At 43.6% G+C, this 144179-nt stretch overlaps 2 protein-coding genes across 2 annotated transcripts in view; both read left to right on the top strand.

The window, feature by feature from the left end:
• The window catches only part of LOC131284499 (maternal protein pumilio-like), a 17312-nt gene extending 10702 nt beyond the window's left edge, over positions 1 to 6610 (top strand). Inside the window, exons 3-8 of the mRNA XM_058313359.1 lie at positions 2173 to 2405; positions 2477 to 2612; positions 2681 to 2808; positions 2943 to 3282; positions 3353 to 3442; positions 6494 to 6610. Of these exons, the coding sequence (XP_058169342.1) occupies positions 2173 to 2405; positions 2477 to 2612; positions 2681 to 2808; positions 2943 to 3282; positions 3353 to 3442; positions 6494 to 6610 (1044 nt within the window). The remainder of the gene's footprint in view (positions 1 to 2172; positions 2406 to 2476; positions 2613 to 2680; positions 2809 to 2942; positions 3283 to 3352; positions 3443 to 6493) is intronic.
• Positions 6611 to 72385: 65775 nt separating this feature from the next.
• LOC131288446 (maternal protein pumilio) lies at positions 72386 to 133570 on the top strand. Its single transcript, XM_058317579.1, has 6 exons — positions 72386 to 72541; positions 116870 to 117220; positions 126317 to 126527; positions 130165 to 131331; positions 131434 to 131602; positions 132024 to 133570. Exons 1-6 carry the CDS (start codon positions 72386 to 72388, stop codon positions 132568 to 132570), a joined length of 2601 nt encoding a protein of 866 aa, XP_058173562.1. The 3' UTR covers positions 132571 to 133570.
• The last annotated feature ends 10609 nt before the right edge of the window (positions 133571 to 144179 follow it).

Genomic DNA, 144179 nt, shown 5'->3' with positions numbered 1-144179 from the left:
CTCGGTACGGTTTGGTACACTTTAAGGTCGGCCTGCAAAACCAGTTGGTGTTAGCCACCGGGGAGGTTTTTTTTTTCGCCTGGCCTACCCTCCACCTTCCGTACAAGGGTGCAAAAGGCGAGCCGATCGGAACAGCATCGGTAGCATCTCATGCTCCTCGGGGTTGTTCCATCGCCATCGATGGATTGAACTTGAACTCGTTGTTACTTACGTTTGACGAATAAGAAACAGTCCACCATCGATTGCGCTGCACACTGCTGGTCCGGGTGCATTGCGTGTATTTTCTTCGTCGCCGTCTACTGAATGCCAGCTTGGGCCATCACGAGATTTGCATATGCACATGGGGCCCATCAGAGTTTCTTCTCGTGACTACTTAATGATGATGTTTTGAATATTGCTGAATGACAAAGATGGAGGGATTTCCCATCTTCCGGCATACTTGGCAAGTATCCCAAGAGTACGTGCTACCGCAGGATAGTGTTATGTCAGTGGTTCTCAAAGTTCGTGCACTAGCTGTCGTTTAAATATTTTTTGCTTGCGGCTATCGATATTTAACCACTGAACCCAAGGGATTTTAAAGCGCCTCATACCGTAGGCATGCGATAGCTTATGACTGCTCAGTTTTACTACTCAATATTAGTTAACAAAAAACTAAATCTACAACAGCATGACGAACAAATTAGTTAAGTCAGGGGTCGGCATACGTTTCCTGAAAAGGTCCAGATGATAAAAAGGACACATCAAAAAACAATATAAAATGTCTTTTGAAATGGATTACCATTTTTCTTGATAGTAAAGATGCATAAAACAGTGGTTCAAAATAAAATATTCGAATGTTTTTCTTTTGACTATTTTCTTATTCTCTTTGAATGTTTCCGTTACATTTTAGTTCGTTGCATTGTAAATTAGTTTCATTACTCATGATTGTAACTAATTGTTTACTCAAATTATCTTATCATATAGTGATATTACTGGCGTAATCTCAGTAATTGAAATAACTATCCTTCGGAAAGTTTTGAGTATATTGTCGACACCTGAATTAAGTCCTTGAAGAAATGAGTTGAAGCTTTATCCGTTTTGAAATCTAATTCCAGAATATTTAAGAGTCATATCAAAATAACATTAATCCCATTTGCAATAGAACTATTTGAGAACTTCTACTTTGTTTCTCAAGTTAATCAATAGGTATGGAAACGGAAGACTATTTATTTCGAGCCAGTGCATTAATGGCCGAGTATTTCACTGAGTGGTAAATCCAGGCACTTAAATATGCCAATCTAATACTTGATTTTTCCTTTGAACCTTTGCATGTCCATTTATTTCATAGCGTGCCATAATTTAACCTACCCGCTACACAATTCTAGCCGGCACCGCTATTGCCTTGATTTATTTATTTGCCTAGGCTATGGATTTCCCTCGAAACGTTGGCATCGCAAAGTCATAAATAAATAGTAGCCGTATAGCCGATGATGATCGTGATGTGATGCTGCTACCGACGCTGCTGGTGGGTGTAGTGTTGTGCCCACTTGCCGTCTTTATTTTATCGATGTACGCGGCCAATCGTATATCCAATCGCTCTCGACCCCTTGCAGTTATAACAACGCTCTCGTTCCATCGTGTCTAGCGTGTCGGCAATGTGCGTAATTGCCGAACTCGGGGGCCAATTATCCTTGCGAATCGATTCATCTCGTTATTTCGGTTCCATGGTTCGAACAAAAATCGAGTATAAGAGCGTCTAGATGTGTGGTAAGGGTAGGCTCTCTAAGCAGCCGGCTGGTTGAAGATTGCAAGCCAATTTCGATCTCCACAGAGGGTGGAGATAGATTTCATGCAGAGATGAATCGGAATGTTTCGCCGTCATGGTTCAACGCATGTAAAATGCGTCATCTCGTCTAAACGTCTTCCGCATTGCTGATGCTGCGGAACTGTAGGTGGGAAACGATCGGAAATAATACTTGGACTTCCTTTTCTGTATCCCAAATTGTGTATCGATGGTAGGTTATTAATGTATTTAATTTCAGCGTCTTGTAGACACATAAAGCTAATATAATGATCAATGTGCTGGACCGACCAGTGCCAGTTTCTACACAAAATGTTTGACCTAAAGCTTCATATTGAAAGAACGTAATACGAGGACTTGTTTTTAATTCTTGGTCCTTTTTTCATTTCCAGATCAACACATCGACAGCGAAGAAACTTTGGGAAAAGATTGGTTCCGATGACCCGAAAGTGTCCACGTGCGTTTCGGGCCCGCTACCGCCGCTGCAACTTCATCATGGCAGCATCGATCCGCAGGTGTGGCGCGATTCGACCTGGTCCACGCAGGGCGATGCCATCCTGGCACCACGTCGCATTTTCCAACACGCACCGGAAAACAATCCAACAGGCTCGACCGGCATTCTGAGGTGAGTTGTGTGGCGGAGTGCACACGAACCGGATCGGGAAAAGATGTTTAATTGTGTTATTCTCACTTTAGCCCACGCGATTCAACCGGTGGATTGGGTGTTAAGATGGTGGAGTACGTACTGGGCGGCTCGCCGACGAACAAGGAAAGCCCACTGGCCAGTCTGGAGCCGCGTTTCAAGGGGCTGAAGTTTGACGACGGGGATAAGGTATGGCCGGATTTGTGTTGGACGGTAGAGAACGATATCCCCTATTAACGCTGCACTTCCTGTTTTAGGCCTCCGATGATAAGGACAAGCGGAACTCACCGTTCGAGGCGAACGGGCTGAAGAAGGAGGAGGTTGTTGTACCCGGCACAAACGGCGTTGTGATGGTGAACGGAATCGACGATGACAAGAGTTTCAAGTAAGTATACGAGAGTGAGCGCATAATCCTGTGTGTCCTCCATACACACCCGGCAGTGGAGTGTGGTTGTGTCGAGCAGGATATTGAGCGCAACGAACCGTAATTCTCGACAATAGTCGCCTTTCGTTCCACAGCCGTACGCCCGGTTCGCGCCAGCCGTCTCCGGCCGAGGAGCAGCTGCCCCGTCAGAGCATGTTCGATCCGACCGGCGTGCACGGTTCCGCCGGTTGCCCGCTGCACACGATGCTCGGCTCGGCTGCGCCCGGCGCTGGCAACGATGTGGCACAGCAGGCGGCCGCTGCCGCCCTCGGTTCCTACCATCCGCAGATGATGACCCAGATGAACCAGATGGGCCAGCAGATGGGTCAGATGGGACAGCTCGGTCAGATGAATCAAATGACGCAACTGAACCAGCTCAGCCAGATGCAGAGCCACGTGATGAACGGTGTTGGCGGTATCCCGCAAATCACCCAGGTGAGACAGCTTGGCGGAAGTCAATTTACCTCGAGTTCCTTTTAATAATGGCCGTCTTGGTTTGTTTTAGAACCCCATGGTGAACCAGCATGCCCAGGGTCCGAATCAGATTGATTCTCCGGCGAACCTTATGCAGCAGCCGCACAACTTCGAGCTACAGGTATGTTTCGCAACCACTATATGTCTTTCAGCAACATCTACGACCTTATTTACTTAGTTCAAATTTAAAATGCTAATTCTTGGAATCGAGATTTGTGATTTTAATTGACGGATGATAGTGAAACTTAAAAAATGTGTTAAAACATCTTGATTCAAGAATCTTGGTGGCAGTCACCAAGGATATGTTCACCTTGATTAGATTTGTTAGAGTTTCAATTTCTGACATGTAGATGGCGACACCATCGCAAACAAGTAAAAGCATTTCAAATTGAATGTTTATGAGATGCACATTTCCTGACGATGGTCCTTTGAGTTTAAAAAAAGATAACAAGTGTAATTCATCATTATATAAAAGTTGACCTGGAGTTTTACCATATATAACACATTTCTGTACCACAAGTTCCTGTGGTATATTGAAAGAATAATCTCTCTTGGGAATGCACATACTTTTTGAGATTATCACATGTTTCCATCCAAGTTATGTTGAATTGCTATATTCTTATTAACTGAAACATAGACTACTTTCAATTCTTTTCTGTGGTAAAGGGGCGAGTTCTTAACAAAACAAGTTAGTTCGGTACACTTGCTTGCCTAACCTACGGACGGCGTGTTTCGATTTCTATCACCGCACACCTCCGAAGGACTCAAAACTGACGACTTTTTCCGTTCTTGTCACGGACGCGGGTTAGATTGCGACAATCAATAAATTTCTCATCCGGTCACTTGTTATCCTACCAACCACCCCCGCAAGGGGTTCAGCACGTTTCGTGCGGCTCCCGGTGGACGAAAAAAAGGTGCCTCGAACGACACCGGGTTCAAGGTTCATCAGTGACCAGTAGTTTGTTGTTGCCGTGTTTTTTCTTCTTTTCTATCCATTATCCGAATTGAATGCACCACTTCCGTCGAATCACTTTCTTCTTTGTCCGCTGCGTCCTTTGTCCAGTTTCTTTACTGCGTGTTATTTCATTCTCTACCCCCACCATCAATTGCAAGAAGCGTATGGGGGTGGGGCGCTAGGCGAGCGGGAAACACGTGGTTCCCAGCAACGAAGAAAGTACTCAAAAGCAGTGGACGTGCCGGTATGTGGAGTTAGTATGTATGTGTGTGTGTTATCCTGAACTTTATAGCTTTGGTCCATAAACGGAAGGGTTACCGAGCCTGGTAACAGCGAAGGAAGGAAAAGAAAATATGGCACAACACTCATCGGTTTCCTGCTACGCCCTAGATTGTCCCAGAGTGCGGAATTTTGCAAGCAATCTGCCCGAGGAAACGTTGCGTTGACCACATCCGTTGCTCTACTGACACATTTCCCCGTGTGCGATGGTGCACCGATCTTTGGCCGTCGGTGGAAATGTGTTCTGAACTTGAGCAAGGAAATAAGGCATGATTTACAACACAACTCCTTTATTACACAACCAGGAGAATATATCTTAATTGGATCATAATCTCGGGAGATGAAATAAGGAATGCAATATAATTTGCTGTAGAATTTCTTATTGAAAAATATTTCACGTGGTTGAGGGTTTTGGATTGTTATAGGATTATTGTCTGTGGTTTATGTGTTCAGCTCTCTGACTACGCACAAATGGCGAAGTTTATCATTTACCCACGAGAAAACGTTCATGCGCCGTCACACACAATACCTTACGTTGCTTTTTCACCACCCCCACCAACTCATTCCTAATTTGTGCGCACTTCTAAAAGTCAACATTACACTAACTTACTGCATGAGTCGTGCCCCGCTTTGGACGACGATGTGCCCAACCCGGAAATAGCCTGTTCGGACGGTGAAGAAGGAATCCGGCCGCCGTCTGTCAGTGCACTCCATCACGATTAGATGCACTTAGTTAGTCAAATTTTCCTCACGACTTGATTATGGAAATGAGCGCAGCGTGTTTTGCCGCGGCTGGAATGTACATGCGGAAGCGTCGTTTGTACCGTCGTTTCCATCCGGTCATGGTCGGCACCGGTCAAGTGTGCGCGTGTATGGAGCAGTGTTACCTTCATTCGTCGTTTCACTGCAGTGTGGAGTCTTGCGTTTACTGTCTTTTTCTTCTGATACACACTCTCTCAAGGCTTTTCTTGGAATGTCGCCGTAGGTACCTCCCTTGGAACCAACAAACGCTAGGAGAAAGTAGGACCGGAACATTTGTCGTAGGAGTGTATGTGTGTGTGTTATGGTTAACGCAAGGATAACCGCGCAAGCACGGATACGAGGGATCCTGTTTGGCTCTTGAGATGGAAATAGAATTAAATGGATGAGTCATGCGAGTCACGCTGTTTTACTTTGCGTCTGGTTCTCGGAGCAGCTCGTCAAAAGACAAATAGGTGACGTGGAAGGACCGAAGATGGTTGCAATCAATCTATTTCCAAGATTCCACGGTGAAGGATCGACCGACTCTAGTGGTTGGAATGTGAGCCATCGCCATTGACTGCCGCGCATTGTTGGTATTACCCAAGCGGTGCGGTTGCCTGCGAGTTGTTGGTGGTAGACGACGGAACGCATGTCCTTCCGCATTCCTCCTACCTCCGCTCATGGTCTCGGGCTCGGGGACGATAGAGAGAGAAAGAGAGAGAGAGAGAGCCCGACAAGAGATTGATTGACGAGCGGCAACTTGATACCGAGAATATACCGCTGTCGATGACGATGGCGATGATGGACCATTACTACGTGCACGTACCTCTAACGCGTAATGACGCAATGTGACATCCTGCGGGGCGGCGGGTGAATTCGAGATTGTTCAAATTAAACTTACTGTGAGTCCTCCAGTCGGGGGTGCTGTTGTACACATTAGCGTCGAATAAAACCGCAGGATTCTTCCTATTTCGGTAATACGATTCACGGTGTGCGCCCTCCGTTATCAACAGCCTGGCGTGTCGTCCGCAGCAGGACATCACCAACCCGTAGCCTGCGCGGAAATTACATCAATTTGTAATGTCGTGGTATGATATTTCAATCGTTTCTCGTGTTGTCGTCCTGGAAATGTAATGACTGTTGTAGCAGCGTTCGTTATCCAATGGGACGTGTTCTCTTCCGTCGCTTCCGTTTTAGAAAGGAGTTAAAAAAGCAAACACACTCTTACATCGCCAACAAGCGCAACTGATTGATGATACGGCGGCGAATATCCTGCACGTTATTGCCACGGGTGGCCACTCCGCCGAAGGTTAAAGACGAATTATAAGCTGATTGTTACCATCAATCTTCCCCACTTACTTCGGTTGGTTTTTGCTACCTTTTTGCCTAAAACAATGAGTAAATTTTCCCGACGCTTTTTCCAAACCATTCCGCACTTCTCGTGTGGTGTGTTGCCGCTAAGAGGCTTTTTGTTTTACCGAAGTACTTCTCCTTCTCATCGGCTTTTTTGCTATCGAAATCAATCGATTCTACAGTCTCGGAAGGAGTGGATAAAAAGGGCACTTTTCCCCATTGCCCGCCCGAGCACCATTGTTTTGTGTTCATTGAAAATGAAATTGAGTTTCCTATTGGACGAGAACGGGTTAGCATCGGAATGTGTCCCATTAATCATTACCACGCTCGTTTGTGTGTGTGTGTGTGTATGCCCGGTCGGGCTTTGGTATCAAATGAAGATATTGTGCCGGTTGGTGACATACACACGGATAGCAATCGATCGGTTATGTGTCTCGTCCGGCCGGGGAAGGGTTTCTTTTTGGTGCGAGTGGTTCTTGATAGGACAACTCTGCTCGTGGGTGTGTCCTTCACCGCATTAGTCAGGAAATCAAGAAACCCGAGGGAAAAGTGCAATGCGGTATACCGGTTGGGTCATGTCAATGTTGCCGGAGATGCCCTTTCTTCCACAGTTTTGCTGGCACTTTTCCGTCGCGTATGGGAATGTTAGTTTACCTTCCTTTTCAACGACGACGACAACAACAAGAATCCGTTAATGATGATGGCATTTACGACACTCCGTACGGTAGAAGAGTCCATCGCGGAGAGGTGCAAGAGCAGAGAGAAGGAGAGAAAAGTCAGCCGGAGGTTGAACAGTAGCACGAAGATGATAATGACCCGTTTCGTTACAGTAAGGTTTTCTGAACGCCGATTCTATTTCCTGTCTGGTGCCGAGTGGATCCGCAGGAAACACTATCTGCAACTAGGGAAAGGTGCGGGAAAAAAGGGGAAAACAGCTGCTTTACATAGCGACATAAACAACACTGTTTGCTCGAGTAGTGTATAAATTGATTTTTACGTTTGACTTTAAGCTTAAATCTTGCATTTCATTTTGCAATAAAATATTAAGTTCCAATAGATTCTCCCGATTTCAATACTATATTAGTCAAATTTTTCAAACATGTAACAAATTAATCTAACCGTCACAATTAATTTTGTTTTTTCTTTCCAATAAACAAATTGGGAAAATTGGCAAAACAAATTGGGAAAAACTTAAAGTAATATCTTTACCAAACACCAAAATCATAAAAGAAAAACTAACGGTTAACTGTCTCTTGGATTTTACAGGGATAAAGGTTCCCTCATACAGTTTACGAACATACAAACATATTTTCATTGAAAAAGTGAAAAACAGATTATCTCAAACAGCCCAGCGTTTCGACAAAGTAGAATAAAGTAGGAATGGCGGGGGAAAAAAGAAGATGGGAAGGGAAAACGGCATAAGTGGAGCAAAAGAGTTCGGTCATTAAAGGTTGGCTGAGTCAGACAGCATAATGGTGCACCCGGCAATCAGTGCCACGCTTCCACACGCATCCTCTCATAGCTCCTCGCGGTTGAATGACATTCCATTTCGGTATGTGTGTTCCGGCCTATGCATGGTTCCGGTCTGTGTGTGTGTGGGTGTGTGTGTGCGCTCGATAGTAGCAGACACGTGGGGGCTGGAAATTTCAGTCCCAGCAAACCGACGGCGTGAAGGTGCACCGTCGTCGTCGTCGTCGTAAACCACCAGGCGCCTCCATCGGTGCACGTTTAAACGCGTGGCTGTGGAATGATTGGGCTTACGCCCACGCCGAGCGAAGCGGCCGGAACGTTTACCACGTGACATTCGTGTTGGAAGATATTTCCGGAAAAGCGCTATTTTCCGGTTTAAAGAAGAAAAAAAAGTAGAGGAGGCGAACTTATTCAAAACAGTTCCGTGACAGCGGAAGAATAGTTCCGAGCATACCGGAGTTCGTCGTTGCGAGGAGGTTGCAGTTTCGCGAAGTAACTCAACTAGTTTAAGTAACGTAAGAGCACTTGACTGTGAAAGGGAAACTAGCAGTTCCGTATGCTTGAAGATAGCACAGAGTTCTAGATTTTCTTCATCGTTGAACGAAGCAACTGAAGCCTCCACATTACCCTCACGTTTTGAAGCGGTTGTTTTGCGTTGTTGGGCATGAGAGGTACCCGCAACGAAAGACATGCTGGCCGGGAGGAAATGAAGCACTTCATTCGAACAACTGAAACCGTTGCCGGGAAACGTATGCTCAACAAAGTCTAATGTTCCGGTTGTCACTCTATTGCAATGTCATGCTAAAGGCACTGTTGGTAATGCTGAGTAGTTGCTCATAGTGATAACTTGTTTTTTGTTACCAATTTTTGATTACTTTACCCTAGGGAAAATGTTATCTGTAAGGCTTCATTCATCAGCTAACTCCATTACGAGAACCGCTTTAAAAGGTTCTTTGAAACACTCGGAAGCTCAAAAACTCCAATGTTCGTTATTAAAATCATAATTGCATGTGACATGTTTTTCTGTTCAAGTGTGTGTATGCAGCAGGTAGACAAAAGTGTGCATTTTTTTTTGCTCTCTTAACATGCACCCGAACTCGACGTGTTGATGAAGAGCTTGAACCTGAATCAATTCTGGAGGCACCAAAAAAAAAAAAATTACACTGAAAAAACATTGATTGACACACGTTGAATATTTTTTAACAAACATTGTGTCAAAAGGTTTCCCATCCGGCGGTTTTCCCCCCCGAACATGGTCGATGGTAGTTTACATTTGTTGCTTTCGGGCATGCAACTCCTCCCTCCTTCCCTCTCCCTCACGCTCGAGTGTGGTGGTCGGACGAGTCGAATCGATCAACGCCGCACAAATGTTGTCAATTTTCCACAGGTATTTTCCGCCGGCGGTACTTTCGAGCGCGCGAACGATGGTACCGGCATTGAGCGGGTCGAGTGCCCTGCGTGTGTTTGTGGGTTATGGGTGGGTCGGATGGTTGCCGGAGGGAATCCCAAAAATGGTGGCTGTGATGAAGGAAGTAGAACCCGAAGCCCGCAGAAGGTTTGTGTTTGGACCAATCGATTGTTACATATGTATGTTAATGTATGCCATTGGCACCCGAGGGCGTGTGAATAAAGAATGATGCCGGCAGGGAAACCACCGCCACCACGGCTACGACTTCGGGGTGGAAAAGGATGTTTTGGAGGTGCCTGTGTATTTTTTTCTGTGTTTATTTCCATGTGACGCCCTTCGGGACCAACACACCAATTGGATCAATTGGACCCACGAGCCACACTCTCGAGGCGCAGCGTGTGTTTGGGTTAATCTGGGGTGTGTATGTATGCCTCCAGTCGGGGTTTTATGTTCACTGTCACACTGTCACATTGAGGTGAACTTATTCGCTCGGCTTTCAAACTACACTATTTGCAATGCAGATGGCAGAAATCGTAGTGGATTCTTTTTCCGTTCAACTTCCTTCCACGTGTACGGTAAATGGTAAGGTGTCTACCATGTTCCCTCCGGGAGGAAACATGTGAGAGGACACTTTCACACACGGAACGGAGGGTGTAAAGTTGTCAAACGTCAAATTGTGAAGTCTTTTGCTATTTCTTTTTCGGTCTACTACCGAATCCTGCTTTCCCCAATTCAGCACTATCCAAACATCATTTGAATAAGCACACTTTCCGGATATCCATGGTTTGCATCACCGGCTAGGAAAGTGATTCAGTTTGTAGCTTCGAATTACTACAGCTGTTTGCGCCCAATCCAATTTCGGAAAGTAGGTAAAATTGATCCACTCCGAAGCTCCCGAAGTCGGAGTCAAGAAGGTAAAAAGCATTTTCCGTAAATTTAAAGTATTCAATACGTATATGCAAGGGTCTTAATTTTGCCGTTATTCTTTACGTAGACGGTCCCATGCCCTCCCATCAAAGGCATTTCTTTTCACAACGCAAAAGGTATAGGAATTCATCATCAAGATAAAATCTCTGTAGAATTAGAACGCTTTTAACAGCAACCTCTAACCGCTCCTTGGTCTGTTACATTTGGTGCTGATGTATTCGAATGGTTAGGCTGTTTATTTGGTCACAAATCTCCACAAATGAAAGCTTACACCTATTGTATCGGATACGATTCAATGCGGGTTTGAATCTGCTTTTTGAAATTTAAAAGTTTAACCCTCAACAATATTGTTTATAGTTTTTAAACTCCATTGAAGCATTACGGATTCGGTTTTGATATAACATAGATCTCTCTTGTACGTTGTCAAATGTTTTTACATTTCGTCTCCAACATGTTGTGCCCTGTGGCAACGACGCAATATACAAACTCGCACGAACGAGCTCGATGTGGTTGTTATGGACGAATTCTTCAGCCGCGATACTCGTCAATATTCCGACTGTTTTATTTTGTTTTTCTTCCGCCACTTTCCTCAACACTTATCATGGTGCGTGTGAGACAGCAGCAGAAGTGGAGTGGGTGACGATGTTGTCACAACCTTTTTGGAGGTAATAAATTTATCGAGCTTTCGAAGTAAACAGAAACACCTATCATCTACGCTGTGTGTCTGTCGATCACCAACGATGGGCCATGGCAAAGAGATGGTGGTCATCAAATCGATTATTAACGATGGGTCTGGGTAAGTTTATGGTTTTCCGAGGGTGTTCGTGCAATTCCAGCGAGGGTTGGGAACGTTGGCGAAGGAGCAAACGGTGGAAGGTAATGGACTTTTCTAGCTTTAGAGGATAGAAGGTAACGCAGGATAACGCAGCGTAACGCATTACTTTATCAAACAATTATTAACTTTTTTCAAATACTCTTCCAGAACCACTTTGTTTGGATCTTGCCACTCGATTGTTTAACGCAGAGGGCGCACTCGGGTGTTTCATCATTCCACAACACTCCATCTACAGCGAGAGGTCGTTTGTGTCCTGGGGGAAGAAGAAACTCGACCTTTCTCGACGTCGTGAGGTGAAATCCATTAAATCAGGGAAGAATGCTGCTGGTGCTCTGCTGCCCGTTGTGGTCGCATGAATTGGCTGCCTGGTGGGTACTTTAGCCCAGCCCCGGGGAGGTTGACGGTAACGATGATGATGGATAAACGGTGACATTAATGTGGCAACAACCGGTGGCCTAAACAAGGTGATGACGACGACGACGACAACATGGTTCGGTCCTTGGAAGAGAGATGCGAGTTTGTCCAGACGAACGGATGAGAGATTAAATTCGCCACACGAAACCTGCGGGAGATGCTGTTTGAACGCCGTGTGTTGCCCGTTGTGCTAATCGTTGCGCTTTCTGGGATTTTCTGGGAGTGCGGATCAGGTCGCAGCGGGTCAGGCGTAAATTAGGTTACACGAAAATAGCGGTCATACCCGGGCACGGTGGCAAACGAAAAGCAAAACGAAAAAGAATCGCATTTTTGTCCACCCACCTACCGACCATGCTGTGAGCGTTTTTGGTCGCTTCGTGCACCGAAGGTGCTGTAAGCTCTGTCCAGCATCACGGAGGATATAACATTCTGCTCTGCTCGCTCGTTTCGGCAGACGTTTTTCCGTAGCCCACGCGTCGTGTGTACCATCAAACACCAAGGCCTGTGGCGGCGTGGGTGGTTCGGGGAAAACCTTTTGGCTACGACCCGATGCGCCCCCACCCTCAGGTCAGGTGACGATTGTGTGTTCGGTGGTCACGGAGATCACGGTGAACAGGGCGAAATGAGGACACGCTAGTTTGCTCCCGTTACCTTTCCGGACGGATGATGCTTCCGGTGGGTTGCATTTGATGGGCGGCAGGAGACCCGATTCGAATGGCGACTTGCGGCTAGCTGGCCGGATTGGGTTGGTTCGTTCTCGGGTCTATTTTTCTTTCATCCCAGACACCCGAAACTGTGTCCAGCAATATCTCGTCCCGCAACCTGGTGTCGGCACTGTTGACTCTAGGATGTTGTAAACGGTGTCATCAAAACTAGGAATGGAATTTAAGTTTACCGTCGCAATGAGAGTACATTAACTTGTTAGATGGTTTCTCCATCGCGCAGCCTTGGACAGGGCATTTCTAGTGCTTTTCCTAGTATTTCGACTGGTTGCGCTTTGCTTCGAAGTGTACATAATCACGTTGGCAACCGTAATGCAGACGTTTTGAAAACGCTATCCGGAAATTATTGCATTTGTGTTTGGCTCCGGTGAAATAGAGGTGGGAAATATGCCTACAATTAGAGGACGAAGATGAGTGATAGTCAGTTTCCTGGACGGCCAAACAGAAACATAAACACATACTCTCGTCCTTTGCATCGATCGATCCAGGCTTGCTCTATTTAGTTGCGGTTTCACCGTGCGGATTAAATCTCTCTTGTCGCTAATAGCGAAACGGAGCGCAGTAGAAAATCCGACGAAACCGATGTAGCAATCTTTGGTCGGTGGCAAAAAGGCGGGTGGAGAGATAATGTCAATATCATGGCGCTGCAAAACGATTACAACGAACCAATGTATTTTATACGAGTCATTCGAATTTAATTACAGTCCCACAGGGACTTCGTTTTCCCGTTGCGTCCCGTTACTTGCACTCTCCACTCCGATAAAGGTCCTGCATTGTACTCACGCCCAATGATGCAAGCAATGGCGGTATAGAAATCTCCGCTTTTCGTTCGTTGGCGTCGTATTGAACAAATTTTCATCCCAATGTATACGCCCCATCGTGGTAGGGAGGGGTTTCTCGACAAAAAGAGAAAATTCACTGTACGGTGTATCGTTTAATTTCCCTATCGGGCTTTTCTTCGAAATACAAAAGCTCAATGTGGAAAATAGTTCAGAGATTATGGTTGGAAATGGTTGGAAATCAACTGCGGGATATAAACACAGAGTCATTAGTAGGGTTTCATTTGAATCAAGGGCCTGTCAACTGTGATCGTTTATAGTATTGTTTTGAATTCTTAGCAATAATTGTCATTCAATCCGTACCATTTGGTTAAACATTTTACCAATTCCGTGGTTTTTGTTTGCTCTTTCCATCAATTTTTCGATATGGTTCCATATTGTATGAAATGTATTTTTTCTTCGTTTCTTCGGTGAAAAAAACTGACGTTAAAATTGTTTAACGATCATGCGAAGAGAAAACTTTTCTGGAACCATATTGAACCATGTTTCGATTGACCTTAAAATCGTCAGAAATTATATTAGTTGATTGAGTAGTTATAAAGCAATCAACCAACAGACAGTTTTATAAAATAAAGCCATGCTTTTTGAAAATTTTGTTTTCGCTCATACTGGCGAATACAAATAAGGAATAGTTCAGGAAGGAATAAACTACCATTTTATCAGGTTATTCAGCTATACTAAGAATACTTTCAGTTAAAATTCGATAATTCGACAGGTTTGATAAACTTTCGTTAACTAACAGAATACGGTACCACGGTCCACAAAACCCTTAGGTGGGACGGCGCTCGTTTGGTGCATCGCGATCGAATGCAAAAATGCAATCATGCAACAAGGATGTGATTGCCACTTATTGGAAAACTTGAAGGCTATATGCGCCCGAGCGCTTGAGTTGCAACTTTTATGGCAACATATGGTGGGACTAATGAATCGATCGAGAGTTTACTTTTTTTTTTTGCTTCTCGAGCGATGATGACGGTTGACGAACGTTCTGGATGAAGAGTGGTTTACTCAACCGAAGTTTCGCATCATCGCAATAACTTGCGCAGTCACACCACGAATCACTTTGTCCCGGAGTGCGTGTACTTTAGCCACGAGCAAAAAACAAAAACACAAAAATCGTATGAAAACAAGCGACTCACAGTCGCATCGGTGCAAAAAATAATTATACAGTAAAAAGGGTAAAAAATATAATATATGATGCGATGGGTGAAGAGTTTGAGAAATGTATTTTTTCATCGTTTCTTCGGTGAAAAAAACTGACGTTAAAATTGTTTAACGATCATGCGAAGAGAAAACTTTTCTGGAACCATACGAGGGCGAGGCTGTTTTCCGGGAACGGTGCATGTATTTATTTTCCAAACATCGATAAATGCTTCAAACTTGCACGTAGCACGTTTCTCCATCCGTGGCAGTGTTTGTAAAAAGTATTTTATTTTCTGTTGTAATCCGCGTCACAAGCCGGAAGGATGTTTCAGGAAAATGAAGTGGAGCTGACGTACAAAGCAAAAAAAAAAACTCAATGGAAAAAGAAACGAATCAATACAACAGCGGGATCCCTCTGCACGTCGCATGTCCTCTACATCTCGCACATTTATGTATGTGAGTTGATTTGTATTTACGAAACACGATCGAAGCACGTGACTCGAGCGATGATGAGCGCATATCGTGTGCAACAGCTTGTTGCCGAGCTATCCGGTGGATGTGCAAGCTCTCTCCGGGTTTCCGTTATGAAAGCAGAAGTTTTCCCACCCCCCGTTTCCGCCTGCTTTTCCCAAAAGCACTCGTGAACAACAGCGGTGCCAATGGTCCACAGGCTCCCCAGGCTAGTTGCAATCAGCGGCCAGCAGCAACAGCAGCAACAGCGACCGGATTGAGAGGCAACTTACTTACACATGGCCGCGGCTAGCACTTGTGCAAGCAATTATTGCAACAGCCCTCCGAGCTGCAGATCCTTCAATTGCCCTCCCCCTGGGGATGGGTTTCAATTGTTCGATTGATTAAAAAATCACACCCATTTTCCCTACTAATGACTATATGTTCTGTTTCATTTTTCACTGCTGTTTCATTCCTTCGTGAACTGCTGTTAAAAAATGCTTGTATGTATATCAACAAGCGGATGTTACTTGTTTTGCCCAAAGCTGTGTGAGCACTCACATTGCGCTTAGTTTGCGCGATTAGGCTGACTCTAGCTGTTGAGTAGCTGTTGAATGTCCTCGGCTATGCCAATAATACCCAATTCCGTGACACCCGCGACAAATGCCTCAAGGGTCTAAAACTACCCAAATTGGACCGTAGAAAGAGTCCAGATGCTTGTTGTATAATTTTTGTGTTTTATTTTTCGCCACAGCTCCTGTCTGTCCAAGTTCTCTATCCTTCTCGCAGTTGTCAACAGATAAATTGAACCTTTGTTCATTATCCCTACACCGCGATGACGCAAGTAATTATGCCGAGTAGTTTGCATCGATATTGTTTGTTTTGTTTCAACCGCTCCGCAATTGAGCGGAATGCTGACTGTGCTGATCGATTGCGATGGCGTAATGTTTGCCCTTGCGGGAAAAGCGGTAATCTGCGAGGAGCGGAAAATGGAAAACAACAGCGTTTGTGTGGAAGCATCTCGCAGGAACAGACAGTCACTAATGATTGCCCCGGGGCACGGTTCCGGAGCTGTTGCTGGTAATGGAGCTTCCTGATGGATAGTTTTGTTTGCCAATTTTGTAGTGGAATGTTCAAAATCTGGGCACGAAGAAATTCTTCGACTTCACTCTATTGGTGAACTGCCACTAGAGGACGAGAAATGTTGATTAAATTTGTAATTACGAAGACTCGTTGTGCGGTCATGCAGAAATAGTTTGCCAAAGTGATGGAGCAACTTTTGATGCGTTCGATTTAAAACATCCTGTGCATGTGTTCAGTAATTTCCATTTTCCTACACAAGGGTGTGTGTGTTTTTATGTATTATGATGCAGTGATTCCAGAAACGATGAACTTGTTCAAAACATCAACAAACAACACACGCACAGAGGGAGAGAGAAAAGGGACAGGTGAATATGACATGCGTGATTCCCATTCTGTCAGCAGCCGAAGAACTTACACACCGTACGCTGTTCTGGTGTGTGCAATAAATCCGCACGCAATATGCTACGCAAAAGCCTACCTCGTGGAGACCACGAACGGATTCTTTCCTGTAAGCATATCGAGAGAGGATCAAGAAATGGGCCAACCCCCTCACAACGACAAACTCCTCCAGGGTTTTTGCAATAAAACAAGTAATACAGTGAACGTAATGGAGCGTTGTGCGTTTGAGGAAAGCGCAATGTGTACGATGCAACATTGACACCGTTCGGCCGACGTTCAGGTGGGTCACGTGCCAAGCCACTTTTCTTCGCAGGACACACCATCCCTGGTTCTGTTTTACTCAGTTGCGAATGTAAACTTTTTTTTCAGGAGCACTGGAAAGGATTGATGAACGAATAAACTCGCGTTAAAAACCTAGGTGTGCCCTTTACGACATTAAAAACACTCTGCTGGCGGTGCAATCATAAAACCATCACTTGTGAAAGAATAATGTCTGAACGGTTAAGGCATCCTTAATTGGACTGACAAAGCGCTATGATTGAACACATTACCAATGAGTTCATTTTTACACCGCTTTCGACTGTGTGTTTGTGTGGAAGTTTATGGAAAAATTTGTTCTACATTTTAATGCAACTTAGAGTGGAATCCTTACTGCTCACTCCTCCTTCGAACGGGACACGTGTTGGATGTCACGTGTTTTGCGAAATTGTCCTTTACTCGAGCGCATACAACGTTAGGGCAAAGAGAGAGAGAGAGAGAGAGAACGCAAGAAGAAATTGTGGAAAATCTGTGGCAATCTCAAAACACGTGATTTGTTCCCAACGTTGCTGAGGTCGAAGATCGTTGCGTTTTCAGTACATTGTCGCCTTTCGAGCAAGGCACTTGGCAGTAGGAAGGTGCACCTCATAAATGCCCCAACCACAAGGGCACCATAAAATGTAAAACAATGTAAAACGACCAACAACTGTGCCGTGGTTGTGTACGTTTCGTTCTGTCTACGAACGGCAGGACACTGGCGCATGGATTCATTCGTTTCAATCGCTCACTTTGCACGCCATTTTTTATAGTTCTTTTAGCTCCTCGAAAGGACTTAGTCTATGCTGTTTGCTACAGTTTCTCTACTAACGCTTTGGTCTTCAAACTTTTTCTGCCAGATTTTTTTCTGCGTGTTCTTGCTACGGCTTTGTGTTGAAGTCGGTCGTCACAACGCGTTTGTTGAAGCGTTGCTTAAAGGCAAAAGGATCGTTTCGGAAAGGCGTAAAGCTTTACCATGTACAGTAAACACTCGGAGAGGGTTTTGAACAACGTTCCTCAATCAAAGTTGAGTTCTGCTTTTATCTACCAGTTTTAATGAACAAAGGTATCTACTTAATACTCGGAGAAGCTTATGCTAGTTTGCTTTCGCTAACGCTCCTTTAAATGATTCACTGGAACACTTTTGCGAATTGCCCAAGTGTAGATGCAGCGCTTCTTTAAACCCATTAGATTCATTCCTGGTAACATAAAACCTTTCGTGGCGGATATCCCGCGCGCTATCTTTACGTTCACTCACAAACAAGGGCAAGAAAAACTTTTGAGAGTGTGGCCAAACGTTTGCAAAAGACTGCAAAGGAAGATTCCCGTGCGGGGAACAGCTTGTTCTTCCCTCCGGTAAACTTGTGTACTTTTGCTGCATCAAAAACATGGGAGCAAATAAAAAAAAAACTATGGCGAAAAGCATTGGAAACGATGCTGGCGCTCATGTAAACTATGATGTGCCATGTTGAGTACTTTGTTGGAAGTTGGTTCAATTACAAAGTTTTTACTTCCTTGTCGCTGTGCCTCCGCCAGCAGTTCCTTCTTTTTTTTGGAGCTGTTGATTGTGTCACGGTTGCACCCACTTAATTATCAAAGTTACAACCGAACCCAACAGTACGTTTAGCTTATGTTATTCTGTGCAATTGTATGAGTGGTGTGTGGAGAACAACTACTGATTATCGAAAGCCAACTTTTATTTTTTTTATTAACATCTAACACGCATTTTTAATGTTATTTGGGTGGTTTTAATTCTATTTATTTAGGTATTTTATGTTAGTAGTTTCTACATTTAATGGAAAGAGATGTTAGCTTACTGTTTATTGAATTAAAGAATGAATCTTCGGATTTATCTCATTTGAGAATTGATATTAAAAATACATTTCATTTGTTTAGCTTTTTTCGAAGCATTCACCAACCAAAAACTTTGTACTACCCCAGCTCGTTTTGAGGCTCTTTTTAGGTGAGGGTTACATGTCGACAAACAGGTGAAAATGTGGGAACCCCCCTACTGTCCGGTACCAGCAGCATATATTAGGGGAGTTTGTTGGCAACTTGTGTTTAGGAGGGTATATTTACTTTTCTCACCTACCTTTTGGTGCTCATTTTGCTTAGGAAAACCGTCTCATGGTGTTTTTGTATTGATATGGTGAATGTGCCTATGGGTGTTTGTATTCATAAGGCCACGGAGGGCGATAAGGTCTCTTTTAAATTTTCGGTCTTTTTTCGTTCCAGATCCAGCGGAAAAAAGATGTATGAGTGAACTGGAACCAAATTAGCGCACCAATAGAAACGCGATTTGGGTCAGAAGGAAAACTTTCCCAAACCCATACTGTTTCGTAAGGGCGTTAATTTCAAGGCCAATCACATTTAAAACGATGTGTTAATTTTGTTTTGTTGGGGGGGTGAATACAGCCGAATCCTACGAAAACATTGTTTTACTTTGACCTGTTTTTTAGAATCATACAAAGAAACGATAACAGTTCGGAAACACGCAATTTTCCAGTACTGGGGAATAACATCGTTTACATAGGTAACGTTGTGTTACATTTATTTTTTAATGAATTCTTTTCTTTTTATGTGAGATATCAGTTATGATGTATTTCGTATTTACAGATATCGGATCGATAATCTTAAAACGAAAAATTGTAAATTAAACCGAAGAGCCACTCTATGAAATCATGGAAGTATAAATATTTTATACTTTCATTACAAAATTTTGGCAAAATACGAGCAACAAAATTGCTATGCAACGACTGACGAATGCTTCAATATTTTTACTCGACTTGTGTGGGTCGTAACGAGTTTGAGGTGCAAAATGTATTAAAAAACTTATTAATCGTTTCATTTATCTCCATCTTCATCTTAATAAATTAATAACTCAGAATGTTACTATTTATCCTGTCACCTCATATTTGAAACTGCCACACGGTACCTAATTCAATTAGGACATATCCTTCGATGAAAACGTTCCAAAAATAGGCTGCCCGCATCCGGTCCGACGGATCACGATTTGGGTCGATGCGGTTATGGGCTCACAGATTTCAGCTTAGACTAACGATCTTTTTAGATGGGGTCCTAAATACGAAAATGTGTGTGTGTGTTGTTACATCGTATTTTGTTTGATTTCCATCCATCTTCGAACCTCAAACTGTTGCGCGCACGCACGCGTTGGACCGCTCAAAGTGTGTATGTTGTTGTGTTTATTCTATTTACTAGCGGTCCAGATCGCAAAACCCCTCTTTCAACACTCGCCAACATCGGATCTCGAAGGAGAACCCGGCAATGGTTTATAGCCGGCATTAAATTAATTAGTTGGATGGCTCGAAATTAGTTTGTTTGCTGCGCGCGGCATCGTTCCGCACGATCCTTTTTCCGGGCGCACCCCTTCTTACGGTGTGTGTGTGTGTCTGTGCGCTACGTTTCGGGCAAGGTGAACGCACCCATAAAGAAAATTGGTGGAAAACCATCCCTGTTGACAAATAGATTGGCCCGATTTCACGCTGGCTACAGGGCGAGGGAGGAGATCGTGTTTGTGCCCGCTGGTAATAGGAAATACGAAAACCGGATCCCGGATCCTTTTCTAATGGAAAATGATTCCAATAAAGGCGCCCGTGTGTAGGTGTCTTTTCTGGGCGCTGGAATGGCGCACACACGCTCTGCGGTCGGCGACGATGGGTGTCCCGTTTGTTCTCCTCGGCCAGGGCGCGTTACACAAGATCGCAAAAACCTTCAGCGATTTATATCACACCAGGTCTCACTCGGTTTCGCTGCGACCCGAATGGGAAAGGTGTGATGCAAGATTTACGTCTATTTATCTTATCGTCTCACTCCGCGGGGGTTTCATACCCAAGGGGAGGGGAACGCACTTCTTCTGCACTCCTAAGAACCAAGTCCAATCCGTCGAGTGGCTCGAGGTATCGTCTTCGTCGCCTTTCCACCCGGTAAGAGCGATGGCTTCCTTCCTTCCTTGAACGTGTCGTAATATCCCGGACACAACCGACAACAAGCGAGTGCTCCATGGCGCGAGTAATGGTGAAAGATAGTAAAAGTTTCATGTCACTACATAAAACCGGCGCGTAATTGACGGACACCGATTGCAGAAGAGTCGACCGAAGGGTAACGGTAGGGATGATTGTTTGTTTTCTTGGGGACTATGTTTTGTAAAATCCCGTTTTTTGAATCATGTTTCTTGAAATGCAGGGGGAAAATGTGAAGTCAACCGGAAAGGCGGGTCCGATTGTCCTATCAATATCTGGGCAGATTTGCTGTTGGTTACGGAGCTTTTTGGCAAACCAAGGCTGAGACGAGGATCCCCTGGAAATTTGACTGCATAATTTAGTGATTGACTGCTCCCGGTAAATTTATTTACTCGATCCATGATAAAACATCCTCAATCACTTGGTACACTCGCTTTGCACATTGTTGACTCTTAAATTAATTTCCGCAGAGTCTAATATCTTCATGGATTTTCCTTTTGTAGCAAAAATTAAAATGCTATCGGTGAAATGAATTCCTGAATTTGCCTGTACGCTTGGAAATTAAAAAGTTCAGGGTTAATCCTTGATGCTGCTGTTAAGACACGCACAGCAAAAAGAAAGGATGATGACGATCCTTCACAAGGCCTGCTTCTCCATTCCTTTCTGCTGGCTTTATTCGGTACTGCAAGGCCATTTCATCTAATCGGAAGCATTCAGAACGAAACTATAGTAATTAATTTCGGATATTGTTGCCTCACATATCTCGACCCCAGGATATATCATGTGTGGTGGCTTCGCAGGGTATGAAATTGGCTCAATGCCCCATGAGCTAGAGTTTCTTGTGGGACTTACTAAAATTCATGTTGTTGGGTAGAAGGGTGTGGCTAGCTGGGGTTTAATGTAGCCGGGACTAGCACGAATACATTTTAGATCTTTCCCCTACCCCGAACCACTACCCGGTTTCGGTTTAGTACCGATGATCGGTTCAGCTAGAACGGCCAACAATTGCGGCAGGTGTGAAGATCCTGGTGCTGGATGATGCTGAACGCATTAATTACTTTCGAGGGTTCTTTTCGCTTGGGTGAGTTGGGCCTTTTCGTAGGATAAATTCTGTGCTTGGCTTGGGATACGGTAGGGCTCTCTTTACAGCCCAAATTGAACATTATTCAACTTGGTGGAAGCCGAAAGCAACTCGACTAAAGAGATCGTTCGTTGATTTAAAATATATTTCAAACATTAAAAAGTATGTTTTTCATGTGAAAAAGAAAGCTCTTTGATACGGTAGTCCTAAGTTCCAAGTAAATTTTATATATCCCTAAAAATGGTACATTCACGGAAAAAGTAAAACAGTACCGCAAGAGAACATAGCTATAAAATTACTACAACTATGTATGTTAAAAACGCAATGGTTTTATAAAACATCGCAAAAAACGAGGAAAAGCAAAACACATACAAAAGTGGCAGAAAATTACAAAAATCACTTGAAATTCTAAAGGTTGCAAGCTCTCCTGAAATACGAAAATCTTTTTTCTTATAGTGGTCGGAAGCAAAATAGAGCATGGGTATGGAATCATTTTCGAAGTTCATGGTTTTGATCGTCTCGATATTTAATACCTTTCCTTTGCTTTGGACAAGGTCCACTTTTCATATACGTTCTGATTGATAGCAACAATCCATTACTTGATAGCTTCATGTTGTTACATTTTTTCTTTGTTTTGTAAATCGTTCTTCGTGCTTTCGAAGCACACTTGTTTGCGTTGTTCGGATCCTTTCCGTGGGGCTCGCCATCGTATTTTCCTCATACACTATCGATCCTTCAAACACTACTCGTTTGTGCCAGCACCACTAACGCGTCTGCTGGATGTACATTTTTACTTCCAGTCATAAAAACAAACGTCCTTTTTCTGAAACCGGGATTTTACGATTCCCAGTGGAACTTTCGTTTCGATAACTTGAAAGTGATATAAGTCATAAAACAGGTGTAGTTTTGTGTTGTTCCATGGTAGTTCGTTTATGATTTAACTTTTTTTTATATTTACAATTGCTCGTAAAGGCCGTCGGAGTGACGAATCAACAGTACAATAGCCGACGGCCATTTCGTGTCGTCCACCTCCTCCCTGGCTTATGTATTCTATCTACACATGCGGCAGACATATGACGGCCTGTCGTCATTTACATTCATAATGTTGCTTAGCATAAAGTAAACCTTGGGTTGACGTTTTCCCCCGGTCGGAAGGATATTGAGTTAGTACACGGGTGTTAAATTAATTTAATTTATCTGACCAGCACGATTTCACTCCTTGTCACATTCCCCCTGCCTATTTTTGAAGGCCATCGTGTGCTTTAAACATTTTCATAAATTCATCTCGAATGGGATTCGCTCTACCATCAAATTACTTTGACTCAAGTCGCCACATGCGTATGTTTGATGACTCAAAGTTTTTCTCGCCATATTTTTCCCGTGTAGTCCTTCGCCCTTCGGCCGCATGTGTAGGTTTTTGTACAGCAATAAAACTTTACCATAAATTGAGTGTTGATCGTTGGGATGATGAGCTTAGTTTCGAACGAGTTCGGTCTGAATGGTTTTGTTTGGGCTAAAAATTGGATTGGGGGAAAAGTTTGTCGGATGGGAGAAAAGTTTCTCCCCGCAAATTCAGTTCTGGTGAAAGTTATGCACACTGAATGTTTGGGACAGTTTTCTTATCTATGCAAAGTTAAAAAATTATTATATATGTCACGATAAAAATTATCTAATTATTATCGATGTATAGAAGTGTTGTTCAATGTAAGTGAAATATAATTATTTCGCGAGAATGAAATGCGTGTATTTTCGCATAACTTTTAATTCCGCGACTTCAATGGTCATTTTTTCTTGCTAGCTATGTTAGTCCATCTCGGTCCGCTGTGAGGAAAATTGATTGTTTCCTCCTGCCACCCCACAGCCAGTCGAGTCTGCAGGCACGCTTTTTTATGTTAATGCCAGCTTAGTTGAATAAACCTTATTGTTGCATTCGCATTGACTTGTTGCTTTCGATGATTTAATTCTATACGGAATCGAAAGTTTGAAGAATGGCTCATCTATGGGTTTTTTTTTCCTCCAATATAATTCAAAATTCTGGTAAACTTTACACAGGGATTGGAATGAATTTCAAATTATTTATTCAATTCTATGTTGGGTTTTATTTGATAGCTATATGCAATTCATTAATTTCATTCTGTTATTTCATTTTAGTTCTGCCTAAGTAGGTGTTTTAGGAGAAATATTTTTAATTTTTAATATACTTGGCGATAAAATCGCTGAACGACCTGACCGTCCAAATCCGGATATCAACTTTACTGGCGACTTCGTCCAAACCATCCTTCCATGGAGTTGGAAGGCCGTTACACCGTTACATATTTCTAATCATTGTTGCGACTTCGCTCAATTATTGGATTTAATATGCACATTGTACTAAGGACGAATATGGAACATGTTTATACGATATTCTCCGAGGAAACGGGAAAACGCGTGGGGAGAAACTCAACTAAACTCTGGGAATTCAATCCCGAAGGGCCAAGTACTATTGGTTACAACGCATGCAGATTCTATCGTCAGCACCAAAGCACCTCACTGCACAACATAACGCAATATCTCCCATTGTCTGTTTGGACAAATGCAATATTGCGTTGGTAACGGTTACCGACAATTGCATTCGCCGGGCTTACCTTTCGCTCAACACGGTCCAAAGGCTCGTCCCGATGTCAACGCGAAAACGTGTCGATGTTCGATTTGGCAAAGTGCAATAGGCGGTTCTGCGGCGGCGTTTGTGGGGGCTTTGAAGAAAGGTGGTCCACGAAACGTGTGCAGTTGTGCAATAAGGCGGACCACCATAAGGGGGGATTGACTCTTGAAATCCGACCCATCGTCATATGCCGTTGTAGGCTCCACGATGCTGTTTGAGAAGCACCGAACTGAAACCGCCCATCCCTCATCCGCCGTGAGTGTCTCTGCAAGGGCACAAACGGCACGGCGCCCGGCTGTAATGGAGATGCATTTTTATGACATCGTCGACACACATTATGCCGCTTGCAACCGACGTCGCCCGTCCCATTCTACGGAAGTGATCGAGCGAAAGAGAGCGGCCTGGGGGTCGGAAAAACCGTACATCATCCGCCCATCGACGAGTACCTACCTGCGGGAAATGTGTTCATCCCGTGTTGGTGGACGGCCATCAAAAGAAAATGGAACCGATTCTTGGGACCAATGCCGCTATTTCGAAGGCTCAGAACGGCGACGTTGGTGGTAAATCGATTATGGGTGACCTGCCAGTACAACAGCCTACGTACGCGAGGCTTTTATAGGGCAGGAAGTTTTGTGATACGGTGGTTTATTTTTTTATTTTTTGCTCTTTCGTCTTTCTTCCAGCGCAATGTAATCCATTTTATTGCTTTCTTCTACACTTTGGTGTGCAATATTGATTTGTGGATGCTCCAATTTATGGATAAGAAACTTTCCCGATGCCTCTTTTTGACATTGATTTTTATGCTTACAAAATATATAATGGTCTTGTTTTTTTTCATTTCAGGTATGTTCCACACACTATAAAACCAGCCGTGTTGTGCTCCCGAACAAAAAGTATAATCTACTGTCACCAAACAATGTGTAAGTCACAACAGGGAATTGGAACCATACATTATTCTCGCGGATTGTGACATTTTATCGAAATTGAATTGATTGATGAACTTTCCGTTTTCCGGTCGTGTCGCGGAGAATGGTGCGTAAGCTCAACCAACACCTTAATTCTCGCAGCGCAATCGATCGGTGTGAAAGTACGACCTGAAATGAAATAATTATGGATTCTGTCAAATAATCTATCTTACCTCAAAAGCGTCCCGACAGGCGAGGGTATGGGTGGGTGGTGGTATTGCGCCACAGGGACACGAATACGATTGTGGTTGTTGTGAGCATATTATCCTTTATTTTCGCTCCATCGTGTCAGGCCTTATCTACCCTTTTCCATCGCGTGTGATTCCTCGCTGTACTGAAATTCGACGAATGAGTAGAAAAAAAGGTGCACTTACAAAGATAGTCCCTCCCATCAGTGTCTGGTTCTGATGGTGTGTGTGTGTGTGTGTGTGGCGTCAAAAATCGATCCATACATCCTTTCCGCTTCTTTACAGCTGACTTCTTTGACCCGCAAACCATCACCGCCACTCCCGTCCGTCGCAAATGAGAAGGAATGATCAAATTTTACCTCCTTGTTACGCCACACCTGTTTTTTTAACTTTCCTTTATCAGCTCCGCGGCTCGCAGGATAAGATTGAGGATTGTGACTGGGACCGAGGAGGTGACAGTCCTTTTTCGCACCATTCCGTATGCTACCGGGCCGCTTCGGGAAATCGATTGGTATTTGATCGAATGGCTTCATCCGGTTTCTACCGGTTTGGTGGAGGAATGCGACAGATAAGGACGTGCCCAGTTTCCCGCCGGAAACGGTAGTTAGCTGATAAGGATCTCGGTAGAAGGCTTCTAGCCAACCCAGACGACATCCTGAAATCCCCAACCAAATTTTCCCGACCGCGCTGGGAATGCTTTTCCGAGTAGGGGTGTTGGTGCCCGGTGGTGGAAGGAATGACCTTTTTATCCTTTTTGGAATGTGTGTGTGTGTGTGTCTGGGTGTGGGCGTGTTTTTCCCTTGGATTCCAGTGGACGAACTCTTGCTCGCATTCAGTTTAAACGGTTCGTTTTTTCTTCTGCCGCAACATATTTCACCACCAGGTTTCCATGCCGGCTTAGAAGCGAGGGAAAGCTTTCTCAATATTTATACTTTTTCCAAATGGTCTGCTTCCTGTTTCTGTTACCGGAACGGAAACGGCTCATTAAGCCCGTCCTGATGACGTCATGGCGGATCGGTGGAACGTGTAACGTAGGCAAAAACGGGACAGTAAGGCACTGAAACCCGGTGACTGAAGCCGTCAAATGGTGGTTCCTCTTTGCTCCGGCTAGCTTTTGGTAGGTGGTGGAAACCTGCATAAAAGAAGGTGGGTCGGTCATAGTGTGATGTAACATGATGATGCTTATCGTCTTCCACGCGCATCGGTTCACTGGGAGACCCTTTCGCGGCCCACCACCCCACAGCTTCGGTGGCCGGAACTGATCTTATTGATTGAAGGTGATTCAGTTGTTTTAGAACAAAGTGGTTTTTCCCACAATTTTTCCGTCGCAGTACAATGGGGAAATCCTCGTTTCCTACTGACTTCCAGAATGAACAAAAAAAAAGAAGGAAACCACACTCTTCTGATTGCCAGTACCCCGGAAAACCTTACCGGCCAATCACGTGTTATCGTAAGGCTCTCAATCTTTTGCTGGAGCTTGTGAAGTGCCCTCTTACAGCGAATGTTTTTGCAAATCCCTTTGCTGATAGGGGTGGAGAACGGAAAATCTGCATCCAATCTTAGATGTTTGTGTATCACTCGCTGGTATTTGTCGAGAGTCCTTGAGGGTGTTGGGTTTGTGATTTTGTGAAGCACGTTGCTATGATTAGAACTCGTTTGATCGGCAAATCCAGCCTGACGTCTAGTTTGTGATCGATTGTTTAGCAGATCTCGTAAAATCCGTGGAATATGTTGTTCACACTTAAGGCAACATGATCAATTCTGTAACTACTGTTCCAATACTTTGCTTTCGCGATGGAGATATGAAGTTCTAAATGTATACATGATACGCTGTTGATTTTAGTTCTTTTCCTCGCAAAGGGAAGCGGAAATTGATTGATGCGATTACGGGAAAGAAGCGACTACGACCTACTGTCGCACACTTCCACACTCGTACAGCATTTCTCTCCCAGCGTTTGAAATAAAAAAGCAAAGAAACAATTTCACAGATAAACGTCACTAGCACACACACACACACACCAGCCACCAAAGCGTCGCCGATCGCGTTGGATGGCGCGCCAACGATGGATTCATTAGATAAATTAAAATTCATCAACCCAGTGACAGGGCCGCCACTTCAGCCACAGCCCCGCCCGCCAGCCTGGAAGAGCCAGCGCAATATGCCGGCGAACCCTCCGTCCTGCTGCTTTTGGGGTGTGAACGCGGTACCACTGTGCACGCACATAGCTCGAAGCACTTTCAAACGATTTAGGCCACATGTATGGTTTGTGGGGACAAAGAAGGAAAACTGGTGTGCGGGGGTGATGGTGGGGAGGTCAAAGGCACGGAATATCATGTGGGTGAAGCGCAGAAGCACTTGGTGACACCAACATAAGGGAATTGAGCGTTGATAATGGATGCAAAGTGTCGGCGACAATCGTGCATGGGCCTCGCTGTGTGGATACACAAGTTGTACGTAGAACAAAGATCAACTGTGGTACAGATGAGCGTACGAATGGGGGAGGTTGTGGAAGGTTTGGGAAAATCGATGGATAATCCAATCGATGTTTACCGGGAGTGTATGTCAAAAATCGGTGAATGTTGACAACCTTTTGCATTCTTCTAAGTCACACAATGCAATATTCTTTGTGCTTAAGAGGTGTCAGAGGTGAACTGTCAATTAAAAGGATGATCCATTAGATAATAATCTAGAACTGAATCTCCAAATTTGTTTACATAGTAAATACGTAAAGTAAAATTACTTGGGTGGATATTTTGTGTTTGTACATTTATGGTGCTAAGCCGGAGCATTTTACACCGAGACAAAACATACGTCCCCTACTGTAAAATTGGCTCTCTGTCTTTCGGTCACTCTCGCAGCATAGTATGAAACGTGAGAGCGTATTACATCGAGAGAGAGAGAGAATTACAGAAAGAAAGTAAATAAGCGCGAGCCGGGAAATGGAAGAGAACCGGATAAATACGTTTTGTTTACGATTTCCTTCCGACGCGCGGCGTCGCGGAGTTTGTAATGTTTTGATCGATCGCGATCATGCGCGGTCGCTCGCAGCAACTAAAACATATGGAGAACGGTGGCTTTCTTGGTGGCCAGCAAGAAAGAAACATTACTCCACCGGCATGCAGCATAAGAAACATTTCGCGTGCTCTCGCCGTTCTCTCGGAATTCGCTCGCTTTTGGTATTTCACCACGCAAACGTCACACAGTGTGGTGAATAACGCCGAGCCGGAGAGCGCGAGAGAGAGAGAGCGTAAGAGATTCCGATGGTGCTTTTGACGTTTATTGTGCCCAATGCTTTTCGATGTAGTCCGGTAGGTTTCGCTTGGGGTGGCCTGGTGCGAAGGTCTTGGCAGTGCAAGCATTTAGTCGGGATTTGACTTTAAACGGATTAACTTCGTACCGCTACGTGGAGTTCGTGTGATTCGTCCGTCGTCCGGACGCATGCTGTTATTACTTCATCTGTACTCGATTTAGCGTTGGATTTGCTGGTGAATTTCCATACATTCTTCTGAAAATAATAACAATCGTTAATGTGACGCCTCTGGCAGACACGGTATAAGGCACGGCAAACCGCGGAAAGCGTGAATGTGAAACATAAATATCGACCGTCGACACGTGGATAGTCGGCCAAGAAACGGTCGTGTTTGTTTTTGCAACGACATGTTGTAACGAGCCTTGTGTTTGTGATTGGTACTTTCAAAAGGTACGATTCGGGCCGATATCGGTGGCTACCGGTGGTTTCATCACTTTGTTGTGTGCAGTTGTGTTTTCCTCATGTAAGGTTTACAACACCAAAATATCATCCTTTCGCTTGTACCACCATCGATTGCGTGTGTCCCTTCGTGTCGGAAATAACATTGTGTGTACCTAAAACCTTTACCATAAAATTTATATCCAACCTGCAAGCGAAATTGCCGGATCTGAACGCGATTTCCGGCAGTATCCGGTGACTTTTTTTCCCCAGTGTTTTGTTATAGTGGCCTTCGACGTTTCGGAATCAGGCTACCGCATTTTTGTCTGGAATCTGAACAAGTTGTACCACGATTCGGTGATGAAAATGCCATCAAGGATCATTTCCGGTGTTAAGTATTTGGCGGAAAGTAGCAAGAATCTTTTCCTTCAGTTACAATGAGCTCGAATGTTAAGATTAAAAAATAAGTTACTTTCTTGTTTTCAAAAGTGATGCTTTTTAGTTACGTTTAACTTAAAACACAACAAACCGCAATACTACCGGCGAAAGTTACAAACAAATGAACCGAAAAAAAACAGTTAACGGTTCTTCTGTTCTATGCGTATTCGTCTTCGGGTTTGCAGTTTGTGTCTGATCGACGTGACTACCGGTGGATAACTTTGTTCAATTTTCCTCGGAACTCCATTTTTGTCCTTACCCGTCAAAAGACGCGGAAAAGTAAATACGGTGCCATCCTGTTTCATCGGGGCACACAATTGTGAGCGTATACGGACACGGTGGGTGCCGGAAAAATGATGACTTGTAAGGCGGGAGGAAAGTGAATTGAATTTGCCTCGCAAAGGCATCACCTAAGTGCTTTGTGCGCAATGCTATGCTTTGTCGATGTCCAAAGAAGTATTTCATTCCTATTTGCAGCTCTGCAAAATATAAAAAAAGGTGAAACATCCAGTGCAGAACCCATTACATTAGGTCTTGGTGGCGAGTTGTGTATTTTTCCCTGGCGTTGAAAAAAGAAGGCAAATGTTAAACAATTCTGCAAAGTCAGTCCAGTTTAATTATTTTCCTACGAAAGAGAAGAACCTACGGAAAGTGTTGCAACAATAGTTTTGTATGTGATTTAGATGAGTGTGTGAGTGTGCGCGCGTGTGTGTGAGTATGTGTATGTATATGTGTTTAGGAGTGTACCACATGTGCCCCGAGGGAAACCAGGAAACGAATCAAAAGTAGCCCACCGTTTGAGAAATTTCTATGTTGAGTTGGTTCTTGCCCCTCGCCTCTCGAATCGGTCAGTGGTTTGTGAAAACTTCTGTGCAAGAATTCTACAATCGTTACATACCGAAGGTTTCCAGGGGAAGTGGAAAGTGTGTTTCAATACCCGCGAAACCAGCAATTGAAGAATTTGTACTGCTTGAGGTCATCCGCCATTCCGCAAGGTTCCTGCTCCTCAACCACTCCAAAACGGGTTAGCCGGAAAAGAGAAGCTGAAAAATACTAAATAAAAGGTGATTATTGGTTTTCATACTTCAGTCTAATGAATTTCAAAGAGGCGTCTTAGGTGATGATCACACATCGATGATCATGATCCGTCGTCATGATCGATGGATCGTTACGGCGTGTGATTGATGTCGACGTGAAAAAAGTGCCACTTCAAAGCTTCTTTGAGATTTGTTCGTTTATTGGTTTTTTTAAATATTCGTGCTTTGCAGAAGAATCTGTGGAATTTCTTTGATACCATCGTGTGAGTTAGGTTAAGATACTAGACGTAAAGTTTTTGATGGAGAAAACTTGTTTCCGTCAATTTATTCCCTTGTGAATAAGCATTGGATTCACGCAAATATGAATTCGCTGCTGTGGAGTAGATACACACTGAGGCGATGAAAAATTTGAAGTGAAATCTAAGCCGTTCTTATGATAAACTGTTTCTTTTACGATCTCCCCGCAGCGTGGAGAGTATGCGAAGATACTCGTTTCGTCTTGATTAAAAATGTTTATCGAGCCGAGGTGGATGCCCTTCCGACCGCTTCTTTTGCGTACCTTCTTCTCTAACCTAGAAATGGCCGAAGAATAGAGCTGGTTTACTATTATGTATCCGTGCGATCGAGAGGATCTTTCATGCATGATGGTGATGATGATGCTCATCCCCATTTCACTCCGCTCCACACACAAGCCCCCAATAATTTACCTCGGTGTAATTGGTTTAAGTTCCTGCTTCTTCGGGGCTTTCCTTCTCGCGCTCTCCTATTTCTTGCTGTTCGATCCCAGACCACGAAAGTTCCGCTGGTGCGCGCATCATCTTCGCTGCCACAACATGTTGAAGGCTTAAATAGAGCGCGGATGAAAAACCGGGTAGAAACATAACGCATACCGCGTGAAAATGAGGCACCGGGCGAAGCGAACCGAGTCTTCTTTCTACCGGTGGGGACGATCGCCCCAGTGTGGAGACGCAGACGAGCTAAGAAGCAGAAGTAGCGCCTCACCACACGCGGGCAACCGCGAAATAGGGTGGAAGCGCAGAGCGAATAAAAGAACTGGAAAGAAAACCTGTAAAAAGTTCAATGAATCTAACAGTAAACATACTCTCTTTCTTAGTCGCGCTCGCCTCCGACTCGTTCTGTTGTGAAGAACCAAACCACAAGCGCGGCTTCGCCACTGAACTCGCGAGACTTCCGTCTTTGTCGGTGGTGGTTGTTGTGCGTGCCTGGAGTTAGACTTGTCCATCTTCCTCGCGGTAATTCAATCAGTTCACTTAGAGCCCGGTGGGTTTGTGGTGGGTGTGTGTGTGTATGTAAGCATCGGATTGCGTTTTGGTTAACACCGGGGAGGACTGAGGAGAGGAGCTATAAGATATTTCATACCTACCTACGAGTAGATTTAAGTCGGCCCGAACGCAGTTTACAAACACACTGGGGTATGAATATGATGCGTATGTGTCCGTAATGCCTGAGGGGGTAGTTACTCCTGGCGTTTTTCTTGCCACCCGTGCCAAGAACATCCGCAACCCTGTACCACCATTCCTCTCTATCCGACAACCCCAAACTGTGATGGAACTACGGATGGATCAACAATTTTCGTGCGTGCCTGACTCTATTCCAAACCGAAGAAATAGAGAATTTCCTATCGTGTTCTGCATTGCGTGCCTCATACATTTCTTCCTGCCTGCTTATGGATTCAGGTTTCGATTGGAGGTACCGGCAGCAGCCCACAGTAGTCAGTCAGCTCTCTCCCACCTACTGTAACCACTTTAAGATCCATCGATTTCCTTCGCTTTTCTTGGGACTACTTACGCACGTTATTAGGTAGGGTTCCGCGAAAACTACGCCACGTACGGCTCGATGTGTGCGCACCTGTGAACTTCACCGATGGAAGCTAACCGCTGGAACAATTCAGTCATTTGGAACACGCGGTGCTTTGGTGGCTGCTGCCTTCGCTATTCGGAAAGGCCAGAGAACGAGCTGCTGGAGCCTATGCGGATTGAAGTATCGTACTCTGGAATTAACGACCAGCCCACCAACTTTTAAGCCCAACTCCAAAACCACTGGAAAATGGAATGCTTTCCGTGGTTGGCTTCAAGAGGATTTCCTGTGGAGAAGAGCAAGGTTATCTGGAATGGTGCTGGGGAGCAAGCGGTGTATAAAATACCTGAAGATAGGGTTGTTCAGAGAATTGGCTTTGGGGTTTCTTCGCTTTTCTTATCAGAGCACCGCATTATGCTAAGAGCGCAAGTTCTCCAAGAAAGGTTGATAGTGTTTGGATCAAGTATTTGTTACATTCATCCAGTGTTCCAATTCTGTTTTATGCTTTCATTCAATTTTGGAAGTATTATAAAGGACAGAATCTGGAATTCTTAAAAGTTCATTTCAATCGAGGAAACCATCTCAAACACTTTTGCTCAATGTTTTCCATTCAACGAACCGTAACGCCGAGTGTAGAGATATCTTCAATGCCTCATCCCGCCGCGTTCATTATCCTGACGTGCAGCGAGGCGGCAACGACCTGTTGTACCTCCCGGTATTCGTGAGTACTGCTTTTTTGTGTGTTGCCTATCTCTTTATCTCTCTTGTGCGCGTGTACCATGTCCGCGCAAGATCATAGTGTACATAAAACTCTTTGCTGCCAGCGGGACGAACTTTCTTTCCTGGCAAACGGGAGAGATCGCTTTAGGGGGTTCTTTGGGGAGTTCTTTTTATTTTATTTCATCTGCTTGTGGGGGTAGCTTTCCGGTCACGCTGCTTTGCCCCCGTGTGTATAGGGGCAACAGTTGGTTATGGATGTGTCGTGGGACTGTACAAATCAAGATATGCTTGAGGTTACAGTACAAGTACCAACGGTGCCAGGTTTTCGGAGAGTTGGAACTTGGAACGGTTCTGTTCGGATGAAACTATTCACAGCTGTCACCTTCCATCTTGCTGTAATCGTTAGGTCCTCCGACTGATTAACGGGTTCTACGGTAAAAGATTCTGATTTGTTGACTTCCAGCCAGCGGCTACATAGGCTTGTTTGTGGGTTTGCAGTTTTATCTTTACTGATTGAAGATGGATTTCACTCTGTTTTCTTGTGGTTGGATCAACATTATGTCCTCCAGTACACACCTCTCCCGTTCATTCCTGTAACTAACTCCTCCCTTCCCTACTGTTCCATTCACCGGAGCTGAGATCTCATTGAGGACTCAAAAGATTTTTTTCTAAAAACGCTTGTGCACAATGCGTTAGTTCAAGTTTTAAAAGCGGACAATTATCGCGCTTCTTTCCCCCGGATTTGTCAATGTAAAAAAAAGAGACAGACTATGTACGGTCATTACGCGTCTAGTCTCTTATCTTTTAATGACACGGTGTCGCCCGGGTCATCCTCATTCACAAGAGTGTGTTTCCCCGGTGGTTACGGGTTACGGGAAAAGCGTTCATCCGCTGCTACTAATCGTGTGTGTTTTTCCTCAGTTCCAGTTTCATTTTTCGGCGTGTGTTTCAGCAAGTCCCAGTGTTTGCTGTGTGTTGGATGTGTGCAGAAGAAGTGGTTTCATTTTTTCTCCCATCCCTTTGGCCCCCATTAATCTTCCAGTCTGCTCACACATCGCTCTTTGTGCGGGATAATGTTTTCCGTTCATTACCCTTTCTAGTGTACGGCTTTCAGCCAAATTAAAAATGAGAGAAGATGGAAAGAGGGTAAAGGATTGTTTATAATTATTTCGTCTTTTTATGGTTTATTGTAGGAGCTCTTCTTCTACACACGCTGCTCTGGTGGTGGTGGTATGCGATGGGATCGGTCTTTTGCTAATCCCGTTGATCTTCTAATGAGGTTCATACCGCATTAAAACCGTATGTGACTACTTACGGACCAAAGGGCGTAGTAAGATTCCCTTCCATATTCTACTGTTTTGAGGGGATTTGGTGCAAAATGGAAAATGAGACCCCCTAATAAAACATTACTAACACTTCTACAAACATAAACACAGGCCATAGAATCGTCCCCAATGGCGCCAGGGGACTGTAATTGTTGTTTTAAACTGTGTTAATTTATTCTAATCACCATTACGACTAATCCTACGCTTTGTGGCTGGTTCCATTGTTGAATTAAAAAACATAACATAACAAAGTGGACCCACGTGTGCTCCCTTCGCGAGAAAATGTAATCAATTATGTTTTACGTAAACAAATTCTGCACTGGGATATGGCAACCCTTGAGAGCGTGCAAATACATAATTGAACGAATTGTCTACCTACGCGCATTATTAACCCATAATTCCATTGAATTTTCCCTTGGTCAAATGGTCCTGGTTTCCCGGGAGGTAACTATAATACTAAGGCTGTAGTATTATGTGGTTGGTACACGAAATATTAGCGTCAGTTGGATTGGCTGTGCGGAAACATGCAGGAGAGTTTAATTTAATTGAGCCGGGCGTGTTTGTTCAATAGAAACTCGACCGGAAACAAAAAAAAGAATCTTCGTTACGTGGAAAACGGATGGGAAAAGCTGGATTACCGAAAACACTTCCCACCCCGGGAATTATTATGAACCGCGGGAGTTCAGGTAGTGATTGAAAGTTCATCTATCCAGCAGTATGCTGATGGATGCCAGGAAACCGGGAACATTTCATTGTACCTCCTTCTCTTTTCAGCTTTGGTGGAATATAGGAAAATGGTAAATTGTTGCAGAACACACCACTCATCTTTTTTAAGGAATAGAACTGGTGTTTGTGATCCGTTATGAAATCATAGCAAACAATTTATTTTATGCAGTTCTTTCTTGTTTTTTTTTAAATAGGTATATGATGAAAATTGGGGTTTCATTTGTTTTGTTTAGGAATCATTTTTTGGAAGCAATCTACTAACATGATTGTCAAATTTGTTGTTAGTGAACAGATTTTAGAATTCGAATGTAACCCATCAAAAACGCATGATGACTGATACGACACGACGCTACAAATGAAACATCAGGCTTCATAGTTTTAATATTTTCTCACCTCAACGCAGGCTCAGACAACGGCGATACACTGTTTTCAGGGCCAATTCGTCGGCATCAAGCTGCTCTTTGTTGGTAGTAGGCAGTCAATTGCACGCTCACGGTTTTTGTTTGGTTTCGTTAGAAAGCACTTTGGGTTTGTTAAGTTTAACTTTGCCATTATCGGTAACAACATTGGCGCGACAACAACGCGACATTTTCTCGTCGCGCCAATGTTGCTACCGATAATGGCAAAGTTAAACTTAATAAGCCCAAACTGGTTCCTAACGATGCCAAACAAAAACCTTGCGCGTGCAATTCACTGCCTACTACCAACAAAGAGCAGCTTGATGCCGACGAATTGGCCCTGAAAACAGTGTAACAACCAAGCCATATGGAACGTCGTCCCCTTTTCCTTGCATAGTCATGTCGCTAAATTGTTTATTCTATCATTTCTAGCCACCACTAAAGAATTAGCGTTGAGATGTTCTGAAAACGACCATTTGAAATTGTAGCAGGCAATCTCTCTAGCCTTCGTAAAAAAGAGTGATTTGTTAGAACTTGTTTCTTCACTCGACATTAAAAAGTTAAACAAATACTAGCCAACCAGCTTCAATTTACGCCAATTACGTTCATTTTTCACCGTTAAAACGTCCTTAACCCGATACGCGAACGTCATCCGTCGATACCATTTTACGGGAAAATGATTTGATGTTGCTCCAAATGCGATCGCTTTGTGCGGACGGAAAAAAAGGCCGCGGGTTCAAATCGAATCAAATGTTACTAGAAATCGTATCGAATCGTCAAATGGTGTTGTTTGGTGACAGAATGGCGATGGCTGGGGATGGTGTGAAGCAATCAATCGTCACAACACTTTGGTACTTTTTTGTTTCTTACTTTTCCATTTCGACTATGTTGCTTTGGTCCGCAATATCATCGCGGGATATTGGTTGGGACGGGACTGAAGAGTTCGATGACATGATGCAGTCCAATAAGCTAACCGAAGTGTCATGCCCCACCGGACAACATTTTCGCCGTCATCAATTTATTCGGTTAACATGGACCATATGTGTGAGTGTGTGCTGTGGTTTGTTGATTTGATGTTTTGGTGTGGTGCTGTTTTGCCATATTTGTCGCGGTTTGCTCGCTTTTTGGTCTAGGGAGAAAAAATACCTTTCTGCCTTTGTAAAGTAATATCAATTATGGCGTGGATTGCAAAAAGGATTATAAATTATGACGGTCTATGTTGGTGATAATATGAACTAATTTTTTCCCGTCGGTCCCCGCCCGCTCCTAATTATAAATGTTGCGTTCATTTTTATCGTATGACTAATTCGAAACAAACAATCATTTCTGAAAGCCAAATCGATACACAAATTCGGTCAATGGTGCAATAATTGAATATTTCACCAACGGCCGCCGATCGTTTATGTTGCAATTTTCCGCAATTGAACCGTTACACGTATTTCCTCCGCATCAACATTATCTCCCTCCTCCTTTCCTGGTTCCGTCGACAAACATTTATTAAATTGATGAGGTGCAATTACTTTGCCACGCTGGCAAAACAAATACGCGATCCCGGACTACTAGGAATTGGGGTGCGAGGGATAGAGAGCTTGAGGGTTAGTCAACAGGAGCGAGGGGGAGAAATGTTGTTTAAGTCACGGATGTTGATCGAACCCCAGAGAGAGGTGGTGGTGGTGGTGTGTTCGCCCTAAACAGTGAACCAATTGGTTGTCACCAAACGCGCGACACAGTGGTGTTCGTGTGGCAACAAATAAAGGCTGGAGAATTTTCCACTCATGGAAACGATGCGACTCACTGTGGTAGTGAATGTTATCCCAAAAGAATGTCGGGATGGATCGTCAGCATAAAGCATCGACCCCCCCGAGGGTTTTTCGGGGACCGCAAGACAACGAATGGCGGGAGCGAATGGCGGGAGTTAAACAAAATTGTCAAATAATCAATTTATATCAGACCCACTTGCCGTCAATTCAGAGTGTCCCGTCGCCGCGATGTTGCGTGGTGTGAACCCTAAACACATAGGGAACCGCGCGCGGAACAGACCCGAGTACCAGCAGAAAGTTCTGAGCCCAAAGTGGTGGTGTTGGAGTTTGCCCCTACACTGTTCATAAACACATGATCAAAAGTCCCTTTAGTGTCGGACGTAAAACAAATATCGCATGAATGAACCGGAAAACTGTGTGGGACTGTGACAGGAACAAACATACAACTCAACTGTACAGGCAGTTATCACTCTTCGGTGATAACATTAAAAAAGTTTTATGATATTTTTAAACATCTACCAAACAAAAGTTAAAAGTACAGTGTAAACTAATAATATCCATGATACACACATATGCGTCACGATGAAGTCATACTCGGTTGAAACTGTTTTAGAACATGCTTCTAAACACCCGTTAGGTCGGATTTCTTTGCAAAACTGCATGTTACAATTGTGCGGTGTTGCACATTCTAACCTACTTCCGGTCGCCTTCACCGTAAGGCCTAGAATGAGCTGGTGCAGCAATACAACTGTACTACTAGGCTAAGGTCCAGAGGTGGTATTGTGTACGAAGAGGCATCTTTTGCCGCCTTTGCTTGACTGTTGTCGACCAAACAAAACACAACTGTGGAAGAGAAATCGTCGGGGCTGTTCTCGATATTACCTACCGAACGGACGCATCAGTGCAGTTGGTTTCCTTCACAGTCTACGTGGACATGTAGGTTATATGCTGTAGACCTCTTCCACGAAACACGGTGTGCAATAGAAACCTCCACCAACGGACCCGCGAGAACGTGAAGTGAAGCATATCGTCGGCGAATGGACCTACTCCACCCCTCCGTCCGTCCCGTGTGCGTGTTTTGGTGCAGCAGTAAGGCACACACTCTGCTGGTGGATGCACTTGTCTTAATGCATTTATTCTTCATCAACCGCCTCCGCAACACTGGCTCTGACGTTAAGTCTTTTGAGGTTTTGTTTCGCTCTCGGTTTCGGTTCAGTGGTCAGACTGCCTTTTTTGTCCGTTCTCTTTCGGCCAAGGATAGAAGAGGGAATGCAAGGGAATGGTGCAAATGCACAAGTGCATTAGAAATCGCTTACGCGTCGGCCTCTCGGTTCTTCGTTGCGCTTTCCGAGTTGGGCACGACGATGACGCCGATCGATGCATTGTTTTGGATTTTCAATCACTTGCCGGTGTGTGTCCATTTGAGGTTTTGTTTCTCTATGAAGTATGTAGAAAGCTATGCATTTTCCGGTAAAGAACAGAAGAGCCGAATGAATCATATGTTGTATCAATGAATAATACATAATGGGTTTTTTCTTATGAAACTCAAGATAAACGAATAAATAATAATGAATGCGAATAAAAAATCATATATACATTGTTGTCGTTCAATAAGTTTCAACAACAATTAGTCAACAATATACACCATCGTAAAATTGCGCATAAACTCCCAGAAATATGTTTACAGTTTGTCTGCAAATTCATCTGGGCAAAAGTTTTCCAATTTTACCGAGGAAGGAATATTTATTTCATTGGTTTAAACTTCACCGATCAAAAGTAAATTCCATATTCCAACTTCCGTCGTCGAAACGTGTACGGCCTTCTGGAATTTCGATGTAACGACGTTCGAGATGGATATGACCCTGGTTGCAAGTTTACATAGAAGCAGAGCGGGAAGCTTTTACGAAACAATTCCATTACGTCCGATCGTCAGAACGAATGTGGTTTTTGGGTGAAAATAGGTGGTACGGAGATCGTGGTAGGGAAGCAATATGAGGCTTCGGTGGAGAAGGCTAGAATTCGCATTCTTGTCCGAGACGAGCATCATATCCAGCCTCAAACATGCACTGCACATGATCCATTTCAATGTATGAGTACGTTGTTAGACTGTTCACTTTTCCATCCATTACCATTATCGTATCGACCTCTTTTCTTCGTTAAAAGGGCGGTACGGCGAAGCATATCTTTTATTTATCACCGGAAGTGAAACTAACAGGGACAGGGCAGAACAAGGCGGGCAAGTTAGTTACTCAGCCATTTACAACATATGATGAAGCATGCGGGTACCGCGGAAGTACGCCTATTGCATCATGATAGACGTATGATGTGTTGTACTGGAGGTGGAATAATAAAATAATACCATAGTTCAAGATCAAGATTCGCCATAAAAACGTTTCTTATATGTCCCGGGACCGGTGAACTTTTGTAACTGAGAGCAATGTGCAAGGTGTTGTATCCATGAGATTACAGTGCCAACATAAGCCTTTTAACATGCTGGAGGACTAAAATAAAAAACTTCTTTTATCTATCAGTTGGGATTAACTAGAGAAGAAAGACGATACTTCTTCTGTGGCGCTAGAAATATTTATACAAGTCAAGTCCTTCCTAAGATAAGGTTGTACGGTCATTCACAGAGAAAACCATATTGATCATAACTTTCAATTTGCTTTCGTTGCTTACCGGTGTGTCGCGTAAGTGGTTTTCTATCGCTGCTATAGAAAAAGTTGTTGATCGTGAACAGCAAACAAGAAATGCGTGTGGGAAGTGAATAGCGGTGGCGAAATTCTAGGAGCAAAAACACTAGAACACATCCTGCTGACCTGTTCTATTCTTAAAGGACAAAATTATTCGCCTCTGCTTGCTGTTCAATCAGGTTATTTTTTATCATTCATCATGCCTTGAAGTAAGTAGGGCACTCTCTAGACAAGTACGTATGCGTTACGCGAACTGAAGACAATCCACTTTCTTTTTATCCACGGTGAAAGGATGGCCGGCAACGACGGGTGTTTTTTCTCGGCCAACCTGTTCCGCTTTTGGGGCGTTTCTTTTGATGGTTTCGGCTATTTTTGGCACTCTATTTCCTCTTCGTTTCCTGTACTTATCCCTACCGTTTGAGGTTGTTCGGGAAACATTGTTTTTCTGTCGACGTCGATAGAAAAATTGGGCAAGTCGCAATTCGGCGTTTTAGCGACCTTGAAACCCAATTTACCCCATTGCGGGGATTATCTCAGTTCTTTGAGGGGTTCGCAAGGAGCATAGAACTAGTAAGTATCTATTTTCCAACATGTTATTTGATCCTGAAAAGGACTGATTTGGTTTTTCATATGATTATTTTGGAGTTCAAAATATAATTTCACAATTTTGAACCGTGGCATTAGAAAAACTTTTCCCCCTCCCTAATGAACCGATATCGTCGTCATCATATAGGGGTTGGTTTTTGGAACTAGCAAATGAATGGAAATGTAATCGATCTGCGCGGCGTAATCTGATAAATTACTTTGCTTTGCATATCATAAAAATCATAAGCCCAAACCCAAAAGAAATTCAATACGAAAGCTCATTATTTCCAGCCCATTAACGCGATACAAATCCTAAGCCTAGCCGTTGAGGGAGGGTTGGATGTGAATGAGGAATTCCACCATTTTAATCACTCCGTACACCCCGATAACCCCCAGCCACCCACCCACCCGCAGGTAGGGAAATAAATGAATAAATCAGCTAAATGGTTTCATGTAAGGTACAATTAACCTCGTTTTCTTTTTCGCCCGCCGGCGCCAAAATAAAGCTCATTTCCGTTTGCCTCGTGCCAGTTGCCTTCCTCTTCCGCACTCTGCCTGCCCGATAAACCACCGTTTCCGAGTAATCCTTCATGTGGTAACGCGTCTGAGTAAAGGGCGTACGCTTCAAGGGTTCGCTAGAACAAGTGTGCACGTGCGCGCGTGTGTGTGTGTGCAAATTGAACGAGCAACCAACATTGAGGTACGTGCGCATTTTCACAAAAATACCCACACCCGCATAAATATTCCGCGGAGTTGGTGGAAATGAAACTTCCGCCGTTTCGTCGGAATAGTACTTGGAGGAAGAGAAACTACGAAAGGCGCGTGATGAAAATTAACTTTCCGAATGTTCCCAACATTGAAGATACGTTTTCTATTGCTTTGTAAAAATGTGTACCTATACCTCGTTGCATCAACGAAATGGTTAATACATAATCCAAAGGAGCTTTATCCTTTTCCTCGACACACACTGCCTTTATGAAATATGATTTTCCTGTTTCGTAATGCTTTCCACCACAACACGGGCACGTCGGGGGCGCGTCATTAGTGTTGCGTTCCGTTTTTTTACCTTTTTCGGTATGAAGAAAAATTAATTCTTGCGTGATCTTCGACCGAAGAAAACAGAACGCTCCGCAGGGGCGAGAAGGAACCATTCATTTATTCGATTCCACGTTCCCAAAATCTGGCATTTAGAAACCATGCACACTATGTGTAGTGAGTCTCCTTCCATTCACGTCGGCGACGGAAAAATGGAACGTTACACCTTCCTGCGATAAAAATGTCCGAGCAGAAAAAAAGAACCCAAAAGGGCTAGAAGGAGGAAATCAATGAAATTTATACATAACGTTGTGGTCAAACCTAACTTTCGGAGGATTAAGGGCGCAGGTATTAACCGTCCGTCTTATTTCGGAGTTTCAGCTCCTTTATACTTTTCCGATACGAATAAAAACATCCATTTCTGTGCAAAGTGAGAGCCCTAGTCACCGCACACCCTTGACGTTTCCGGGGTTTTACAGGTCCGGAGCGTCGGTTTGAATGCAATCAATTTTAATCAAATATTCTAATCAACAGCTCCCGTAATCAAAAATGGCATTCGTGGAGCTCAGTTTCTACGAAAATAAAACACTGATTTCCACTACCTTCGGCAGGTGGCCGGGCCCGACCTTCCTTCCTGGTAAATGGGCTTTTATGATGTTTTGCGTTCGTTTCCAATCTTTAATTACTAGAGGGGCTGGGAACAGGAGAGAGGACCTAGTTGCTAAGTGGTAGGGTAGCGGGGAAGGGGGGAGTGGCCGATCGATTCGATAGGTATATCAATTCCCAGCCATTCAATCGTCCTTTGGATGCGGGGTTGTGCGTGTGCCTTGTTCAACAAGGATGTCCTTTCCGTGTCCTTCTCTGGCCAGTGCGACATTCCGGGAACTATATTCATAGGCTACCGGATTAAATTACCCCGACAACAAACGCAGCCATCCAGGTGGGTGGAGTAATGACGGATGAAATATACATTTCTATCGCCCTTTCGAACACTACTCCTCTCGGTTTGACGACGGGGAACGACTAATGAAAGAGAAAATGTCGTCCTCAAAGATTTATCCGTCCGTGCACCAGAATCCGATTTATTTACTCTTTCTCGTTCCTTGGCACCCAAAACGTGCAGACGTCTCTTCGTTGTCGCTTAGCGACATTTATGTAGCTCAAGGAAAACGATTTCCTGGAATCAGCATGAATTACTGTTAATTCATCAATCAAAACTAGTTCGTCGTCTCGTGGTGAAGATGATTACTGTAAATCTAAGCAGTAGTCGTCCAACGCTCACGTACAAGTTTTATGATAATTTCGAGATTTGCATATTATTTTCCTACGAAACACATCGTAACCGTAGAAACGTTGTCAGCATCAAGTAAATTATCATTCCTTGAATCGTTGCTTAATGCATTTTAACGGCGTCTCACCGCTTGGGGCAAGTTCCGGATGTTAACCTTGCCAATGCGTTTAGGGACAAAGTCGTGGGATTTAGATAATATGGTAGTTGTTGTAAATACACTACAATAACAACCGGTTTGAATGCAAAGTTGTTCAACCAAATTGGATTTGGAACTGGAATGCTTGATACTGATTTGATAGTTAAATCATTCAGATCAGCTTCCATTTTTGGAGCAATGGAAACGTGTGATGGAGGCATTAGATAATAATTCTTGTATTTGTATACTCCTTTGCGATGCCACCGGATTGTTGGATCTTACGTTTGAAACAGCTGAGCTTTCTGTTCTTCGCTTGTTTTTTCTCTTTAATTCTCCTGCACAAAATATTGGCAAGAAAATGGGGTAATGGGGTATAACTCCGGTGGTTTGTCTGATGTTTGCAGGTTCGTTTTTCGATGCATCTTGTTGGCGCCCGTCCCGCCATAGCAGATGAATCAGGTAGACACCATCGTGGGTGTTTGTGTTTCCGACTTGTTTTTCCAACCTCAATATGATGGATTGCATGCGCGCGCGAGCAAATGACATAAACGTTGCTTCTAATACCGCTTGAAGGCGGCGTTTGAGTTCTAGCGATCGTGCTTCTGTAAGCACCTTCAGTGGAAAAAACAACATCTGGTTGTCCCAAAACCCATCTGCGCCCCGGGGTTAATGATAAATGGGGGCGTTCTTTAATTTGCCTCTTAAACTCTAACGTAATGCAGTCAGATTTTACTCGAAATTCTTTTTTTTTTAATTGTTACCACAAGACTTCAGGAATAATTATGCCAAAACATCTTAATTGAGTCATTGAATCTTTCGTTGAGTAGAAATAATTTTCTCGCAACCCATAATTTAGTCTGATTCATCCACCTTTACATAGGTAGCCTTGTTAGTATAAGTAGGGACAAGAAGCATGAAGCGATACATTTATCTCCACTGACCAAATCTTGGTTCAGGCCACGAACGAACATTCATCACCTTCCCAAATTTTATTTGGGACGGGAAGAAGACGAGCGCACCGGAAGCCGGAACCGCCAGCCGTACATACCATCGTGCTAATGAGACGCGAGCTTCTAGCATCGGCGGTCGCTTTTCCCTGTCCCTATTTTTCCCTTTTTCCCCTGCTGACGTAGCCCTGACAGTCCGAAGTAAAACACATCGTAAATCTTTTTCCTCCGCTCGTCGTCGGTTACGTGCGTTGAACAAGCGATAAAACTGTCGTTAAGTCAATGCCGCCGCCGTGATGCCGCCTGTCTTCGATCCCTCGCGCGGAAAATCGTCTACACGCAGGTTGTGGGACGAGGGATGGATTTTTTTTTTTTTTTTTTTTTTGAGAGCATCGCAGATAACTTGTTTTTCTTTTTACTCCTGTTTGCCTCGCGGCTCCACGAATGGAGTGTTTTGCATGCCGTGGGAAATTTGTCCCCCGAAAATGCTCCATAGGATGATGGTCCTCCAGCATTATTGGTCTCTGATTGCCATCGGGGGTGAAAAGGGGGAGAGGGAGTAAACCGTTGCCCTGGGCGTGTTTCTCATCCCCCCGTTTCATTCCTCCTCCATGTGCTCATGATGACGTCGATGATGTTGATCATAAATCATGCTCTAGTTTCGCTCTGTTTCCGGCGGCGGAAGTCGCCACCATTCCCACATAAGGTATTTTAACGGTGTCGTCGTGTATTATGAGGCAGGTTCCTCGGGCGCCAGTGAAAAATATCACCGCTCGAATGAGCAACTTTTACGAACAACTAGTGTCAAACATTAATTGATAGTGCCTTTTTTTCCACCTTCGCGTCATTTACCGGGTGTATGTCGTTTAGAGTTTAGAGGATTGAGTTTAACGTAAATGGAGACGAATTTAGGAAAATGTATTTTACACGCTAAACGACGCGGTCAGGGTTGTTTTTTCCTTTCTTCCTTCGCTGGCATAAATATGCTAATTGGATTTGGCAGCTAAATATGCTGCAATGTTCGCTGATGAGATTCTTTCAATCCCGGCAGATGGTGCAAGTCTCATTTTCTTAAAACTCGTTCAGGAAAATTAACTACCATCACCGAGCCCCCCACTCCCCACTCTTACACTCTCCCAACGACTTTTTTGAGGATGTGCCGATGAGTGTTAAAACTCATAAACTAAGCGAACATCAGCGCAAGATTGATTTGCGGGAAGCGCGGGAAAAACTTTTCCCAACAGCAGCAACAACGGCTTCAAGCGCTGAAGTAATCCAGTAGCAAAGAACCAAAAAGAAAAAAGGTGTTAACAGTTTGCTTTTGTTTAATTAGAAATGAAAATTCACCGTGACACTCGATAGGGGATCAATGTACGAAAATCTTTGCCTAACAGTTGGGGGGAAAGTTTCTTTTGCGCCTTTTAGCTTGTTCAAGAGTTCATCGTAATTTGTGTATCTTGAGTGAATATTAAAATTCTCATTCATGTGTTCCAGGAATTCGTTAGCTTTCCACGGCTCGGGTTTTCTAGAAAAGTAATTTGTTTGTAACGAAAAAGTTATGTTTCCACCTTCCTATGCTCGGGCCTCCTCATCCATTGGACGGGGGTTGGGCGTAGGGATCCGCCAATCCGATAAATCTTCTTTCCATTCCAATGAGCTCCGATTTGTCCAAGCGATTTGAAGCGACGAAGATAAATAAAACCCTTCAAAAAAATTAAGTCTCAAGCAAATCCTTCGATCGCGTGGGCTCGGTTCGATGAGCATCCCGAAAGCACGATTGTATTGAAATGCTCCGATCGAAAATTTCATATTTCGAATATCCTATTATATTCCACTCCCCGGAGATGCTTCTTTTTTGTCGCGTCTTCGACGCGAGTTAAACCAATTTTTCTCATTCGTTTTCTTCTCTCGATCTGTGAGAGTTTATTTCTGGATAAAAAAAACCATAGATCCTGTATGAATGATAATCGAACGTTTGTGTGTTTTAAATTCTATTCATCGCAAATCCTCGCAGTATTTAGTTGGAAATTTTCCCTGTTGGGATCTATTTTTCTAGCGTTGTTCGCCTAAAATCTACGATGATGATTGTATTTTATGTTTGACCAGACACATGAGAGGATTAATACACATCCACTTTCGTTTCGAATTCTTGTAGCGTGTGAAAAACCCAAGCCCGATTTAAACAAAACTTTTCTTAGAGCAAAAGATACCGGGGGTTGAAAAATATTTTTATACTGGTTTTATAGTATGATATCTAGTTTCATATGTATAATTTATAAATATATTTATTAATATTTATATTTATATAATTTAGAGAAATTGTGATTGTAATTTTCGTTTGGTTACAAGTCTCTTACTAAAGGTAAATCGAGCATGTTTTAATTTCTTAAGCAATTTTTTAACAAACGTTTTAATTCAGTTATTCATGATAATTTGCATTTCCTTTTACTACATTCAAGCAAGCTATTCTATTGGGCTTTAAGGAAAAATAAAATTCACAGTAGTTCGAACGGGCTGGGCCGTACTGAACGCTTAAAGTCGATCTCTGCGAACCTTCTAAATTTGCTTGCTTTCTCGTTTTATATGCTCCCTTATCGCAGCTATAGTTTGCCCCGACCACCGGACCTCCGCGTGATGATTGTTGGCTCCGAAACCTTACGGTTCCTTTTCCCTTTTCGAAACCGCAATTCATTTGGCAAGAAAGGAGCGGTTGCGTGCGCCGGGCGGTGTGTTATGGTTAAATACTGATCGCCACAGCGTTGGGAAAAATTATGACGGTCAAACGAGGAGAAAATGGACTGCGTACGCAGCAGCGACTCCCCGTAGCCGGTTGTGATTGGTCAGTGGTTAAGAAATAATGTACGCAATAAAGCAAGGAACGAAAGAAACACACAGCTTGTTAAATCAGTTGTGCTTCTGCTGGATTTGATATAATTAAAAGAACTGGCGCAGTGGTGTTAATTTTGTCAAATGATTGCTAATTTGATTCGCTAGCATGTTTTCATGCTTTTTAATCAATCTTGTTTAATGATTCTTTGCTGTACCAAGAACAGAAGACTTTCCCACCCCACTCCCAAGAGTGATTGGCAATTAAATTTAAGAAAATAAAAAAGTTCTTGCGGTTTGATTTGGAAACCCGATTTGTTAAGGCGCTTTCGGTAGAGCGTGTTTCGTGAAACTTGGCGACTGATGTGGTTTGCGCTATGTATTACTCTAAACCGCAAACCACACATCCTTTCCTTTCCCTCGACAGTTTCCGTGCTGTGTCCAGTGTCTGTAACTTTTCTGAGGTTACTTCAAGTTTTAGCATCTACGGGCTGTTTTGGTCCTTAGGCTCGTTTAATTTTACTTTCTTTTGGGTTTTTCCTTTAAACCCAAACATGGGGGTGAATTTAAAGATTAAAAACGTAGAAAAGGACACATGCTTGGAACGCTGTTGAAAGAGAAAAATTATCTGCCGGATTCCTCCAAACAGGCTTTTCCAGCAGACTCACACAAGGACATCCTCACTGTTTCCAACGGGTGGCACATCTGTTGGTGCGTTCAACCGATGAAGTTTTTGTAGAAAGTATGATGGTTAAAAAATAAAACTCAACTAAATCCCTCGTCCGTTTTCCTGTTCTCATGAGAATGTTGGTGGAAACCGGTAAAGCACACGATGCTCGGGAAAAGAGACGAATAATAAACGCGCCACCAAAGGCGGCCCATTATTTGACGGAAAAACGCAGCGAAGGAAACGCGCGTAATCAGTGGCGGAATTTTCTGTTTGCATCCACATATCTCCTCTTCAAACTGCCTCTTTTTCCTGCTTCTGTCATCCAGCACAAAGGCCCCGACTTCTCTCGGGAGCGGCTGCAGACAATTAAAACGAGCTTTTCACTCATATGGAGCTATTTAAAAAGGGATAAACCGATCGCGAAACCGGCTGCAAAGCGCTGTCCGATGGAGCATAGAAATTTACAAAGTGTGAGGTGGAGAGAAAGATAGGCCGGGGGAAGGGAGGGGTTCATAAAATATTTCCACGGAAATATGAGCCCCCGAACCATCCGTTGAGAGGGACATCGACTTCCGCTGCGGATACGTAGGCATTTTGGATACCCTTTTATTCACATGTGCGCTTAGTGTATGTATACTCTTGGTGTAACTAAAGCGGTTTTTTTGTGACCGATTTTCTAGCTGATCATTTTTAACTTTTTCTTTTACTCTTGAATCTTACGTGCATGGATGGTACTAGGACCAATACTTTTATTTTTATTTTCACCTTCACTTAAACTGGATTAACGCTGAGGATGTCTCCAGGCGGCTCGTTCTTCTTGGTCAAAACATATTTATTGCGAAAATGTTATCTATGTATGCATATATTATCTTGGGAAAACATTCCACCGTACTCAACACCAGTTGGTGTACTTAATTTGTCGACTTTGTTTTTACTTGTATCTAAAAACGTGTTTTCCAGCATACTTCCTAGCCTCATACGTTTGGGAAACTTTTTCAGTTTGTGAACTTTCCAACGATCCCCCCAACATATGGCGCGCACAGAGGCCATCCGCACAAAAAAAAAAACTCATACAAAGAAGAGCCTCATAAAAAATCGTTTGGAATTCTCACATTCCCCGAGCCGTTTTGCTGCTCGAATAACGCTCCGGGGGGAAATGTTTGAATAAAGCATCGTAACATACCGATGAATAATTGAAAAAAAAGCGACTTGACGGAAGGATTTTCCGACTGTCTACAGAAAAAAAAAGACAGAACAGATTGTTGCTTCCCCGTCTCGACGCGGCTATATGCGACGAGAAGAGAGTGTATTGTAGTTTTTCGTAGGATTATTTTTTTACATTTCTCCCACAGAACGATTCTTTTCCATCTGTTGTCAAAGGTTGTTTGGTTTGTTCTGTTTTTTCGCCGGTGGGATTTTGTCTGCTGGGGCCTATTTTGTAACTGAGATTGTAGTGTTTTATTTTGCTGTTTCTAGCAACGGTTTCGTTATTTTGAGTGTCAATCGGACCAAGTTAAAGTTGGCTAAACCACTGATATTGATGACGAAGTCAAACTTGTTGCCTCGATTCCGTAAAGTTCAGTAAACCAAAGGGAAATGTGTTTTTCATAAGAGAGATTCTTTTGGAACTTTGTGTGTCTGATTTTGTAACGCGCAAGATTTTAATATTAATTTAATTAGTTTTTCATTGCATTGACCTTGTTGTCGATTTTCCATATACTTTCTCAACCCTACGTTGTTTGTAATTTTTGCTTTGGAAATTAAGTTTACTCCAGATCCTGTGTGTATGTTGAAATGTCCTGACAAAGAAAGCGGAGAATTTGAAACCTGGTGTTTGTACATGGCGCAAAGTTTTCCATGTAAAACAGCCAGCACACCATGATGCGGGTCAACAAAATCTGTCTCTGTTAGTGGCGCTTCTGCAGAAGCGTGACGACAAAAGATATGACAATCTGTTTTACACCTTTTCTTTCGCCAGACACTTTCCTTGGCACCACAAGACCATTATTACAGCACGAAATAAACATGCATATCTAGCTCCTTACATTTTATTTTATTTTCTTACAATTGTTTAACCGCCACCGTCGTCGTGCTCGACTGAAATTGATTTATTTCAATTGCTACATCGGCGGTTGTAATGGCCACACCATTATTACAACCGATCTCGCAGCTGTGACTGTGCGGTTTTGGTGAAAAAACGGAACTCTAACCTGCGCTTGCGATAGGCAGGCATGTCGTCGTGTGTGCTTGGCGATGATGGTGGTCCAATTTTCCTATTCGTTTTGGCGGGACATGTTTGCGTAAATGATATCGCACAATATCATGGCTTTTTTGTTGCTATTATTATTTTGCAAGAAAACCGTGCCGTTATGCAAAACATAACGCCGGTTTCCCATTGCTTACTTTCGCATGGAAATTGGATTCGTTTGGGCCAACCATATTTCCACCGTTCGAGGGCGAGGCCATTTTAAAGATCGATTTCGACACGCCTAAAATACTTTCCATGTTCTTCACCCCGCGCGATATGTTTTGGGGGGTGCGAAAATGGTACGTGAGAAAAAAAACACACACACACAGCGTTAAACCGTACATTGGGCTTACCTTCTGCTTGTCCATAATCCTTGTTTTTTGTAGTAATGACGTTCCAAAGTAATCTTATCCTGGGAATGTGCTTGCGCCAGGGCGTGAGTGAAACCTATTTGTTTATTTACTTTTCCCACATAAAGCTCTGCCGTCGCCGGCGGCATAACGGTAAAGGTTATTGTTAGCATACTTTAGGGCATTTACAACACACTTCAGGATGTTTTCGCATAAACGTGGATAAGCATACCCCGGGAAAATGTGTGACGGTGGAGGGGTCTCTTTTCAGGATACTTTTAGCGCCATACAGGCACGAGTGAGCGATTCAGGAGTATAACACTTTTAGTGTAATTTATTTCTGTTCTCCTGGATACATCGTGTATTCACTCCTCACCTCTTCTAGATGGAACCCGTTAACGATTCTTGTAGATATATAGTTATTAATTAGCTGTTTAGTCTGGCATCTGGTGGAGCCCTCCCGAATAATTGATGCCCTATGCTCGGGAGATGAGGTTTCGTGGAACTACTTACTTTAGGGAGGTGAAAACGAGGAGGTGTATGTCTCATTTCCCCGTAGAAGCACAATGGAGCCTTTCACTAACGCCGCCAAGTCTTCAGGGATCGGGTGTTAGCCACTACCTGGTTGTACGTCGTTATAGTCTTCTGCTGGTAGGAGGGAGAATATCCAGACATCTTGCCGAAACACATCAAGGGAGTGCAGGGACAGGGTGGGAAAGTGCCCCTGGCTTTTCCCTTCCCTCCTGCCGTGTTACTCGACCTTTGTCCGCTTGGTTCGTGGGACGTAGAATAGTACGCGACCGGAAGAATCCATACACACACGAACGACTCCCATCGACAAAGTCACTCGACTTCCCCACTATTCGGTTGGTCCGCCGGAAGTATAAAAGGATTTTACACCGATCCGCACAATTACGTAACGGGCGAGTTTTAGACACGGCGCGACGATGATGGCGTCGTCGACGACATTGTCGCGAACGGAATTTTGATGCCGCTTAAGGACTTTTGTATTCCACGCTCCGGCGCGAAGAGGAGATGGTGTGGAGGTTTGGTTTGTGCAAGCCAACCAGCGTAACCCCACCGCATACACATGAGAGACGACGAGGATCATTGTTGCATACCACAGAGGGAAGAGACGGTCGGAGAAGAATGTGTGTTTCCTCGCAAGAGATCACAACCACCTCCGACGACGACGACGCCGCCATCGTGGTTTCGGTTGCGTGCGATGTGTGAAAGGCGCTGTTCGAATCCTCCCACCGCGGGGACATGTTTTTGTTAGTGTGGTGTTTCTGTGTGAAGAATCGTAAGCAGGACGAGTAGAGGACTGCCTTTCCGCGGACTTACGCACGCCACCGACGCTCGGCTTAACGGCGTGCCGTAACAAAACGTTTTACTGCCTTCGGGACGAGATTTTATAATAGAGTCATTTTTTGGCATTTTCCTCGCTCCACAAGCTCCTGTTCGCCGCCGTCGGTGTGTAAGTATGCGTGTGAGTGCTTGATGGTTTCTTAAAATGGGGCGAAGGAAGAGAGGGTGGTTCGCATTATGCGAACGGGGGTGGAAAATCTCGCTGACAGCAAAACCCCACCTCGGACCTCGTTGAAGAAAGTAACTGATGGCGTATTAGGGCTGGGACAGCGGGTGGTCGCGGGAAAAGAAGCGATGTCACGCATTTGTTTGAAGTAGTTGAACGGGGTTTTTATTGCCTCCTTTTTGACGTGTGCGCGCATTGTTCGCCCTCGCAGTGTTTCACATACTTCGCATGGTGAAAAACGCTTTGTCTCGTCACTCCTTCCAAAAGGCGTTTTTGGCGAACTCCAAGGATCAAATCGATGTTTGCGTGCGGTTAATGTGGATGACATTTGTCAAACAGCACAGTGGAGCCTTTTTGGGTTGGAAAAAATGACGCGAAGGTGAGACCTTACACAGCCTTATGACTTTAATTTGCTCAAAATGGGAGACAAACACACTTTCAGACTGGAATGTCAAATTACGAAATAATATTCACACGTAGACTTTGAATGAAATAATAATGTTCTGTTAATTTATCTATTCCCTTTATTTTTACTGCGATACTGCGATATTATTTCAACATAAGAGAGCTGGTTTTTCCTCCTTATTATTTTCAGTTTCATGGCACCAAAATGGGGTTCTTGTCCTTTTCATTTTTTTTTATTTAAAGATTTCTTCCATGAACTTCGAAGTACTTGGCAAAGGTCGCACTTGATTCAAGCACTTGAGAAAGGTCCGACAGTGTACTTTTTTTTGTCTCTGTACAATGCTTAGTTTCGCATTTCCCTTCCGGCTGGTCACCCGTCTGCTTATATCGTTCGAAGGAGCGTGGAAAACAGAAAAGTGATTAGCGAAACATCGGTAATCGATGTGGAAAACTCAGAAATTAACTGAGAAAAGTTCTTAATGGAACCCGCGGAAGGTTGAAAGTGTTTTTCCCAGGACCTGTTTTCCCGGTGTTTTCCTTTTTTTCTTTTTTGGTGTGATATTGCCCTGTCACGAAACCATTATCTTCTTCCTGACCTTGGGTGTGAAGCTTGCAATATGAATAAGGATGCTGAGTGAGTTTTCATTGGCCATTTGTGTGTCCATTCTGGTGTCGATTCCATTTTCTCAATTTTCTTGAAACAGAATTTCTTGCAGTTTTCAGTCGTAACGTTTTTTCCACTTGATGGAAGAAAAAAATGTCACGGTTAAGAATTCTTTGCTTCTAAACACCTATCCTTTCGTGTTTTGTTCGGAGGTTGCTTGTGAACCGCTAGCTTTAGTTTTCCTCCGTACTAATGTATTTTTTTTATCGATACTACGTAACCGGGGACGATGTGTGAACGTATTGGAAATCTTTTCGTCATCTTGGCCAGGGGCAGAAAAGTGATGACGCAGGCAGGAAAAGGACTCCCGTGCGACCGAAGTGATTGGAACGTCGGGTCTTCTAAATATAAACACTGTCGTTCATTTGACCACGCATTTTCTTTTTTAACTTCCCTCTCTAGTTAGTATCACTAAAATGGAGCAACTTTTCCGGCTCTCTCTCTTTCACGTGGTCCGTCATATTTTCGGTTCGTCTACTTGATGGACAGGTTTTTGCTTTGTGTCTGCTAGTTGATTTGTTTTTCGCCCAAATTTCTTCTCCACAAATCTCGAAATTCTTGCCGCATTTTCATGCCGCGAATGGGCGACGCACTAATTTTCCCCCACCCTCACATAGAACGCGTCCGATTCTTAGTGGCCAACAAAGCAAGCACTTCGGATGGTTCGAGGGGGTTACGTTTTTTTTTTGTTTCTTTCAACCCAACATTCCGGCTCGACTCGCGGGTCTCCCTCGGTTGGCCGTCATTTTACTTTGACACGCACATTTGACTGCGAAGGAAATGAGTGACAAGTTCGATATTTTCGTCCCGCCAAACTGCGCGAAGTTCGTGCGTCGCTAGGTGCCTCTGTGCGCTTGTTGCGTACGGGTGGAATATGGAACGGAAGCCAATCGATGATGATGATGTGTGTGCGGTGCAGGCAGGTTTACTTTTCTGCGTTATTGTTTAGCTATATTTAATTTATCGTATTTTCCTGCTGCTGATTTTGGACCACATTTCAAATAGCTATATTTTGTCTATTTGAGTTGAGATTTTTACACTCACTCCGGAGCTCTAGTTGACGGTTCGGTTCATGTGTGGAACAATTTCGCTTCTATGCAGGGACACTACCGTCATGGTCCGCGCGGCCTCTCCATATGGTAGGCGTTTTTGATGTTCATCTGCTTGCAAGTGAATGCCGCCCCGCAACCAGATGTTTTGTCGAGTACGCAGTGCCGAAACGGACGGAGCGGATAGCAAAAAGGGAAGGAAAAAGAAAACACACCGACGGCGCCATCGACGTCGCGCGGAAAATGGTGGGTTTTCCAAACCGTGTGTACCCGGAGTTCAGTTTTTGGTCGCGGCGACGACCGATCGATCCGCATCGTTTGACGCAAGTAAAATGTGGCCGTTGACAAAACGTCTTCTCTCTGTACCAGCTATCTTGAGGTGAGGAGGTGGTGGTCAAGCGGGTTGGTGGGTGGATGCAAAGTACACGTTTCCTAACCGTCGACGTTGTCCAAGCGGGGAGGATTTAGCGGACGCGGGGGGATTGGGAAAAGCGACAGCTTGAAGCTGCTGCCCAGGGCCACTACAGAAGATTTTCCACCCTTGAGCACGCACACTACCTCGGAACCGATCCGTGAACGAACCGATGTTTTCCTTTCGAAATTTATCTCATCGATTTTCTTACACAAATTTGTGAACGGTCGGAAAAATTAAAGAAAAGAGTTTGTATGTAAAATGTGACTGCTTTTCAATTAACGATGACGATGTAACCAACGTAAGACAAAAGTTCTGTGACAGATAGTACCAAATTGAACAAATTTGAAAACTACCTCCAACCCGCGAGATTGTTGGGGTTGATAAATTATTAACACAATCATTCAGATGTTCTGTCAAGATCTGATTTCATTCCCCTGACACCATTCACTCGGCTATCTAGTGGATTATACAATTAAAGGAAGCACGCTACCCTGAACAAGAACATTTTCCAGACGGTGAAACTTCGGTTCCGGGAGTGATAAAATTCAAGTTACGTAACACAGCAGATTGACATGAATATTTCAAGTTTCTATGCTCCGACGGACATCTCTCAAGAGTGTCAGTGAGACAGAGTCAGTGAGTTGGAATAGAGAGTCAATTTATTAATTCACTCAGTACACTCAGCATGATTTGGCTCCCTGAGAGTGATTTAAAAGAAAATTTATGTATGTGATTTAAAACACTCTTCGAGGAGCCAAATCATTCTCACTGAGTCGAATCATTCTCACTGACTCGAATCATTCTCACTGAGCAAATCATAAATGAACCCAAATCCCCTAGTAAATTGAATCCGACTCACTCATTGCAATGAATTAACTCACTCACACACTCTGACTCAGTTTGCACTTCACTAGTTTCCACCCATTTTGAGGTAAACTAGGGATATTTTTTCGATTTTCTTTTTATCGATGTCGTTTACCTGCACCGCTGAAACTCTAAACTAGAGACGTCTCTCTGTAAGCTACTTAGTATTATTTTTTATTTCTCGCTCAGAAGCTTCTCGGCACAAAGCTGCGTCCACCATCCCTAGGCCTTTGTTTGCGTAAAGATTTCAATTATAAATTTTAATGAACTTCCCGGCGGCAGCAAAGAAAACCCGCTGCTTGCCCGACCGAATCAATATGTGCTCACTCATCAATGCTTCGGTCTCCACGTCGAGCGACGTAGAGCACACACTGTTGCTATATACGGCAAATACAATGGAGTGCAAATGTCTACTACATCCCACCATCGCTCACTTTCCCTCACCGGCCCGAAGGGACGTTGGGATCTGTCTTTGAATATCACCGGATGTAGGTGGTGGTAGTAGTGGCGGAGGAGAGGGTGTCGGTCGGTCGCCACGACTTATTCTCCCACCAACCTATCTCCGGTTGAGGAGTAAACTTATCAACGATTCATGAGCTCCACCACCACCAACCCAATTCAAGAGGAACTTCAATCTCTGCTGAAACTGTGAAGTTTTCTTTACAGTTCCCCTCCAATCGGTTCCGGTGAACGGCGTTCCCTCGGAGGGCGGTGGCGACGATTGCGGTTAACAGTGGTCTAGTTACGCACGCCGGGGGGAAAAGAAGCCTTAGGACTAATAGACCCTTCAGTTGGGGCGGGCAGCAGAGGAGGAGGAGCGATGCTGGGCTCCGTCGGGTCGGAAAGTTTCTTGGTTTGGCCTCGTAAAGTCCGGGAAGGCCGACTTCTCGGTGGAATGTCCTCGGGTTTCCCCGAACGCGGGAAGAGAGTTTCCGTACGCAATGAATAAATGATGTCCGAACGTACAATAATGGTGTGTTGTGTGCGTTTTTGAAAGACCTTAGGCGAAGGTAGCGTAACCATCCAAGGGCCAGGACGTGAACGTGATGCTGCTGCTGCTCCGGTATTCTGGAAAGTCCCTCCCGGAGTTCCACGTGAATTTACTCCACCACCTGACTGTGCGATGAAGAGAAGTCACCTGTCTGTTTCGGTTTGGAAAGTCATCAAAATCAATGCAAACCCGCCCTCCCTCCCACTTCAAGCAAATCCTTTCTCCTCTCGCTAATGGATTCTAGACCAGATAAGGATTGAAAAGAAACCAGACCTCAGGTTTGTGCGCCTCAGCGTTTAATGGGGTTCAGGTGCAGTTATAGCAGCGGGTCTCAAAATAACGACGTTTATACTATAACGAGATGGAGAAGCAAGCATTACCACCGACCTCCACACCAGCAGGTTTCCCGTAACGTCCCAGCAGTTGTGGTGCATTCGTTTCTATTTTTAAGCCCTCGTGTAGGCTTTCGAAATGCAACAACCCCATTCCACATTCATCGCCCCTGTTCCGGGTCGTCCTTTTCCTTGAGTGGTGCGTCCCTTTCTGGGACAAAATGAAAAAAAAAAAAAAACACACACACACACACATGGGAAAAGCTGATGCCACATCGTTCGCTCCCGGCAAAAACAACGATGTGGTAAATCACTTCTCCCTGGGGCTGACGGGAAAAGGACATTTTGCACATCCTCTTTTTTCCACTGTCGGAGAGTCCTCCAGGCGACAGAGGGATGGGGGGCGGGACGGGTTTGTTGAAGATGTCTCCCAAAGGCTTCAGCGAAGAGCGCCCCCCTCACGTACGTGGTACGATTACTGGAGGATGTGTTACCAGCCAGCCTCTCTTGTTGTCACCGCTGGCTGGAAAGTATAAATAGCGTCGTCCCGAACTTGGTTGGCATGCCTTCATCTTTTTGTGGCGCAAACGTCGCTTAAAATTGTGATGCCCATTTTTGTCATCTTTCTGGTACCTCTCGGGCGCTTTGGGCTGTTGTTTCAGACTGCCAAAATACTGTGCCACCAGCGAGAGAGGGCTGAGGTACGTCTTTGTTGCAGCAGATTTCATTTGTAACCTGGTTTTTTCCTGACTCGTTTTGTCGAAAGAGTTTTGTGTGTGTTTGTGTTTTACTTCTATAATTTGAAGGAATTTGCTTCTTTGTAATGTTTCAAATATTAATACCAGCTATTATTGCTTTAAGCCATAAATCTACGATAAAAGATGTTGGTTATTTGATTCTCTTCCACTGCACTACTCTGGTTTTATTATACTGAACAGAAACACAGATTACAACTGATGAGGCTAACAGACAGACACAGAATAATATCTTGCTTCACATTCATCATAGTCTACTACATGACTATAGCCTACTCGATTGTTGAAGTTGTAATCGCAAAACTCAACACTCCTCCTCAATTACAACCGCTTCAACAATTCCCTTAGGTCAAAGTTAACAACCTAGACAGCTTCTTGAACTTTGTTTTTCCTAGTGGCTTGGTAAAGATGTCAGCCACCATGTGTTCTGTGGGACAATAAGTGAGTTGCAACATTCCGTTTTCACACAACTCCTAATTTCTTTTACATGACGATTTTCACAGTACTATGGTCTCTGTGACCCAGGCGACGATGCCACATGTCAATGCAGTTAGCATTATGTCCGGCCGTTGCCAACAGTGTACGCTGTACATCGGTATTGAGCTGATAAAGATTTCCATTGCGTTGTCCTTTCATCAACACTTTGCCGTCTTTCTTCACAACGCAGCCATTTTTGGAAAAGTTTACTGAGCAGTTCTCATCACACAACTTGCTTACAGACAGCAGACTTCCTGACAGTGACGGCACATGATACACATGTTTCAGCCTCACAAGGATGTCCTTTTCATTTCCATTAATAGATCGAAACTTAGCAGATCCAAACCCTGCTGCAGATGTTTCCCTTCCATCAGCCAAGCTTACATTTGTGGTGTTCGCACGTATATCATCTAGTAGCGATGCGTTGCTAGTCATATGAGAAGTTGCTCCTGAATCGAAGATCCATGACGCAGAGCAATTCTCCTTTTCAGATCTAGCTCCCAAACACACTTCTACTTCTGCATTTTCATCCACCAAATGCGTCTTCTGTTTAAACGATCTGTTCACAGCTTGGTCCTCCGTCTTTTTCAGTAGTCGATCCTGTTCTAGCTTCCTACAGTAGCGCCTAATATGCCCTTCTTTATTACAATAATGGCAGAGCCTTTTCTTTTGCACAGGTTGCTTCGTTTTTACAACCTTACAAGAATGCTCTCCATTTCCATGGCCATCACGCTCGACTCTCTTCCGCCATTCATCTAGAAGCTTTCCTTTCACGAATTGTAAATTCAAATCTTCTTCTGGTCGGCTTTCTAGGGCGCTTATCAAAGTATCATACGATGCATGCAGACTGGATAAAATAATAGCAACCAGCCAATATTCTTTCAGAGCATCTCCCATACTTGCGAGTCGGTTCGACAATTGCGTTATTTCAGCAAGATGTTCTGCCATGTTGCCATTTTCGGGCAATTGTAGACGAATCAGTTTCCTCAGAACATGGATTTTGGAAGATAGCGTGGCTCGTGCATGGTGTTTCCGCAGAGCTTCCCACATTTCTCTTGCAGTTGCGGAACGGATGACGTGACACGCTTGGTTGTCGTCGATGGACAAACCAATGAAAGCTCTAGCCCTACCATCTTTAACAATCCAGGTAGTATCAGGCGTATCAGGCTTCTCATTTTTCACTACGTCGATCAATCCTTCCTTGGTCAGCAACAACTCCAGCCGAAAACGCCAGATTTCATAATTGAAATCGTTCAACTTTTGTATCGAGAAATTCGTATCCACCATTTTCACGCTCAAGATTCTGGGCCCATAACCTGTTGGTTATTTGATTCTCTTCCACTGCACTACTCTGGTTTTATTATACTGAACAGAAACACAGATTACAACTGATGAGGCTAACAGACAGACACAGAATAATATCTTGCTTCACATTCATCATAGTCTACTACATGACTATAGCCTACTCGATTGTTGAAGTTGTAATCGCAAAACTCAACAAAAGAGACTAATTCCACGTAACAAGAGTATGCAATTTTAGATTCCAAATTCCTGTCCATCATTCCAAAATCCTTCCGAGAAGCACAAACAGCATGATAATCTTCTGTACTGTCACCGACAAAAATAAAAGTCACAACACTGTTTCAACTATTCACGGTGACTATTTTAGAGTCACGTGAACCATTCTACCGTCCGGCGGCGGACGACGATATACAAACCTTTGTATGTTGGGTATGTTTTTCGTTGTAGCCATGATGATCCACAGGGTACAACTCCGTCCGGTCGTAACTCCGGGTCGGCCGTTGTCGTTGTGTGTCACATTAAGCGTGGGGAAATGAGTGTGGCTTTGCATAAATTATCAGCTTCATTTCGGCAGGCTGCCGACAACTGTCATAACACACACACACATACATACATCACTCATGAGACACACCGGCGTTGTGTTTTGGGTATATGCGGTTATGACGAGATATACAAAATGCACTTCCCTTCTTCCATTTTCACGCGCCCAACGGAACGGAATTGTGTTGGGAGCTAGGTTTTTGCAAAGTTCTTCTCACACACAGCTAAAGGGGACTGGCTTTTCCGTGTCCAGGTGGTGAATGTTTGATGGGGCACCAGGCGCCTCCATTGTGCATAGGCACGTGCTCCGAGTTCTATCTATCTATTTTGCCAGACAGAGCCTGTACGTGTGGTGTGTATGTGTGTGTGTGCTAGTTTGTTGGAATTTTAAGCCACATTCCTTTGGCTGTGGAAGTCGAAATAAAAATTTAATCCAATTTCCATCGACTCGGAGGGAATTAATTGTGCAGCCAAATTACTGCGTTTCCTAGAAACGCACTCTCGCGTGGGAATGAATATTCCAAGCAAATTTGATTGTTGCGGAAGGATTGAGGGAAACTGTTCGGTGAAATAGCCATGCATTCCCAAACGCTGTCTAGTGTGCGGTGAAAAGTTAATGAATCCGAGATGAATATGCAGATATATGAAAATGAGATTTTGCTGTGAATCGCAGCGATATTAAACTTGTGCTTTTGGTCTGTTTCAAATCAACACTCCGTAAAGTTTTTACCGTGAAGCTACAGAATACTTCATACATCGTTTTCGTTTCGGTAGTTTTCCAAACACCCCTTATTGGCCATTGGTTGACTTCTTCGTTGCTAGTCTTCCATGACGCCAGGGGGAAAGTGCTGATCATCGAACTAATATTCCTTTCTGCTACGACCAAGGCCATTTTACTTCAGACAGGTCGTCGGTCACTATCGATTGTTTTGTTCTGCTAATGGACGAGCCCACCACTACCTCATCAGCAGCAGCCAGCCCTTTTTTTCCCTAGGCAACGCGTTTGGGTGGGGCTTTTCCGATACTTTGTATATTTTGCACGAAGCCGGAAAATAGCTGCCACCATTCTGTTATGATGATAGTAATAAGGTGTGGCGTAGGGACCGGTGTATCGTTTTACTATCAAGGCAATATATTAATTCCATTGCGACATCATGATCTACATCGCACTGCGGTAAGGAAGTGGAAATAGAAAAAGTTCCAAAATCCCTTTGAGCTGAATGAGGTGTGTGATTTCCTTCTGTTCCGCTGACGTGTTGTTCTTTTTTAACAAAAAATTACACTGGATGTAATTATAGAAAAATTGAATAATTTTCCAAGAATCATCCTTATATTCACCTTTCTAAATTTAACATCCTGCTGTATCTATAACTTATATAAAAGAATGTAGAAACATGTTATGAAAAATACAGTTCAAAAGGCCAGTATGTGTGTTTGCGTTTTTTTATCTTTTCCAGTTCCGTTTCCGGTGAGGAATGAATTGTTGTTTGAATGTTCGACGGGGGAGTGTCCTGCTGGGACTGATGGGAAAGAACAAAAAAGGGCAAGGGAAGAAGGAGGAGGGAGGAGTGGTGGTGGTGGTCAGCGTAGGAAGAGGCACAACGAAATGTTTACACAGTTACGGAAATGCGGCCCTATCGCACCGGAACGAGATACAATTTTGGGACTTTTCCCCGCTTCCCCTTATCGCGTTCCCTTGATGAGGAAAAATGGAAGGTAGAGAAAGCTTGACGCAAAAAAAAAAACACATTGGTTTTGTTGTCGGTCGTGTTGGATAAGGTAATGTATTGCCTCGATAACGACCCACCGGTGCTGTTTGCGTGTGTGTATATTTGTGTGTGAGTGAACTCCCAGGTGAGAGTATCCTATGTAGGGAGAGATAGATGCGTCAGGTTGGGTGTCCGTCCGAGGGATGGCACGCCGCATGTATTTATGTTGCGCCTTGGGTAGGAAACGAAACATAATCACCGACCGGACGAAAACAACAATAAGCTGTCGATATACCTGCGAGCTCTTTCGCGTGGACAACAAACCAGGGCCGCAACCTTCTGCGCCCACTTACACGCATGCATATACTCCCAGTGTACGTGGCGGTCAAATAAACCCGGAAAAACAGAGTAATGCGAAACGAGATTCGAACGCGTGTGTGCCCTACTCTGTGTGTGTACACCACGATGATAAGCCTGTGTTAAGCCGCCGGATAGTATCCGGTAGATTAGTGCGCGAGCTTTTGGTGAATTGCTACCAACGAGCGTTGCAATCGCTGGTCTGTGCCGTTCCGCCTTATGCTCTATTGGGATAACCACGAACGGTGCGTTTCGACGGTGGACCTCGTTCCCCCAATTGGTAGACGAAACGAAGGCAGGCCTTTTTTGTGGGGGTAAATTGAATGTTGCTTCCTCGATTGCAAAGGGACGCTCTTTGGGATTTCAATTTAGCTCTAACTCTCGCTTGCCGTTTGCTTAACGAGTCTCGTTTGTCTTTTTGTGCGGGGCGTGTTTTATGTTTGTTACTTTACCAGCGGGGTGATCTTGAATAAAGTAGCTTTTCTCTGTCCCTTGAAATACAATATATTGTGAAATTTTGTCTTTCGGCTTTAAAGGAGTTGGTGCTACTCAATTTATCGTAGTTTTGTTTACTTTGGATTCCTGTTGAAGTTTAACTATACGATTCGTGCATGTATTCCACTATGACCATGTTTTTTTTTATAACCCATTACAGTGTCTATTTTTCGTGAAAAGAAACAACTACCATATTTTATCAATAATCGCAAACCAACCAAACATCCGGCATCGACAGGCCCACCTGTTGCCAGTTCCAATTAAAGTGTCGGAAACACACAGCCGTGTCAGAGTGGATAAGAAGGTCGGGGAGAAGAAGGGGGGCACACGTTGTTGCTGAAGAGTGGCACCCTTCTCGGTTGGGTGCACCAGTTGAACTCACTTTACGAAAACAGCCAGCATAACAAACCAAAGGAAAAAAAAAACCAAAGACGATTTGGACTATTTTCTCCTAGCCTAGGAGGGGAAGCCTCTAATCCCTTGGGAACCAGCCGACCCCCGACCCTAGGGAGCACAGGAATACTACACCGCAGAATGCACCACCACACCACACCGCCATTGTCGGCTTTCAACAAGTGTGTATGCTGGTGCTTCTCCCTCTCTACCCCCATTTTTAAAACGCAATTATACGGTCGGCAACAAGTATTGTTGTGGAAAATGAAGTGAGCAAAACGCAATAATAGGTTTTTCCACTTTCCCGTTATAATCTTCTCCTGCCGGCTGTGTGAGCGGGCCTTTTTCTGGCCGTTAGATTTTTGGTCTAGACAGATCGTTCGAGGAGGAGAGGATATATAGTGGTGCGGGAGGGATGGAAACACCATTTCACTGGGGGAAAGCAGAAAAACTTTGTCTATAAATCCGCCTCTCTAGCGGCCCTTGGCCTTAACGGAAGGGAACGTGGCGGTGCCCGTATGGAAGATCCAATAACAAGGTTCACCAAAATGCCTTCCTGCAGCCTTCGATGTTCTTTTTCTGCAATGTCTCCTACCATATGGCCAGTTGGTTTTTTTTTGATAGCGGTTCTCTAAAAGAATTTGGCTTTGTTCCAACTTCATATTGGAGAGTTTGGAAAACGGTGGACTGTAGTAAATGGGAGTTCCCTTGTTCTGCGCACTTGGAGTGGAAAAGTGTGTTTGACAAGGTGGTATAATGTCATTTTTCCATGTTTTACTAATGCACTTTTATCGTGTTGATGTGATTTGATACAGACACATGATTTTTTTTAAAGTTTTTTCTTCCAATTGGTATTCTTATGTACATGAAATGTGAAAAGTAACAAAAACAATTCATAAAAATTAGTGATAATAATATTTGAAATGTAATGTGAAACGTCTTATATGTGAATCTACTACATATTTTAGCTTTTTTTTATGTATGGAGTTCTGTGTACACTAAAAACTCGACCAATACTGAACCGTCGCTTCTGAAACTTTTCACACATTAAGTTTAAGTACTGCAGATGTTGTTGAAGGTTTGTTTGATCACTATTTTTTTGATAAAATTTTCTAAAATTTACAATTTAAACTCAGTTTTACTAACACAAACAAAACAAGCATCTAATAAAATGTCAAAGTGTATCCAACATAGTTACCCTAAGGTTTATACATCACGGGGAAATTGATGAAATATCAAACATTTAAATATGCCGTTATTGTAACTAATAAATTAATTCTAACTTTCAAGTAAAGAGTAAAACCATAAATCTTTTCTCAACCTTTTCTTCACCGAGCAACGCCGGGGCGTCAAGCTAGTATATGGTATTTTTGACGTTATCATCAGTTTACCTAAGGTAAACTAATTGTTCAAATTATTACACAGCGTAGATCTTCTGTTAAATCAGAAACTCTTTGAATATTCTTGTAGCAAATGAAAATTGCAATGTTGTTTATAGTAAACCATATCTGTAACATTTGCCTTATGCAACTCGAGCTGCGATAAACAACCTGTTCTTTGTTGTATCTTTCACCGAAAGTGCACCCCGAGGAAAACATATCGTTTTTCATTTCATAATAACTGTGGTGCGCGGCCACGAAGTACCTTTTGCATTTACAGAATGGTGCTCTCACGTTGAGCCGCCGGGTTGACCTGACATCGAAAAGTTGTGTTATTGTTTTCCACGGTTTTCCTTTGCTTGCTTGGAATCGAAATTAATATATTTTAACTACCAGAAGAGCGAACTGCTTAAATCTATAAGGCTTCGTTTGGCAACAATTATGGCCTTGTAGATACAGAGATTAATTTAATTTATTCCAGATAAATCGCCTGCGAGTCTGACAAGTGTGTTTGACTGAGTTGGCGTTTTAACTTACACTTAATCATTGATCGAGATCATTTCTTTCGTTGCACCTGAGCTCAGGTCAAAGTGTAACGGAATTGAAAACCGAATTGTTTTCAGTCAGGGGGGAAATCTGTCGCAACCGTTAGGAGAAAAAAAACGAATGTATGCATTTCGTATCATACCCCCCCGCAACGTGAGATAAGAAAATTGAAAGCTGAATTTATGAAGAAAAAACTGTACAGCGAACCGAAACGCATGAGCGCACATTGTGCGTTTTGTTTGCTCAAACAATCTACAGTGAAGATAAACTTGCAACATCCGGCCCTTTCTCCGAGAGTTCGTCTTGTGTGTGCGTGCCTGTTTGGGTCTCTTTGCTGGACTGCTTATCTGCTCTGATGAATGTTTTGACACAAACCATTGCTTGCGTCTTCTCATTTGAACTGTAATTTGAACGTGTTTTCTTCGTTTTACTGCTGGAAATATGCAAGCAAATAGTTAGTTCCGGATTTTTGCCGCTGCACATTTTAGACACGCACGTGTTAACTGGGGAAAAAATCAGAAAGCACATGGAGAAAGAGAGTAGAAAGCATTCCTCTGCACGTACGCTTTGCCTCGAAGGCTGAACATTTCTAATGGGATCCGAAATTAATTGTTTCGGCTCGTTGATTCCGGTTCAAACTGAGATGCGCATCAATTGAATTCATTTGTCTTCCCCAGCGATCAGCGTTATTGGCATGTTTGTTTTTGTGAAAATCGTATAACGAATTTTATTCATATGGGTTGTTTTTAACAAACGATGGAAGGTTGACTATGTTTGTAGTAATATTTCGTTTGGATTATCAACCATCCGCTATGATTTTTAGCGTTCGTATATTTTAGTTGCTCAAACGAAAATATTAATATCATTATTTGAATACACAAAACTTTGTTTCAATCGAATATCGTTATACTAGTTTCAACTTAATATTTTTTGTAATCCTTTTCAAATTGTTCGAACAAAACAATCTAATCGAAATGAAAGTGCTAGAATTTTCTTTGGCTTACACTTGACAAAAACATGGTATAAAATATGCACCTGTTTTTATACACATCCGCTTCATGTTGAGTTCAGTTCAGTTGAGTGTTGCTTGGTTTTGCACACACTGTTTATGAACTTATTTAACGACTTCAATTATGCTGTATCGCTTTGCATATGACGGGTTCAGTAACGAGCCGTCGTTCAAATAGCTTAGCACTCATTACACACATAGGCAGGGTGATAATTCCCTATCGCTTGATTTTGTTGCAAGCGCTCACTCCTGCGCTATTTGCATGCGGACGCAACCATTAAAATTTATTTCACACGCCATCATTTAGTTTCTTTTGTAACCACGTGAATATAATTCAATTACGGTACCTACATGTGCATGTTTCCTTCCAATCATGGTAATGAGCTCTTGCAAATTATATTTGCGCGAAAACAACTTGTCGATCATATGCTGTTCCTGTTACAAAGCTGGTGGAAAATAACATTCATTCGTTGGTTAGAAATTTTCACTCAACACTCAGTTATAGAAAAATTGATGAACTAAACACAAAGTCTTGTTCATTACTCATGAGTTATCGAGAAATTATCGTTTTCGAGAATTTGAGTTGCATAAGATTTTTCGTTTAACTTTCGCCCAGATTTAAAACATCACGGCTCAATATAGTAACAACTTTAAGGTTTAGTAGAATTATTAGATGCTTGTCAAACTGCACTCTTTCTCTAAATCTGTTTTCCGCTTAAGCTAAGCTAAAGCTTTGATCTGAACCTAATCGTCATATTCCTCGTTCAGTTCCCTGCAACGCGCTCTGCTGGTTTGCCTATTCGCGCAGAACAATTTCTCGTTTATGTCCGAGCCAGATGCACCGAGCATAACCCAATACCGAAAGCATAAAACTACCCAACCGCTTCGGAAGCGCCCAGTATTGGTCAGTGAAGTCCCGTTTTCTTTCCACCGCATTGGTGGTTGGTGTATTAATTTATGCTTTGATGTTGCTGCACACGTTACTTGATAATGATGGTATCTTCTTTCGCGGGTCCTGTGCACGCTCAGGTCCCCCCGGTGTGTGTATTCTTCGCTTGTGTGGTGGTGCTCTCCGAAACAAGATGTGCGTTCGTGGTTACCGGCTAGTAAAAGCTAATGCTGCCCGCTCTGCACGTAGCGCAATTATGAGGAAAATTATCCCCAGCGTGTCCAGCACACAACACCATCCCCCGAGCGTGTCCATCTCTCCCCCGGTGTTGGGGGTTTAAAATCACGTCCACCAACCACCAACCGACATTTGTGGGGTCGGGGTCTTGGTCTCAAAATGGTGTGCGCTGTTGTGTTTTTCCTCTCGGTCCATTGGATTCTGTCCGTTGCCTTCATCGCTGGGAGAGCATCCAGGCATGATTTTCGATCTTTTTGTACCTGTCCAGTTCCGCGCGTTGTTGCCCTGTGGCCCCCAGAGGCAGGGAACACGGGAATGAGCTGGAGCTTTGGTCTTCGTGACCACCGTAAACGTTAAGACTGTGGTAAGAAAAAAGTACGAAGAGAGAACTTTGTTGCTGTAGAGAACCCCCTTCCCTTCTTTCTAATCATAGTCCCCTGACCAAACAGCGAGACGAAAGAGCTTTTGCTCTAGTCATTGGAAAAGTCCAATGAACCTACCGCTCTCCGCCCCACCCAACCACACGGTTCGACTGGCGGGGGGCAGTCAACCAACCAAGCCGTCGGATCGCCGGTAATATAATGGGTGGACTTTCCTAATCGCGTTTGTCGGTGCCGTTCTTCCACGTCCGCGAATGTGTGTTTCTTCGCTCGGTCATGATTCGTGCGCAAAACTGTTCGCTTGTACGCTCCGTCGACGATAATCCCTTCATCGTCACGGATATTAATGTCGTCCAGGGCTGCGCTAGACAGATAATATAAGAAAGAGGTAATGGAAGTAGAAGTAAATCAGATTTTACAGCGTTCAACACAAAAAGACTTTAGGGATGTGGATCAGATGGTAGCCGTGACTGTTGTAAGGTGAATTTATTACAGGCAAATAAGCAGACCTCCAAGCGGCTGAAGTATTTAAAATAATTTAACCAAACGAAGGTTTCAATCACGGATATCATCAGCCCACCTATTCAGAAATTTTGACCAACGAGAATTCAGGGATATTAGACATTCTTATTAAGAAAATAAAGCTGCAAGTAAAATTTGAATCTGCAACTAGAAACGCATGGAAATCTCAGAATATGGGACCAAAGCGACAGTGCCTGTTGCTTGTAGAAAGATGAATAGGAGAACACTCTACAACACATCCGGAGGAGACCTTAGCTTTCTTTGTGCCGAACCAGTGTAACGAACGAAGAAAAAAATAAACACAAGAGCCTTCCACCGTTCATCGCCAATTGGCTTCGGACAAGCTTTTCTGGGCAGGCATAAGCTTCTGAAGTCTAAACCTCTCCTTAGCTCTCCTTATCTCTTATGCTTCATCGTCCAAAAGCAGTTAGAGGAAGACTCTAATTCTACGACTCTAAAAGGAGTCTAGTAGCGATGCCTCATTTTTCGTCTCTAAGAAAAGAAAGTAGTTGGATTCGGGGAGCATATTTCCTCTAGTGGCGTTATAAGAGGAGAGTGGTGAAAAGCACGTAGAAACATGATAGGGTTTCTAGTGAGCGTTTCGCCAATATTATATGTCCTTTCGGTTCAACGGACTGCCATCCATCCGTCGCTAACTAGCAATAGGGTTTTTTTTCATTCGAATTCAACGACTCATCCAACCTTTGCTGTCCAACGGTCAAGCTCTCTCCGGGTATTTTGCGACCAGAAGCTCCTCCTCTATGGTCTATTTCAAACGCGAAAGGAGGCTATATACTGACGGTGTACATCGTTTTTCTAGCATAAATCAACCGTATCATTACCTTCGTACACTGTATCCGCCTCCCTGTTGGATCAGTTAGGAGGAACCAGGTTCAGTTGAGGTTCGATGTTTCTCAATGACGATTTGCTCGAAAGAGAAGGGAGATTGCCAATAGCTAACGAGATTGTTGACGTAAATAAACAAAAACCAATCCCTATGCTCTGTGCATTATCAGATAGAAAATGAGATAGCAGAATGTGATAACATTCTACTTTAAATGTTGTAACATATGGTATCAAAGAAATTCCAACAAGCGACACGATGAAAAAAATACCAACGAACGAAACAAGGATAATGCCCGCCTTCGTTCGGCTTCCGAGTGTGTTAACAAGATGTTTTTGAACTTCCAGATCAAACCCAACAAAAATGTGACCCGCTGAGTGCAAAAGCGCTGGCAAGAGATAAATGTTCCCATCGAAGATCCTCAGAACCTGTGACGTCGTACGTACCTGAAAGCCTCGTAGCCGGGCGCACCACCACAACCACACCGTCAATCGGCCTATCTCTACTTCAGAAACAAAAAAAGGAAGCCCAGCCTCGCCCATCACGGTCCCTCGTATTGATCAATCATCATGACCACCACGATAGTTATCAACCAACTTCCCGGCGATAAGAAATAGCGGAGAAAATCAAGAGTGTGAGCATCGTGTACAAGATCAGATTTTTGTCGTCTGTCCCAATTTCCGCCGGCACGGAACCGGGAATGTCACACAGGGCTGAGAAGGAACGAGTATCGAAATAGAGCAGAACGGGAAAGCCATTTGTCGATGTCCGATAAAAAAGAAGAAAAAATAACGAACGACCAAATATCTCGAACTGGAAACTGTTCGACATCGTCGGGTTACACTGATTTGATTGCAGTGCAGTTGTCGTGGAAGAGGCAAACTGACGAAACACGTGTGTGGTGCTTGCGACCCGAGAGCCGCTCGAGGCAGAGAGAAAGAGAGAACGAGCAGAAGGCGAATCGACGACTGGTGTGATTGTGTAGCACCCAATAGGGAAGCGTTGTTGTGGCACTGATAAGACCCTTCCCGGGCCGGGTTGACCAAGCGAAGGGCAGAAGGTTCCCCAGCTCCTCCAGCTTCGATAAAGACGAGGGCGCGCATATAGCACAAGCCTAGGCGCGCCGGTTCAGTATCAATACATTGCGTCGTTGACGAACCACGCTAGTATCGGAAACCGCAGAGCGAAGTGGTTGAGCTTCGTTAAGAAGGTTCGAAAAGAAAGGCCTTTCCTCGTAGCAGCAGTAGCACTTAAATTAGTAGCACCAACGTGAAACACCAGTGTGGCCTGTATCCGTAAGCGCGTTTACATTGCAACCGGAGCAAAAGGACCACGAGCCGGAGCCCCCCTAGCCCCGCAAGAGAAGAAGAGTGCCGAGTGTATTAGCAAGATTAGAAAGCAGCCGTTATTTACCCTCTTAAAAAATAGTGTGAAAATTTATTGTCCGATGTAATCTGTAAGAGGCTATAAAAGCGGAACGACGCTGAAGGATATAAAAAGATAGTTCTATATTTGTTTGATTGGCCTTAAGAGGAAAAAAGAAAAGCCCCCGAACGAACGAGAAGAGTGAGTCAAATATAAAAAAAGGAGGTCGAGAGACCGACCGGGCTGTGCGACAAAATAAAAATAAAATTAACCGATACAACCCCACCCACCTACGCTGCCAAAGTGTCCTGTAAAGTAAAAGAGCAAAGAAAACGAGCGTTTGTCGAAAGTTGGGGGCCGCAAAATCTGAACCTTTTTTGCGGAGGCTGCTGTTGCGGCTTGCTCTGGTCTCCATTTCCCCGTTTTGCTTGTTAACACCGACGCCCGACGGACGCGTGCAGTGATGCAGTAAGCTCGAACGAAAAGGGACATCATCTCGTAATCGTTTCCCCCCCATCCCCTCCGCGCTGCCCGAAGGACAATCGGTTTCGAAGGGGTGGGAGCTCGGTTTTCCGGCAGATTTTCTAATCTATATGCAAAGTGCCGGCGGCAGAAAAACACGGACAGTCGTCGGAAGCGGTGGAAGCCGTTTTCGAGGGGGGCCGGCGAACAACGACGACACCGTTCGACAAAGTTGCCAACACTTATATCCTTTTGGGAGGGGATGCTATACAAACAGAGGCGAAAGGAGGACACCCACTGCTGCACAAATCGGGACGTGTACCGGGGACACGCTGATCTAACGAGCGATTGTGGAAGAAGCGGAAGGTGTGGACATATCGTGGCTTGGCGATAGAAGGAGGACACGCCAGAGAGCGGTCGACAGCGCACAACTTTACAGCGATCGACGGACGCGGTTGGAAACATATTTTGCGATTACTGTCCGTTTACCGTCGGCGGAGCGGAGATATCTCTCCAGCAGTAGAAGCAGGCCAGCAAGCGGAAAGTGTGGGAAGAAAACAGAAACGACCGTCGCAGGACACGACGCCGATAACTGCGGATATCCCTAGGGGGCGTTCGTACAGCGCGCGAGGCCCTTGGAGGTTGTAGTCGTCGTTCGCTCGCTCGCTCTAGCTGTACCGGAAGAGCTTTTGGAATCGACTGAAGGGCAAGCTGGCGTGCAGCATGAAGTGGCAGAACTAATAAAAGATAATGAACGGAAAAATAATCACTACCACCAATAGCAGGACCAGCAGCAGCAGCAGCATCGTTGGCCACAACGAAACGACGACCACTTTGGTAACAGCATCCTTCGGAGTCGGTGGATTGCCAAGCGCGCGCCCTAACAGTAGAGTCGTCTAATAATGTCTTCGTCAACATTCTGATTGTGATTCCGGAAACCGTCCGGAAAAGGCGCCCTTACGAGTCTCACGTGGTGTTATGCCGTGTGCAGCTGTGTGTAACACCAACAGGGGTCAATTCGCCGATCACGACGCGGGACAGTGTGGTGTTTGAACTGTCGTGCGGAAGCTGCTTTGTGTCGTTCACGGGGATATTTCACGCCGCATTTCGCCGCCCGGCGGACACAACAGGGAGAGCAGCGCGAGTTATCGAGGAAGTTAGTGACGGAGAGTTGGGTTTAACAAGGTTGCAAATCCAGTACCATCCATCGGGGTTAGGGATGCTGTTTGGGTTTTACGGTCCAATTTTCCACTACGCGGGACCCTCTGCTGCGTGCGTACAAACCCCCTAGCTCGCCATCACTTTGCGTCCGATGATTGTGTGTCGTTCGCTGGTTTTAAGAAGTTGACCACCCTCTGCTTCCGAAAAGACACGCAACCGGCCTAACGATAAACGTCAAAACAACGGCCTAACGGCGCTAACAAACCGTCAAAGCAGTTGGAAAAGTTGACACTGGAAAGGAAGGAGCAAGGATTAGTGCCTCCACCGAGAACAGTCTTCAGGTCGAGTCGTGTTTTATTATTATTTTTCTGTTCTGTTCTTCTTTTGTTCTAAAATAGATATGCAAAGTTGAAGTGAAAGTGAATCAACGCACGCCTCGGTGCTTTCGGTGTGTAGTGAATCGTGGTCGCGCGCTAGAAGAAGGAGTTTAGTGTCGTTATAGTCTAATTTTTTACGACATCCAACACAAAGGGAGTTGTGTCTGGCACATGCCAGTGTTGTTTTTTTTTATCGGGCTGTGAAGCGAGAAAGTTTTGCGTTTATTAGTGAGTGAGTTGGTTTACTAGAGAAAGGTGTGTGTAGAAAGCACAACTACACACCAACCCTCTTCGGATGTCTCGACCCGGAAAAAGGAGCCGTTGTTAGTGTTGAAGTGTGCGCAGTTAGCACGTGGTTAAAATTGAGTGTTATAGAGTTAGTAAATTGTTTATGGAGATATAAGAGTTAGTTCACCAATTCATGGAGACAATCCTACCGATAAAGTTGTGGTGTTTTATGAGTGGGGCCTTCTTTTCAATTCGGGCGGTGTATCCGTGTTTATCAAGTGTTGCAGCAAGTTGTTGAGCCAACGGGGTGTTTGCACGGGGGGTTATTATATAATAAATCGAGGTACGAGTTACGTTCTCTCGAAACATCAGAAGCCTAGCCCCTGTTCTCGTGTGAAGCCGTTTGTCTTGAAAGAGAGTGCAAACTGTGAGATTCAAATCAAGGTAGCGAATCGCGCCAATCCGAGTGTGTAAGACGGGAAGAAAGGCAGAGGTAGTCGTCGGAAACGTCGCTCGATCGTACGATGGTAGTGCTGGAAGGTGGCACGATGGGGACATCATTGCTGGGCGGCCCGTACGCCCAAGGTGCCCCGGCACTGAAGATGATGCAGAAGCGCTACGTGGGACTACACCAGTGGCTCAGTCCAATGTGCGCCAACAAGGACCTCAAGGAACATCTAGTAAGTGGTCGTTTCCCGGGAAGGCACGTCCGCTGCCCAAAGGTTGGATGGAGCCTGGCAAGAAGTTTCTCTTAGCGATTTGGGATTCATTAATTCGATATTCTATAGCAAGAATCTTACAGTATGTTTAAACTTACCAAAAAAGTTAGCTTCTCAATTTCAAGAATAACGATATATTTGTCTTTGGGTTGCACTTGTTGTAGTCAGGAACTTCAGTATTTTAATCTCCGGAGATTTATTGTACGAACGTCTTAATAAAGCTGTGATATTCTGTGCTTTGGAACTCGAAAGCATTATTCTTGATATCGTTTTCTAGTAATTGTTAAGATGTAGTCATGGATGAAGAAAAATTATTGGAGTTATATCCCTGATTAACAATTAGATTAAAGTCGTAACTTCGTAACCAGTAACTTCGCAGAGCTCGAACTTCGTGTTTATTCGAACTTGAAAGCTCACAAAGTCATACGGATGTCCTATGTTCTTTTCTTCACCACGAATAGACGCGACACAGGCTCTCTCTTGTGTATCACTCTCAGATAAGAACTGCCACGGACGTGTCTCCGGTGTGTTTCTTTTCTATTATCTTCCATTAAGATTGTTTGAGCAAATTTGTTTTGTGCTGCTTTGGAACGCAATTGAACGAATCACGAAAAGTATCGACACGATGAGTTTGGTGTCAAGGAAGGGTGGTGAGAGGGACACATCTTATCACCTTATCTGATGAGACCCGGTATAAGAAGACGAGCAACAACCACCAGAGGCAGGCCATGTAGTACACCGTGCCTCGAAAAGCGCATGGCAGGTGAGATCAATTATCACGAGTTGCCGGAGCCATGGTGTGCATGATACGAATCAGCCGCAGCAAGGTCCGGCTACATCGGCTCTTTCTACATCATCAACGACACACGTGCTTCAGCGCAGTCCTTGTCAATGTTTCCGTCAATTCTGGTACATTTGTGTGTGTGGTTTTCTAGTTACACCAAATTGGAACGCTAATTGAATGGCTTTTCCCATAATTGTGGCGGCACACCTTTAGACAATCGAGGTCTCCTGAAGTCCCCTTGCTTCACTATGATGTATTGACGTTTGATGAAAGTATACTCACTGTTGTGTGTCTGTGTGTGTTCATTAAGGGGTGGCAAATGGGGGATTTTTTTTTTGTCCCAAGAGAGGCCAAAGAAGAAGAAAAACGGAGGATTGCTCCGCTGACATCGACAACGCAAACACTTTTAGAGGGACATGTCATCGATGCACACATCGAGTGATATAAGCTCCATTATCAAAAAGCAAATACCCATTGACAAACCTACGGCTGCATTACTCTGGCCCGGTTGTTTGGTATCTCTTGACTCAGTTCAATTTACAGCGTTATCAATTTAGCTCAAACGCCCCTCGCATTGCGGGTCGTTATACATTCTATATGTTTGAAACCGATCTTTCTGTAGGTTGAAACTAGATCATGTGCAGAAAAAGTTTTCAATGTGAGTGTATGTGAGTTACAGATGCACCATTGAATGGAATTTAAAGACTGGTGTAATCAAGTTAGCGTCCACTACTTCCGAATACATTTCTTGGATCATTTTTCTTACGCTGGAAGTTGTTTCAAGCCTCAGTTCGCACAGATGGCCATGGAGTTTCCAGTATCGGTTTCCGTCACTAAAGGAAAAATAAAAAAGATAAAACATTTATATCTGCAAATGCGAACAAATCACCATCGAGAGGATCCTCTCAGTTTCTCCTTTTTCTGGCACCGAAGAAAAAGGGCTACCGCAGTAACCGGACTCTTGAATTATCCGTAATCCAATAAAACCGCTTCCACGGAGCGTATTTTTCCTATCCCCACTATGGATCTCTATCGTCTACTGCTTTAACATTGCGCATAGTGGTAGGCTAAGGCGTTAGAGTTTCCACGGAACGTCCAGAGCATCAAGTTGCAGCACAAGGAGGTTAGAAGATTCATCCAAAGCCCGGTTTGGAGTTACGGAGAAACAGCCGTGCAATACGCCCCGTCGATGGCCCACCGGGGGATATCTGCCTTCGATAGACCGTGGATCAAATAAATCCATCTGCTTTTCTTTCTTGTCGTGAAGTATTACAGCTCTTGTTCAGGTCTTAAACAAATCAAAGCTTGAATAGAAGAATGTGAGCTCCTTTGGAAATTTTATACACACTTCCCCCGGTAGTTTAGGAAGAAATAGTTTCGAACTACAGAGTTTCTTGTAGGCTCTCCAATGTCTGAGTATCTGAATTTGGTGGATTATATTGGCGTTACACTTGTCAACGCTTTAAATCTTTACCATCTACTTTAAGCATAACCGATCATTCCACTAATGTGTCCTCTAGTCTAGCATATGAGGTGAAAAGTGTGCGGTAGTTTAGTTGAGCACTAGAATAAAAATATCCATAAAATCGGTTACCATTTACGACGAAAGCGCACATATGACGACGAAGAAATATAGACTCCTGAAAGCCGCCGCATTTGCAGCCTCAGTCTTTCGCCACGCATTCATAACCAGGGCACCCTGAGTTCACGTCCGCCTGCCCTGCCCGTTCATCCAAGACGTAATAAAATACGAAAAATAAATAAATAAACGCAAAACACATCAAACCATATCACACCAGAAGTTTGGTCGTCCTTAAGTGAAAAAGTTGAACTGCGAACCATCGCCCCTCTCCGGTGGGACCGAATGATCTCTTGACTGTGCGGTGGTCAGGGCACTGTGAGGAAAGGGCAGTGTGTTCCATCCAGTTGGCAAACGGGGACTCACATTTCAAACGGTTTTATACGCCAGCACCGCTGAGTAGGATCCTGTATTAGACAGACTCAAATCGTCCACTTCACCAGTCGGTTCCTTGCTCCCTCGAGTTCACGATAGTTTTAGGGTAAAAAGGACCTCTTGTGTGTTTGTGTGGGGACAAGGGAGCGGCACAATTTTTATGTGCACGCGCAGCTCCCTCTCATATGAGTATTGCTCATGCATGCTTACGTGTGCCCGCTCCACGGCGGTTACGATATACTTCGGTTATAAACGCACGCAATGTTGGTGTGGAGTGCCTTTGATGGCCCCCCGGAATGATGACACTTTCGATGCACATACAATAACAGCTAACGAAGCACTTGGTTGGTGGTTCCCTTCGCTGAGCGCGAGCAGCGGAAGGAAGGATGTGAAAGAGCAAGAAGAAGGTTATAAGTCGATAGCAGCTTATGGTTTGAGGTTATTTTTCTATCGTAGGCAGTTGTCCTCTTTTTGCTTCGCCTATTTCATATGCCATATAAAACTCCATGAACTCCACTGTCTATTCGAAGCCTGGCAACCGAAATCGCAATTGTGATGCTCCTATTACAGTCGAGTATATCCTCTAGCCACAGTTCTAGGCAACGCCGCGGGCAACTCATGTGGATAGACAATCGACAAGGACCGTCCAAAGTATCAACAAACAAACGGCCAGGGCAAGCTCGTGCAACGACTCCTCGCGAGGCAATATCCCTTCCATACTAGCGGACACCATTTTGTTCATTGGTTTTTGTAAAAAGAGCAAAGTCGAATAAGTTTGTTGGTAGTATGTGCCAAAGGACTTGTCTTCCCCTTCACATGTGCGTCTGCATGGTCCGACCACAAACACGCTCAGTACCGTCGTGCCGATATGTTCTTTATTTTACTTTTTCTCTCTCTACATCAAGAAAAACAAGAGTCAGAGTCATTTCTAAAAAGCAAACTTTCTGCCACCAAAGGAGCTGCGTGAGCGTTTCCCATCCGATATACTTTATCGTTTTTACATTTTTCCTCTACTGTAGTGAGTTTTAAGGGCGCGGATTGCTGCCTGACGAGGGCTATGATGGCTTCTCAGAGTGGTCGTAGTGGTTGTGACCTGTGATTACCATTTTCGATTCAAATATTCGTGATTCGCTTGGCTTTGCCTATAGTCGACCGTCGTAATGCTTTTGCGGTATTGTGTATTTTTCTAAACCCACTCGAAAGAGTTTGTCAAAAGGAAATAAATAAAATATCTGCTTGTACAGCAATATAGTCATGTCACAGGCAGAAGCTGCACGCCGTGTAAGATAACCGACTGCAGTTCTTGGCGTATCCCGTGCTCTATCCTTGCAGTTTGTGAATTAGCTCTGGACGTTTTTGGAAATTGCTTTTTTTGTTTACGGATTGTCTGGCATTCGCTATATCATTTTGTCTTTGTGTTCAAGCCAAGGGAAATCCCATAACCTCGCCCGTACATATGACGGCAACAAGGGCGTGAGTCACCGCTCGGTCTCGTGGCCTGTTATCGGGACTCTACTTCTACATCTTTCTGTGGCAACTGATAACCGTTTATTTATCCGGTTGTTGTTCTTTGCTGTACAAACTCGTGGTTAGTTACGGGTTTTTCTAACGAAAGGGTTATCTTGAAACTAGGTTTTTTTTTTCTCACGCTTAACGCTCTATCGAACCTAGATCTTGTTTGCACTAAAATGTAGGACTTATCGTTCTAATGTGTTTGTTCATGACTCGTATGAGTCAAAATCTTTAATAAAAAGACAAATTTGGTTCCACGTTGCCAGCTGTTTCTTTGCTATATAAACCTTCATATCATGATAGCCTTTTGCACAAATTTAATTGGCCCAGTGACTGGTAAATCACCATCACCTAATCCCATGGCATTAATAGCTGGTGGGGCGAAATTATGCTGACATTAACGCCGTTAGAACTTTACCATTTGCGGGTAGAATGGCGCACAAAACAGAATCATCCCACCACAGCCGAGTAACAATAACGTTGGTACGCTGCGAGCTTGATTCGGTTGTGTTGGGACGCCGGATTGTTTAATTGTTTCCACCGTTGGCGCGAGCGCTGTATTGGTTCGCTGGAAAACTTTGTCCTTTCTGTGAGTCTTCTGCCCGAGCGGATGGAAAATCTGGTGAGAAGCACAGTCAGCCACCCAACTTTAAAGCTTCGAACGGTGCCCTCCGGATGGGTTCAAGCAAATCACAGATAAAGTCATTAAAAACGGTTAAGTTTTTAACTAAAAATGACAACTGCTGCTCACGTGCTTCAAGGCGTGTGTTAAAAACGATAATGGTTTTCCCGAGATGGTGTGTGGTGTACGCGTTGGTTGGAAAATATGGCCGATCGTAACTTCTTCAGTTGCGCTGCCTCCGACCGAGAGGAATATATATGAGTGTTGTTTTTCACGGAACGGAAATGGATATGTCAGCAGTCCGAAAACGACGGCAACTTGTGCTGAAGGGCTTGACGGTGCCGTAAAATCAGTTACCAAGTTTGATGAACGCCGTTGTGCAACTTGGGAACGTGTTCTTAGTTTCCGTGGCAGCTTCGGACGACGCTTGCTCAATTTTCGACGGAAGGACGTGCTTCTGGTTACCGTATGCTCGGGAAATTCGTGCACAGCCGCTGCAAAATCATAAGAGAGAGAGAGGATGTGTTTTGTAAGCTCAAGATGCTTCTGTTACGGAAGCAAGGCGACGAAAACAATACCAACTTGTGGAGTTTACAAGCATTTTTTTCCCGGAACGACGACTTGCTATTCGGTAGGCTCTATTTGTACAGGTTCAGTTGCCCAAAAAAGTTAGGATCTGTACGACTACGTGGCCCCGGATATACTCCGTTCTTGCCGGTTTACATATTTTCCCCGAAGAACCTACGGATGTTTCCCAAAGTTTGTTTGGCGTCATTCATCATATTTAGCATGGTTAATCCGAGGCAGGGAGAGTCAGGGGATGAAAGGGGATGAATGTATTTTGAAGATTTACCTCAGGCACAGCTCTGAGGATTATCGTTTATATATCGTATTCTTCGTCTGAAAAATCTAAACACTAACACATTTTAAACACTTTTTAATCTTGTAACTTACCGTGGTTGAATTCATACTTGCTATGGTATGGAACACTGACTTTTTCGCAATACTGTTGAAGTCTTTTTTTTCTTTTCAAACAAAAACAAACAAAAATACTTCCATGAATCATGATAGATCGTCCGCTGTTCGTGGCTAGCACGTGTGAAAGGAGATAAAAGATCTCATCGTTTATTTAGTCCTGGACCGTTTCCCAGAAACGCCTTCGAATCTTGCTTCCACGAACCGTCTAATCGGGTTTCGTACGCTTAATTGAACGAACTGCCAGGGCTGGAATGCCTTTTCTCTTGTCCATCAATGCTGTGTTCACTTCATGTTGCGTGCGGATCGAACTTGACTAGAAGTGAAAAGTACGCCAACATTTTCCTCCTACCCTTGCTTGTTTCATATTCGGATTTGCGATTCTTGCGAATCGTTACAAACTTTTCTCTTTCATTCCTTTTGGAAGAGAGTAAACCTTAAAATATGTTCAAACATCTATAAAGTGCTTTCCCACGATTGTTTACATTTTAAATCATTGAAAGCTGAACTAAAGAATGAGAAAGGATATTGTTATTGGGTTGGTAAAGAAAAGGATATCTTACAAACGAACTCCAAAATGCTCTTTTAAAGAATGATTTCGTCCGGATAGAAGAGTAATCGTTATCGTACTGCAAACTGAACAAAAGATAAAACAGAAGTTAGAACATTTGCTAAACAAATCAATGACTTCAATGGTATTCTTTCTGCTTAAAATATTTCGCGAAGAAATTTACTCCCGCCTGCATCTCATCTTTTTAATTTCAATCTCTTCTACCCAAATCTCTAAACTTCTTTACTTCTTAAAAAATATTGATATAATATATAAAATATATTACGTTGATGGTATTTTTGAAAAAAATATGGTTCGATGATATGGCTTAGTTGTTGTTATTACGTAATACCTAATTTGTCGACACGTGTATCATCTAAAGTGCACTAAAAGCGAAGCAAACCCATCTTCACGATCAAGCGCTTCTACCATGTTTTTTGTTATTCATTTGAGGGCGTTGACGTTTCCGAGTCTTCTGAGCGGCGACTGTGTAACCTTCGTAGGTTTTTGGCATCAAGCATGACTCTCGGAGGTAAACAACTTTAACCTCCTCCTCAGCATTACCATCCTCATCATCATCACCAGGTTGAGCATTGAGCTCGTGCCGCATTCTAGTGATGCTACGGCAGCATCATTCTGCTGTCGTCGCGATTCCGGTAGTCGTAGAAATCACATAGCAAACGCTCTGTACCCCGGAGTGGGCGGTACATGCTCGGCCGCCCCTGTTTGGTTTATCAGTTAGAACTCTGACGGTTTGGTCCCTCCGTCTGTTTGGCAGATGTGGCAGAAGAAAAAAACAGGCACGATTTATCTCATCCTTGTTCCCGATCCCGCTGAACCGTTCCGCAATGGTTGTGCATGGTTTTTATTTATTTGCGACATCGTTCTGTTTTCGCTCTGCTTTTCCAATGATTCATTCTCAGTTTTCAGGGGAGTAAAGTATGGAGCTTTTTTCTTATTTTATAGTTACGTTTGACGGAAACCGTCTCACCGTTGCTCTTTAGAAGAGTTTCTAATGGTGAATTTTGGTGCCATATCTGGTTAGGAGGGGTGGTTGGAGGGCAGATGTGAGGAGAGGATGGCCTGCCCCCTTGGCTATAATTGTTTGGATAAACAAAAACCATGGATCCATATGGAGGAATTTATCTTCGGGCGGGTTTCATAGTAAGCAGGAGTGAGACGTAGCTCATACTTTTTATGTGTATGTGTTAGTTGTACAAGTAAAACGTTGACTATCAATTATTTATTTCAGATTAAAAAATGTTTACCCAGTTTAAACTTAGAAAAAAATAGTTGTACTTTTGTATTTAGCCAGTAAACCAATTTTTCATATTTCCATATTATTAACGTGTACCACATTTTTCACAACCAAACAAAATGTGATTAAAATTTTTCAATTTGTTAGAACAAAACGTTTCTCTACGATTTGGTACGTCTTCTGTTTGCTCGCGTTAAAGGCACATTTCATCAAACATGTTTGATCTTTTGTGCAACCGTCATCCCGGAAGAAGCAGTAGCATCAGTTCTTCGGTCCCAACGGCGACAGACATAACGACGACATCAAAAAGATCAAACGGTGTTTGAAGTTTGCGCTGTCTTTTCGAACCGTTCCAAATGGGATCTGTGAGGCTCTGATCTGTATTTTTGGAGCGGCTCCTGTTGTATGTATTTTTCCTGTTTATGGTTGATTGGGGGAGTTGCTAGAACGTTTTTTTTAAATCAATAGACAACGAAAAGACACACCTTTTCTCGGCGATGTGGGTTTTATTGAATTACATTCGCTTTGTATCATATTAAATGGCACATATTGTATGTTAAATCTAATTTTTTTCAATCTACTTTACGTTGGAAGATGGTCTTTTACATACACAAAATGGAATACAACTTGTTATCGATAATTTAACATAACAAGACTAAAATGTCAATTTTAATGCTGTAAAAAATGTAGTTATACCGTTTGGCCTTAAAACCCATTATTTTGTTTAAAAAAAACTGTTCTTTTTTCTGATTCCCGCACATTATGTTCGTAAATCCCATATCGACGCGGCCATAACTTGTCATGACACTCGCATACTGATGAAAATTGATCTTTTATTCATCGCTACTGAAAGAAGGCTTTGCGAGAAGGTTTCATCGCGGCGTCATATGTGTTGTTTTCTTTCTGCGAATAGCAAAGCGACCTAGCAAACACATCGTTTGCCGGTCTTCTATTTATGCGGCGCTAACGAATGCTTAGCAAGAACCATTCGAATGGGGCTCATAATCGCATCTTTATCACGCAAGTGCAGTGACATTCTGATCCCGACGGTTCACCCGCATCCAGCATCTGCCGCAGCACTGCTTCTTGCCATTGACGTGCGGGTTGACATTTGCCCGATGATGGCGCACCGTACCATCGTTGGACTGGATTAAATGTCATTTCCGTTAGTTCCGAGCGCACAAGGCTCTGGTGGATGGTGAAAAGTTTCGTTACCGAGACAAAGGCGCGCAATAGTGGTGTGGTTGTTCCACACTGGAGCCCGAATGCACGGATGTGTGAAAACCGCTTTCCAAAAGTATGCTTGTTATGGAAACTAGTGCTGTGGCTGATGTAAAACGAGGAAGAGAGATAGATTCGTGGCGTGATGCACCCTTTTGCGCTGCAGGAACCGCATCAGTTCCTTCCAGACTAGCTTTTGACTTCCGACGTGTCCCACGTAACCTCCTGCTGTGGCTGACTGGCTGGCGGGTGATGTGTTCCACAGCCCGAACAACCATAAAATGTCATTATGTTGTACTAATGTAATATTAACACGTCCTAAAATCTTGTGAAAATGCAAAGGGAAGGATGGTTAGGGAATGGAGGACAGCGGGAGCGCAGACGGAGATCCAGACGAAAACGATATCTACCAGGATGTGCCTCGCTGCCGCTTCAGGAGTCGGAACGTTTATGTCTCCCCGGTCTCTGTCGAAGGGTTGAATGTAAGGTCACATCCGGTGCAAAGTTCCATCCGCTGATGTCACTTTCCCCTCGTTGGTCACGAATTTCCACCCGATCGCTCCTTCGCTACGCGCCATTACTGTAAGGCGACCAGTACCAGCTTTCAACATCGCAGGACGCCATGGTGGTGCTATGGTTTTTCGTAGCTACTTTTCGGCTGCGAATTGGGTGCTCCTGCCGATGCTTCGACAGTGGGATGTTGCGCTTTTCGTTGTCAATGTTCGGTATTGACAGGAGCCAACTGTCCCGGGACATCCTTTATAGACAGGATATTCAATTATCATCAAAGAACCAAGCTGTCTGTCGCTGGCCTTTCGGGGAGGGACTTTCGGGTCATGGAAAATAATGTTAAATTGAAGGGGGGTTCTACACAGAGGGATCTTAAAATCAAGAAGGACCTTCTATTTCTGCTAAAGTGCGCTGTAATCCAATCATTTGTCGTTCGCAGTTTGGGAGTAGTGCTTGCCTCAAAATCTTGGTCATTTAGTAATGGTACCAAAGGAGTCCTTGTTCTTCCTTTGAAAAAGCTCCCTCAAGGTTGACACCTCGCTTAATGGCCATCCTTCTATTAAAAGCTGGAATTCTCTCAATTAGCACAAAACATTGTGAGTGAGTGCCCCACATTATATACTTCAGTTGAAAACCATTACCTCAGCAACCGGTCCGAGTTCCCGCTAATGTACTTGCACATTGTTTTAGTATGTTTGAATCAGATTGACTGTTCTCTTTGACTAACTCAACGTTTCTTTTCTTTTCTTTCAGGTAAGTTTCACAAGTCGTGCCCTAACGCTTCCCCCGAAAGGATCACTACGATCCCAAAGTGGAGAACGATGGATGTATGATGGATGCTGGTGGAAGAGCAAGCGGGTAAAAAGGGAAAGGTTGAAAAACTTTTGTGTTCTCGCCGCGAAAATGGGTAAGGTCGGCATCAGCAAAACAATTCCAGAGGGTGGAAAAATGGAACGGAAAAAAGAGTTCAAAGGTTCCAAATTGTGAGTATGCAGGTTTAACGCGAGTGAAGAGAAATTTACAGCTCCCTGGCGCTATGTGTGTGGAAAAACTGTAAAAAATTAAACGAGTGCCGGAAGGGTATTCCGTTTATCATTTGGTGGCTCCATAACGATATAAAGAATAATTAAGTTATTTCATGGCGAGGAGTTTTTACTTTTCAGTTTTTCATTAATACGAATCCGTTACGGTTTTGTTTGTAGTTATGTGTGATAAAATTTGCTCATTTTTCGTACAAGTTAAATTCACATGGACATGGACAGAAACCGCGTTAAACCTCGTGAACCACATTCAACATTCTTTGTTCCGTTGCGTTACGATCCTTGATCCTTAACGCTGTTGTGGATGATGACATCGAAAGTGTACTTTCTACCGAGTCACATCCATTTGTCTGTCTGTTGATTTGCCCTCCACCTCCCTCTCTCTCTCTCTCACCAAACGGTGAAGTTTTCCACGGACATACCTCGATGCCCGGTGGACAACAGGCGATGGTTGGATGGGATGACGCAATCATTCCGGTTGCTGCTTGATAGACAACCGGAGTTGGCCGCACCGGGGCGAAGGGGAAAACCTCCACACAATGGGCAATGATGATGAGTTTCCGCCCGCTGGAAACCTCTTCGCAATTTGAATCGTTGCTCAATGGACGGAACCCACCCATGGTGGAAGGAAAAAGAATAAACTGTTTCACAATGTGTTAGTGTCATTAGGTTCATCTATCCTTTTTTTCGGTTTTGACATCCTGGATCACAAACACATGGACCCGTTCGTTGCGTCCGACTCGCCAACATATGGTTGGTGGAGATCGAGAAAGCTCACGCACACACATAAAGCTAGGTTTACTCGTCTCTAAAGCGTGTCACGCGACGCACGGGAAGGGGGAGGGCGAGTGCCCTCAAGGATAACGATAATGAGTTGGGTGTGTAGTAATGGAAAACCGCCGAGCTTTTTTTCCATCGAATGGAGGGTGGGAGTAGCGCTAGGAAAAGTGCTACCATTCACACCCAGCCATTATTTTTATTTTGTTCGCTTGTATTTTTTTCCCAGTTCCTCCAGTTTCCCCGGTGCAGGATGAGTGCTGTGATCGTGTCTTTCGATGGCGCCAGCACTATTTGCCCTTTTTGTCCGTTTTCCACGAGTATAGTAAGGAACACTAGTGTGTTTGTTCGGGAATTTTTTTCTCCCCGATGTAGCCGGCATGTGTGTCACTTGCACGATGTGTCAGACCAGACGAGGGTCGATTAGTGACGTCCTTGGTCATCGGTTGGCGCTTTAACCTTTTGCCGGGAGGTAAAACACACACACACACACACACACACAACAAAAAAACAAAACGGAAAAGCAAAACCTCGGCCGCCCAAGTAACGCTCCTCTGTCATTAGTGTGGTCGATTTATTTATTTATTTTTGTCCCTGGCAGACCAGCCACAACGCAGCAGTGTGCGGTCATGAATGTAAAGGAAGGAAGGAGGTAGTCATGACTCTAGGAAAAATTGATGGACACAAGCAGTATGTTTCTCCTTTTTTATTTTGCCACCGCCCTCGCCATCTCGTGGAAATTGAGTAATTTCTTTCTCATAAAAGTAAATGTTATGTTTTCTTCTGGCCTAGCGTTGGCACTATCCTGAAGGCAGGAAAAAAGGCAGAGTGCTTTATTCAATTGAACTCCGATCGTTCATCGAGATTATTGTAGATTGCGTCGGGTTTTGTGGCATTCGCCCACTCAAAACACTTTCGACCAGCAATTAGACATCCATCAGGGTACACAATTCCTTGGAAATTACAAGAAGAAATGGAGAATGTCAAACAGCAGACGGCTTAGTGAGAGCCCGGTCATAGACGTCTTATTTTGTATCGCTTGCTTTTCTAACCATAAGCTTCCCTCCCCTCGGGCGGTAATTCAACACCGGCGGGGATCGTCCTTTCTTTAATGGATATTTATGCAAACAGCTTCAATGAACACCCCGGCGACAGGAAAGGTCTTTCGTCGAAGAGTTTCGTCCTTTCGCCCTGCCTAGCGGGGATAATCGTCATTTGTGTACAATAACGTTCGTTTCCAGTCGTCTGGTGCCTGCCGGACATCCCTTGTCCCAAATCCCCTTTCCATCCGCTTCCCGTCCGCCAGTGAACGGTTTTGTTCCGAGCTGTAACAAATTGCATATTAATCCCGGATCGTTGAATCCGAAAAAGCGGCAGAAAAGAGTGGTGTGGCGCTATTACTGTTAACCCGGCGAAAATTACGTGGGAGACATGTAAATCCCGTCCCCCCTCACTCCCGCTCCTTAATCGGTCGTGGCTCTGAAGTGTCCACATTCATTTCGGCACAAGTCTGGAGGCAGGAAAATGATAACGGACATTAGTCATACCGGGGATGCCCAAATGCGAAGCGAGCTATAACTACAATCCTGAATCCTTGATCCCAATACCGAGCCCCGAACGTAAAGGGAATGTGGTGCATATGTCGTAAAGGATGTAATAAATTTTCATAAAATGGACGTTTATTTTTGTTTTGTTCGTGAGAAGCTTAACCGTCTGTGTGTGTCCTATTTATCTCTAGCATTACTGTTCATGCCAGAAATCAATAATCACGCATTTCCACATGGGACGTTCGTAAGTTCTTGTTTCCAAAGCACGTCAAAGCTATTCTAATCTTTTACTTTTGTCGAACAAGAAAATGGTCCGTAATTTATTGTACTCGTTTGCTAAAATTATCCATTTATTTTTCCCTTTGATGCAATTTTTCTTTCGAACCCTAGATTCGTCTTGGAGATAGAAGCAGGTTTCTTTTTCTATTACTGAAGATTGTGTTGCTCGTTATTGATCATGTTCTTTAAAAAAAAGTGTTTTCCACGTTTGCATACGCTTTTCTTTCCTTTTCCTTTCTAATACTCCAAATCCGGTGGGTTTTCGGGTGGTTGCCACGATGATTGGAATACATTTGTTGACGAAATTGATGGGTGCAAATTTCCTATGGAGATTTGCTTCGATTTTACCTAACCCTGCCTTCTTCCCCGACGCTATCCATTTTGGCCATCCATCTTGTCTTCAGTCTTCGCAACACAATAGGAATAGAGATCGTTGTAAGTCCGGTGTAAGCGCACAAGCGCCATCAATGCGTATTTTGGGGAGGCAGAAGAAAAATCGTTAAAAAATGCTATGAATATTTTACCACCTCCAATAGAGAGGACCCCTCCCCAACGCTTCGGCGTTCTTCCCGCTTCTGTAAAGTCCCCGAAATGGGTGGAACACATGTAAGTGTGGTTCTTTTTCCTTTGATCGTTTGCATCATCCGGCTGCGGGGCGAAAAAGCGTTTCTTAAGCTACACTCTCTTTGTGGTACAGCGTGTTTGACTTCTTTCAACGTCTTGGGTGGCTTCGGTGCAGACCGGGTCGAGAAACGCCGGTCGCTGCTCTTCACTTCTCGGGCATATGCATACAAATTTTTGCATAAGTGGAATGCATTGTAAATCGCTTGTTAACGCAAATGCTTGTTTTGTCCTAGTTGTTTATCTCCTTTTGCTCTAGCTTTCCACACTAGAGTTCTCTTGGGGGTTCAACACAGCTCTTTTCTTCTCTTCGTTCCATGATGGGGTTTTGGTGCTGCATTGGTCTTCTTTTCTGCTACGCTGCTCCGCCGCCCAGAAGTGATCCTTGGGATAATTCTTATGCTGCCTACCGCACGCGCTAAGCAAACCACTTTCCCTCATTATCAAACAAATGTCTAAATCATCCTACTGTTTTACATTCTTCTACCCTCTGCTCCACCACTGCTCACTGCCCTTTGGCCTTGTTCTTGCTTCTGGTATAAAACGCGTGAGATCGTTGCATGAATATTATGCATGCAGCACGTTGTTGTTCATCCTTCGGGGCAGCAAAATTAGCAGCTTTGGTGGCAAAAATCTGATTTCACAAAACGGTATTCATGGCCTACACGTTGCTGGGAAATAAGCAGGGATTATATTGTTCGTGTTGGGATGCTGAACATGTTTGTCGGGAAATGAAGGCATACAAAAAGTTGAACGAACGTTTGAGTAGTTCAAAGTTGTGCATGTTCCTCTTCCCGAACGGACAACGCCTCTCATCGCCTTTGCCATCATCTCCGGAAGGCTTGTCTTTTAAATAATGTCTATCCCACTATGGTTTTGTTTGTTTCTATCAAAATTGCTTTATGGTATAGTTCATTTTTATTTTTTTTTTGTTTTTATTTAATTAATTTTGTGTTTCACAAATTTATAGTTTTATTAAATATTGTTTCTCACTTCAATTATCTTCAATTAACAAACTTCAACTATCTAATAATAAAATTGTGGTTTGTACTTTTTTTGATAGAACGTATTCCAATAAAAATAAATTCTCATCTGGTTCGCAAAATTTATGTTTAATTTTTTTTTTATCCTTTTTTGTTTTTTTTCTTGTTTTAAAGGTCTAAAACATAAGCAATGTTAAGCTTTGATCATTCTCTCGCTTTATCTGATGGTTGTTGTAAAAAATGTGTTAACATATTTGATAAGAATTTTAGTTTCTGCCGTGGAGCCCCAATTACTGTCGCGCGTAATAAGTTTCAAGTGTATTGTGTTTTCTGTTTACTCTAAAACGGTGTAGCACGTAAAAACAAGAACACCGCTTTACGGACGGTCTAGGACTTATCAAACAAATTTACATTTTGCCCAAAGCAACCTTTCTCGCAGGTGCGAAAGCAAGGAAGGATGACATCAAACAGCTTTTTCCCTTCCCGTTTCTGAACGGTTACGGTACTTTTTTACCTCGCTACCGGATTTCCTTCGCTTCCCAAACAAGCGCTAGGAGAAGATGGTGGTAAGTCCGTTAGAAACTTTCCGATCTCCATCACAACCCAACCACCTCCGCGCCAGCCCGTTTAGCAAAGCTGCTGCGGTGCTCTTTTGCTGCGGGTTTTAGTCGATCCCGAAACAACATCGTTCAAGGGAAGACACGGGAAGAGATGATGATCGTGTGGAGCAGAGAGAACTGGAATGGTGTCGCTTTCGGGAAGAGGAGAAGACCCGCGGTTTGGCGGTAGAGTAGGCCCCCACCACCCTCTGGTCCGGGTGTAATGATGGCGCAATCTCAAGTACCGTTATTTTTATGCAGTTGGTTATTATGGAACACTTTTCTCGTTAAGGTCGTCGCCATCGTCGCGCGTCAACCAAACGGACGGTGAAGGATTTGTCGGGAAGAAGGGAAGAAGGAAAAGGCAGAGAATGGGAGCAGAGAACCATCAGCGACCCCCACACAACAAGCCCTTTTGGGGCCAGCCCTGATCTTTGCGAGTGTTTGAGAGTGTTCTGTCGATGTAGGTGTGTTTTTCCAGACCCTCTCGTGCTAGTTTGGTGTGGGTTAGCAGAATACATCATTAGTGTTGTGACCTGAAGATGCTTGAACACCCAAGCTATGGGTCGTACCAACTCATCATCGTGGTGGGGGATTGTTATCTGGAACCCACCGTGAGCCATATTTACACAGAACACACACCGCCTAAGAGAGAAGAAAAATAAAACGCGAACCTATTCCAAGCAGAACGCATCCCTTCACCTACTTGACTGTAGCTGCTGAGATCAGTTCCTTAATGTAGTGTCGCCCGTGTCATGGTGTGGCGTGAAATTAGTGTCTGTATTTGGTATGCCTACGGGATGATGTTGTCTCGGAGAAAAAACAATCTCCATGCGATGCAGGCAACTCCTCACCCCGCGATAGCGATAAAGAAAAACTTATTTAAATTGAAGCAAACCATTAACCGCAATATAACCGTGCATTTGTGACGAGGCGCGGGGTCGGAAGGAACGGAAGTCCATCATGAAGACGACGACGATGTTGATAATGTTGGCGACGATGCTGCACGAAGAGTCTGAAGTATTCTGTCCTCATTCTTATCTATCTTTCTACCGGCGGAAGTTGATTTTGTTTGCCTGTTTCGCTTCCATTTTTCTCCTTCATTTTAATTTGCCTTTGGGACGGATCCTCGCTTGTTTTTTTTTTTTATTTTCCATATCATTTTATAGTTTTTTGCCTTGGGTTTTCATAACTCAGGTGCATCATTTTTCCTTTGGAAACATTGCGGTACATTACACTCAATTGCGGTAATATGGCGCAAATTGCAGCGCAGAAATCGTGTGCAACTTTAGAAGAAAAGGGCAAACCCTTTTTTCGTGTAACTACCATCGGAGGAGATACAATTCCATCTCCAAATCGAACGATGGAAAGATGCGCTCCCCCCCACCATGATCGTCATCATCATCACCACCGTTCGAAAAACTGGTTTTACCGCCACAGTTGCTTTTGTGCCCTTTTTACAGAGGGGAACGAAAAAAAAAGTTTTCCACTCCCTAGAGCTTTCTTGTGGCACGGTTTATTTCTTTATTCTTTTTTTTTAAACACACTTACAACCCAAACCGGCCGTCTCTGTTCTGTTCTCGATCGTCGTTGTATTGCGCTGGGACTTGGGTTGGTTAATTTTATCTGCCTTGGCAAAGTGAGTGTTTTGCAATATGCAAGAAGGATCCGCTGCTGCTCCTCCGTGCACACTTTTCCATCCCGGGAGGTGCCGCCATTCCTTCCGACAAATGCAGTTTTCCCCAAGCCGTATTGCGCGGGCATACCTGTGTGTTTGTGCGGTTTCGAGTCACCGAACAACCGTTAGCAGCATCGAGCTGCAGCAGTTGATTGATTTGCGCGTTCTCCTTTGCGCCTACCTTCTTCATCTCATTATGTCAATGCTCATTATGCATGCGACCTCAGAACAACACAACGCCGGATCAGCGTTAGCTCTTGCGGTGCCCTGCGGCCCTGTCAAAGTGACAGTTGAAGAAAATAAAAGCGCACTAAAACAGTTTTCTGAGCCGACTTAAACGAACTTCACAGGGAAGGTTCTGGCATCGCCCAAGTAGGGGGTTCAAACTGGAATTATTATTTTCAATCCGGTGGAAGCATAAAATATGAATTTTCAAAAATTTACCATCGAAATGAGCAACTCATAAAGAGGAGTCATTTCGAACATTCGCCGAAAAGTATTACTTGAGGATATTTTGCGTGAGCTCCAGGTGAGAAAAAGGTTCGTACATTTATTCCAGCTTATGCGTCAGCTTTTCTTTCCACCACTTTGCAACGATTTCGAAAAAGGCCACCGCCGCCCAATGCCCACACACCCTCCATCGGACCGTCAGATACCGCCAACTCCCTCGACAAGTTGCCAAGATGTTTAAAACCCTACAACCCTCAGCAGGTCGGGTCGCGATCACGCGACTTTACTTCGCTCCAGCTGAGTCCGCTCGGCCGTTTGTTCTCGTTTTTGACTATGCCCCCTTTCTTTGGTATCTTCCGCGATCCACCGTCCATGTGTTGGTGTTGGTGGTTGCTGGGGATGTCAAGTTTCGATCTCTTCTACCTTCGCCGTGGGTTACCAAAGCGCGGCGGCCCTACGATCTGAGAACGGAATTGAGGTGGAATACTGTGGGAGAATAAAACAAAATAAGAAAAATAATGAAACTGTCAACGTGTTTTGGTACCGTTACTTTGACCGGATTATATAACGGTTGGTTTGGTGTTGGTTGGTTCTTCTTACCCCCGGCGGTTGAACTGACGTGGAGAACTCGCGAAGAAAAGTAGATCTCTTTCACCAACTCCTGGAACTCGATCGAAGAACGGGGAGAGTTCGTTCACATCGGCTGTGCTTGTATGCAGAATTTCCCGGTGTCTGAAGAGGAAGATATTGCAGGTTGGACGTGTTTGTATTTCTAGGTACCTGATGTTTTAGGTTCATTAGGAACTCCTATAACTATTCACCATAAAATCCTTTTGTAACTGGAACTGGTTTCGAGATTTAAGAACTCGTGGTTTCCTATTCAATGTTTTTCTAACCTAAACAATATCTGTTCTACATTCGAAGTGTGTTATGCTTAGTATGTGAGGGACTTTCCACCAGCTGTCTTCTTAGGACTGGCGTTGAGATCATGACCCATAAACGTCTTCGGATTTTTTTTACCACCAACGCGAAAGATCAACTGATCTGCTGAATCATTCCCGTGGTGATCATATCGCCATTCTACGATTTGGCCTTTGCGAAAGAACTTCGGCAAAGAATCGGCTAAGACGCGCGCGTGTGTGTATGAGCGCATATATTACGCACGGGCACATCTCGTCGAAATCTGCCTTTCTCCCGAACTTCACCGGTTGACCTGGTTTCCGGTCGATTTCGTTTGGCCGTGGATGCTGTATTTGTTCGTTTCTTTTATTTAGTTTTGTTACCTCCTACCACACCACATTCCTCCTCCCCAGCAAACGTCATCTTAAGTTTTGTTTTTGTACTCTTTGGTCACTTCTGAAAAATTTGAACTTTCTCTCCTCTCTTCCGGAGCAGGTTCTGCCCTCCGTGCGTTTTGGGTGGCTGGGATTTTTTTTTTTCACCCCTTCTATATGTTTGATATTTGTTTTCATCTCCTCATTCCGGAGGTGTGATGGTGGTTCCGTTAGGTTAGCCTCGCACAAAATGAGCTCAGACCTCTTCAAACAGATTGGCTTTTTTCGAAAAAAAAAAACCAAAAATGCTCGAAACAGGTTAGAAAAGCGGTAACGGGAAAAGACTCGCTCAAAGCTAAGCCACCCATAAAACAAATCGGTCTGCGATCCACCTGACCAACCGTATGCTCAAACGAGTAGCCTTAAACAAGGTTTTGAGGGGAGAAAAAAAATCTACAAACAAAGGCACATGTTGGGAAAGAAATTATGCCAAAAGCCCAAAACGGTGTCAATGGAAAAGATTCGGAATCTTTTTTTTCCTCGAGCCGGAGGTTCAGGAAGTGGAGCGATTTGTTTTCCCCGTTTGGTGCGGATTTCTTCTCCACGTTATGTCCAGTCTTTCGTAGCTCTTTTTCGCATCGTTGGGTCGTTTGTATGTCCGATCCTTATCAAATTACGTTTCTTATTAAATATTTCACGGTCCGTTTTAAATCTTTCTTATTTTTCCGTGTTCTTTCCTTGATTTCAACTCGAATCGGGTTTGTTTTTGATGTCATAAGGCATATTCTTTCGATCCTTAACCTCATTGAATATCATTTAATAAGCAAAATTGGCTCATCCAGCCAGCCACTCTTGAGTACGTTTTACCAGAAAAAACCTAGTGGCGAATGATGATGAATTACACGCATTAAGCCCCCATTGCGTTTGGATAAAGGAGACACGTTTTCCCTCGACTGTCGTAAAAGATTCCTTCCGCGTGGAATAGGAAAAACAACGGTACGCAAACGCCGTGTCTCGTGTCTCTCTGTCGGATGGACGCGGATGGATTTGAACGATGCGTTTTGTTGGCCGATCGGTCGAACACCGGGGAGATGGATGAGTTTTCCATCACTTCCTCCTCCTGCGCCTTGTTTTCCCAATTTATCTCTATCGGGGATCGTAGCTGCTCGGACGAACAGTGTGTGTATGTGTGTGTGTGTGTGCGTGTGTATTGCTGCATGGCCACAAAACCGCGACCGCCAAATCCATCAATACCACGGAGAGAACATCCATCACTTGGAGGTTTCCGTCGAGCAGAAGCTGCGAATGACGATGATGATGATGATGATTGTGTTTGCGGTGTGTTTTCCACCCTTCCTGCGCGGTTTTTCATTCACCGCCGCCCCCTCCGTGCTGTTGCTGTGGTAAACCTGTGGGTGGTTTGAAAGTGTGGCGAGAAAGAAAAACCCGCGTGCGTGAGCACAGTCGGTCTACGATTTTCCCATTTTCCGCGCGATCATCTCGCGACGCATTCAGGACCCAAGTGTGGCAAAATCATCGTCGTTTGCCGGGTCGTGCATGTTCTTGTGTTTATTGTTGATGCCACCAGGCGACGACCATTTCCGTCCACCGGTTCGTCGATGCTGTGGCGCGATCTTCGGTGGTTTCACGGTTCTTCTTGGGAGCTTAACAATAACAGATCGTAAACGAACGGGGGAAGAAAATCGATCGGTTTTCCCACAGCCGGGAAGACAGATGATTTGTCCCAACATCTTTACCGTATGCTAAATACACACACGCAACCATCGTTGCAGTAGTGTCGGTAACAGTCTTCTGAAGATTATTATACAATTGTTTGCAAGGGAATTTAAAAAAATGAAAATCATCTTGGGTAAAGATTTTCCATGCATTGAATCGTCAAGGCCGGTCTCTTTTTACGTGCTCGATTCCTTTTTTTTCTCTTGCCATTTCCGGTTGATCATTCCTTCCCCATTTTTCACCCCGTCGCTTGCGTCATAAAACGCACGCTGTAATGTTTTTTTTTTTTTTTGGGAAAACTAGATTATAAAAATATTCTTGTAATGATTTTGTTTCTCCTTGGGATTCACACGATGGGTAAAACAGGATGATGCAACTGACACAAGTTGAGACACATCGACAAACTCATCCGTACCCTTGTGTTTATTTATTGCTGCCGTTGGGACGTTGCTCCAGTCGATTTAAAGTTTTGATGAGTTCATGAAGGGAAACAATAAAAGTTCTCGGCAATGTTTATGGCTCTGAAAACAAATCTCTTTGCAGCAGCGAACGATTCGAAAATAAATTATTCATTGCAAGTGTGATGGGACTTTCCAATAAATAAATCACGACATTGTACTGCCTTTTCGAAGTACCAGCGTTACAAATTAATATGACCTCTAGTTTAATATGTTTGATAATTGCTTCTTACTTGTTATTTGACATTAGCTCCTAGATCCTAAGTTTTATTCAGAGATCTAATTTCCTTGGGCTTTTTGGAAAAACTCTGTAAGTTGTTGAAATACACTACAACATCTAACTGTATCATCTCCCTGATTGACTGCAACAGAAATTGGTGTGGGGGGAGGCAGAATAAATGTTGTTTATTTCTTCTTTTTCCTACCCCCTCCTCCCACGCACGTACGTTTTCGTCTTGCAATGAACTCGCTCGCGGCGGAAGAACAAATTACTCAACAACACCGATCTTCATCAATCCGAAACCGACACGATCGATCGCTAAAAACGGGATGGAAGGAACGGAACGCCCTGGCGGGAAAGGAACGAAAATCCGTATCGCTAAACACAGCTTAGGCTCGGGTTGTTTGCGAAAAATCAAACTGTAAAATCGTTCTATCACTCGCCACTTTGTTGATCGGCAAAGGAAAAGAGATGAAAATCGGAAGATTTTAGCCGTGATTAAGGGCGAAAATGAAGCAAACATTGCATTCCTTCCATTCCACATCCAGTCGCCGAAATATCTGTTTCGCCATGGTTTTGCTAAACGCCGAACCGTATTTTTCATTTTCCCGCGGAAGTCCGGCAGTCGATGGCTGGCTTTTTAAGGTGCTTAAAAACAGCAGAACACCCAACCACCGTTTGCTGGTGGTTCACTTTTCCCAACAGGTGAGATTTTTCATTCTGGACGTTGTTTGCTCCGTTAACGAGCTGCGAAATGGACAGAACAGTCTTTTAGCAGGTCTGGTTGAGTTTGATGAGCCAGGATTGGGCACGGCAATTTAATCGGCCTCTTGAGATGGATAAGATTGAACACCGGGGGCGGGCTTGAAGGTTTTCCAATTCATTTCCACCCGTACTAATTGTCTTATTGTGTAAAAGAAATTTTAATTGCACACTCGAAACGTATTGACGTTACGAATAGCTAACTCTCTAAAGTGTGTTTCTTTTTTACTGCTGATCTAGTTTACTTTTTTTTAATTTTCTTGCCTGTGACAGCTGTTCTCCGAATCTGAACCTAATTGGTTCGATCCGCTTCAGCGCGGGGTGGTGGCTACATGCAGAGTTGAAGTGGATCAAAACTGATTTTCCCCTGGGATGGGAAGTCATTTTCTCTTTCTCTGTGCCTGTCTATTGGCGCTTCCCCATCCGGAAACGAATTGCCGGTGCGAAATGTGTTTGTGTGTGACCGGAAAAACGGTAACGGTAACGGGAAAATAGAAATTTGTCAACCACAACAAGACAACACAACACGCGACGAAAGTTTCGGGTCGAAAAAGGCGTGTCGCCGGTTGTGAAAGTGCGACAAATAAACGCAGAAAGAAGCTTTCTGACGTAGATCCTAATCTTCTCTCCGAGACCCCTCTAGAAAGCGGATGGACCCGGCGGGGGAAGGTTAACGAAAATGTGATGAATTACCGTAATATTTTTTATTTATTTTTCTGTTTTTGGTTTGTTCTAATTGCGGAAACTAAACAGAAAACAAGCAAAAGAAGGATATCCTTTGCTTTGATGAAAATTTTCTAACAGTTTTTGTTGTTTCACTTTTCTATTGGACGTGCCTATAAGTCCTTTTTCATATCATTCGTTACTATCTTAGAAACGAAAAGAAAAAAAATAAAACAAAAACCGCGTTTAAAGGGGATCGCCTTCTCGAAGGGTGGCGCATATCATTTATCACATTATCTAATTTAAAATATCCGTACGTAAATGCTATTATGTTCCGGTAAACCACGAGCAAACGATGACGAATTGGGTGGCGACAGATCCTCTCTTGGCGCTCGGTACGGTCGGTACCCATTTTTCCACATTTTTCCTTTTGTTTTACTAGATATGTCCCCTTCGGCGGGACAAAGTAAAAATGAAAAGGATCAAGCAAAACAAATAGCCGTATCCATTTCCCCTGTCTGGTACGCTCGAACGGAAGTTGGACCCGGCACATCTTCCGGCCATGGTTTGTGGAAATATTTTTCTCGGTAAGCTTTTATCAAGAAAACTCCCTTTTGCATTTCTCTTTTCCTCCTGAACCGCGTTTAACCGCTAGAAGCGAAAGGTTGCGGAAGCATCATCTCAGCCTTTAAGAGCGGCACATTTTTCGGAATTTAATTTTCTATCACAGTTTGAAGTTTCCTTCCGGCTGGGGGCCTTCCTGCGAGCAAGGCTGTGTGCTCGGTTGTTGATATGGGCAGTTTAAAACATTCGTTTTGTCCTTCCCAGTTTGCTTCGACGGTGTTTACCTAGGATCAAGGCAGGAACATTTTATCGTTCGCTCTTCGTCGGCAGCGAATGTGAATGTGTTTAAGATGGATCGCTTTTTTTCTTCTGCTTGCCTGTTCTTAAGGTGGACGAAGTGTTTCCATCTTTGGCTTCAACCTTTTTCCGCGCATTCCTAATCCGTTATCTTTTACGCAGGCAAACAGACGAGTTATCGGTGCTGGAAAAAGGTTTCAGAAAATGTTTAGTTTTCTTATCAATTTCTATACAGTACTTTCAACCTCTACTGGTTTTTTTTAAGCTTCAATCTCGCTTAGCTACGAATATTCATTGTCATACAGATTTTGTTACTGAGTTTCGAATGATTACAGCGTTAGTTACCGGAACCGCCAAGAAACCTTAGGTGCTCATTAAACTGTTGAACGATTTTTGAATTAGTTTCCTTACGTTGACGACTCGGTTTATTATATTTTACCGCATCGGGATCGATGTAACCGAATCGTAGACTCCCGAAGGGACTCGCCTCCATGCGTCATTGTAACGCCAATGACTCGAGGCGGCGATCCACATTCCTTGGAATGCCACTCATTTCCATCAACCACCCCCCAGTGAAGAAGGAGGAACGCCTTCGACGCAAATTTGTTGCCCTACACCTGGCCATAACGGCTCGCACCACCTGTGTGTGCGTGCGCCCCGATGGTGTTCGGTGTTTTTCCCGCAACACGTTAAAACAGCAGCAACAGCGCCGCACACCAGACGCCGGTGAAAATTCGCCTCTCGGCACCCACACGGGTTTTCCGACGCGGCGGGTCCCTTGGTGCGGGTTTTTCCGCCACTCATCCCCGACCTGACTCGGTCTCTATCTCCGGCAGACGATGGAATAATTTGGAATTTTACGATCTCCCATAAATTACTTTCAATCGTCGCACCCCCTACATCCACCCCATGCCCCCAGCGCGCCCGGTGTTCGACTTTCCTTCGTTCACCTGGAAAATGAAGTTTCCATATTTTCGATAGTGGTGGCCCACTTGCCGAAAGAATTTCCTTGCCCTCACCTCCTCCTGTGGTCGTTCGAATTTTACCGGGAGAGAGATGGATGGATTGGAATAAGATGTGAGGGGATATAAAAAAAAACGGAACGAACGATGGTTTTTCCGATACACCCACGGCATCGCGTTTTCCATCGCGCTGATATCCGAACGACACGCAAAACACCTACCCCTTTTGTCGCGCTGGGCGCTTTTTTTTTTGCAAAGGACGGTGGGACATGTCCTTCACCTTCCGCGCTTCCCTTTCCCGTAACTTTTGCTTTGGCCAAACTTTGACTCTGAAGAGTTAGTTCCCCTAACCCCCGACGGGCATGACGGGAATTTGTGAGTTCTTTGTGATGGAAAAGGGGTGGAGAGAGGAGGAATGGTGCTGAATATCCCACCTACTACGAGCCCGCAGCACGTTTGTCACGAGAAGGAAAAGCGGTCTCGCTGCGGTGGAGGGAGGGAGGTCCTGTGAACGCGGATCGTTGCGACTTATTTCAGAAGAGAAAGCGAAAGAATTCGCGGTGTACAGGAAAGAAAAATTCCCACATTTTTCCACCAGCGAAAGACAAACCCATCCACGTAGACACGGGCGCGCTTTTAACCTGGGAAATGTCAAACCCAGCGTGGATAAACTCTCTCCAAACTAGGAAAAGGGAGGAAAAATTCGACTTTTGGAATACGACGGTGGGAGAGGAAAAAAAAACAATTTCAGGATTAGCTTTTGGTATTTTGTGTTTTGGCGAACGAAGGAGGAAAAACAACTTTAGACGAGGGTTAACGGGGTTTATTGTGACCAGTACATTTAAATTTCCGACGGTCCCTTTTTTCAATGAAGCTTTTCCTAACCAAAGAAATCGAACGGCAAACTGTGCGTGAATTTTAAAATTCATCTCACAAGACTGCGATAATAATCAATTTTCCATTTTCCATTTAAATAATGTTTTCGGAAAGGAAAGGGACTCAACTTTTCCCTTCTCTAAAATGACTGTTCTTTGGTGCGAAATGAAATACATTTCTTGTAAAAGGTTTGTTGTAATAGTTGTCCCCACCGTGGAAAAGGCGATCGGTTGCCAGGCGACCCAATATTTCCCAGGTTTGTTTAATCTTGTTCTCGGAGCGATTGTGACGAAAATCGAATGTTGATCGACGGTTTGTCACCGCCCAACTATGACACGAAAGGGAAACAGTTGTGAACGTGGCAGGAAAAACTATTTTTGGAAAACCAGTGCACCCCGGAAGGGTCGTGTCCCAATCTCCTCCGGTCCTGGTTTGCAGGTTCGCTTACAAGTTTATTGTTTCGCTGTTGTTTGGACAGCGTGTGACGACAATCATTACTCCTCATTCGCTCTAAGACGGGCTTAAAATTTACCATGGTGAACTTCGTTCATTAAAAGTTCTTTTACAATTACTTAGCATCCAATTAGTTTACCGTAGTGTCGTTAAAAACTTTGCAGATTCCATTTACATCCATCTTAGCGTCGACACAAATTTAATACCTTCCCCAAACCCCCCAGGTCGAGTAAGCTCGACTTATCAGGTCTTGCTTTTAAAGGTGGATATGCGCCGGTCGAGGCAGCCGACTTGTTGCTCAAAGTGATTGAATTTTGTCACTTTGTCGACAACCGTACGAAGGAGCCACCGGAATATCCTTCGGGCGTAATAAACTCCGACACTGAAGAGAACCGTTCGCTCTAATGAGCATTGATTAACTCATCATTCGCCTTGCATTTCCGTCACCTTCTGGCAAGACAGGTTGCGATGGTCGCGTAAATTTTCGGTGTAACAACGACGACAACACCGGCGGCAGGCAAACACGACGAGACAACATCGGCCGTGCAATGGAGCGCAAAATTGAAATCTGATTTCGTTGTAGTTCATTAGCGAGAGTGCGGTGCCGGTGTCCGCATCTCATCCCCACCACCCGCGAGGATCTGTTCAATCTTTCGCGTGGGTCGCCTTCACCAAGTGGAAAATGTCGTTATTATCGTCGCCAGCGATCGGAAGTACATAAATTCTAATCGATTTTCAAAAGCGTAGAAGAGTGTCTTCTTGTGTGTTGCTTGCTGATATGATCGGCCATAACGCCACAAAAAAAAACGGTTGTTACATTATTTACATTGAAAGCTCTTTATATTCCAAGATTCGAATGTATATTTAAATCAAATGGACTTTTGTATGGATAATACTTATAACTGAAGTTGGAAAGAAAAACATGCAAATCTCCTTCGGCAATATGGTAAAATAAAAGTTGGGGCGAGAAATACCCACTTCCAGCGCTCACTTGGGGAACCTTTACCGAAGTAATAAAAAAACTGGAAAATACATCGCTACCGGATATTCAACGGCTCTGTACTGGGACTTATTGTGTCCTGCCTTTGCGGAGTGATTTTCCGGTTGCATTACGTGCCACAGCGTAAAATGGCCCCAATCCAATTCCGCCGAACAGAAGTCATTCCCATCTGGCGAATATTACCACCAAACTTGTTGGGAATAGAGAAAGGTCGGAAAAGGGTACGAATGTTCTGGTTGTGGTTGAGGCATACCCTTTTACCCTCTTCACTCACAACAAGCACAAGGGAGAGGGATTCGGTCCGGTGTTGGGGATTCCCTCTGCGTCAAAACATTACCTTCCGCCTGTGCACTTACCTTTCAAGGTAATCCTTTTTCGACAATTCGCTTGTGTGCGTTTTTATTTTCCTCCGGCCAGCATATTTGCTAATCCTTTTTACTGAGTTCGGGATAAAAATGGTTCTTCCGATGGTTGCGCAAGACGTTGCACCCGGGTTTGACCTGACCCTTGCTTGGTTTCTCCCAAGACGTTTCGCGGACGTACATCCGATACGGCAAAGTTGTTGGGAGCAGACGTGCTTTTTCCTTCCATGACCCGAACCTATGAATTTTGGAAAAATATGGGTTTTAAATGCGGCTTGCTTAACTTTTTTCTGGTTGCGCCTCGCGAACCGCCTACGTTTCATTCGACATCAGCTGTGTCAGCTTCAGGAATCAAAGATAATTGTCCGAGGAAGCTTGGAACGATTCGGTCAAACGTGACAGACCGGCACGAGGTACTTAAAATAGCAATCGATCTTTGCTGAATTTCTATTAAAAATGCAGATGCTCCAACAGCTGGTAACAGGACTGTAACATTTCCGGTTGGATTTGCTCTATTTTTCACTTCCATATTCCACGTTCCATTCACTTGAAATTGGGATCCTCAGCACATCATTCATACTATCTCATGAATGTTTGAATACTAAGCAATTCTCCACTGTCTATGAGGTGTGGTGACTATTGTACACCACAGTAGTTGGAGCACCAGGTCCAAGTCGTTCAATGGTACTTTGGTTCTTGATTTAATTCAAATCCAACCAATTTTGGCCGGACTTCTATCAATCTTAATCCAAACCGTTCAATAGACCATAAGCGTTCTAGAGCTCGAGGTTTTTACGCGCCGTGGGAATTCGTTTGAAACATTTTCCTCGTCGCAAAAATGTCATCCTCCTCAGCAAAACCCAGCTATGCGTTAGCTGTCAGAAATTTGTCACTTGTCATCGGCATGGCCTCGGCGATATCCTTCTACCGTTGCATGTTGCGATCGTCGCGAAGCCCAGGTTGCAGAAGGTTACGATCTTTCACCCATCGTTAGTGTCACCCAGTGCGTGTGTGTACCCTTCTCCCCCCAGGTTTCTGGTTCGAAACAGTGGCCTCTTTCTTGGCCTATAGCTCGAGGAAAACTGAATTTCGATCCGCCAACAACGACCACGAGTGAAAAAAAGCGCGCGGGAATGTCGTCTCTTATGTCCGGAATGAGGCGGCTGGCTACTCTAGCTTATCAAAATCTGACAATCAACGAATCGATGGCGCTGTCACCCACGAGATGACGGTATTCCGTGTACTCCATTGGTAACCCCGTCCCCTCTCCCTAACACCATTTGTTTCCACTGGGTTTTCTTCCGTGAAGCTGCATGACGTGTAATGGTTGACAAAATGGCTTTCCCATATCTCCCTTGTTATGTCAGCGTTTTGACGTTTCATTGGTTTTTTTCGACCGCGATTTTTCGTGCCTGTCCTTCCTTTTCTATTACCGTCCAGGGGCAGTATTTGCGTCAACAATGGTTCAATGACGGTGATTTTTTTAAAGCAAAAAATAAAAGGAAACGTTTTAAAGCGGTCTTGAACGTTGCTCCTACCCCTCAGTGCTTGCCGTTGAACGGGAACTCTGCAAACTATTTTTAAATTGCTATTTCTCCACCAAAAATCACCCGCAGTAACACTCCAAAGATGAGTGGCCCAGAAGCGGTTTGTTTGATTCCATATTATATTCTTGCGAAAAAGAGTCCAAACTGCACTGCGATATGGCTTTTTTTCCCCCATGACGCGAGCCTTCGGGGGCCGAACGGGCTACTGAAAGTCTCGGTACCGGCGACACACCACCACCCACCGTCCACTTCATCTGGACAGTTTGGTACATTCTCTCCCGGTTTGATAAATGAAACTGTTATTTCCGTCCGAGAACGCCCGGGGCAGTTTGTCCGTTCGCCTCGGAAAAGCCGTGGCGAAGTTCTCCGACAGTGGCACAAAACTTGCCGCAACAGCTCACAGTGGAAGCCGAACAGTTTTGTGACAGGCTTGACCTGAATGTGCAAAGTTACAAAAATGTTTTGCGATGGTGAAGGAAAAAGGACTACGAAGGGTGAAGACAAATTGCACGACCGACGAATTGTGCTTGGAACGCTGCTGCAGAACGGTTGAATCTGGAGGATCGATCAGCTGAAGCTGAACCAGGGACGTTCGGGTTGTATGGAAAATGCTTCAAATCCTTGAACTTTATGAATGAGCGCCGTCGCGATAAGCGTGGGTCTTGGTCAATAAAATTTGATCCAAATAGCTTCGATTAGATTCATACTAGAGTTGTGCAAATCTGTTTCAGATTCATGAATGTAGGAATCATGAATGTAGTTATAAGGGATTCATGAATCTTTCGTCGAGAGATTCATAAATCCTAAAGAATACACCAACTGATGGAAAGTTATCAGCCAAGAATAGGTTGAGGGACCCCTTTTTTTTAGTCGCATTGTCTTCGCCCATGAAAGATTCATGAAGATTCATTAAGGTTTCAAAAGATTCATTAAGCTTTGATGATTCGAATCCGCAAAGATTCATGAATCCATTTGAATGAATCTTAGGCGAAAGATTCATATGAAAGAATCTCGCTAAAAGATTCATTAAGCACAACACTAATTCATACCCATTTCAATGAAAGGCGAAGGAATGTCGTTATATTTTGATGAATTCTTCTTTAAAATAAGCATGAATTCTAGCACAAACTAAATAGAAACAGCAATTTTAGATGAAATTTTACACAAATCCAAACTGCTGAATTTTATTCCTGACATTAGCCAAGCAATTCACGAAAAACGTTTTTCTTAAATTGCGTTCACAAAATTCTGCCTATTGGCTTCAGCTCTCAACAGCCCAATATCAAAGCGTATCTTCAATCTAACGACTTCCTCCGTTCAGTTGTGGAAGGTTGTCAACTTTGTGCTTCCCGGAAAGCGAATGAAATTTATGGTCTAATGACTTTTTCTACGATATCGTCAGTTTTATTTCTATCCGGCTTTTCCTCCATTTTCCGTTCGCTAATAAAACGTCATATTTTTATACAAGTTGACAAGTGAAAAGTGAGTGACACGTGATGTGGTATTTATCGCAATAATTATGATCATTCCACTCAGATGCAGAAGCTATACCATTTCTTCGTTTATCGTATCGGAGGCGGTGGTTGGAATTTTCAATTAAATGTCTCCTTATCAAAGATTGAAGGTTACAGCAAAGAATTCCTCTGAAAATTCCTATAGAATTCAACACGATCAATAGGTTATCTATTATAAAAGGTGGAGTTATAAAAATCAATATCAATTGTACGAGTTTAATAATTAAATCATTATTTATTGATCACTTTGATAGTCACTCACCTTTTATCGAGTCGCTAGTCGCTCCTTATTAACCTTGATTATGTTTTGTTACACTTTACTGTTAAATTTGCCCCAGGTATTACTATCAGGTGTAACTCATTTCTAGGAAAAATTAGCCATGATCGTGGGAAATAGAAACTGAATGTTATAGGAACATTGCGACGACGAGACTTTTCAGTTGATCCGTCTGATCCCTCAGGCACCGTCTGATGTCTGTGAATGCGAAACCTTTACAAACTAATGTTTGTTTTGGTATGACCATCCGGTCCCCAACAGGTGGTTGTTCATGGGAACATGAAATGGAACGAGGATCAATTTAGTAAACTGACTTTGTCATCAACTGACACCCTTTACATGTCTTAACTACTCGCGGAAAGGTTGTTAACGAGCAATCCGCGTGCGTCATCAATCTAAAATTAGTTTTAATTCAATATCTACGAAAATGTTATTCAATTTCAATGAGCTCCTCCCCAAAGCCAAATCGTGCTAGCCCCAGACTGCTTCACGAATGATTCATGAACTCTGTGCAGCAGCTAAGGCTTCGTATGCGCCCAAGTTGAGCCGTCGTTGCGCCCGCGTTCAGGAGAAAATATGATTGGAATTTATATTTTCCTTTCCTGCCCTTGGAAAATTTACTGTCACTCACTCCCCCCGTCCTCGTCTTCCGAGGCAACCGACGTAAACCGACCACATGGTTGTTAGGTTTGATAAATTCTTTTCGCAGGCAATCACACGCTGCAAGCTGAATGTGGACCAAGCTGGACACCCAGCAGAGGGAACGGCAAGAAATATGATGGCAGTTCGTTGACTGGTGTGTGAAGGAAAAGCGCGGAGATGTCGCGCAAAGACGCTGTACAGTGTGGTCATTTGAGGATAATTAAAATTCCTTCCTCGGCAGCAAGGGTGGCGTCTAGTAATTTATTTTTCAGCTTTCTTCCCTGTTTGTTGCTCGTCCGGTGTTCAGTAGTGTGCGCCCTTATTAAAAACTCCCCTCGGGTTCATCGCTCGGTATCGTTTCGCGCACCTTCCTTTTTACGAAATAATGTTTAATGAATCTATACTAACGCGCACACCAACCACCAAGTGTTCTACCAACCGGTGAAAATCCGTGATGAAAATGTAATTTTATCCCGGGCACAAAATATTGTATAAAACATCACTCTCCTTCCACTTGTTTGTTCGCTGTTTAATGTGCTTTATTCGCTCATTACTCGTATTACCGCGTGCGGAAAAACGAAAAATCCATATCGGATTGCAACTACTATTTATGTGTGGGATTAATGACGATAGACATCCGTCCGCTGCCTCTTGCAATCCCGGAGGAAATTCGTTTCATTAATCATTCATAACTTCCGCGACACACACAAAGCGCAAGGAGTCGAGGTGGATGAAATCAAAGTTTTAACCCTTCGTCTCTTTAATAAACGCCACTCATTTGGATTTGGAACGTTCGTGATTGACGGAATGTCTAGCACCGAAAGAGTAAATAATTACGACCTCTATAAATATTAGAACCAACCTTCCTCTCAAACCCTTAACTCTCCTCTTTGCCGACATTTAGATTCCTAATACTGGGATCACCCCAAAGTAAACGAATGTTGTTTATAGGAGGAGGATAATATTCTTACGGAATGTCTCAAATCTAACGAACTGTAGTGGGGTGACTAAGGCCTTGTCCTTTAGTTTTGTTCGAAATCTCCGTTTTTTCTAATTCCGTCGTTCTATTGTTGGTAACGGTTGGGGCCATACTTTCGAACGCAACAACCTACCGAGTGGTGGTGGTGCCTGCCGCGAACATAAAAGTACCATTTTCATTATTCATGCAAACGGCCCCCCATTTTCGGTTGATTTTGGATGATTCTAGTAACACGTGCCCCCCCAAGATTACACGTCGAACAATGGCGTCACTATTCTGGGAGAGTGTTTGCTTTAACCAGAGTGGAAGTGGAGTAAACTGAAGGAGGAAAGCATTGCTCTATAAATTGGACTCTGTGATGAACACGCGCACACAGAAACACACACGTACAGACAAACCAAATCATTTTCCTCTTTTTTACGGAATGGTCCTGCCCGAGATCTTTTCGGTGAGGAAAAATGTTTTATTGATGTTTCGACGCGATTTACGACCCATTCGGGCAGGTGTTGCTATGCTGTTTTCCCGGGAGCAATTGCTGAAGGTCCTTTATCCGATGGGTGGCGTGGGGTGAGGGAGGGGTCACGATCGAGCAGCATACGCCACTGAACTTTTTCCTTTCTCCAATACAACACCCACCCACTGGGCAATAATTTCGGCTTGGGGGTGGTGGGCGTTAATCATCATGACTATGCCAGGACGCGGGGTTTACGATGAAATTGCGGCGGAAGGGGAAGTGGTTGCATTGATTTTTTGTTTTGTCTCGTAATGGGGATATAAAAATGTGTATTTAGACGGGGGGAGTAATATTCGGAAGTGAGGCCTTCTGGGAGCAATACCGCCGATCGATCAATATCTCGGAAAGCATCATTCAAATTCGATTTAGGACACCTTTTTCCCCCCTCTTCGCCAACCCCCCTCCCACCAAACACATTACTGCATTAATGAACCACACCCCGGCTGCTGGCCGCAGGAAAAATTCTTCTTCCAGGAAATTGTTTGCAGAAACCCCAACGCGTGCACAGAAAAACATCAACCTGGTGAAAAATGGAGAAACGTTGAATGGTTGTTTAACCTTCTTTTGGCCTTGATTTGATGAGGGGTGGATAGAAAACGACGAAAAAAGAAAGCATCGGTTTCGAATGTTTCTAATCGATATGGCGGCGGTGTGTGTGTGTGTGTGTGTGGTTGGTGTGTATTCAAATAAACGATACCCGCACGAGCGCGCTAGCATCAGATTATAATTCTATGGCATGATGCCGGCTCGCAGGCGGCGGGGGCGGTACACGATGCAAGACGCGGGACGGTTAGTCTCCTTTTTCCATAGGATTAAGGGTTTTTCTTTTCAGTACATTTCTCTACCAACGCCCGCCGCCGCCGCCGCCACTTTGCATCGGAAGATCATTAAGATAAGATGTAGGTTCGGGGATTACTGTGCACACTTAATATGTGCATATTTAGTAGTCGTTTCTTACTTTTTACCGCTTTGGTTGGTTGGTACACTTGGTTTTCATGTATCCAGTTTTTTCTTCGATAAATTTTTCACGTACTTTTATTGCGTGTTGGTTTTTTTCCAACATGTCGTAAACAGCCAACACATTTTTTGGCAACCTTGTGTCAAAACGCCTCGTGGGGATTAAGGGTGAAGCCGAACTTTAATTATTATTGAAACTCTGCCGAGGAATAATTGTGTAGCATTAAACAACTGCCTTGTCGGCATTGATTTGCATTTTAATCCGGATCATAATGTCACACGAACATATTTTTTAAACACTTAAAGATGTTTACTGCGAAATAAACCCTATGAACCCTTCGCACGATCTTTTTAAATGCTTCCAAACTTTCCAGTAACTGAACCTTATCGAGTTGGAAACGGAGACTAGCACACCACACCGCCATCATCGTAATCGATCTCCATCTTTCCAGCGGAGACGCTTTGCCACAAGTTTTCTAATTAAATATACATGATGCCACGAACTCTATTGAACTTGTTTTTCCATGATCTTTACTTAAAGTAAGTTGTGAAGGTATGGTTTTTTTTCTCTGTGGAGCCAAAATTCACATTCAATTCTGAGAAGGTTGAGTCGAAAAACTCGGAATTTTGTTAGTCTTCGGGTCGCAGAGAGAGGTGTTTTTCGTGGAGATGTTGGAATGGGTGACACCGGCAGTTGCTTCCTGGCCATCATCCATCACACCGGAACCCGCCCAGGTCATAGAATCGCTAGGAAGGGACGATGCCCCCGGAGGCAAGGTGACGTGTACTGACTTGACTTTGTGTCGTCTAGCAGCATTTTCCCCCCATTGCGTGTCCACACCTTCAACACATAGCACGCTTGCCTTTTTTTGGCACACTAATACTCGTTATAGAAGGCCCCACGGGGGGAGGGATTAGGTGAGAGCGCGGGATGAAGTGGAATGTAGTAGGGGCCTGTTAATCCGATTTCTCAACTTTCTGATCCTGGCTTTGATTGCTTCGGCAGACGTCTAGGATAAAGTCGCAAACGATACAGAGAGCAGAGCGCGCCAAGGAAGAAGAAAAACATCGCCGATAGGACATGAGAAATATAAAAATAAAAACATTGAAACAACAATTCCACGCTGGCTGGCCATCGTCAATAAGGCAGAGAGGGAAGGATATTCGATCGCTGGCGGTCTGGGAGGAAGCTTGCCTGTTTGTCTTTAAGATAATTCTGTTTCTGGTCCTTCCTAGAGAGAGCTTAACGCTGTCTACGAGGAAAACATCCACAGTTTATTTTTCACGAGAAACGAACACAAGCTGCTTTAAGTTGGGTAAAGTTATGATTGGAATTGAGTGACTTCTGGATGATTTCAGGAGAATTGTTCACCTGAAAACTTCAATGTTCCACTGTTTTTGAGGGTGAAATCTTTTTCATCATAATTTTCCCTCAATGTTTAGTATATTCATCATCTCTTCAGTATTTCTATAGAATTTGCGAGTTTTGCATTTTTTTACATTTATTTGGATAATATTTTGATTGGATTTTCCTATCCTGATTTCTGTTGAGTTGTTGATAAATTTGGAAAGCCCTATAAAAAATATTGTGTCCTTGCAAACTGTGTAACCTTTGAGGGAAAGGTCGCGAATGGGGAATGAGTTTACAAACCAGGAAGGGCTTCCCTAGAGCTCGTTCCCTGAATTATGTTGATTTTTTAATCAACAACCGGTCGTGTTTCATTCAGTGTTTGTAATTTTTTTTTATTCAATTAGTTTGAGTAAGCTGTTTGTAAAATGTCGAAAGTACCTCATCTCCCGAATGTTACAGCTTTGAAATTTGTATTACAAAGAAACCATCGTGCCGAAATATCGTACTTCTTTTTCGATGTGCATCGAATTTTCTTGTATGCTCCCGGTGCTGTTCCCGTTATGTGGTTCTCACGATTTTTATGTTCCATTTGTCGCATTGCACACACCGCTGCACAACTCCACCGGAACGAAGGGTGTGGAGAACGGTAAACCGGTGAGTTGCCGGTTAGTCAATGTTGGAGTTTGGAGTTTGGATACTGCGGAAAGTGGTGGCCCTTCTTCATACGTCGTACGTACGTTGCCACACACCTGGGCAAGATCTCGTTTCCTGTCCTGCACGACGCCGCCCTGAAGAACCGATCCGGTCAACGACCCTTGCACGCGGTCGGATGGATGCAAACGTTATGAAATACGAAAACGAACCGAAGAAACCTACATAACCAACACACACACGCACACAAACTCGTTAGGTGCAACCTCAATCTTTCCTCTAACGTCAGTAAAGAAAGCACAAGAAGCGGGCTCGGAAGGTACTTCTTCGACCTTCTTTTGGTGCTTTTTTCCCCAGTTGTTGCTTCCTTTCTTTTAGCCTCCTCTTTCTTTCTATCTTTCACTTCCTCGTCGCGCACCGCAATTACATCGAAAGCCGGTGGAAAACTCCCCGGAGAAAGATCGAAAAGAAATCGGCCGAAAACAACCGTTATCCTTTCCATTCCTGGGGGAAGGGATCGCGTGTGGGAGGCGAGGGGCTGAAAAGTGCATACATAAGCTCGAACGACGAAGGGGAGAAATAATTGCATGAAGCTGCAAAACAACAAGAGTTGCATATTTTCTTTCGAGCTTATCGACTCCGTTCTATCACCGTTTCGTTACTCTTTTTTTTTCGTCTTTTGCCGTGCCTTTCTTGCGCAATCTTTTTGCACTCTTTCTCTCTTTTGTCGGATTTTATTTTGCTTTCTTTAGGTGCATCTTCCTGAACGTTTGCCCCGCTTTCAGTTGCATTTTTCATTACTTATGCGCTCCGTTTCTTCGATCGGCTGGCCATCACGCGCCCAATTCTCCGGTTCTTTGAGCCGTTTTGTTTCTTCTCCATTTTACAGTTCACATACTTTTTTGATTTCGTTTCATTTACCGTAACGACATTATTTCACATAAATATACCTCGTTCTGTGATCTGATTAAAGAAGAATGGTTTGCAATTTCGACAACCAAGTAATAATTACACATTCCTTTACCAATTTCTTTCCCGTTTGTTCCCCTGATATATAAAAAAAATCCTTCCTACTTCGAAGGAAGGTTCTCAAAGTAAACGGGAACTCCCATTCGTAAACCATCTGTCATAGGCGGTTGTTATCGGCAAAGGATTTCGCCCAACCATGCCTTCGATAAACGGCCGATAGCACGCTTTCCCATTCATGGGCATCAGGGTGGCAAAAGGAATAAAGTAAAATAAGGTTTAGAATTTACCACAACAACGTGCGGGAGGAGGATCAGCCTTCCGGGCTTCAGCGACAATACCACAACAAAAATGAAAGATCTGCCTTCTTCTTGCACTGGCGCAGAAAAGGTGGTGGCATTTTGTGGTTGCCATTTTTCCGGGAAAACAGAGCGATGTACATCCTAACCCCTTTCCCGGTACGATGGGTGGATGTGCACCGTAGTGTGACGAAATCCTTTACCCTTTTGCTGATTCTTACATGCCGAAGACACTTTAGGTAAGAAAAAGGGCTACGTTGAAATTCCGAAAGGTTTCTGCTCAGGGAAGAGAAAAAAAACGCATGTAAGGAAAATAAATCATGTGAAAAAGGAGACGACGAGTTAAACGAACTCGATGAAGAAACTGGCTGTTATTGCAGCAGACGCCTTCCAAGTAGAAAAACACGATTGAAAGAGAAAAATCGATTCATAATTTCTTCAAGTGGAAAAACGTGTAAGAGGAACAAATAAGTGAACTTGAGTGTAGCTAAGGGGTGCTGCTCGTTTAGTAGGCGCCCAAGGATCAACCTATTGCGTACATTTTCTTACGCCTGCCATCGTTCTTCCGTTCCGATACACCGAATGGCGGGAGTGGGAGATAATTTTCCGATAGAGAAAAGTCGTGACTCTTGGCGTTTTCCTACCCCGTGCGTGGGGAATTTATGTATGGTCTTCTCTCACCCTGAGGGATAGAAAAACCATTGATAGGAAGCGGTAAATAATAGCGTAATCCTTGCATCTATTCATGGCGGATTCGTGGAATCCATCGCTTCTTGATGATGATGTCGAAAAAATGATGGTATTAACACACGACCATCACCACCGGAAACCTATTCCCTGCTCTCTCTAGATCTGCCTGTGTTTGTTGTTGCACGTACATTTTCCATCCTGCCATCTGCTGGCAGACGTCTTTCTGGCGGGAAAACACGCGCAAAACACACCCTCGTACGCATCCGCCGAAAGCGAAGAGTGAGGAGTAAGAGAGCGGGTGGGGGATGCAACGATCCGGGAAATTTATTTCACTAAATACTCCATTATCGCGCGAGCGAGCACGCACACACACACGCATCAGTTTTAAGTAACGGTGCAACGGTAATTTATGTGCGATTTTGTTAACCCGACGTTTTTATATTCAGGGCAGTTGATTTAAGATTGGTTTTTGGTTTCCATGTTTTCTCTATCGTTTAAGTTTTGTTTTTTGGCTTTCTTCACAATTTACTTCACATACAGAAAAATGTTACTCCTCCACTCAAAACTCGACTCCGGGTTGTACGTTTTCGTACCGGAAGTATTGCAACTAAAAAGCGAAACAGAAATATCAACTGAAGCAAGTAAAAATGACGAATCGCAGCGACCTTCCCCCGGGCACGTCCGCCCAACCTTCATTCCCCTGTGGCGGACCAACACCCCGGACCGAGTGGAAATGATGAGTAATTGGACTAAAATTAAGTTATGGATGAAGGAAAATTCAATCCATCTGTAACGGCATGAACCGGGGCTGTGAATGGTGTTGGATGGATTCGGACTTCTCCTCTGTGTCCGGCTTTTGGAGCTGATGGGTTGCAAGTAGCATTCGGAAATGTTGCTCCAGTCTATCGAGCATTTTATCTGGATTTCTTTTCTGTACGTTCTATTGGCTGCTTGCGCACACACCCACCACCACCAGCCACACCGTTTCACCACCGTTGCAGGAGAGAAGCAGCCCGGGATGTTATGTTTTATGGGTTTTGCAAAAGTCGGATTGAATTAAGAACGCACTTTCTACTCTAGGAAGAGCCAAGGCGGCGGGGTGGAAGGTAATTTGCGCAAAAAGCAAGCACACCTTCTCTTTCACTAACTGTTTTTGTAATTCAATAAAAAAAGACAGTTTCATACCTTTTTGGAGATAATCCTATCTTGTTCTGAATCGTGGTTGGTATATTTTCTATGAAAATAATTAAAAAAAAAATGGATTTTCGTTAATGCACTGACTTCTGGAACATCCTTTTGTTGTTAAATACATTACCTCATTAACTCGCCTTCTTTTTCTTCTTAGTTCAACATTTTTTACAGTAAATCAACAGCCATATACAGTGCCTTCATTTGCATACATTTTGCTAGCAACAACTTTGTTCCAATTCTAGACTCCTGTCGCTTGCAGCTCGAACAAATCTAGGAAGTTCGTTTTCATGCTGACACTTAAAAAGTGTATGTGCTTCCGGTGGTAATGCACGTACCGATTTGAGTTTACCATTCGTGCACTTTATTCTATTTGTTGCATGCAATCGAAAAATGTTTATGAAGCATTTTAGAGCCTTTGATGTTTAAGCTATTTCAAAGGGATGGAATGGTAAATGCTGCAATTTACGTGATGTGGGCAAATTTCATTTTCATTCCACTGCAATTGATGCATTCGTTCACTTTGATGTTCTTTTAATTCAAACAAAATAACATTAGTTTTTTTAAAGCTACACCATTGTTTTGAGTTTTTCTCAAGCCCATCAGAACGTTGAAATAAAAAATATTTCATAGTTCTTCATTATAATATTAATTTTATGTTATCTTTTGCACTAATTTTTATGTCCAAATTCTTTGTTAAATAATTTAATTGCTTTTTAAAGAACCCCGTTAAACGCTACGTTTATGATTTTATTTTGTATAGATAGCAAATGAAGGTGGATAATAATTGAGGACATTGAGTACCCTATTTAATTTTACATTGCTCCCGCTGGAGCTGTTACTCGTAGATTGTCTCTGGTAAGCGTCTAGCGTCAGTGTGTTGTAACAGACCCCGGTACATCGTACAAACTAGTGTCGCCTTCCTTTTTGTGCACAACACTCATTTCACCCTGATGTCATCGCATCGTCGAAGTCCTTTCACTTTGGCTGCCGCAAGTGTGCAAATGCTGGCCAATAAAGCTCCTCGTAACAGCTGTGGGATGCACAGGGCGGATCCAATTGCATTATGAAGACATTTCATGGCGAAAGTAAAGTTGTGTTGTGACGTCCTTTTAGAGAGAGAGAGAGAGGTTAGCTTTCAACAGTTGTAGTTCATCTTAAATTCAGCCCATTACCGGCCGGAGTAGCATAGGTCACATAGGCAAACGAGGAGTTAAAGCATAAATTGCCAATTTTATTGATTATCGATACGCGCTGAACCTTCTTGCAGGCGACGATGAACACAATCTTAAATCATAAAACGAGTGTTGGTCGCAAGTATGTCTCAACCGGCACTTCACTTGTCACTTTTACCTTCTCGGTCGTCGGTGCAGGAAATTGGAAAAGTGAATGGGTTGTTCGCTCGTACAGCATACGGCATCGATCACCACCAACCGCTTGGGCATACAACGAGCTCTGTGCAGCTTTTGGAGGTGTGGTCGTATTTGCCGAACCGTCTCCCTTCGTCCATCTCGCACCAAACTGGCGCCAAAGCCTTCTTGATACAATGATATATCCGCCCCCGGGAATGGATGCGAATACTGCTGAGACCAACCAGAAAAGCTTTCTCCACCACAACCGCCCAGCGCCATCTCGATAAAACTTCCATTTCGAGCAAGAATGCATTTCCCAAAAATCGCACAAAAGTGTCAACCATAACAAAATTATCTGCGAATCCGAAGAACCAACGACAGCCAGTCGCCACATGTGTGGAGGAGCGGGGTTGTGGGGGTTGATGGGTGGCGGGTTTTTGTGTGCAGCACGAAGACAGGCGGTCGGATAGAAAAGTCATTCGTCCCACCGAGTCTCCACACTCCATCGCTCAAGACAAATCGAGGACTCCCCCTCGACGCAGATTCTAAGGCGGAAGAACCGGAGCGCAACTACTGCACGATAAAACATTGATTTGATTTCCTCCCTGGCATCATGGCAATTGCATATTCAATTTCCCCCTACACACACCCACTAAGAGAGCTTAGGGAAGCGTGCACAGTCAGCAGAAACTATGAATGTCAGTGAGCGTGTGTTGATTGCTGCAACAAAGTTGACGCGGAAGTGCACGATGCGATGTGATGAGTTCCTCGGCGCAAGTGTGTCTTTAGGGACTGCCCGAATTTTCCCATTCATTGGTGTCGGAAATGGAAGCAGTGTTTTGGTTTGTTCTCTGTGTGCAATGGCATCAACTTTACTCACTCTAGGCACTTTGATTGCCTGCGTATAATTTATGTTGTGATCTCTCGCCCTTGATTGGCAAACACGCCCTGTAGAAATTTCGATTTCCTTGAGCAGTAAGAATGTCAGTAAATTAGCAATTGAGGCAAATAGTATTATTAAGACGTTCCCCCGTGGTTGCTTTAATCAAGGATATTCTTTGAAACACATCTGTCATAATCTCATCTGTCAAAATTCCCTCCAGACATTTACCGTTTGATTGACATCCGGAAGTTTTTTGTCAAAACATAAACAACAAATCACTGATCGAATCTAAACAATAATATGATTAGCACACCCGGATTACACGTCCTTCGACTGCTTTTGCTTACATCGATGTAGCTTTCTTTTTCCAATATTTAAATGAGATCAAAGACAATTTTCCAACGGTTGCAATTATTAATTAAATCTCGCGCGGAAATCATCATAACATGCAATACCTGGAAAACAGAATTACCTCACTGATACACACTCCCTCGAGCGATGGCCCGTGACCTGACCGTGCGCTGGATGGAACCGTGTTAAATATTCAACTATGTTTTTATGCGTTGTTTGCATACGGGCTTTACACACCACCCTGTTTGTAATCCTCGTTTTTGCATATCTTGCCGCGAACCACGTGGCAATTGCCCTGTTTGTGCCCTGTTGAACTCGACCGTCTGTGTGGAGGTGTGTTGGACGTTTGACCGATGTGTATGTTTTTGCAAGCGCGCGCATAAACAGATTGTGCTGCTGTTGTCCGTCCGGGTTTTCATTTGCATCGGTGAGCTTTCCGATGATGTGACTCTACGCACGTGTTTGTGATTCGCGTTATCGCCGGCTTAATGAAGGCATAATCAAATGAATTCAATTAAACGATGCAGTAATAAACATAAACAACATCCACTTGCTTCCTTCTTCCCTTGCCCGTTGCGTTGGATATAGTTCTGGGAATACGCCAAAAACAGGAGCATCCGGTTAATCTAAGTGAGTGTGTGTGTGTCCTTTTTTCTAACGGAACTAATGAAGCCGAATAATCCTGAAACGGTGGTGTGTGCCTTTAATTTTGGAGATCCCTTACACGGTAAAAGGAGTAGCTTTCGGCGTCGCTAAAAATGTCGATCCAAACCATAACAACGCGATGATTCAATCATCTCCCACACTACGAAAAGCGGAGAATGAAAACAGATGGCCGGCGGGTAGAGCAGGCAGCAGAGATATAGGTATATAATTGCACTTCCGCAACATTTGATTACATTTCTGACCACACCATGGCTTCAACCACTGCGCGCTGCTACTCGTCGTTGGGTGTTGGGGTCTGCCTCTGCTTGCGGCGCTGTCCGATGGAAGCACTACTTGCTATCGGGTTTATGTTTGGCTTCGATTGTTCCACCGAAGCACACCACACTGTGGAACTCCGGAGTTGCCCCAATTAAATCACAGCGCGTAAGCGCAAATAACACACCACGGAGAGGCTCCCGATGGGCAAACAATCCGCGTCCGCAAACGTAAATGTCCAGAGTGGAATATTCCTGGTTTTCCACGTTCGTTCAGCAAACATACGCTCGCACACACACTCAATTCTTCCGGGTGCGCGTCCGTTATCCAGCCAAGGATCAACATGAAAATGGATATCACCGGGAACGGATCAAATCAGGGAGTTCCAGGATACGCCGTGCTGCTGGATGGGATGATGGAAATTGATAGAATGGAAAATCAACTAAGTGTGCCATACCAGAAGATGTGGAATGCGTGACCTACACTTTATTTGCTATGTTCCCGGTTTGTTACAAAATTCTGTTACAGAACTCTGAAAGGTTTTTGCGCACTAGCCTATTTTACACATGGCGTTCTGCCGCGACTTCTATTCGGGTTCTTTCGATTAGGAAGCATCCATCATCAGCAGAGATGCAACATTGTCCACATAACTGATACATTGCCGGATTGCAGTATCTTATTTCGTGGATCTCACATGAACAATCCTTCAAAACCAGTCCTCCACTCCGTTGGAAGAAGAGATTCCAAAATGACACAGTTGTTTGTCTTCCCTGTTTGGGTAGGGGATTTTACGTAAGTGTCCTCAAACAATTGCTGGATACATGAGCATTACCAACGGTGGCGAGTGAGTGAGTCTTTGAAGGATGTGACTTAATGGGATCCTTCCACAAGCCCTGAAACAACTCGTTTAAAAGTACGGTTTTTTATTCCATTCTGTTTTTTGTTTTTCTTACCCGCAGAAATAGAGTAGTATTGGGAGGACATACAAACAACCGAAAATTTCAAAACAAACGAAAACAAAAGAATGTTATTCTGCACTTTGTCCCAACTTGGTGACAGTTGAGCTTCATTGGGAAGAATGTCTTGCCTTCTGTTTTCTTAAGCGCAATGATTTTTATTCCTCTTTTCCATGAGCAAGAGCCAAAATGCTGTTTCGAAATCCAGGAAAATATTTTCTTGAAGGAAATCGCGATCGGGGAAAAAATAAATAAATTAAAACAAATACCAAAACTAGCCCGCGCGCCGAAGGGCGAGTTTAAGTGTTTGAAAACCAGAAGAAAAAAAAAGCACGAAACGTTCGTAAATTTTCCAACCCACTCAAACGAATGGAAAAATCTGCTGATGAGCTTTGACTCTCGCGTGGGTTGGTTGGTTTGGTGTGTGGGTGCCTTTTCATTCTTTCCCACGTGGACAATGTTGGGGCCACACACTAAGTGTGGTTAGGTTTGCTCCTTCGCCTTCGCTCTTCAGTTTTATCCTTCATTTGGCATTGTTTCTTTTATGCTTTGCAAATATTGCTAATGGAAACACAAACACACTCCCGCTCCCACCACCACCACACACGCACACCCCGCTTTTCCTGCGTTCCTGGTTGTGCCAACGGCAACGTCGCGTTGATTCTGTGTGTTTCACATTTTCCCGCCCTAGATTGGATGGACGCGCGCTAGGGTTGGAAAATTGGAATGGAAAGGGTTCGGTTCGGACACACCAGAATATCAGAAGACACTCCCTGCGGAAAGGATGAGTCGAAAACAATCATCCATGAGTTTCACTCATGATGTTTTTTTTCCTCTGCCCATGACTGTTATGCGAGTCTTTTTCCTGATTCCATATCCGTATGGTTAGCGAAAGTTAAAACAATGTAGAGAGTAAGGCGTGACTAAAAGAAAAAAACGGAACTATATGGAAAGCTTCCCGCTGGGTTCCCCACATCGAAGTTATCTAAATATTTAGGAAGAAAAAAGAAAGGCGACACTAAATATGTTTCTGCTAGCGCCATCATTTCCAACGTTGGCAAATGGGAAATGATAATAAATCTGCCAACTGCTGATAGTAAAGCTGAAGTTTATTTTAACGTGCGCATCCTTTTTGAACGTTTCCTTTGCGGCGTGTTGCTATTAAACTCGTTTGCCTTCTTTCTCTTTTCCCCAATTTTCTTATCGATGTGATTGAAACGATGCTAACTCTTTGTTTTCTCCTCTTTCTCTCTCTACTTGCAGCAACTTTTCCGCTCGAATCCCGGCCTGACCGCAGCTAACTCGGCCGTTCCGGGGGCCCCCAACGGGCAACCGCTGCCCCAGTCGGCCCTGTCGCTCTCGGCCGCCCAGCAGCAGCAGTTCCTGCAGCATAATGCCGCGTACGCCGCCCAGCAGGCCGCCCCGTACGTCATCAACCCGGGCCAGGACCCGTCGCAGTACATGGGAGCGCTCATCGCGGCCGGCGTGCCACAGTACTATGCGCCCGCCCCGTGGGGCGTTTACCCGGCCAATCTGGCCATCCCGCAGCAGCAGTCACAGCCCCGCCGGCCCCTCACCCCCTCGCAGCAGGGTGCGGAAAATCAACCCTATCAGGTAAGGGACGAAAAACGGCCACCAGTTTGCTGATAGTTTAGTTTAGTGTATTTTTTTCACTTCACTGTACGGTGTTTTTGGTTTTGGTTGTTTTCGAATCCTTTCCACGTGTACAAATGTTTCGTTTAATTCGTTATCGTGGCTCTCGTGTCGCCTTTCCCATTGAATTTTACTTCTGCTCTAAGGCAATATTCTGATTGACGCTAATGTACATGACTGTTCTTAATAGGGTTGTACTCATTCCTCCATTTCATGTTTCATTTTGGTCGTTTCCGCTCTAAATGACAACATTTTATCCTCTCCCTAAAAGGTTAATCAGAGGATTCTCTCTTGACTAAACTGTTTGATAAAATAATTTATCTTTCACAGAGCAGAGATTTCGTTCTCGAACAATTTTTCTTTCGCCCATCTGGTTCGTGACCGGTAACAAATTCTCCGCACGATACAGGGTTTTTCAGTTGATATCATAACAGTAGCAGTATTTATTCTAACTGCAGCACATGATATTCCAACAGTACCAGTTGATTTCATAACGCAATCATGTTTATTATAACTGTGTCAGTTGAAATCAGAATCGTAGCAGTTGATATTATAAAGTTGGTATGGCAGGTCGAGCGATGTACGTAACTAACAAGTATAAACGTATATCGCATGAATGAAACGCCAAAGTTGATTTACATAGCAGGTGAATTCATCTCGCATGAATCGCTTTAATTTCAAACGAAAGGAATTTTTAAACAAGCATTGCTGATTAATTTTCATGTTGACTGCATGTCATTTTTTTACTTATTTTTGTGAGCAGTTTCGTTCCAATGAAATCGAAGAGTGTCATTCGCTATGAACCCACCTGATATGTAGATCAACCTTGGGCTGTCATGCGTGCGATATACGTTTACACTCGCTAGTTGCGTACTTCGCTCAAGCTGCTGTACCAGGAGGATTATAATATCAACTGCTACGATTCTGATTTCAACTGACACAGTTATAATAAACATGATTGCGTTATGAAATCAACTGGTACTGTTGGAATATCATGTGCTGCAGTTAGAATAAATACTGCTACTGTTATGATATCAACTGAAAAACCCTGTAAGACACCTAATCCGGTAAACTTTCCCGTCGACCACAACGCCACATCGCCTGTGGTGGAAAACAATTCTTCCGCCCGGCTTGTGGGGGAGGAGTGTTGGAAAGAAAAAAAAAATAGCGCACGTTCCCAAGAAAACACCACCCCACAATCGACAAATGAAACGGAACTGAGATGAAGTGGCGGTTAATTAATAAAGCAAAATGCGAACGATGAACTTTTGTTGCTCGGGTAGGGGGAGGGAAGGGGGCTGGTGGACGACCTCGTTTGTTCCAGCTTCTTTCGCACTTTTTAGCCGTGGTTGGAAAACTCGGAGTGCGCGCGGAGCTTCCGAGTGGGGAAAAATTTCATCGCAACCATTTTCCAGCAGTGATTTTTCGACTCTGCGAGATGCTTTTGCACTTTTAAGATTCAACGGCTTTTCGCACACAAACACACACTCCTCGGCGGGGTAAAATAATTACAAAACTTGCTAATCAGTTTAAGTTCGCCGGATGACCGTTCGCAATGGGCGAAGGTGGTTGTTCAATTGGAGAGTGTTGGGTGTAATTTTTCTCAAACGAAGAATTATCTTTTTCCGCACATCAGATTGTCACTTAAAATTTACAGATTAAGTTATACTCAATAACAAATAACTATATAACAATAACAAGCTAGTTGACTATAAGTATACTATAAATATACTAAAAGCTAACTGAATACAAATATATAATATGGTAAAATCACCATCCGAACAGAACCATTTCAAAGTTTTTGTTCGGTTTTGGTTTCATTTATTGATTTCTGACCGCTGCTTAACGCTGTGTTCATTCCACTCTTATGTATTCAGCAGTTTATTTTATTAATCTTGAGACACTTGACGTGTGTTTGTTTATACAACCTCAAGAAAATCTTCCTTGAGAAGGTCATGGTTAATAATCAATGCCGATGTGCAACGTCTCCCACATCATTGCCTTCTCAGTTTCTCGCACGAAAACACACAGAAGTGGGTTTGTTTAAAATATAGCTTAATTGTACCATCGGCATTCCCGGTCGCTTGTCCAACTTTCCCAGACATTCTCTTACTTCATGCTGGAGAATGTTAATTGGGAAACTTTTCTCTGTGATTTCTCGTCGTAATACCGTATTCATTACTTTTGTTTCCCTTTGTTGAAGCCGATCGAGAAAAACGATTGTCGATGTTCGACTTTCGCACGAGTAGCTTTCTTACCAAGGTTAGAATTTTGTTTTGCAGAGACCATGGTATGAAAGCTGCTTTTTAGAATAATCTCTATGCTGCAAGAGTGTGTTGCAAAACACGGTATTACATTCTTCACGCCTCGCTGGGAATTGTCTCTGCTGAACTCATTAAGGCATAATCTGCATCATGTAGAGCGCGCACTTGCACACCTGAAAGCTTCCTCTATGTAGCCGTACCTTCTCGCCTCACCTCACCGCGAAATACAACACCCCAAGTCAATCTTCCGGTTCAACCAACCGTGTCCTCGAGGAGAAGAGGGAACGCAAGGCGTTCGCGAGACCGTCCTTCCAGCGGAGCGGAGTGAGCTTTGCAAACTTCTCTTAACGCTACGCCTAATTGGTATTAATGATTCATTAACACAATCCACCACCAAGCGCCCACCTCCCTTCGGTGCTTCTTCAAACCCTTCGAAGGGTTGAGAAAAGTATGTGTTGATATCGTGCCAGCACAGCATGGTGTTTCGTGTGCAGTTCGGTTGAGCGAACACAACAGAACCGACCAACTCTGGAACGTGCACCACGATTCGCTGCACTTCAATTCGTCTCCAGGGGGGGAGGGGAGGGTGTTGGGAAGCTCGGGCTCGGACACTGGAGGTAGGATCCCAGGCCGTCTGCACGCGACATAAGCATGAATAAAGTAAATGCTAGTAAACAGGGGCAAGAAGTTCTCTAATGCGCCGGCGAAAGGAAATGAGGACATGCATTCGACTCTCTAGAAATCGCACCAAGGGGCAACCGTGTGTTATACTGCTTGCACACACAGTGGCACGTTAGTAAAGTAGATGAAAATGGAGGAAAACTGTTTCACCCCGCAATAAGGATGAAACAACATCGGTCGCGGTAATTCATAACCGGCTGAAAATACAGCAAAGTCACGATGAAAGTACACCGGAAAGTTTGGCTCATGTTTACCCTAACAAGTATTAAATGTTACATAAAAAGTATATTTGCTTTGATGTTTAACAGAACACTTGAAACAGAAATATTTTGTATTTGTATTTGTATTTTGTATACTTGTATATTGGATTTGACTTGACCACATCATGTTCCGTTTCATGTTGCATAAGGTTAGATAAAATTCATCATCATTATTTTCTTCTAAATCTATAGAAGTCGTAGGCAAATTTTTTAAACATTGCTCTTATAAGTTTGCTCATATAAAGATTCTCATTTGAAGATTTTTGAATACTTGATCGTATATTTTCTAAAAAAAACAGCAACCAAACCCGGTGAAGATATTAAATATATCTCTACAAATAAAAATCATTTATCAACTATTCTACGATATTCGTCTTATTTGAATATCAAAAGTTTCTTCTAAACAAGCATTTTAATAAAATCAACCCTGTATTTTTATATGTAACGTATTCATATGTTGTGTCTTTGGTGTTAGGACCTGGGGTTGAGATAAGCCTTTTCTTGTGTTCAATAATGCAAACATAAATACTCACATACTGTATAATGCAACGTATTGTTCTAGAACAACATAAAGTATGAGAAAATATTGCAAAAATATTTGTTTGTTATTTCTTATAGCAAAATATGTTTTTTTTTTCATTAGATTTCATAATTAGCTATTTGTTTGGTTTTTGTTTTTAAACATATAATTTCTGTTCAAACTGATCAATGAACATGTAGAAAAAAACTCGTATTTATTTAGTTTTACTTCTTAAGGAAAAAGTAGCTGCAAGTTATTTTGTCCTAAAAAAAAGTCAAACTTTAATTAACTTCTGAGTAAGTAAGCTCGTTTTTCTTTCCTGACAGTCTTCGAAAGCGAAACAAATTTCTAATTCATGCCTGTATGCACATTTAACATTGCTTGCCGCTACCATAGGCATCCGCCGGAAAATCAAGTGTTAGGGTGGTAGGATCGTAATATTTCCATCGCACACGATTCTACACACACTCGGTTTGACCAAGAAAACCATCTCATAATCACACCGAACCCACCGACACCAAACCCGCTCTATCTATATACACTGCTGTTTGAGATTATGTCGGCGTTTATAGCTCTTATGCTCGGTCATAAAGCGAGGGCAAGGAGAAACCATCGGATGGCCCGGTACATGAATGAAAACACATCACGATCCGACCCTGGTTCCGATGGTCACGGTCAGGTCCGCTCCCCGCCCTCGACGGCGGTCATCGCACGAAGCAGAGACCCCTATTGCCGTCACCTAATCCCTTCTCACCAACGACGCCGAAGCCGATGAAAATGTCTTACGGCAATTATGATTTACCAGCATCGGGAAAGGAGGAGGCACGCACGGCGAAGGCAAAGGATCGTTGCTTGGGTTGGTTTTTGTGCAAAATGTTGTGATCCAAATCGCACCGAGCGGTCGGTCTGGAAGAGGCAATTCATGACTACGCGCTTTTGCTTTTGCTCTGCATTGTTGTGTCGCCATCAGGTCGCTTTCCCGGGGCCTCTGGTTCTCCCCGATGCCGCGATCCACTTGATGAAGGCATTACCCATTTCTGGGCCAATGACATTATAATGCTTGAGCGCCAATCAATCGCGAGCATACACACGCACGCGGTTTGCGAAGGTTAACGACGTGACTTGGTGTCGATTGGAAAATTGTGGAAAGTCAGCCCCTAGCGCACTTGGTGGACGACATTTTTCTCCATCCGTCAAGGGAATGTTGCCAAGGGATGGAAACCAAGTGGTGGTGGGGTGCGGTCATTAGCCTCTCCACAGTAGCGCCACCACACACGGGTGTGTGTGTGTGTGTACGCTGTGCGTGGTATAAAAGTACCGAAGAAGGGAAGGAGGAACCCAAGGAGAAGTGGTGGTTCTCCCAGCAATAAACGGATAAGGGCGTTTGGCGACCAATAATAGCGTGCTGCTGGTACGAAAATGGGTGCCCTTGTTTCTTTTGTGTGTGCCATAATGTGTCGGCACTTACCCTGCCCCTCCGAGACTCCTCCCTCTTCTCCCGAATGGTAACCCTTAATATCCCCCATCAAAGAGGGGAAATTAAAAGTGAAAGCTCCAACACACGCTGTAGGAAAATTTTCCACCCGTAGTCCTGGCGACACACAGAAGGGTGGTGGTGTAGTGCGTTTATGCTAAAGCAGTACCCATTCAGCAACCTGCCCCCATCCTTTTACAAGCACGCACGACATTGTTACTCTGCAGAGAACTTGGTGGTGCTATTTTTTGTTAACGCGGGGGTGCTATTTTTTTTTAACGTACACGACATGATCAATTAGCATATGCCAACCAACAACGTCATCAACATTGCCGTCACCATATAGTGCTTTGTGTATTGACTCGTGCTCTAGATCAGGGGTCGGCATACGTTTCCTGCAAAGGGACCAACTGATGAAAAAGAGTCCACAATCGCGGGCCACATATCTTAATCGAAGTATTGATGTTTCTAAAGTCAAAGGCTTTTTAAATGGAGTACCGATTTTCTAATCCGGAAAATAAAATAAAAATAATAATAATATTTAACCATTAATTTTGAAACTTATTTTCCTTTCCCGTTGTACGTGGTTGGGATTTGAACCCACGCCGCCGAGGTGGTGAGCCCCGGCGCTCATGGGCCGATTTTCTAACCGGCGCTACCTCTCAGCTGTCGCGGACCCCCAAATATTTTAAGTTAATTTCTTTTAAAATCGTTGTAGTTAATCATTTACTCAGATTATTTTACTTTACCAAGTTGTGTTAACGGGCGTACTCTCAGTAATTGAAACAACTCAGCTTTAGTATGTGTTGAATACTTTTAACCATAGTTTGTTATGTCAAAAAATTTATTCCTTGAATGCATTTAGCAAAGTAAGCATTTTACTTTCCCGCTGAGTGCTAGAGGAAGTTTACGAAACTGGGTAATTTGAGAACGGTATAACTGCGATCGAAAAAGTCTAAAAAATATTGCCTGAAGTACACATGGAAGTTGTCTGGCATTCGACATCTCGTTTAATGTTTTCAACGTTTGTTTTTTTTTTCTAAATAAACACGAGTATTGTCGCGATCAAATCTGACAAGAAAAGATTTTCTTACGGACTGGATAAAAAAATAGCTGACGCGCCGGAAATTGGCGACCCCTGCTCTAGATAGTTCGCACCGTTTTTGTATCCGATCGATAAAGTTATTACAAGCGAAAAAAGCGATGGGACACTCCTATTCCAACTCCATGTTCGCAAGTATTTTTATTTTAGTTCTTCCCTCACCCTGGGGAGGTGTACATTAATTATTGTGTTCAGCTGTTTTTTAAACGATTCCAAAGTTCAAACCGGGCGAGTGCCCCTGTACTACTGCTCCTCCTACCCATCGCGAAACAACACCGTTTGTAACATTGCTATGATGACGGCGCCCTCAAGCGTCATAAAAGCTAACGATCGGCGAAAGTAAGTGTGCCACAACACCAGTACCTTCTGCCCATCCACACCACCCTTAGGTGCCTTAGAGAGAGGCCGCACGCCTCTTTTTTTCGTACCTCGTCTAACCTGTTCCATGGCGAAGAACTAGTTTTTGGTGACTAGTTCACTGGAGCGCAGGAGAAGCGGACGGACACACCTTTTCCTTCCACGACGGACGAAGGGAAAGGGAGTGTGTGGTGCAGCGGTGTTGCCAAACCACCTTGCCAAAAGCTCCCGGGTGAGTTCAAATGGAAACCTCGGTGTTCAGGTTGTTTGCGAAATTGTGTACACATCGGGTTCCAATTGGGGGTGTTAGGAATTAACTGGGAGAGTTAAGGAGTCGGAACGGGAATTTGTACATTCCCGATTACCTGATCCTCAGCTCGTAGGGGTTGATGGGTTAGGTTTTCTCGTCCGGTCGATTATGAAACAGTCATGGATATCCAGTTTTCTACACTTGCTACATGCCCGACTCCGAAGGGAGCTAGAGCTTATTGAGGAACTCGTTAGTTCCAGATAAAGTTATAACCTTTTACGTGCCTAAACTGTACCATTTCCAACTTTGGCGAAGCCAGCTCCCGCTTGTTCGGGTTAAATGTAATTTTAGTTTTCCCGGCGGAGCTTTAGGTTCGTTTTCCTCCGATCAGGGAATATCGATTAATTATTTCAGGGCTTTAGCTTCTTCCTACTTCACTTCCTCCTGGTGTCTCTTATGTGACACCCGGACGGAAATGTCAGCAGCTGCTCTTCGGCTGACGAGATATAGCGTTCAACTATGATGTAAGGTTAGTTTGCAAGGGAGATCTGGAATCTCCCAACGGAGATAGTGGCGCTTTCCGTTCTACGTTATATCCCATGGATACATGAGCAGGAGACTTTGCCTACGACTAGAGTTCATTATATTTTTAACTCGCCTTTTTATCCTGCCGTGCCCGGCACCCATCCACCTCGATCCTTTTCGATTTCGCGGCCTCACAATGGTTGGTTCATTATCACTTTCCGCGAGGTAGATACTGGAGCTTCCTCCTCCTCCATACCCCGCCAGTAATTGCAATTTCACCGGCAATCGCTCGCGTGCAATCAGCCATCTTTCGTTACGTTGGCTGGATAAGAGGAGTCGAGACAGTGGGAGGAGGGAGGTTATTGAAGAATTTTTCTCCTTCCGTGTTCTATAATGTATATATTGCCGACGGGAAGGAATGTTACCTCTTTTCCCTTCCAACACCCCTACACTCGATGGCTTGGCTATATCATTATCGGGGTGTGCTTTCTAGGCGGTGGATAGCCGTCTTACCTGCTTTCTTGCTTCAGCTCGGAGAAACGAAAGCAGCAAACACTCTCGTGTCCAGCAAGTTTTCCTCTGCATAGCATTCGGATGGGTAGACCTAGAGGGAGGGGTTGGATGAGGCTCAGTTCATTCCATGTCTATTTCTTTTTCAAAGTAATACTTTACCTTTATGCTCTGCCTCGACCAATCGGTGAACATATTCCACATTTTCAAGTGCCACCGCCAAGCTGATGGGATGGCAGAAGGGAGGGATCCATCGTGCAGAACGCCGGTGTTATTGATTTGATTCGCTCGCGTGTCTCGTCTAATGAGCGCCTCTTCTCTTCTGCGGAACTCCTCGAGGGTCTGTGCTTTTTTGTCTAGGAAACGGCCATGCGTGATAGGCCATAATGATAATCCACCTATGGCGTTCAAACAATGTTCTTTGATGAAAAAGGTCTTTGTTTGTATCTGTGTGTGTGTGTGTTTTAATTATTATCAATACAAATTCTAGTGTATCGCCTTAAATTAGAGCTGCAGAAAATCTTGTCTTAAGTTTGGTCTCGTGCTGTTTTTAAGGTTATCATTACGATTCTAAATTGTTTCGTGAAAGATCTTTCCACTTGTATGCTGTATAAGCCACATTCTTTTCAAGATTTTTAAAGGTTTTTATCATTGTTATCTCCCGCAAATGTTATTGGCATAGAAAATGCACTATACATATTTCAATACGCGTTGTTTGATAATTATATTCAACATTTATTATTATCCATAATCCTATATGTGTACATATTAGAACATTTTATTCGTTTCTATATTTTATCGTAAGCCAGAAATAAGTATGCTACTAATGTTACTGTTTTTTTATCAATATTGTACATTTTTTCCTCTCTTTTCTCTCTTTCCCCCTTTTTCTCTCTTCCATTCGTTTACGCTGTGTAACGTTTGTTTTTTTGTAAAAACAATACAACAACTCAATCCGAAACGTGACACCTTAACATCCCTCTCTCTCTCCCGTGGCGTTTTCTGCGTCAAAACAAAATCAATTTGAAAATAAAACGTTGTATAAAATAAAATGTCACTTCCCGACGCGTGGAACACAACCCCCCACCACCCAACCCCCCCTATCCGTGTACAGGTGATATCGGCATACTACGACCAGAGCGGCTCGCTGGTGATGGGACCACGCACCGGAACGCCGATGCGACTCGTCAGTCCGGCCCCGCCGGTCCTCGTACCACCGGGTGCCGCTGGGCCCCGCGCGCCCCAGGCTCCGCCACTCTATCCCCCGCAGCCGCAGACCGCCCAGCAGAACGTCTACTCGGCCCAGAATGGATCCAACGTAGGAGGTATGTAGCATCATCCGGGCGGTTACTCTTAAGGGAGATTCTTTTTTTTTTTGTTCCATTTCAAACAGGACCGTATGCAAGCAAAGCCGTCTTATTGCAGTTACTACGATGCATTTCTCCTTTTTTACGTATTAGAGAAATCTTTTATTTTCCCATTTTTTATTACCTTTTGTCTTCACAAAAATTTAATTTCCATCGAAAACTTTTTATCTTTTAACATTTTAATAACTCAATTGTTGGGTTAAATGTTGCTCTACGTAAGATATCACTGACGTTTGTGTAAATACATTCTAATAAGGCACTGTTGTTGACTGTGTCGATGTAATAAGGATAAAATTGTATTCGAATTTGTAAATGTGCATATAAATGAACCTTAACGGTTGCAATTTTTGTGGTACGAATTTTGTATAAAAAAAAGTTATAATTGAATTCGATCTTATAAAACCATGGCAATCGTGTAAATCCTGTAACTAAAAGCCAAACAAAAATCAATCCGTAATGTAATATGAAATTTCCCCCCTGACAAAAATAAGGCTTGTTTCTATTATCTGTTAAATGTTCCCGAATGGTTTAACTCGTTCAACAACAAACGCTTAAATTGCCACTTTCTTGACAACACCGGTTTTCCCCTGTGGAATGTTTCACATCTGCGGTGAAATCAAAACTATGCACCCAAGAATGATGTGTACTCCGCTTTCCACATCAATCAGGTTGATTGCTTTCGCGCAACGAGGACGGGTTTCCGCGCAAGAAATCGACGTAAAATGATATTACTTCGTTGTCCGACGGGTGAAAGCGGGGAATAGATAAAGGGGTAGATCGTATAATTTATATTGCTGGTGCACCCACCCCCCGGGGGATAACCTTGAGTGGATAAGAGCTTTTGTTATAGTTTTCCTAGCATTTCTGCAGCAACCCGCGAGCAGTTTAATGTGCGTTTTGCTTTATCTCTCGTTTTTAACGCCATTTTTGTTTTACCCTTCGAGCGGGGAAAAATTTATTATTTTTCAACTCTTAATTATTCGACCGTCAGCTTTAACATGCTCTGTTTCATGACCAGAGCCATATCCATCTCGATCACTCCGGTGGTGCCTTTGTTTCGCTCTATCTTCCATCGCAAAGTCTGCCACCCGACTAACATTAACCCAATTAATTATGGGTTGCATTTCATCCTTTCGGTGTGATGTTCATATAAAAAATCAGTCTTGTGCATTGTGTGCTCCATTGGGAGAAAGTGGGTTCACACTAATGCACATCGGAGTGCACTACTTTTTTTTTCAATTGAAAGCATTTAAACACTTTTTGAACCCTTCAACTCAGTACCAATTACTGAAACGCGGTCAAGTTTAGGTGTTGGGCTAGGTTTGAAATTGTGTGCACTGCAGGGTTATATTTCCTACAGCTGTTTTATCCGTCACGGCAAGCTCTCTGTGCCGGTGATGATGATGGTAACTGTCGTCGGGCTGACGTGAATAAACGAGACGTCATGATCGGATCGTCAGCCAAAGGGGATGGTTTTCCTCCGCGCGCCTTGTGCCTCTACAACCCTATGGAAGGTGGTAATCATTGTAGGGCTCCAATTTGCTATCGTCACCATTCACGCCAACGAACGTGTGTGCGCGCATAGAGAACGTGTATTTGCTGGGAAAGCGTTAATTTAATTTCTTACCGGCGTCTGTTGAGTGTGGAAGCCGGATTTTTCAACGATAATTGTGATAAACGAATGAATATTGCGATGGTAAATTCAATCGCAGGGATAGAATACAGGGTGGGTTTGCAAAGATTTTTATGTTTGAAGCACGATCAACGAGTTTTTCGTGATGTACATTGGCATTTTTGCTCAATTTAGTCAATCTTATATATAAATTTTATAATTTGGTATTGAATAAACTATCAGTAACTCTCCTCGGAGAGAGACCAAGTCCCGATAAGGAGCGTTGTGGCATTACATTGTGGCAAAATATGTAGAGACGCTCTTTTCCATTACTGCCTCTAATAAAAAATTTATTTGAGCTTTCGCCTACAAATTTTTAAACACTTTACATGCGTGAGGATCACGACCATGAGGCAATGCCAGCTTCTCGGCAAAAGAGGTTACAGAAATAACATCAGCAATTACCACCCATCGATTAATTGCAATTCAATTTTAAATCAACTCGTCTGACTATTTAATGAAGGTTTATGTTTGCTTTAAAAGAGAAACCGTGATTTTCAGCACCCGGCGAGGGTTTTTCATGCATGAAGAACATGTGACGGATCCAGAAACACACTTCCAAGCTTCAGTTGTTTGTGCTACGTGTTCCATTTTCCAACGGATTCATTTAAAATGCAAATCCAGTGAATGATAATAATGCAGTGCAGTGGTAATATAGTGAAGGGAAAGTAATGATTAAATATTTACCTCGTTCGATGTTCCAACCTACGGTTTGGGGAAAATCTGTTTCCCTTGCGTTCGAGGCGAGGAAATAAAGGTGAACCTGGTTTACAAATGTTTGTACCTAAAAGTAAACCCCAAACTTTACTCCTGGCTCTAGGCAAGCCTTTATCCCAAAGAAAGTATTGATTTAGCCTCTTGACGGGTTTGACAAGGCGATTTTTCTCCACGTTCGCCATCGCAACGTTATTTAATTCACTTTCGGTACTTGGAAGAGGAGAAAGGAACAAGAGTTACTAAAGCATATTCCGCCATGGGGGGAAAACAGGGAAAAGCTTACCTAAAACAACAATTTGGTCACGGTATCGATCCAATTGTGGCGTGTTTGGAAACAAGCCACACTCTTGGCGGACCAAAACAAACCGTTCCACAGATACGGTGGAAATTATTGAGCCGGAAAAACCTTTACCAGAGCTGATTAGAGGCTTTCCAAAGAAATTTCTCTCCTTCAGCCGATTATATATATATGTCACCGGCATGACGAACGAGAAGAAGGAAAAGCTTAGGTTTCCACAAAATCTGCCACAATCTCGGGCAATTGCTGGCCAGGGAGACACCTCCACCCTCCCGCTCCTTCCTCGGGTGACACTCTATTTTCACTTGCGACATGCGGTGGCCTTCCAGGGCCGAACCGAATGGCGAAAGACAAGTTCCCCCATCCATCTTTTTCGAGTGGGCGGGCGGGGTTATGTAAAATTCAATTGAATGTGCAACGACGAGCGAACGGGGTTTGGTTTGGAAAGCATAATTATCTGTGGTTGACTGATTGGTTCGCGGTAACTCGGCGGAACCTAATCATCCACCTACCCAAACGGCCAGGTAAAAGGGATTGTCAGAAACAGAAAAAGCCTTTTCTACGTGCATTGTGCTGCTGCAGCGCAGGGAAATCCAATCCGATTTTGTAGACTTTCGTAATGAGGAAGAAAACGGTCAGGGAGGAAAGCATTAAATACGTAAAGATGTATAAGAAAAAGGTTATGCATACATTTCCCGGACATCCGGAAGGAAGGAAGAGGGTTTTGCAAGTGCTGTAATTAAAGTTGTAAATTGAATTCCAACTTTTGTCGGGCGCAATCGAAGTTTTAAATTTGTTGTTGAGCCTTTCCCGGTTTGGACAAGTGCGCTGGAAAAGTTTTCCTTCGTACGAATCCATAATGCACGGTTTTTTGATTGAGTTTCCCATGTTTTTTCCGCAATTCCCAGGACTCGGTGCCTTGAACACGTCGTCCCTGACCACCCGCCGGGACTCGTTCGACCGCAACACATCGGCCTTCAGTCCCTCGCTGGACTACACCTCGGCAGCCTCGACGAACGCAATGGCGACGAATGCGGCCGCCGTCGCCGCCGCAGCAGCCGCCCGCAAGTGGCCCGTCGGTGCCGGAAACTACAGCGGCCTCGGCACGGTGGCGGCCGCCTCGGCCAGCCCGCTCGGACCCTCGCTGACCCCGCCGCCCGTGTCGGGCCTGGGTGCGCTCGTGACAAGCCGGGCGCCGGGTGCCGAAACGAAGTACCGCCAGGTGAACCCGGGCCTGGTGCCGCCCGGCATCTCGACCGCCAATGCGGCCATGTTCGGATCGAACGCCGCCCAGGCGCTCCTATCGCGGCTCTCCAGTGCGGTGACGCGCCCAACCGCCGCCCCCACGTCCGCTCCGGCCGTCCCGGGCGCGGTCGTTGCGCCCGGTGGGCTCGACCGACCGCCAGGACGCTCGCGGCTGCTGGAGGACTTCCGCAATCAGCGCTTCCCGAACCTGCAGCTGCGCGATCTGACCAACCACATCGTCGAGTTCTCGCAGGATCAGCACGGTTCGCGGTTCATCCAGCAGAAGCTCGAGCGGGCGACCGGGGCCGAGAAGCAGCTGGTGTTCAGCGAGATCCTCGGCAACGCGTACAACCTCATGACGGACGTGTTCGGCAACTACGTGATCCAGAAGTTCTTCGAGTTCGGCTCGCCCGAGCAGAAACAGTCGCTGGCTCAGCAGGTCAAGGGGCACGTGCTCCCGCTGGCACTGCAGATGTACGGCTGCCGGGTGATACAGAAGGCGCTCGAGAGCATCCCGGCCGAGCAGCAGCAGGAGATTGTGCGCGAGCTCGACGGGCACGTGCTGAAGTGCGTCAAGGACCAGAACGGCAACCACGTGGTGCAGAAGTGCATCGAGTGCGTCGATCCCGGCGCGCTGCAGTTCATCATCGACGCGTTCCGCAACCAGGTGTACTCGCTCAGCACGCACCCGTACGGGTGCCGCGTAATCCAGCGGATACTGGAGCACTGCACGCCGGAGCAGACGGCACCGATTCTGGCCGAGCTGCACGCCAACACCGAGCAGCTGATTCAGGACCAGTACGGCAACTACGTCATCCAACACGTACTCGGTAAGCTACTTATTCCTGCTCCTGCACAACTCCTTCAGCTCGTTTACTCATACCTTACATTCTTTTTGATTTTTTTTACATGTTTTCTCCCGACGCGCGCAGAACACGGAAAGCCGGAGGATAAGTCCGCACTGATTGCGAGCGTGCGCGGTAAGGTGCTGGTGTTGTCGCAGCACAAGTTTGCCTCGAATGTGGTGGAAAAGTGCGTCACACACGCCACACGTGCCGAGCGGGCGCAGCTGATCGAAGAAGTTTGCTCGTTCAATGATGCGTAAGTTGAAGGGAAACGAACGGGATACCATTAATTTTACGGATAATTGTGTGGGCAGCTTTGTTTTTTGCTTCGCAAGTTGATTAGGCTAGAGTTTATTTTTTCTGATCTTGCGGGTCGAAGAAGAACTAATAATCTTCAATGAAAATGCAACTCAAAAAGTGGGTCAGAGAAACTTTTCAATTTGAAATAGCTGTCAGGTGCATTACATGGAAAAAAAGAACTAACATGATTTGTTAGTACTTCTTCTCATAACGACTATTCAAATCGTCAAGTTTCTCTGTCCCACCCTATACAATTATGCTTCATGGATGTTACAAAAAGTGCCCACTATAATCCGTAAAACCACCTTATACACGCCCGTACAGAATCAACTACTTTTTCACAACTAATCGCTTTTGTTCTGTTTTCTACCGCGCAGTGGATTGCATGTCATGATGAAGGATCAGTACGCGAACTACGTGGTGCAGAAGATGATCGACGTGTCGGAGCCGACGCAGCGCAAGGTGCTGCTGCACAAGATCCGACCGCACATGAACTCGCTGAAGAAGTACACCTACGGTAAGCACATCATCGCGAAGCTGGACAAATTTTCGCTTAAAACGCCCAACTCGATTGCGGGCGGTGTCGGCGGTGGCAACTCGGCGGGCGCTCCCGGTACCGGAGCGAACGCCAATGCCGTAGCCACCGTGGGCGGTGGAAACCCCGGCGGAAACGCCAACGGTGACAACAGTGCCGTCAACGGACCTTCGAACGGCGGTGGTAATGTAAACGGAACCGGAACATCCCCAGCATCCGGCGCGAATGGTGGTGCCGGTGGCAACGGCAACACTAATGGTAACACCGTCAACTCCAACGGTGTCACCACGAACGGCACCGTCGGCAACGGCAGCAGTAGCAACCCCGGCAACAGTAACGGTACGGCCGGTTTGCGCCCCATCGGCCCACCGACGAATGGAGTGATTTAAATGGCCGGGTGTGTGTCGTTATGAAAAGTCATCAACACCCAGAACTAATTTCACACCACCCTTGGCTGAAAGTGTGTTATTAACGTAGAATACCAACTCTACTTAACTTTTTCGATGCATATTTACTACACGTACATTAGATTATATGTATTTTCTAACGGCTTTCCCCATAGAGGCACCGTCGTTTGCATTCGAAGCATATGTTTATGTTTTGCGCATGGTGGGCGCGAACTGTAAATTTATTCTGTTCCTCGTTAAGATAGGTTTGTCTTGTACATTTTTTACCCCGATGTTCGATCTCAATTTGAAGACGATGTTTCAAGCCGACCAGAGCTAAGAAGAAAATTGTTTCGAAACAGCAGTATAAACGCTGTATAAGAGTGTGTTTCACTAACGAATTATGCGTTTGAGGGCAACCCGACGAACGTTTGATGCTAGGCAGTAGTAGGGCCTTGTAACGTGTGTATAAAATTAGGCGAATGCTAACAAAAGCTCTCAAAGTTTGTCCCAAAATCCTCAAAACTAGGACGATTTCTAGAAACCGCGGTCGAAGAACGCTCAAAGTCGGGGTTTATTTTTTGATGAACAAAATCTTTCCCTAAACTTTGATCTGAAGAATATCTTCAGCGCACCGCAAGAAGATTAAAGAAGTAGTAGCTGTGTACCGCTGGAAAACCACTGCAGCTCTTCGTGCAAAAGTGTTTGCGCATTATGAGCGGTCTTTTACGCGGCATGAACAAATCGCAGCATCCGGTATAAAATATAACGACGAACTAAAAGTTTTTTGCTAGCTCATAAGTAAATCAAATAACTATAATTCTCTCCTGGAAAGAAAGTCGAAAAACATTCACTAAGGGAAGCTAATTAGGTAGCCACACAACGTGAACGCACGTGACCGATGGAGCTTACTCGATGTACGATGTTTGTAACTCTAAATGTGGGGACGCTATCTTTTTCATACACATATATATATAACTATACACACGCATATATAAGTTTATTTCACTACACTAACGGCTGAATGGAGTCTCCAATTCCTTAGCATGTTAAGACTTAACATGGTGGGAGATCATTTTTGTTGGATAAAACAAAGGATATGTTAGCCAAGAGGCCCCTAAAAAACACATTCGGCAGTTGGATAATTGGTGGCACACGCGCAAACCACTGCGAGCGGATGGTTTAGTTGCTCGCAACAGGAGATAGATTTTTTATTAATAGTAATGGAAATTATGTGCCCCGTTTGATGTTAGCATGGTTTAAGTAAATTTACATGAACAAATTAAAACGAAAGGAACCCAGATGAACTAGAAATACGATTACAGTCGTCCCGTCGCGAGTAGGGTGAGCAAAGTAAGCAGTATCAATTATTTTTAAATTATTACTAGGACGAAGCTGGCATAGGGATCATTTTTTCGAGATAAAAAAAACGAATGTTAAGAAACAAAAACGAACTTGCATCCACGGTATAGCGATCGAAGTAAGCGGGGGAAACATATTGAAATTAATTATGCAACTAATGGGTGTGCAAAAAAAAGTGCAGTAACACAAGGCTGATATGCCATGATCGACAGAAACCTGCAAACACACAAACACGCACGCGCACACATTGCATGCTACCAGGCAACCAGGTGGGTGTATGTGGGTGGGTGTGGGTGTGTGATTTGGCACATTAGGATAAGTGTAGTACAGTTTTTAAGTAAGACTAAACATAAAGCGGCAACATCCGTGTCTCCTACCCTTCTCTTGGTGCATTTGGGGCCTCTGTCACAAGGGTTAGGAATGTTGAAACTGTATGTGGTACGGGCAGGAGTCACACGCTTTTTTGCTTGCTATGTGTTCGAAAGCCACAGTACGTTGTCTTTGAAATGTGCTATGTTTTCATTGTTGGCACGCAAAGATCAGATTGGTTTTGCAGTTATAAAGTTCTCGGACGGCCGAGCACGCAGTTTAGAAGGTCAAATTTATCGAAATACTAAAGCAGCATTACACTACCATCGATATGTAATACAGTAGTTAACACGTGTAGAATTCCACAATAGTACTATGTAAACGCAAAAGTAAAGTGGGTGCTTTGAGAGATCCACAACAATAACCTCTGTTGCTTCTCTTTGGTTGTAGCTTACGCGATCGTACGCGATCGGACATAGTTTTTTATTCTTTTCAATGCTTTCCGTTGTTTTCAGCGTTGCAGAACAACTTGTAACGCTGCAAGCAAAGAAAAAATAGGCATAACAGAACCGTATCGAAACACACCGATAAGAAGATATACATTGTTCATTGCAAATTTGCCAGAAAATCAACATCATCATACAAACAAAGATCTACTTGCGTGTACTCCAAACATCTCCCCAATTGCTACCGATATGTCAACTTTTTTTTCCAACAGCGACATGTAGGGGAGGCCCACTGGAGGAGTACTATATACATATATATATATATATTACGAAAAAGTTTGTGAGCTCTATTGAATTGAACTATTCTGGTTTCGGTTGGCATGGCATACAAAATGATACCGGCCTGCTAAGGGATGGGACACGAGAGCATATGAAATATAAGAACTGGAACCCTATCTTTCGTATAGTGACAAAAATAAAGCACATGGGGAGCAGTATTTTAATCGCAAATCACAGGGTAACCCAACGGGCAAACGTTGCTTCTTGGTGGACATTTTTAACGACGTGGTGCGCACACACATTGTCTGTGGCTTTTAGGAAGGGCGTGTGTGTATGCGCGCGTCGGCATACGTGTGTGTGTTAGCACATAGAAGCTATGTGAACATAAGACAGGATTATCTTATTGAAAAGAATAGTTTTTTATTATCGCTCTGCTGCATAACTAGAATCCTCTTATATAGTTGAATTTAGTAAAGAGAATAGCTCGGACTGGAGGAGCTGGAAAAATTCTAGAACAGTTTAGCTGTGCTCTGAGGCAGATATACTAAACGTGTAAAGCTAAAACTAAGCTAAACATCAGTCTACTAGCTAATATCATCATCATCTCATACCTTTGTCTCAATTTGTAACTTCTCCCTAGGAAAAAAATGAACTCCTCTCTTTTCATACTTCACCAATGAGGCAAATAATATGCATGGACATTTTTTGCGTTGATAGTTTAGTTTATTTGTTTAAATATGCCCCTTATCGTAAGTAGATGTAGTTTAATTAATTTGGTTTTACAATTCGTTTCACTGAAGAGTATAACACCACTTAGTTTAATTTACTATCGAAAGCAGTTACAGATAGAGCATCTACATTATCGGTTGTCAAGCCTACCAACAGCAGCTCGTACTGCACAGACACGAAACAAAACCGAGTAGAAAGCTCGTAGCTTTTTCCGCTGTCCGATGGGTTTTTTTGAGATCATAAAATATAGAACGGAAAACATTGTGCTGCGGGAAAAAGAAAACATGTTTGGAACAGTCAAATCTGAAACAAACATGAAAAGAAAACGTGTGGTTGAATTTATAATAGTGACCTTCCCCACACACCCACATTATATTGCATATTCCTCATCATTGATAGACTTTTTCTTAGAAACGTTTTTTCTAGAATTTAATACAAAATCGTTAAAAAAAAACGAAATCTGCCAAACGGCAGTAAAAAAGCAACAATATGTAAAAGTTGGAATGGATGAACAATGAGAAACCATGAACTTCATATTCAAAACGAATGAAAATGTTTTTTGATGAACCGGTAACGCATAAGCTTCATTATACTCTAAACATAGGTACTAGAACATCAATTATCTTTCAGAGTTTCAAGACACAAACTGGTACATTCATAGACACACCTATAAACGCGCCAGAAGCAACGTGTGCTGTAGTAACATTTGCATTGACTCTGGGATGTATTAAAAAGGGTCAGTACGTTAGTTTGAGAATGGTAGGCACCGAAGGAACGGTGGTAGGCTTTCGTCGATTGTTTGAAAGCGAGGCAAACATTTGGACTGGCAATCGAATTTCGGGGAAATGGAATCGATAGATAGAGAGAGGGAGAGAACGGAGAGCGAATTATCGAAGCAGCAAATTGTAATGCAAATGATCATCTTGTATATCGCTGTACAAAATTTAAATAGTTATTTTATACTGAACACCGGAAAAGAATTGTTCAATTCCCGCAATAGCCAGCAACCCCTTCCCAGTACTCTTCCCCGAACATGTATAACATTCTCATAGAATATTGAGAAGAAGCAAAATATCGTATTTTTCCGCACCACCAACCCCCCCACACACGATAATATAAAATCCCCTCCCACATACAATAAGTTAATTCCGATGAAGCTGTGCATTTGCAGTTGGTAATAGTAATCACGTAGAGGTGACTCAGACACTCAGACAAAACACAGGCGAATAGAATTCACGATCTCCTAAGGACAGTACGAACATATATGAAGAATGTGGGGAGGAGTGTATGCGATTAGATTAGCAGCATCTTAAAGATATGCGAAATTTTAAACAAAACATTTATCATGCGGATACATATAACACAGAAACACACAAACAACAAAAAAAACAAACAAAAAAACATACAAACACCCAAACGGTCGAATTAGCCCGATGCATTTCGAGTATAGTGTTTGATTGTACATTAGAGAATCTTAGATAACAATGAACTAAGCTGTAGAAATCATTCGTAAATAATATATATTATATATGCAAAAATCCTTACGTTGGGAAACCAGTTTCGGCAGGTGGGTGGAACGAGAGGTGGGAATGGCGCGGGAACTTGTGTTCCATATTTCTCGAAGCAGCGCAAAACAAGATCAGTGAGTGTGGTGTGTGTGTGGGTGTATTTGGTTCGAATAACACCGGAAGGAAAGCAAACGCTGGTAAAACACAGTCGTTCGCAATGAAGGATGTTTAAAGTGTGTGTTTGTGTATAATTTTCTGTATAATAAACAAGAAGCAAAATCCTACGATCAAAATCGCCACACAGCTGCGCTGCTGCGCTTCTTATAACTGAAGGAAAAAACAGATAGAACCACGGGGTTAATACATCAAGTAGCCTAAAAGAACATCGGCAACGGCAAAGAAAGATAAAGAGATTCTCGATTGTAAAGGGATAGTTTCCTCTTGTACATACATCGATAGCGAAAGGTGTAAACTGTACACAAATACTCAAACGGTATCCTCATAGCCCTTCAAGAAATGATACACCGCTACAGATCAAAAAATTCAAACGTGGGTAAAATCCCAAATGAAGCCCCCCCGACGCCGCATCGTCGTCATTTTTTCCACGTTTGCGCCTGAAAGTTATGCAATAGGTGGCACATCGATTCAGTTTGAATATTTGAACCGTTGATGTTCCGTTAGAAGCTGTAATGATTTGAACTAATCGGTTAAACTGAGCAAGATGGACATCATAAACCAATGAGTCGGAGTGAAAAAATGAGTATGAAACGGCGGCGCGCCCGCAGCGAGCGCAGCGAGCGGACTGCGCTAGGTCTACCGAAAAAGGGAGTTTGTTATAAATTTGTGAAATAAGGGGGGCCCGTGGGCCCCCCTCATACCGCACCCCTAGGTTGATGGCGTAGCCGAATTTTCATACACTCATGCAAGTTATGCATGAGGGAATTTATGTTGTACATCCTTTCCAGTATAATAATCATCTTTAATTTAACGAGATTTCAATTCACAACGGCATTTGTTTCACCAATTGCATACCTTTAAGGTACATCGGCTCACAAATGGTGTAGCCACGACAGCGATTTTGGCTGGGGGGGCTTCATTTGGGATTTTACCCAAACGTGTACGTAGACAACAAGACCGCCCTACCATCCCATGCAAGCCCCCACGATTAAAAGTGTAAAGAAAACTACCTACGACACCTTCCAACGATCCAGGGAAAGAACACAACAACATCCAGAGGAAGAAACTACACGATACCACAAATTATTTGTAAAATCAGCTGTAAAAAAAAGTTATAAAATAATCGTCGGGAGAAGGGAAAACGGCATCGCAAATTATTAGCCGGTTGGGAGAGAGGGGGAGAAATATTGTACAGAACATCGGGACAGACGATCGTCAAAGACAATATGTGGATTCACTCCTCGGGATAGATTTGTTTTCTCTATAATGTTGCTCTAATGGCTAGCAGCAGTAGTAGGAACCTGCAGTAAGATGATGCGGCTTTCTCACACGCAGGGGGAAAAAGATCTTCTCACTAAATTCTATGCTCGGGAAGATCTTTGTATAATACATTAAAAATTACTATTCCAAGCGTGTTTCATAGACGTATACTAACTGCACTGAGTGCGTAAAGAAACACCTTTGCACCAGTTTGTCTAACCGAACCATGTAAACACACAACACAGTATTGCATTGTCGATTCAAAGTGGTTTAACGTTGTACAAAAAACAAACATATTCGTTCCACACTCCTCTGTCCCATTTTTGTTAAAAGATACACATACGAATTCCTTCGCAAATGGCTGGGAGTAGTGTGTACGCGTGCGGCACTGTACAAAGGATATTTATCGTAAAAAAACTACATGTGGGTGGGAGAAAAACTAAGACATAAAACAAAACCCTAGCGAATTACACCACGTTGAGTCTCACGTCAACCCTATTCTAGGAGAGAGGGGGTGCCTTCGTTAATTAATTGTTCATAGGAGATATTCGATAGTGATGCAAATAGTTTGTTTTATTTTCTTTGTTTAATCATTTTCCTAACCCGGTCGCCCCTACAGACAAACACATACGCACGTCAAACGCTAAGCGAAAATTGTGAAAATTGTAAAGAAAAAAAAACTAAGAGAAAAAAATCACTCAACAAACGAAAACTACCACTGTTGTTGGTGTGTAAAAAGCAGATATTGGCGGAGAAAATACCACGTGCCCACGCTAGGTGAGAATTAACACGGTAAAGTGAAAATAATATTGTATCGTAATACAAAAAAGAAAATTACCATACACACACGCGCAAGGCAAACGAACGAACAAAAGAAAATCCCCAACCATAAACCAAGTGTACCTAAAAATAAGCAGTTAAAGAAAACTCAAAGCAAAAACAAAGCTGTCTTGAAATATAGACTAAAAACAAAAACAAACGGCTAACTCCCAGTAAAACGTGATATGTACAGGGACAGAAAAGGGCATAGGAGATTTAATAGAAAGAACAAACAATACAACAAGTGCGAGGGCTCTAAAAGACCACTGAGATAGACGCGGTTCTGTATGGTTTTCTCGAATCTTTGTAAAAAATTATGTTTGTAAAGTCACAAACCTTTCGGAATTGTTTTAGGGAAACCTTTTTCCCCCCGCGGGCACTGGCTACGGGCTACTTTTTTTGCAAACTAAAGAGAGGCATGGCATCACCCGAAGAATATGAAAATGTGTAAAAATTTTAACTGTACAAAAAAGAAATCATTCCTCTTCGTTTGGATGAGAGTGGCAGTGGAGAAGGAAAGTAGTAATGGGTAGGGAAGGACACACTGTGATGGTTTCGAAAAGTACATACAACTAACAAGCACACGCAAACAAACACCGAAAAACGATTAATAATCCTCGGATAGTCGAAAAACACAAGCGCAAAAGGAAAGAACACACCGAAACCCACTAAGGATAAGGAACACTCCGATGAAGATCTGTAAAATATTAAAACACCCGTCAGTCAGCAGCAAAAAAAGCAGCAAAGGAGGGGGAGGGGACGCGAAGAATTATACAAAATTACCCAAAAATCGATCTGTGATTGTTTTCTACTTTTTGCAACCCTTTTCGAACTGTTTGACGCTGCGGCTTTCCCACCGTGGGTTCAACGAAACGACTTTGAAACGCGAGAAGCTTGACAAACTACTTGCGCAGCAAACGTGATTTGAGCCCCCCCAAAGCACCTACGGCTTGTGAAAGTCGTCGCGCACTTGAGTTCCGAAGACAAACACGTTGCTCATGTAAAGTGTACATTTTATCTATAAATTAAGGGAATTTTTTAATCCACCATCCATTCTTCAACGAAGCATACACACACACACACACACACACAACCCTCTATCGTCCGCCTGCAATCACGGATGGAAAACCCCAAGGAAGAAGGATAGTTGAAGATTTGAGGTTAATCAAATTGTGCTGGGATTTTGTTTGTTTTCCTATCGCAAATTATGGAACATATTTTGATCTTCAACCGCCTCCTCCCCCTGGCAAGGCGTCGGAACAACGCCGCACACCGGCAGATAGATATGGGGGTGTGGATAGTTGTGTTTTGTGCAAATTTTTGTAAAGAATTTTGTAAAGTCCGGTATCCCGCTGCAAAGGAATGCGATGAGAAAAGAAAACAAGTATTGTTTCATTCGAATAAATGTGTACAGCATAGCTTTTTTGCTCGCTGACGGTGGTGGGTGCATGGTTTGTACAAATTGAACATACATTTTTTCACACAGTCCGAGGGTAGAGGTGAGATGTGCAAATGGGATTACTTTTGTGCACTACTCGCGTTTGGGAAAAGGCGGTTTCGTTTACTTTGTGTTGAATTTATATATGAAACAAAATTCAATTCGGTTTCCGACGAGCTAGAGCGAGGGAAAAGAACATCATGATGTAATGTAACAAGATCCGGAGCGTTCTTGTTGGTTGTAAAAGTCACCATACACACATCCCCCCCCAGACAGAGATGAAAGAGAGAAAGAAAGGACATACGAAGGAAGTGAGAAAAAGGAAGACGAAGATCTAACAATATTGCGCATGTAATGAAACAGTGTAATAAAATCATCCACTACCTTTCCTAACCAAACAGAAGAACGTAAGCTAGGCGCAAGCTAGTGAAGAATCGATAAAACTGCCATAGACACAAAAGAACAAACATTAAAATTCAATCTAATGCCACGTTTGAAACAACAATAACGAAACAACTAAAAGAATGCAACAGGAACCGAAAGGGAAAACACGCTACCGCAGTAATAGAAAAGAAAAGAGGTTCGGTCAAAACTGAAACATATTCAGCGAAAACAATGACACTGAAAGCACACAACAGATTATAGAAATGATTGTAGGAAAAACAAATTTAGCCTGAGTGAAGCGAATGAAAAGTAAAAAACAACTATCGATGCAAAACCAAGTAGCACCGAAAGTTTTAAGATCGAAACAAATGAAGCAAACAGTGCCGAATGGAACGTAGTCAAATGAACTGTAGAATGGAGATGAAAAGTATAAACCAGTTTTAAAAGAAGGGCTTCAAAAAATAAAAAAAGAACATTCTCGATGGAAGCCGCGTGGAAAAGACAAAAAATGTATAAAAATACCATGGAAAAGGTGCAAGTATGTGAAGAAGCGCGCAGTGAAGTAGTAAATACGACACTTTTTTAAACATTATCTACGCTACTGCTGCTACTAGTTGTGAGTGTGTACAGTTACTCTCAATCCACACACACACACACACACCCCAGAAACAAACAACATCAGGAAACACAAGGGCACGATGTACCGGCAGAAAGGAGAAAGAAATCATTTAAGTGAAAAATTTTCTAAAAGGAGAATGGAAATTAAAATCTGAAAAGATTGAAGCTAGAGAGGGCCACCACAACGGTGGATACAGCTTCTCGCAACTTTAATAGTACTCGCAGGTAGATTAACCGGACTAGAGCCGCAAACAGAGTTAGATTGTTTGGAAACATGAGATTTAAGCCTTCCGTCGTATCTCCTTGACGGATTCGTTAATGCATCTTTTTCGTTTGGTTACCGTCTTTTTTTTATTTTCTTTTCGTTCAAGAAGGGGACAAGAGTAAAACGCATCAAATTAACTTATTGAAAATCATTGATAAGACCAGTATGAAATTCCGGTTGCAATTAGAAAACATGAGAGATTGCAAGCTTCACATTTCTACGAAATGAATGAATTTACGCTCGTTTATATGAACACAATTATGCATATATATTACATTTATTTCCCCGTTTTTTTTTGTTTTGTCATTTTCAATGTAGTGTAGAATTTTACGTGTCGTCGTGTATTAAATTAATTCAACTTATCCTCAATCATTTTAAATTCAATTATTAGTTTGTACGAATTTAGTTATTTAAATTGAACTAGCATTTTTGTTTTCTCGTGTATTCAAGTGAAAATAAGGCAATGAAAAAAAAAGAAGAAAGCCACTCCAACAAATATATAGATCGGCGTCTGTGTTAAGAAATGTAATTGCCCCATTTTTGGAAGGACACACAAACCCCCATAAAAGTGAAAAATTGTAACGAAGCGAACCAGAGAAATAAGAACAAACATGATCAGAAACTGCAGCAGAGAAACACACTCACACACAAACACACGAAACTATAAATAATGCATTATAAATATTGAGCTAATATTAATTTGAACATAAATATAAATACTATGATACTATCAAATACATAAATTTTCTGTAATATTGAAGAAATAATAATCCGCTATGTGTTTTGATTCCTAAAGTCTGACCATAAGTAAATTGAACCAAGGAAAGCGAGCTACTGCGGCGCCTCTAGCGGCGTCAGGAGAAAACTAATATTTTTAATAGCATTGGTAAATAGTAACAATGAAGTTGTGAAAGTTTCAGACCTGTACTATTGTTTTTCGCTAAATGCCGTATAATGGAAATTGATCGACCAAAAATAGCTCCGCACAAATCAGTGGAGCGCCGGTGGACAGATTGACAAAGCCTGGAATCCATAAAAAAGGAAAAAAAAATTTCAAGTATTTTTCCTTTGTACAGTTATACATAAGGTTTGTTATAAAAATAGATTTTTACTATTTACGTGTTCCCTGTTCCTATAAATTCACGTACTTTTTTTTGCTGATTTTTCGACCTGCCATTATTCCAAGGTTGTCTTGGAGTGGTACTTGGTACCAAAACCAAATTTCCCAGAGTTTCGCCTTAAGCTGGCTGTAGACGTCACATATTAATCTGTGCAGATCTTTGACGTCTACAGATTTCCTTTGTTCTCTCGTACCCATCGTCTGTCAAACATCCCTCCAGATATCCCGAATATCTCGAGGGATGTTGGAAAGAGCTAAGGAAAGGCTGTAGACGTCAAACATCTGTGCAGATTTATATGTAACGTCTACAGCCAGCTTTATTGAAAAATTTTGTGCAATCACAAAACTTCATTTTAGACGAAGTGTTGGAACAGTTAGAGATGTTCTTGGGAAGAGGAAGTGAACGGAGGTTGCGAAAACGGTGTCCCCATCCACGATACGGGCGCTAATGCAAGAACCAAAAACAAAATACGTAAATTTATAAGAACAGGGAACACGCGAATAGTAAAAACCTATTTTTATAACAAACCTTATGTAAAACTGTACAAAAGAAAAATACTTTTAATTTTTTTGTTTTTTCTTTTAATGGGTTCCCGGTCTATTCAATTTGCTCTGTTGCCTAGGTGCTATAGTATTTTGTGCGGAGCTATTTTTAGTCGATCAATTTTCATTATACGGTATTTAGCAAAAAACAATAGTACAGGTCTGAAACTTTCACAACTTCATTGTTACTATTTACCAATACTATTAAAAATATTAGTTTTCGGCTGACGCCACTAGAAGCGACACAGTAGCGCGCTTTCCTTGGTTCAATTTACTTATGGTCAGACTTTATTTGTCTGAAGTTGTAGAATATTGAGAAACGGGGGGTAATATTGAAAACGAGGTCGATTTGCCG

The sequence above is a fragment of the Anopheles ziemanni genome, chromosome 3, assembly GCF_943734765.1.
Source record: "Anopheles ziemanni chromosome 3, idAnoZiCoDA_A2_x.2, whole genome shotgun sequence".
NCBI lineage: Eukaryota > Metazoa > Arthropoda > Insecta > Diptera > Culicidae > Anopheles > Anopheles ziemanni.
The sequence above is the reverse complement of the archived record's forward strand: the minus strand, read 5'-3'. Positions and strand labels throughout refer to the sequence as shown.

Coding starts and splice junctions, on each gene's coding strand:
- LOC131288446 (XM_058317579.1), top strand. CDS start 72,386: ATGGTAGTGCTGGAAGGTGGCACGATGGGGACATCATTGCTGGGCGGC. Junction 117,221..126,316: donor CGGAAAATCAACCCTATCAG/GTAAGGGACGAA, acceptor ATCCGTGTACAG/GTGATATCGGCATACTACGA. Junction 131,332..131,433: donor CGTCATCCAACACGTACTCG/GTAAGCTACTTA, acceptor CGACGCGCGCAG/AACACGGAAAGCCGGAGGAT.